The sequence below is a fragment of the Tachysurus fulvidraco genome, chromosome 13, assembly GCF_022655615.1.
Source record: "Tachysurus fulvidraco isolate hzauxx_2018 chromosome 13, HZAU_PFXX_2.0, whole genome shotgun sequence".
Lineage (NCBI taxonomy): Eukaryota > Metazoa > Chordata > Actinopteri > Siluriformes > Bagridae > Tachysurus > Tachysurus fulvidraco.
Window position 1 is genome coordinate 6,740,910 of NC_062530.1, and position 144,179 is coordinate 6,885,088.

At 38.8% G+C, this 144,179-nt stretch overlaps 5 protein-coding genes across 11 annotated transcripts; 1 reads left to right on the forward strand and 4 right to left on the reverse strand.

Moving 5' to 3' along the window:
- Positions 1 to 1,171: 1,171 nt before the first annotated feature.
- Positions 1,172 to 35,791, reverse strand: yap1 (Yes1 associated transcriptional regulator). Of its 2 annotated transcripts, XM_027139077.2 has the most exons (8): positions 35,041 to 35,787; positions 33,462 to 33,697; positions 16,396 to 16,514; positions 15,231 to 15,344; positions 9,328 to 9,500; positions 7,232 to 7,365; positions 4,873 to 4,985; positions 1,172 to 4,017 (listed from the first exon to the last, which is right to left on the reverse strand). In XM_027139077.2, exons 1-8 carry the CDS (start codon positions 35,239 to 35,241, stop codon positions 3,779 to 3,781), a joined length of 1,329 nt encoding a protein of 442 aa, XP_026994878.1. In that variant the 5' UTR covers positions 35,242 to 35,787; the 3' UTR covers positions 1,172 to 3,778. The 2 variants fall into 2 exon arrangements, with proteins under 2 accessions (XP_026994878.1, XP_026994964.1); XM_027139163.2 differs by lacking the exon at positions 15,231 to 15,344 and having other exon boundaries at positions 35,041 to 35,791.
- A 6,397-nt stretch (positions 35,792 to 42,188) lies between these two features.
- Positions 42,189 to 58,316, reverse strand: cep126 (centrosomal protein 126). 2 transcript variants are annotated; one of them, XM_027139249.2, is made up of 12 exons: positions 57,898 to 58,315; positions 56,097 to 56,216; positions 54,499 to 54,644; positions 52,009 to 52,120; positions 51,563 to 51,746; positions 47,083 to 48,868; positions 46,291 to 46,446; positions 45,379 to 45,473; positions 44,997 to 45,048; positions 44,727 to 44,885; positions 43,622 to 43,686; positions 42,189 to 42,644 (listed from the first exon to the last, which is right to left on the reverse strand). In XM_027139249.2, the coding sequence occupies exons 1-12, from the start codon at positions 57,927 to 57,929 to the stop codon at positions 42,546 to 42,548; spliced, it is 3,006 nt and encodes a 1,001-aa protein (XP_026995050.1). In that variant the 5' UTR covers positions 57,930 to 58,315; the 3' UTR covers positions 42,189 to 42,545. The 2 variants fall into 2 exon arrangements, with proteins under 2 accessions (XP_026995050.1, XP_047678778.1); XM_047822822.1 differs by lacking the exon at positions 46,291 to 46,446 and having other exon boundaries at positions 57,898 to 58,316.
- An 865-nt stretch (positions 58,317 to 59,181) lies between these two features.
- On the forward strand, positions 59,182 to 73,143 carry arfgap2 (ADP-ribosylation factor GTPase activating protein 2). 2 transcript variants are annotated; one of them, XM_027139553.2, is made up of 17 exons: positions 59,182 to 59,335; positions 60,374 to 60,492; positions 62,174 to 62,246; positions 62,355 to 62,486; positions 63,580 to 63,660; positions 63,769 to 63,883; positions 64,301 to 64,357; positions 66,758 to 66,802; positions 67,742 to 67,794; positions 68,226 to 68,362; positions 69,261 to 69,392; positions 69,611 to 69,739; positions 70,020 to 70,175; positions 70,323 to 70,449; positions 70,594 to 70,684; positions 70,759 to 70,880; positions 71,769 to 73,143. In XM_027139553.2, the coding sequence occupies exons 1-17, from the start codon at positions 59,264 to 59,266 to the stop codon at positions 71,787 to 71,789; spliced, it is 1,662 nt and encodes a 553-aa protein (XP_026995354.1). In that variant the 5' UTR covers positions 59,182 to 59,263; the 3' UTR covers positions 71,790 to 73,143. The 2 variants fall into 2 exon arrangements, with proteins under 2 accessions (XP_026995354.1, XP_026995527.1); XM_027139726.2 differs by lacking the exon at positions 66,758 to 66,802.
- Positions 73,055 to 85,294, reverse strand: si:ch211-71n6.4 (para-nitrobenzyl esterase). 3 transcript variants are annotated; one of them, XM_027139340.2, is made up of 9 exons: positions 85,139 to 85,293; positions 78,629 to 79,326; positions 78,339 to 78,434; positions 76,891 to 77,087; positions 75,339 to 75,538; positions 75,195 to 75,253; positions 74,921 to 75,088; positions 74,385 to 74,606; positions 73,055 to 74,270 (listed from the first exon to the last, which is right to left on the reverse strand). In XM_027139340.2, the coding sequence occupies exons 1-9, from the start codon at positions 85,159 to 85,161 to the stop codon at positions 74,128 to 74,130; spliced, it is 1,806 nt and encodes a 601-aa protein (XP_026995141.1). In that variant the 5' UTR covers positions 85,162 to 85,293; the 3' UTR covers positions 73,055 to 74,127. The 3 variants fall into 3 exon arrangements, with proteins under 3 accessions (XP_026995141.1, XP_026995218.1, XP_047678288.1); XM_027139417.2 differs by lacking the exon at positions 85,139 to 85,293 and adding an exon at positions 82,988 to 83,145; XM_047822332.1 differs by lacking the exon at positions 73,055 to 74,270 and having other exon boundaries at positions 74,471 to 74,606; positions 74,854 to 75,088; positions 85,139 to 85,294.
- A 2,003-nt stretch (positions 85,295 to 87,297) lies between these two features.
- Positions 87,298 to 100,953, reverse strand: pex16 (peroxisomal biogenesis factor 16). Of its 2 annotated transcripts, XM_027147733.2 has the most exons (11): positions 100,737 to 100,953; positions 99,070 to 99,105; positions 97,530 to 97,606; positions 95,848 to 95,981; positions 95,661 to 95,761; positions 94,035 to 94,109; positions 92,250 to 92,399; positions 91,382 to 91,454; positions 91,167 to 91,289; positions 88,386 to 88,450; positions 87,298 to 88,292 (listed from the first exon to the last, which is right to left on the reverse strand). In XM_027147733.2, exons 1-11 carry the CDS (start codon positions 100,861 to 100,863, stop codon positions 88,234 to 88,236), a joined length of 1,020 nt encoding a protein of 339 aa, XP_027003534.1. In that variant the 5' UTR covers positions 100,864 to 100,953; the 3' UTR covers positions 87,298 to 88,233. The 2 variants fall into 2 exon arrangements, with proteins under 2 accessions (XP_027003534.1, XP_027003540.1); XM_027147739.2 differs by lacking the exon at positions 94,035 to 94,109.
- Between the last annotated feature and the right edge of the window lie 43,226 nt (positions 100,954 to 144,179).

The window sequence follows — 144,179 nt, forward strand, 5'->3', positions numbered from 1 at the left end:
TCAAGACTGGCATCATTACATCATGCATAACATTTTGGTGTCCACCATATAATATAAAACTTCTTGTTTTAAAATCTCACTGAGGGCAAAACGTCATAAAGATGAAATCCTAGAACTGCCCCTGCTCTTATGCCTACCGAAAATCACTGAAATTTTACTTTTTACTTTTACTTCAAATACTTAAGTACATTAAATATCAGAAAATTACTTTTGATACTTAAGTACAGTAAAGATCAGATACTTTAAGACTTTTACTTGAGTAATATTCTAAAAGGTGACTTTCACTTCTATAAGTCTTTTTCTATTACTATACTTGTACTTTTACTCAAGTATTGCTTTCTAGTACTCTCTCTCTCTCTCCCTCGCTCTCTCTCTCTTTAAATTATAGAGAACAACACGATGCCATCATATAATATTGAGGGGACTGGAGTGTCTGATCAAAATGCTGATTTGTGATCGAAAATGTCCTTCACTTCTGTAATGCCACGTACGGATGCTGTTTGCTATTTAATGGTGTTTACAGAATATGCAGATACGTTTCTGAGTCTGACAGTATATTGGGCCTTTTTGAATAGAAATGTTTGACAATCATCAAAACAGAGAAGAGCAATCCATACAGATGCCTACAGAAATGTAAAGAATTGAAATTTTGAAAAAACAGATGATGCATGTCCTATAGTCATCTCTCCAGTTTGGAGGAGTCTGTGCCTGCTTTAGCCTGACTGGATGTATGTAAACTCTTATATGGTCTTCTGCTGTTTTTATTCCAGTTGCCTCAAGTTTCAGTGTGTTCTCAGTTCTGAGATGTTTTTCTGCTCAGTGCGATTGTAAAAAAATGCCTATTTGAGCTACTATAGTTTTCTGCCGGACTCTGGCGATGTTCTTCTTGGACACCACTCATCAAGGAGGCAAATGTTTTAGTTTTTTGTTTAACAAAATTACATGGAAATGAACTAACCCGATTCTGCAAGATTTTAGTGCATTGTGAAGATGTTTGGTTGATGAGATAATTGCATAAAATCTGCATGGGTACCTAATAAAGTGGCCAGTATGTGTACGTGTGGATATCAAGTTTTATAGTTTCTAGAAAACCAGGTTTTCACATTTTCGGATTTTTTTAAAGTTAAAAAATACTAAAATAATGATTTTTTTTTTTTTTACAAACAACCAGTACAACAAAGTATATATTTTTTATTACACCCATTATGCAAAGGGATAGAATGTAACAGAACATAAGGTTCTAAGATACATGCACATAAATCTATTTAAAAAAAAAGAAAAGAAAAGAAAGGAACAAAAAAAAATCATAATAAATGAATATAAATTCATTCTGTGTGCATTTAGAGATATCTAAATACCAATCCTTTAACTTGAGTGATTAGTACTAATGCTACAAAAAAAAAAAAAAAAAAAGTTATATACTCAGAGTCGGACACTAACTACGAATAAAATCATGTTTAAGTGACACACATATTAAGCAATGTTCTGTTAAACATGCATTACAAGCATTGTACCAACAATTTATAAAAATGATTTTGTTGCATTGCTATCTTAAACACTGCTTAATCCAACTAGTGTCCATCAACAATCACGCTTCTGTAAAAATAGATACTATTCTAAACATAACTACTTGGGGTTTTTTGTCCATTATTTGCTCGGATCACAGCGGCGTTGTTCGATCACAGGTTTGTTCACATAAGGCAGGTGCTGATATTCAATTTTCATATAATATTTTCTTCCAATTTATCATGATCTCGGAGATCTTTTTTTTAAATTAGAAATTCTGAATGAGAGAACAAACTGACGTCCCATTAAAAAATTAACATCCACTTTGGCAGCTGACTCGGAAACGGAAGTGAGGATCGTTTCTCCCTGTAGTGTTGACTTTTGAATCGATATATATATAGATCGCATGGGCCGTTATCAGCACGGGCCTTGTTCAAGTTTACTCGATATAAACTGTAGTTAATTAGCAAACATTTACTTTTAAAGAATAAAAAAAAAATCACATTTAAAATTTTAGGATCGACGTCTTCTGAGTAGTGTGTAGGAGGGGTAATAATCTTGTAAACATTTTAAGATACACATTGTGTCTCTATATAAAGCATCTATCGTCTGTAGTGTTCTATCGGTCTGCGACAATGTAAACGACTGACAACAGGTGAATAACTTGTTCATTGTGTAAGTATGGGAGATTTGTGACAGTCAGATATCACAGATCCACTGACTAATCATCAGTTGGACATTCTCTCATTAGCTTATGCTACATGTATACACACAAAGAATAGGATAAATTACTTACTTGTTTTTTTTAAAAAGAGATAAAAAATAAAATAAAATAAAATAAAAAAAGACTTGTTACACTCTTTGGAAGCTTCGTCAAAAGCAAATAAAAAATCCTGACAAATCCTAGCTGATTGTTTCCGTTAAAATCTATTATGCTTAATCGTGATTACCGAACCAAGTACCAGCTATCCGCCGCTTTAAACCGCAAACCCTCACGACATGCTTATTTATCCAGTTTAAAACATAGCAAATCCATCTCTTCGATCGTTTCGACGCCGAACAGGCGTCCATCCTCATTCGCTCGTTCCTCATCTTCCTCGTCGATAAAACTTCCTGGCATTCTTCTCCTTGCTTTTGAACGATACGGTCACTGAATATGCAAAAATACATTAATAATGAATGAAATCCTACGTCTCGACGTGCGAAAACAGCTCTCCGAATCTGATCGTTTCTGCTGAGCACTAGGTCAGGGAGATAATCGGTTCTATCTATTCTGTGATGATTACATACCACACCAGATAACACACCAGTTACCGTGAGACAAGAAAATGATCTATCTTACATGGTGGGGGAAGAAAAAAAAAAGTCAGTCTTAAATAAGACTGAGATTAAAGTAGTTCATAAAAATCCAACAAAATGCATTTTTTATATAAACTTTAAAAGACATTTTCGATTAATGAAAACTGTAAATAGAAAAAAAAAGAGAGAGCACGGTCAGAATTGTTCGAAAAATATATATAGTGTTAAAAAGTAGTGTTTGAACTGCTGCGCTAAGAGATCAAACCGAAGGCACTTGTACGGATTACAGTTCAATATGCTGGCACAGCCGAGCAGGGGGATCCGCCTTCCTAAAGCAACATGTTCAGCCCTCAAGATCTCAATCCCCAACTCAATGACATCTCATTATATTCCACACACATGCAAGCAGCCTTCGGGAGTGTTTCTTGTTTTTTTTTTTTTTTTTTTTGGTTTGCCAAGCTTGTAGTGAACGAAGGAAGGAGGGAAGCTGCAGTTCGGGCTGTGCGTGAGGCAGAGGATGAGGTCGTATACGAGAAGGATGAGGGTTCAACACTTTGTCGATGCCATATACGAGTGTATAAGTAGAGTAGATGAATAATTGTCTGTTCATGGGCCAGCCTTGAGGATGCAGACGTGAGAAGAAGGGAGAAAAAAAAGGTAATGGAAGGGGAAAAGAATAAAAGAAATTAAAACTGCTTTTAAAACCAGTTCGGCCATGTGTGGTATATATTATGAAAACCAGTCCAGCCGTGATTAACGTAAAGGTGAGTGGGCGAAAAAAAACATAATCGACGTCTGATAGTGTGAAATGTCTCAAAAAAAAAAAAGAAAAAGAAAAAGAAAGGGGAGGGGGGAGAGAAGATAAAACCACACCAAGACACCTCGAAGCATCTACACATCCTTCACAGATTGGCCTAGGCAGCAGTTCAGTGTGAAGAGAGTGGAGGTACGGAGAGTGTGTGTTAAAGATGATCTATAGCCAGGTCAGGAAGCTCTCTTTGTCGATCTTGGTTGCAGCCAGCACAGACTCCATGTCGTTCAGGATGTCAGAGCTCAACGCCTCCTGCAGACTCGGCATCAGCTCCTCGCCCTCCACCGCCATGCTCTCGCCCTCCAGGGTGCCCAAGTCCACATCAGTGCCTGGGATTTCATCCAGGTAGTTTGGGAAGCGGCTCGGCTGGGTTGCCAATGACGCAGGGCCGAGGGAGTCGCCTGAGGGTCGGAGAAGAAAAAGACAGGCTTGAGAAATGGTCACGTTTCAAGTCTCGCTCAGTCTACCACATTAACCAGACTGTAAGATCGTCTTCTAGCAGGTGTTCAGATCTGTGGTGCGTTCAAATAGAGCTTGTGTCAGGAAGGTGAACTGAAAACCGAGTGGTTAATGTCTGCTAAGTAAAGCTGCTGGAGGACATCTGTAGTAATTATAAATGATTTGTGTGAGATAAATGAATTCTTTATAAATTACAGAGATCTGTGTGTGTTAACAATCAACAAATGATTGTTGGATTAAAAGTTACACACAAGACATTTAATACACACTGATGATGTAATAATGATCAACAGTGTATGTCACAAGACCGAAATGTGTATTTAGGCTAGAAGGGGGAAAAAAAAAAAAAATCCTGAACCATTGTATCTTTGACAAGTCCTTTTAAATTGGCAATACTTTATGCAGACTAATGAATACAGCCATCACTTTCTGGAGAAAATGTGCAAACCCTCTATATGACAAGACGAATGCAATCTTTAGGTCAATTCTGACAGTATACATTACTTCGGAATATAAAATTCGCTATAATTTTTTCGAAGCATAAAACATTGTGTGTAAAATATTACACACAACATATTTAGAAAAAAAGTGTAATAAAAGACATAAATGAATATACACTAGAATTAAACTTAGTATTAACTGATTAATGTTCATGGGTTGGGAACTGTTTTAAAAAAACAAAAACAAAACAAAAAAAACAATGATGACGACTATATTTAAATAAATTAATTTTAAATGGTTATATTAAGCGTTTAGAATTTAGGGGTTGGGGTGTGAAGATATTTAAAGCACCATACTTGTCTCCATCTCATCTACACTGTTCAGGAAGTCATCTGGAGTGCGAGGGACACTGTAGCTGCTCATGCTCAGGCCGCTGTCCGTGCTCTCATCTCTGGAGTGATACGTCCCGCTGGGGGCAGGACAAGGGGGGGGGAGAGAGAGAAAGCAACCATTAGCCGATTAGCTCACCATGTCTCCCTGATTAAAAAATATTAATTACAATAATGTTATTATAACAAAGCTAATATATAACAATTAATGTAATAGCACTTCTGTTATAAGCAGGCTTCAGGCAAGTAATACTATATACAGTGGATATAAAAAGTCTACACTTTTTAACCTGTTAAAATGGCAAGTTTTTGTGAGGTCCAAAATTATAACATTTCCACATTTAATGTGAAATTACGAGCTATATATTAAAGTGGGAAATAATAAAAAAAAATCATTTTAGGGGGAAAACATGAACAACAAAAAATATACAATTCCCTATATCCTGGGTTACATAAGTGTGCAGACCCTTTTATAATGAGGGATGTGGCAGGGTTCAGAATCGACCAATCATATTCAAACTCATGTTAAAATCTAATTCAGTCCAGATCAATTCTGTGACTCACACATGAGATGCCCAACCAATTTGACAGAGTTAACATGCTTTTGGAGGGAAAATATTTCTAAAATAAAAAAAATATATATATATATTCAGCAAAATATTGCTATAATGAACTGACTTTAACCCCAAAGGCTGAATGCTTTGATAAAAGGTGTTTTTTTTAAGTGTGCAAACTTATGGAACGAATTTATTGTACATTTTTCTTTTTAAACAACCCCCCCCCCCACATTATTCTTACTGTTTTTTTTTCTTTTCAATTTAATATATCGCTTGCAATTTTACATTAATGAATGAATAATATTCTGACAGTATTTACCTTGGTTTAATTTTTTTCCAACAAAAAAACATGCCATTGCAACAGGGGTGCATAGACTATATCCACTGTACACACACACACACACACACACACACACGCTTGCACGAAAAAACATTTCATTAAAATTTTATCGAATCCTATAAATCTACTCAAAGACTAAAAAAGAACCCATTTCTGTATTATTACTGATGTGAACAAATATTAAGTTAGTGAGAATGTTTTTTCCTTGGAGACAATAATAATAATAATAATAATAATAATAATAATAATAATTAGTATTAGTATTGTTATTATTTCCATGACAACGTAAGCAGCAGCATAAATATGAAATCTAAAAGCAAGAGAAGAATCAGGAAAAAGCAGCAATGAGCTGAAAGAGTTCATGGAAAGTAAAGCTGTAAAAGTGGTGTTTGGAGCGAGAGTCGGAATTACACCTCCATAAACAGACCAGTGTGCAGGGGTACAGTGTGAGAGCAAATACAGCAGGCTTACACTAATGAAGAGAGAGAGAGGTGTGTGTGTAGTGGATGAGTGTGGAATGATGAATGGGGTCTTTGTGAATACCGATGTGTGTGTGAGGGGCTGTCTAAACTGAGGCCACATGTTCTCACGGGCAGCAGTGATGGTTCACAAGCTCCATCTCCCTCACTCACACACACACACACACACTATCTCTCTCTCTCCCTCTCTCTCTCTCTCACTCACACACTATCTCTCTTTCTCTATCTCACACACACACACACACACACAGACACATGCAGACAGACTGACACACAACCTCACACACACACACAGACACAGACTCACAAACAGACAAACTCACATACACTCACACACACACGTTTTACTGTAGCTAAGTAATGCCAAGAATCAAGTACAAAGTCTTCTCATAATTACTATATTCTCAAAATGATTTGGATTATTACATTATAGAAGGCTAAAAAGGGATGGTACATATGGATCTATGGATTTTATGGATTTTTTTTCTATGGATCGTTTGTCTTCCCCTTAACCATAATCACATTTCCAGCTTTTTTAAAAGCTGCATTTTTGTTTACACCACTTTCACTTAATCCTGAGCAGTGTGCTGCACATTATAACGATCATGTATTTATTGAGCTCGCCGTCACCATTAGCATCCTTATTTGATCATGTTTGATTCAACATTTGGAGAGTTTCTCTTGACAGCCACCGGGTGGCGCTCTCCTGTTATTTGTGATATACTGCCTCGTCAGACAGGAACTGACTCACTTTAGCTCTACAGCTCTGTGCTAAAGAAGTGCCAGAGAATAATCAATAACAGATACAGAGCCTTGAAATTCTCTGATTGTTCCTACCTGTTCGCAAGACTAAGAGTAATAGAGTATGTTATTCCGACGCTCAGCGGTTATTAATAGCGAGCAGCTATATGGAGACTGTCCCCACAGTCTGATTCTGCTTTCATCCTCACCTGTTGAGGAAGGGGTCTGAGCTGTTTGTGGTCATGCTGCGGCCGTCCTGTCCCATGCCAGGGGACGACACCGGGTTCTGAGTGCCACTGTCTTGCTCCATGCTAGTGGGCAGCTGGTTCCTCAAAGCCAGTTCCTGCACATACACATATACACACACACATATACACACACACATACACACCATGATTAAGCTGTTAAGACCAAACTCCTTGATAAAATTTAAACGTTAAAATAAGGCTTCATCCTTAACCAACCAAGCAGTGCTTCTTTACATTAATGAATTAATATGAATACAATATGAAATATCACGTGTATACTGTATCCAGGCTCAATTTAATGGATCGTTTCTGGGTTTTTTTTTAAAAGCTTGAGAAACTCAACTGTTGATGTAATTCAAACTTGTTACTAAAATCAAACCTACAAGTTCTACAAGGGGGGAAAAAATAGGCTTTTGTTTTGTTAGCAAACAAACTATACTGGTTTTACTGTAGCCTGTATGTAGAAGCAGAATGGTTTTAAAAAAAACCCAGCGCTTCACCCACAGGTTTTTCCTCCAGCCGTTTCCTCTATTACCCTGCTGAATGATATTAAAATGCCCATCCCAGGCGACGTGTCACAAGCTACAGATCTGGTTCTCATTTCTCAAGAGATTGTGAAAGTCACTTTCTGTAAGTGTCCTCTGTGATTTTATGGCCTTGGCCCAACTGGGTGGTTAACTGCACGCTGCTGAGGTAGGTGTGTTTATTGCGTGCCATTATGTGTGGTGCAGGGCACAGGGTCACTTTTTTTTTTTTTTACTGCACACTTCCGATGAATGATGAAACGTGAATGACAGACGTTGAATGATGAATCAGAGAAACAGGAAACGATGAGAGTTTCGTCAGTTTAACTCGTTTTACAAGAACATCTTGAATAAAGCATTTATACATAAAGTCACGTGTTTTACGTAAATCGACATCCCGTGCCCTTTTGTGACGGCATCAGACTCGGTCTGACTTCATTAGGGATCCGCTTTGGGCTGAAGAGATTGGCATGTTTAGTTTGTGTGTGTGTGTGTGTGAGGTTCGCAGAGCTAAGTCAACACACTGTTTACATTCCAAAGCTGCCCCCCTTCAACTCTCTCGGCTCCGAGCTCCTTGTCCCCGTCTGGCCCCCTTCACTACCAAGTCTCGTCTTATTCTTCCGATCCCTGACCCCTCTCAGTCACCCCAAAACACACACACACACTACACCACACAAGAGTGACTTGTATACAGCACACACACACGCATTTGTACACACACACACAAGCATCAAATCAGGACAAAGCTTATACATTTAACACATATCAATGTATGATCTTAAAAAAAAAAAAAAAAAAAAAAAATCATATTTGACAAGGAATCAGTCCAAAAAGGCCTCTTTCAAGGTTGAGGTCAATGTTTTCCTTACGGTCTACTCTTTTTCGACCTGTAAATATACTATAAATGTAAACATGTAGAGTAATGCAGAGGGCAGAAGATCACCAGCATGGTGAAATGTTCCAAAATAAAACATCCTGAGTATATGGATGCTGTGATATCAGAATTTTTATTTACATGTTGAGGTTTTTTTTTGCGTTCCTGTAATTTAAATGTGGGATGAAAAAATATAAAATATCTGTATACAGGTGGATGGGCCCTCATATTCTTATCATGCTTCCTTATGGTAAAACGTGTGTATGTAATGTTCAACATGGGATTCCCCGGCTTTGGATGCGAGCTGACAACCGTGATTATTCTCTCCTCCGTCTTGCTTAACTGCACTTTGACTTCAAAGGACAGAAGCCCCGCCAAGCCGTTTCCTATTGTCTGATGCGCGAAGCATCAGAGTAGGTTTTGTGAAAAGTTGAACTAATGATGAAGTTTAATTTGCTGTGTAATGCATTAGTGCGTGCTCTAATTCTTCTAAATCAGTGGTAGCCGGTGTGTTTTTGATGGAGACCGATCTGTTCGGGTGAACTCTTGAGTCATGTATAGCTTGGTGCTGAAGGTGTGTGTGTGTGTGTTTGTGTGTGTGTATGTGTGTGTGTGTGTGTGTGTGTGAGAGAGTGTGAGTGAGAGAGAGAGAGACAGACCTGTGGTCTCGGGCGGAGCAGCTCCTGGTGTTTAAGTCTCAGTCTCTCTTTCTCCAGCTGCTGCAGTCTCAACTGGCTGTTCCCTCCCATGACGGGTGGGTTCTGGGGGCTGGAGGGCAGCTGCGTGCCCTGTTTTACTGGAGCACTCTGAGTAATTCGCTGCTGGTTCAGAGCTACACAGAAAAACAAAAAGGAAAAAAAAAAAAAAAAACATTTTTGATTTGAACTTTTGAACTGTATTTCTTCGGTTCTAATGAAATACCAGACGTAAACCTTGTCTTATGATCCTCATATTAACATAATTATTACTGTTGCCACACCAAATCCAAAGCCTTAACCTCATGCAACCCAAAAGAAAACGTCTGGAAACGTTTAGTTTCAGTTTTTATTTGGAAAACAAAAAAGGACTTTTCCTCATAGCCACCAAACACCAAATGTCCTGACGTTCAAATGGTCTGTGATTTAAATGAAAAAAGGCACCTAGAGATTTTTCACTTAATACAGTATAATGGCTGCATGGTTCTCTACAGATTTAACAAAGATTGTGTAGTAAACATGCACAGTAAGGGTGCCTGCAGGACTGGGTGTGTGCAGGTGCTCTTAAACGACTGGTCTGGACGTAAACCCTGGGAACCGATTTAATACATGTGAATGGGGTCATGTGTATTGCAGGAGACCTCAAATAGCCGAAACAAATGGTGCTGATTGTGGGAGGTGTTACTGTAATCAAACCGGCGAGGATCCCTGTTTACTTATGCACCCAAGCCACCAATAAAAACAAAGAAGTGATGACACTGGCGTTGTCATGCAGGGTAGCCCCGCCCTCCCCCCCTCCCTGGCCGTCCTCGTCACCATTCAATCAGTGTGTGTTTACTTGCTCAGGCTTGAATGAGTCTCTGCTCTCTTCTCTCCATGGGAATCAGATCGGAGCATTGACACACACACGCACACACACCCCTCCCCCATCTTGCCAGAGGCTGTAATACTGTGTGGGAATGTTGTGAGTGGTACAGCCAGAGTGTGGGTGTGCTTGCAGGGGTGATAAATTGTGTGTGTGTCCTTTCATACCCTTATCTCACACAGATATGGGTCTATTGAAGCAGAACCGTGTGCACTACAGAGTGAGTTATTCCAAGAGCAGGAGGGAACACAGCTAATGAGCTGTTAATCTCAAACCTGTTGCTTCTTGCCCACCGGAACGGGTACATTGTGTAAAGTTTGTGAGTGACATTTTTAAAGACAAACTTGTAGACAAAATACACACAGATATACACAATGCTTAAGTATGGTTGGAGATTTGGGACAGCTTGAAAGCGTCTGCTTGAAAGCGTCGGAATACGTTTGCCATAAATGCGGTTAAGTCTGAGAGAACAATGTTCGAGCTACTTTTGTATGAGATTTTTAATTTATATTACTAACAATACTTTCACCAAAATAATGATTAATCTTTTCAAATTAAACTAAAGCACTAAAACACATTTATGATCATAATTAACGAGCAGGCGAGCTTAGGACATGGGTTCAGCGGCTAACGAACTCCAGGTACGGCATATATTAGATGGGATTTATAGCTTGAGCCTATTTCAGAAATGTACAGAACTCTGACAGAACACACCCTGAACTTTATTCAACAGAACCATTCAGTCTGTTTTTAACCAGAAAATATAAATTATGTGCCGTAGCAATAAATTTGACCCAAAAACCTTGCATAAAGGTCTGAAATAGCAGTCCAAAGAGAGTTCATCTACATGTCTTAATTTTGTATTCGGTACATTAAACTAAAAAACAAAGCACTCTGTTATCACCAGTCATCTGACATCCTAACATAATATAACTACATTTCTCATACAGCCAAACGTTTGGATTATTATGAGTGAGTAAGCAACTGAGAGCTATGGCATCAATATATAGGAAATATGGAGGCATATTTGTGGTTTGTGTAAGTGGTGGGCTGTGAGATTATTTCTACAAAAAAGGGGGATGGAAAACACTGATCTAGACAAAGACTCTATAAATCAGACAGATAAAGCGAGAGAGAGAGAGAGAGAGATAAGGGCTAATGCTATCTGTCGTTTTGTGTTTTTCACGCTCATGTGGAACACATTGCGGGAGCTCTTATCAGACCTCCATCCTTCACCAACACCAACAGGATCATCTACATGCAGGCGAGATCCTGAGCAAGCCAGGAAACTATCGGAAACGTTCAAAAAGAGCAGAACAGGGCACGTCCCCTTTGAAGCCTCTGCAAATATTTGCAGGCTGTCCAGTTAACACGTTTGTTCTTTCAAGCGTCCAGGCTGATAAAGTTTTAACGGTGGGAGAAATACAGAGAAAGAGAAGTTTCTCTGCTGTGCAACTTCACTCTCTCTCTCTCTCGCTCTCTCTCGGTGTATGGAAAACAAGATCAAGATGGCTGCTATATGGTCTATAAACATTATATTACTGCAGTGCTGAAAAAAGATGACTCAGATGTTTCAGATCTTTTCGCGTGCACATAGTGAATGCATCATGCTGAAGTCACAAATGTTAACCATTAGCACATGTGTATCTGAACTGTTGGCCTGTGTCAAGCGTGCAGCCTGTGTGTGTGAGTCAGGATTAGCTCATAGCAGAGTTCTGGAAAAGATGAGAGCCTCATAAGAGAGTGACATCACTCAGCACCAGGCGACAAGGTGCCAACTCCTACACTGAAGTGCAGGCGGAAAAAATAACAGCCGACAACCTGATAGCCTTCTAGCAGCACAGAAAAAACATAGCAGAACGACTATGCGTGTGTCTGCTTGTGGCTTCATCTGTGGCTTCTCTCTGTTTGTGCTCTTTGCAGACAGAGTGTGAAAAACATGAAGGCTCCATTTGGGAACACTAAGTCCAGGACAATTTGTGAGGCTCCGCCTCCACCACTCCTAGCCACTCTGGAGATTCCTGTAGACGCATGTCGGCCTTCTAACTTTTCTTCTGTTCCTTTCTCTCCCTGTTCCCTTCCCCCTTTCTGTGGGCCTGCCTCAGTCAGTCCCTCTTTGTACTCCTCCCTCCCTCGTTTTCTGTGTCTCTCAGTGAAAAGGCCTGGAAGAGATTAGGTGCAGTGCTGCAGTATAAAGAGATCTGGCTCCGACTCAAGTCCGTCTGCATGTGCAGCAGAAAAGCGTCCTGCCTGCTCTGGGCCTCATTTGAGGGGTTGGCAGGGGAGGGTGGGGTGGGGGTGGGGGGTAGATGGAGAGGGGGGGGGAGAGGTGGGGAGGAGGAGGAGAAATAGACAGAGTGAGAGAAGGGCAAGAGGCAGAAAGGAGGGAAAAAAGAAACAGAGCAACAAAAAAAAATAAATAAGCGAGAGATAGTGGGAGGAAACATTACAAAAAGAAAAGAATGACAATGGATCCTTCTGCCATGACTTCTCAAAAATATTTCTTTTTACGCCATATTTTATTATTTTGTTCTTTTCTGTTCCTACCCGCTAACTAGTTCTTCCCTGCATGCCAGCTATCAGTCAGGGAAGTTAACATCAATATAACACATTCTTCAGACTGAACCCAGACACAAAATATGCCTCCACCCACTCACTAGAAACACAATTTAAGAAATAACCACAAACAGAAATTTATTACATATTTGTACAGGTGGTATAAATTCAAAACACTTAAGATTTGCTGTAGATTTACCTCAGAATCCTAGCAAACTAGCTAGGTAGAGTCAGACAATCTTGTTATGAGTTCACTGAAGCTAGAGCCACAACAAATACGTTGTTAATTAAACAACCAAGCCCCCAAACAGTCTTTCATATTTTCTTAAAATCTAAGAGAAATTAGAAACTCAAAACTACAATGTAAAAGGTTGGACAGAAAACCAGACAGTAACTATCTGGCTAACAACAATAGCTCAATCAGTGCAGCTAGATACAAACAATAGCTAAACTCATTTTTAACAACTGATACAACATATACAGCAAATATGCCAAACTTTCTAAGTTAGAAGTTGAGTTTTGGATATTATTATTAACTATTAATATATTTTAAATAAAATGAATTGGCTCCAGCCTGGATTATTTAAAACACAGCTTATGTTTAAATACCTTTTCAAAAAAACGTTTTTTTTTTGGACCACTCAGGAAACCTTTCACAATTTTCCCCTAATAACTAGGGCCTCAGATTCTATCTATAAGTCTAAAAATAGCAAATCTTAAATGCACTTGTATGCATTTCCATATTTCGGTATTCCATCCTTCGCTAGTCCTAGAGACTTGCATGGTAAATTTAGCATGAAAACCAGCACCACGCTACACATGCTCCTTCATCTAAGAAAGTGGTATCCAGTAAAGAACTTGCGTATCCCCCTTCTCAGTGCTCTCATGCTTTCCCACTGTGGCTCGACTCTCTGCCCTTCACATTACAACTAATTCTGGGGCACACCAGACACATACATTCAAGACTTATAAATCTTCAAAGAGCTAAGAGTTTCAGAGCTGCGCTTTGGTCTCTTAGAGGACGTGGCAAGCGCACACACCATTTTCCACTTTTTCCATGAAACCACCTCTATGAAAACCATCTCTGTAACATCAACACAGACTTTTTACACAGAAAATGGTTGATGTTCCACAGGTTTAAGACAGAGAGAGAGAGAGAGAGAGAGAGAGAGAGAGAGAGAGAGAAAGTGGGGAAAAAAATAAGGGAATGTTTTTAGAATGAAGGGAGAGCACTTCCAAGCGTGAGTAACTCAAAGTGACATAAGCAAAAGCCTTCATCTCTTTGTGAGCCATACGGATGGAGAGGATTATAGAGAGTGGGAGCGAGAGAGGGAGTGTGAGGGCAGGGAGGGGGGAAAAGGACAGTTCTTTTTAAGACCACCAATGATGCCCAATGTACCAACAGTTTACGGACCTAAAACTTAAAAAAACATCTGGTGTGGTTTAATTAGCAGGTAGGGAAACTAATATTTAACTATTGTAACAGAGAGGAATAAAGTTTCTTTCTGCATAATTCAGAAGCATTAAACAGTATGTGTGCATGTAGTAATGAGAGTGTGAGCACGCACACACACATAGCTGAGTCCTGAGTTAGGAGCGGGTTTGGCTAACCTCAATATGAGTCACGGGAAGTGGGAATATTTTCAGAAAAGTGTCTCTTTTACACACACACACACACACACACACACACACACACACACACACACACACACACACACACACACACACACACACACACACACACACACACAAACACACACACACACACACACAATCTCAGAGAGTCTTCAATCTACTAAAGGTCATCCATTAACTTAAAAAAACATAACAGTCACTATGTTGTCATTCTAAACTGCGGGCTTGTGCATTGCTTTAAAAGATAACGTTTAACACCCCCCCCCCCCCCCCCAAAAAAAGTTGTGGCAATACACATGAATAAAATCAAATTAAAATACAAACAAAAGCCAGTGTTTTCAGTGTCTCTCCCAAAGCCATGGCCCTGAAACGCATGCATGGCAAATAAATTCTACTAGAAAGGAGATTTATAATTTATCTGGCATGTCGATTGAAATGCCATCTTGTTAAGATTGGTAAGAGGTCTAAAGACGTCTTCCTGTTTAGAGTGTCTGGACTGCCACAGAGATCTTGTTCATCTGAGCACATATTTCACTGAATGGACTATAAGGAATTTTGAAAAGAAAATTCACCGACAAAACTATAAAAGTAATAATGTAGAAAACGCTGCCCCTGACAGCACACTCCAGCAGTAAAGAGTAATAAAGCAAGTGATTAGCAGACATCCCACTCATGATTTCATGAAATAAAGGAAATATTGGACCATAATTATCATGATATTTTAAGTTGTGAGTGACAGTGGAGTGTGTGTTTGTTGTGTAGTATTTCTTTTTACGAATGTACATAGACATAAAGCGTTCATAGCGCTCACCAAAGCGCGGGTCAAGCCGTGGGTCCAGCCAAGACGTTGTTTTATTCTTGTGGTTGATGTAGTAGATCTCTCCCTCTGCTGTGATAGCCTGCTCCCAGCCTTCGGGAAGAGGACCTGAGAGAGAACAGCTAGGTTAGAGATCGACAACCAACCACTGTAGAGTCTGATCTTTTAGCTATCATGTAAGAATTAATTTAGCCATAAATTTTCTGTAGCATTTATCCTAGATGGGGTCACAGGGAGTATGGAGTCTATCCCAGGAGACTCCAAGTACAAGACGGGGGACTCCCTGGACAGGGTGGCAACCCGCTGATGGGCATAATCACACACACCAATTTAGAAATGCCAATCAGCCTACAACACATGTCTTTGGACTGGAGGAGGAATCTGGAGTAAGGTTAACCCCACTCTTATGAAGTATACTATAAACTTAAAAAAAAAAAAAGAACCATAACTGGGAAACAATTGCAAATGGATAAATTACGTGATGAAAGAAGAGACATCTGCTGCTAAAGATCCCTAAAAGGCACCATTGTGTAGCTGGATGGAAAATGAGTGTTGTTGCAAAAATGTAGAATTGTAACAAAATAAAAAATAAAACCTTTTAATGTCAATGTCAGCAAATATTGTGATGTGCATACTATATTTATCATTAGTCTAGTAGTATAAAAAATTGGGAAACTAAATCATGATAATTATATCACAATATCCGATTATCATGTTGCCAAGCCACGCACTCACCCGCACGTGCACACTCATTCACCCACACATGCACTCGCCAGTGTTCGCTCACAAGCACTCACCCGAGCGCGCGCGCGCGCACACATGCACACCAGAATTAAAGGGATGAGGCATCCAGAATGATTAAGTGACCTCTGAAAGTTTTTTTAAAAACACAGGGTGGAGACAACAAAGAACTTGTGAGCAGTAGGAGGCGGAGAAAGGAGCAGTGTGCTGACGTGGGGCAGGACTGGTCATGTTTTACGACTTCCAGATCTCCTCCAGGCTTTCTGATAAACATCAGCCCAGCATGTGCTACAGACACAAGCCTTACAACTCTGTACTTCAAGCTTCCGTTTACAAATACATGTGTGCAGACTGCTTTAGCTCAGGTGCATCATAGGCTTTGGGAAACGAAGTTTGTCTGTTTTCGTGTGGTGCACACCTGAGGCCGGGTTCAGGAGGTTTTGCTGCTGGACGGGGACAGGACTGGCTGAGTTTGTCTGGTTCATCTGGAGCATGGCCTTGCGAGGGTCCTGCCAGGTGGTTGACTGGTCAATGTGGCTAAAGGAAGAGAAGAAAATGCCATTTAATAGAAGACACGATCATTTACTACAACTTATGTACTGCTTTTGTGCAGGTTGACACCTGTAGTGCAAATTCAGCATGTGTTAAGATGTGCTATACCAATATGATGGTGAATTCTCAAATCTTATTGGTCAGCTGGTGATTACTTTTCTTCAACAGCAGCTCTGAGAGTTCTGTTGGCTGTAATTCAATTGATTAACATTAAAGTTCTCATTCTAATGATGTTATAGTTTCTATAGTAACAACTAATTCAAAGAGCTGTGTGCATCACATTGTGAGATGTTTACAGAAGGCTTCTCCAGCATCAGCAATTTACAGCGAGAATGAGCTTTCCTTTACATTTTGTGCTTTTTGTTTTATCAGTTAGATGACAAGCTGTGTTTTTTCCCCTCATGTCTGAAGACAAACATATCAAGAAAGAAAAAAAAAAAAACAGGAGATGCTATTTGATGAGCAAAATATGTCCTTGGAAAACAAGGTGTACTAAATGGGCTCTGCAATAATGTTATAAAAAGTGAAGTGAAAAACATTATAAAAAAATAAAAGTAAATGCAGCCTGCAATTTAGCATCATCCTTAGAGAAAGAAAGTTTGAACCTCATTAGGCTTTTGCTACTACTCATAAATTGAAAACTCAAATGCATGTTTATACTTTTCACACTCACTGGTAATGTTAACTTTAGCAAAGCTGATGAACTAGAAAGCAATTGCAAGTAAAATGTACCACACGTTATATTATGCTAAAAGCAAGCTCTCAAAACCTCTGACTAGAAGGTTGATTTGAAAAGCCAGGACTGCTAGAGAACCAGTGGGGGATGTAATGAAGAGGAATGAATCCAGATTTCTTTGGGATGGAAAAAAACAAAAAAAAAAAAAAACAAGCAGTCAGCGTCTGTTCCAGTCTCGCAATGACTATTTGTTTGGCTGGTGCCTTGCAGATGACATCATTCTATTTCACTTTAAAACAGTAGTTGGTGGAAAAACACTTGACATTTTCTTGGAAATTACGTCACAGTCTGGATGAAATCACAACTTTTGCTGTTGTGTGCATTCGGGGGTCATAATCGTTTCGTTTCATTAAAAAGAAACGGAAAGAAAAAGGAAACAACTCTCTAAACAGTTCTACATACTGCTGTACTATACTCAGAGCATGGTTAGGGTCTTGAGACCAGTTAAAACTGATGTATTTACAGCCTTCCCCCTGTGCACGCTGAAGCAACTCGGCTGACAGTGTGCTGGCGACTTGAGTCCATTTGTCCACCAACCGAGACTAAAAATAGTCATGTTTTGGGAGCTCATTTCACAGACCAGAGTTTTCATTCTGGTAGGGCAGCAGTGAGATGAAGAGAAGAGGAGGAGGAGTGAGCAGCAGAGCAGAGTCAACTTTGGCCCAGATTACATGTGATCTGCTTATGAGTAGCAGACTGCAAGATCGCTCGAGTGCAACACAAAGAACCGAGCACCTTTCAAGGAAAAACCATCCATGAAACACACTCCGGTGCTGACACACACATACGCACTTGTGTTTATTCAATGCCTAAACAAAGCCAGTATAGAGTGGGAGAGGGTTTGTGCCTTTTGGTCCTGCCTGGTTTGCATGGTGCCTTGCAGTTCTGTCACACTTAAAGGTTAAACAATGTGTTAAATAGTGGTGAAACGAGGACCTTTTCAACTTGATATTTATTCTGACCTTTTCAAAAATCAGGCTTTTTCAAAAATATTTAGGACAAAATAATGACGCACTGGTTTTCTTTTCTTGGCGTGAGATCATTTTCTCTACAGAGAACACTTTACTCTGCCTGTGTGGCAGGGAGGCATTTCTAATTATTGCTTTGTTGGGACTTGCTGCTCGATTAAGATGGAAGGCTAATCGAGGAAAAGGGCTCCCTGGCAGGCCGGGCCTGTCTCATTCAGGCAGGGTCATGCCCAGGGCTCTTCCCAGCCAGTTCTTTCTCCTGCTGCCTGCTTCGCAACACTGAAGTGTCAGCCCATTGAACGATCTGGCGCCACTTTTCCAAAGCTTTTACCTGACAGACAAAGGCTCAGACAGAGCTACGACCCCGAAAGGCCCAATGCTATTCACAACGATCCCCTGCTTTCACCTCCGCTTCCAGTGCTTGCCTCTCGGGCCCTGATTGTGGAGCACTGACATTGAAAAATAGTGACGTTATGGTGGGATTCTAACCTTTTCATGCACATCCATGATCGCATGCCTACTGATGCTGATCTCGCTGCTAATCTGTACATAACGTTTCTGTAATTTACCTTACATCCCTGCTATTAGTTGTGGTGTTTTACTAGCTCTAACAGCATTGCACTGCACTAGACAGTATGTGACTCTGCACGAGTAGTACAACATGATGAATAAATGAAGTTTTATAACAGCATTGTGCCCATTGTATTGTTAGCAAAAATAGCTTGTTATTGGTACAGTTCTGGTACAATATGTGCATTAGGACTACAAGCCTATCCCAAAGAGGGTTGAATACAAAATCATATAAAATGGATTCATATAAAAAATTCTGTATGCTAAAGGGCTCCAAACACAAAGGTCAGTAGCCTGGCAGCAGTCTTAGATTTTTAATAACAGAGATGTTACATTTCTAAAAACAACAATAATAATAATAATAATAATAATAATAATAATAATAATAAAAGCAAAGCAGCTAACACCAGAAGCTCACAGGAGAGTCAGGCAAATGTTAAGTAAACTAATTATTAATGAATTTATCAAACATTAGCTCTAAATGTTACAATTATGCTAGGTTGCTAATTTGGCAGTTGTCATTCATGTTCAAATTAAATTAAGCTGCCCAGAGAAAGCTGTAACACTAGTGCTAGTTTACTCTCATGAAGGGATAGCATCACATTGCTAGCCTGTAACTGGTCAACATGAAGTCTTTTAATTTAAAAAAAACAAACAAACAAAAAAAACCCACTAACGTTTCTAGAGTCTTAGCATACAGTTTCTGCAAACTGAACCTAAACCAAGCAAATCACATTTTGAGAATAGTATATTTGCTTGCTTTGTTCGTATTTAGATTAGATTCAACTTTGTCATTACACATGTACAAGTACAGGCAACGAAACGCAGTTTAGGTCTAACCAGAGTGCAATAGTAGTAAGTGCAGGATATCCAGTTTGTACAAGATTTAAATAAGTTAAGTGGTAATATGGAGTGATTTACAGTTGTGTGCATACTATGAAGAATATACAGATTTACAGAAGGATATGTGCTGTAATAAAATATATGCCTATTACTATAAATAGTAATCTACAGATATATATGTTCTTATGAACATAATATACAGATGTCTATTACTATGAACTAAAATTTACACAGGGTATGTGCTATAAACAAAATATATGAATACGATAAACCAAAATATACAGGAGGATATGTACTATGGTCATAATATAATATATTACATAATATAATATATTATTATGAACAGAAATTAGGTGTGTATACAGTATACAATGGTAAGGCAATGGTGAGCAGCAATGCAAAAAAAGGAGAGCAAGTGTGAGCAAAATTTATTCACGTTTATTGTGTTGTCTTGACCGGTCATTGCAGTCACTTGTACATAAAGGTAAACCTCTAGCTGCCTTGTATCCCATAAAGAGATAGAGAGACAAAGAGAGTGAATGTGTAAGAAACACAAAAATAAAGTATGTCAGAAAGAGTGTCTGACTCAGCACTTCACCCCCTCCCCCGCTACACCACCCATTTTCAAGACCTTCTTGTTTATGCTTTGCTGATCAAAGGCACTGCCAGAAACTCCCCCTAATCTAATCCCCCTACTGGCACACCAACCTACCCCCAACCACCACACACATCTACACAGAGCCAGGAAAACAGCCCAGCCCTCTGCAGATGAGGGCAACTGGGGCCTCTTGAGGAGGGTCATGGGGGAGGGATGACTGTCAGGAAAGAAAAAGAAAAGAAGAAAACAACAAGCGCGGAAGCAATCCCTCAGAACTCCTCTGGCTGAATGGATCGCTGTGGTCCTGTTACACTCTGTGTCACCCCGACCCTCCCCCTTCCCCGGCTGCCTGGAAACTATGACGGACAGGGGAAAAAGGGAGGAAGGGTGAGAGGGACAGAGGGAGGGAGGATGGGAGAAGAGAGTTTGTGTGTGTTAGTTTTAATTGGTGCACAGGATGTTGTGTGTTGAGATCTCCTCTCTAGGGTTTCAGGGTTAACCTAGAAGCAGGCAAACTTACACAGGTGGGCTTTATTAGTCCTAGGAGTATACACACACACTTACTTGCACATACAGAGACATAGCTCCATATTAGATGTGTAAACTGCTGTCTTTGAGGCGCTGAACAGCCCAGACTGTGGCCCTCACAGGGACTGCAAAGTATGAGACACTCAAGTCCCTGAACTCAGCCAAGCATCTAATTCTGGCCTCCCAAAATTACATAATGCTTAAATTTGCTCTTTTTCCCCCCTGAAACACAGAGCAGCATTTCAAGCCAAACCCTGAATCTAACTAATAACAGACTGAAAAACAAACAACGGCAAAAAAAGTCCTACACATGCACACACATTACACAACACAATGTGTTATTGTACTCGCTAATCCAGGAGTCCAGGCCAAAACCTTTATCGCTGTCTCACTATCCTGTCCTGCAAGTACATGCAGTTTCTCCAGCAGACTTTAAGCAATTCTGAACCTCAACACGACTCTTTCCCAGAGTGAGCAGAGTTTGGGAAAGTACCGGGAAATGGGAGTCGAACTGGATATCATCCAACAGAAACAATGGAGACACGTGGACGTATAGAAGTGCTTATCCTGCTTTCTAAGCTTCTGGAATTGGGGCACCCTGCTCTTTCCTAGACAACTATGGTTATTTTTAAACTCATCTTGTGCTGCATTGTTTGTGTGTTGCTTGCACTTGTGAATTTATGTGACCGTAATAAGATAGCCAAATGCTAATCTCTGTGAGGAGCAGCCGAGAATCGTTTGGACTGTTGGTCAATGAGCAACCAGTTCTACTCAATCTTTAGTGGGGTTATTGCAGACAGTCTGTCTGTTCACATACTGCAAACTAACACCTATGGCAACAGTATACAGTGATGTCTGGCATCGGGAAAAACAGAGTGCAATGTCACCTTTCTGTTCACTAACATGCTACATGCTGAAGGCTGTTATCGGATTGGCGCTCTGCATTTCTATGCGTGTTTTTCCAATAAACATTTAAATGCTGCAACAAGCTTTGTGCAGTGTTCATAAATAATAGTCTGCAAAATCATGTCCCTAAAACAGTTTTGGTTAAAGCAATTAGTGTAGCACAAACTAAGGCCACAACAACTAATCAACAATAAAAGTCAATAGTTGGCAATGAATTTCATTACAGATTAATTGGCCAATACTAAAAAGTATGCATTGTTACATACCGTCACTTAATAGAACAAGATAATAAGCAAAAAAAAGACTCCAGCATTTTATACATTATTTCCTACTATGAAGGTTTGCAGCAGATTTTTTTTTTTTTTACTTAACTTGCTTTCAGCATTAAATAATTCACTATTTTACGAACATGAGACGGAACCGTGATGTGTCCAATTACCTTTTTATACACAGTTGCCAAGCAGACAAGACGGCTAAGGTGGACTAGAAGAAAATATTTTTCTTCCGTCTTTTAACTACTCATACTGAGTAGTTAAATGAAAAAAAGCCTGCTTGTCATTTCCTCTGATTTTCTTTAATCAAAGCTTATATTTGATATGTATATTTGAACTGGTCTTAAGTAATATAACCCCAAAAAAACTCAGAAAATAAATCAAACTTCTCTAGTTGGTTGTCTGGTAGTCTGCCAGGTTAGGTTAATGGGTTTTTTAGCCTGGTTATTAACCAACAGCTCACTTGACATGAGAGGCTCAGTTACGCCACACATTCCTATTAAACCATCTCTGCATTTTCACAAGGGCATTGGTAATGACAGCCTAATCGATGAAGAACTGCAGAGGATGGTTGGCCAGTTTCTAGACTGAAAAATGTAAACGAGAGACGGATTAAAGTACGGAACTCAAATCTCCATATTTAGTGCATCCGAGTCTGTCCAAGTACACAATAGAGACACATTTAGAAAGATTTATGAGAGTGTACACTATAATCTTAGACAATACACGATGGAGTTGACTGTGTAGGCTAGAAGCATCTCAAAACGGAATAAAAATGACAAATTATCATGTGCTAAGTCATGCCACGGACATACCGTGACAGGAACAACTAGCAATTTTAAAGCCTAAAATGTCCACCCAAAATGTTTTAGTCCTAATTTACAACTGTGAGCAGCAGTCTCATTCAATGCACTGGTTATATTGAAAACTTCAAACTGCAAAGGACCTTTGACATTTCCCCATAAGAAATGGATCCTGCAAGCTGAACAGTTCTTTGGTTTGTCATTCTAGAAGAAAACTATTATAGGACTCATACAGACTTCCAAAAAGGACCAATGTCCATCTAAGGAATATCGAAATAACTTTTATTTGTTTTTGAGGCAACTTTTACTGCACACTACATCTGGTTGAATTTTGCAGTACAGAGGTTGACGGGTAGCTTCTTGATGGTTTCTTTAGCTACACGATGACAACACTATGTCAACATCTCAAAGATGTGTGGTCCGTTTCTCTTTTCACAGGCCTCGAAAAGAGCAAGTGGGACACAGAAAGAGAGCCTTGACCCCACGACTGTCTCAAACGGAGATTGAGTGAGAGATCAAACCCTAGAGCAGTTTTTTTTTTTTAGGGGCTTGGGCAGTGGAAAAGATGGAGGAAGGGGGGGTCTTTTTTAGGTCCTCTTTCCAGATGTCATCACCATGGCCTTTGCTAAGGAAATCAGTAAGCTGAGGGAGCTCTTGGGGATTGTGGGGGGTAGTGAGCTCACAGGATTGGGACTGGACCCACCCAGGCACTAAATACAGCTCTGATTGATGGCCCAATTATCAGGATCCTGTTTATTGTGCTGCTGTTATTTATAACAGAAAGGGGCAGAATGGGTGGGGTAATGGGGTGTTACTGAGGGGGAGGGAGGGGGCAGATTATGAGACTGCTAAAAATAACTTTCAAATTTACTTTTTTTTTGGTAAACACTAAATGGATATACTTTAAGTAGATTACGAGCCTTGCTGACTCTATCCATGTTCAGCCTGAGCAAATCACTCACTTTTTAATTAAGATCTATTCTCCTCTGATTCTGATTCATGATGATCTAAACCAGCCCTCAAATGTTCTGACCACTGTGTCCTGTTTTCGGCTGTGAATCAGAAGAAAATAACAGAGCATGAAATAGCCCTTGCGGACAGACGGAGCCTACAATTTCTCCCAACTTCTGAGAAGCCTCCCCGCTACCTACAAAAGCTCTTTGAGGAACAAGGCTTTCCTTTTCCTAACACCCCAGCAAGTGAAGGCCTGAGAATCCGAGGGTTTCCATCAGCAGGACATCATCAGCCAAGATTACCACATGACCCTGTGACCCTTTGCCCAAATTAGGTTTCTCTTTGAAGGCGTGCTCACATCATCCACTGAGCAAGTCTTAAAAGGTGGGAGAGAGTTTGAAATGGACTCTGCACTGATAAGAGAGCGAGTAGGCTCTAGAATAAAGCAGGATGACACAGGAGTAATGTCTGAGAAACCTGGCAAAGGGAGAAAGTATTTGTAATGAAAAACGCTGCCTTTCCAACATAATAACAGATGTGCCAGACCTATATTGATGTCTAGTTTAAAAGTGTCTTTTGCAGATGTTAACAATTCAGTATCAAATTAGAGTCTACAGTGAAGTTCAGTGAACCAAGCACTATTTACCTCCTAATTTGGCCAATTTGCCCATTTCCCACAACAGAGGTTGAAGGCACCAGCATGATCCAAGATGGCGGTGCAGCAGTAGCACGTAGCGGCCACTCCGGCTACAATATAGTGCTATTTTTTTAAATTTTTTTACCCCGAATATTCCTAGTACAAGAACAACAGAGACAGCGGTGTTTATGTACAAGACCGCCAAAATACAGTTCAGAAATCATGCAACAACCAACCTGCACAATGATGTGTTGGAAAGGCTTTGCTGCAGAGACCAGGCCTCCAGTCCTCGGCATCACCTGATACCGGTGACCGGGAGAGGGGATGCTGAAAGCGCTGCTCGAGGAAGCGGAAGCATGGTAAGTGGGCGGGTGTCCGTGCTAGGTTAAACACAAACCCTAGCCGGCTGGCTCTAATGTCCATTCTACCTTCAAATGTTTGCTCCCTGGACAATACACTGGACTACATCTGACTCGAATGCACTACACAGCGAGAGTTTAGAAACTGCTGCGTATTTGTTTTCACTGAGACGTGGCTCAGCGACAAATCTCCGGATGCTGCCACTCAGCTAGACAGGCTCACCTTGTTTCCTGCTGACAGAAATGCAGCTCTGTGCAGTAAAGCTCGCAGTGGTGGTGTGTGTTTTTACATCAACATGGAATGGTGCAAGAACTCTTAGCGATCTGCAGAATGTTCACTCCGACAGACTGTTTATCATCTCTTAACCGGTTCTGAATGGTTAATCGGTCCTCTGCTCTTCAGGTCTGCTTTGATTGCACTGACTGGAACATCTTTGGGGAGGCTGCAACTAACGGCAACTCTTCACTGACATCTTCAACATTTCTCTTTGCAGAGCTGTTGTTCCTACGTGCCTCAAGACAACCACCATCGTCCTACAGTGTCCTGCCTCAATGACTACCATTGTAATGAAGTGCTTTGAGAAGCTTGTCATGAGACACATCATGACCCAGTTACCACCATCATTAGACCCCCTGCAGTTTGTGTATCGTCCAAACTGCTCCACGGATGATGCCATTGCCTTCATTTAGTCCTCACCCATTTGGACAATAAAGACAAATAATGTACAAATGCTGTTCATAGACTTTAGTTCAGCATTCAACACAATCATCCCTCAGCACCGGATTGAAAAGCTGAGCCTGCTGGGACTGAACACCTCCCTCTGCAACTGGATCCTGTACTTCCTGACTGGCATACCTCAGTCAGTCTGGATCAGGAACAGCATCTTCAGCACCACCACACTGAGCACTGGAGCCCCTCAAGGCTGCATGCTCAGCCCACTACTGTTCACCTTGCTGACTCATGACTGTGTAGCAATGCACAGATCGAACCATCATGTTTAACGATGACATGACCATGGTGGGTCTCATCGAAAGAATGACAAGTCAGCATACAGAGAGGAGAAACAGCTAACTGCCTGGTGTAAAGCCAACAACCTGTCTCTGAATGTTAATAAAACTAAAGAGACGGTTGTTGACTTCAGGAGAGCACAGAGCGACCGCTCTCCACTGAACTTCGACGGATCTTCTGTAGAGATCATCAAGAGAACCAAATATCTTGGTGTTTATCTAGTGGAGAACTTCACCTGATCAATCGGGAGTCTCACTTCTGGACATTTACATTACACGCAAAGCATCACGCACACTCCTGCCACCCTCCTGCCGTCTGGAAAAAGGTACTGAGGCATTCGTGCCCACAGGGCCAGACTGTGTAATAGTTTCTTTCCACAAGCCATCAGACTCCTTAATAACTGAACTGAATCGAGCACAATACACCCAAACGGACATCAACTGTATGGACTGCGCTGACCTACACCAAATACATAGTCTTCCAATATACATCCATGTACACAGCAGCACCCATTTCAAAATGTTTGCATGCCTGTTCTGCACACTTTCACCTTTCAGTCGAATGCTGTTTTGCACAATACATTACAATACCTCATATAACTGCTGCTATAATAGTAATGTGTTAATTCAAGCATTTCTGCACATGCAATGTAGAACATACAGTATGTACACTGGTCGGTGATGCTTTTGTGTACGGTCTTTTGTGTAGTGTATTGTTTTCACTGTCTTTTGTCCTGCACTGTTTGCACCAGGTTGTACACATGCACTTACTTAAGTCCTTACTTAACTTACTAACTTAAGTCCTTAGCTCTGTCTTTGCTTTATGTAGCACCATTGTCTCATATCACTCTGTACTGCAACAGCTATATATGGTTGAAATAACAATAAAAGCTTCTTGACTTCACTTGAGTTGATGTACTTCCTCAAAGACATGAGAAACCGCCTGGTGTAATTTTTCAAATTGATGCTCATGCTACGAATCAGGGCATGTGAACACCTGAAGGAACGTGTGAATCGCCTTCTTCCACATGCATGAGCTCTCGAATCGGTTAGCATTACTCTGATTCAAAAGAAGGAAGATGAACGCCATCCCTTCGATACTAAAAGTTTGGCCATTTTTGTTCTCTTGTATTCCTGATCATGGATGGCTGTAACATCTTGTGAGCTCCAAGAGGTTGTGCCATTGTGTTTGTGCTGTGCCAGTTTAAATAACCTAAAGCAAATTATTAACATCAATCATAAAAAAAAAGGGTTGCATCAATTTGCCAGCATCTGATAGTTTATTAGCTTTATTAAACAGGGTTTTTCAGCCAGTGGTGTCTGAACGTACAGCCTTCGTACCATTCTGTAAATGCAACATGCTCAAAAAAATGACCTTGTGTAGCAGGATCCTATGCTACAGTATATCGAGACTCCGGAAAGAACTGTCCTTCTAGGGAACAGCCTTTTCAATCAGAGTCATGGAGTTCATATTGTTATAGGGTTTTGTGGTTGGGCTGAGTTTCTGCTTACTCTGGTCCCATTTGCATTAACAACCTCACACTTTCCCGTTTAAGTGGCCACACAAACAAGCTCCAAATGGAGCCGGGGACAGAGCTGCAGATGGTTTACTGCTCAGTGACCAACCACACAGCATTCAGCTTTTAGTAATTACACTACTTGAATATTCTGCATGTGCTATCAGCGATGCTTAAAATCTTTTTTAAATGGTTTATATACAAAATTAGCATTGGCAATATTTATGAACTATCAATAGAATCTAATAAAGCAAATCAACTTGCCACAATTGTAACGGCCACACACTTGCCGGCCACGCAACGATCCAATCGTGTGGTAGCAGAGCAAAGCATAAAATAATGTGGATAGATACCTGCAGGCGCTTTACAAAAATCTTTAAAAATGTGACACGTTTTTGTCAAAATTTACAAAAACTGTTTATTTTTGGTTAGAAAAAAAAAAAAAAAAAAGAGAGACAGATCCAGTGAACAGCAGATGAGAGACCTACTGTATAAGAGGCCTCGAAAGAGAACGATCAGAGACCTTCGAGATGAAAAGAATAGTATGAGAACTAAAATAATCACGCTTTACAACAGTGATGAGCAGAAAGCAATTCCAGAACATGAATCACAAGGAATCTTGAGACACAAGGCTTACAATAGCAGAAGACCGTGTCGGTTCCACTCCTGTCAAGCAACAATGGGAATCTGAAAGAATGTAAAACTGAAACTAAAGATTGGAAAAAGATTAAATGATGTTTCAGTGGACTTTGAGTGAATGGATATTCTGTTATTAGTGCTGAATTTGGGTGTGAGAGCAACTTTACTAAGAAACCTCAGTTTAAGTGCCTCTGGTAATATCGCAAACTTCACTTCACCTCTATATGCGTGTCTGTGTTTATAGCTTGAGGCAAACCATTTGCGATGAAGCTCTAAAAAGCACGGCCTGACGTCGAGTAACGAGTTTGCACACCGACCCGGTGGGGAATCCTTCGAGCGACACACTAACCTTTTCCCGGTTTGCAGGTTTTAGCAGCTTCTGCATTTCCTCGGTGAACAAAAGTCCAAATGTTAACGACTCTGGGAGGAAATAAGGGAGCCATTTTACTTTTATGGCTTTTGTGGCCACTGCGTTGGTGGCCTAATGGATAAGAGATCACCGAGTCGTGCTAATTAAAAAAACACTCCTCTCACAGTTTACCCTCTACAGCCACGTCATCCTCACCTACTTGACAGAAGACTCAATCTTTTAGTTCGCAGGCTCACATGTGAGACACCTTACAAGATGGCAGATCCTTCCAGCAAGGGATTTAGGGAAGGGAAGCTTCAGTTTGCTTGCTTGGATATTGACCCAGGAGCTTGTTAACAATTATTTGATGCTTTTATTCCTTTCATATGGTTACATGAAGGCTGGAAACTATTTCGCCATGTTTTGGCCTCATTTAGCCCATCACTTCAATCTACAAGCTTGTACAAGTCACACCTTTTTGTGGACTGATTAAGAACCGTTGGGTTTGGAGGTGGGGGTGTTAAGGGCAAGCGTGATTCTTATCAGAACAGCCCGCTCTGGTTTTAATACTACCACCGATGCCCTTATTAGCCTATCTATTTGGCCACGGTCTCTAAATTAGGGGCCTTCATTAGTTTATGACCCTGGCCCGAGCACTTTTGCCCTTTTTCCCCCTCCGTTTTTTTGAGGTGAGGAGAGTGGGGGTCCATCTCTCCCACCCAAAACGATCTCTAAACAGGCAGGCGAGAACTAAACAAGGCGACCCCCCACCCCCCTGCTCCCTGGGATAAATCAAAGCTTACAGCAAACTGCTTGGGGAAAAGGAGGGGAAAAAAAGGGACAGGTCAACATAGCGTGTTGACCTTTTCCCACCCTTCTCTTCAATGGGGCTTATAATGGAAGCTGGCAGACAAGTGGGGAGAGAGGGGAAAAAAAGAGAGAAAGAAGAAGAAGAAAGGAAGCTGATAATCCACTTCCCCTTATCTCTTTCAGGCAAACAGAAACCTGCGGCTGATTATTACGTTATACAGATGCTTTCATCTCGGCATCCAAAGGTCCTGGGTATCTGTTGGGTGTCTAATCTCAATCACAGAGAGAATTAACACCAGGACCAGCATTAAAACTGAGAAAGGTTTGAACTTTGACCTATGCTGAAATCAAAATACATTATCTTCTGTTTATTAACAATCCACTGCAAAGTTGCCAAAAAGTGTTAACAAGCGAATTCTAGGAGGACGAGAAGAAAACATTTTTTGCTTGTTTTTCATCTAAAGTAAATCTGTATAAACCCAGAATGGGATGCTGGGGGATCACAAGGTACACATGTGCATTCAGACCTAGAGGCAAACTCAGAGACACCAATCCACCTACTAATGGACTTTAAGAGACAGGAGGAAACTAGATAGATGAGAACATGCAAAACTCCACACCATAAGCTAGGCTCAGGGTCAAACGGTGTCCCCTGAAGCTGTTAAGCTTTCATTGCTATCCACTGCTGTAGCCGAAGTAGACACAGACGTCAGCTTATCTGCTGTTGGTGCCTGGAAGCGACTGATCTTCACAGTTACACTAAATAAGAATAAAAAGACCCAGGCCTTTTTCTGTTCACTATCGTTCTGTTTTTGCTCTCGGAATCACTTGTACTCCGTTAAGCCTGCGTCAAGGCTGCGTCACAATCCGCACTTCCATTCATGCTGAAACGGAAAGCTGGCAGTCCTGATTCAAGTCACTAAGGCTGCGTGACTCACACGCGGCCGAGCCACAAATAGAACTCATCCTGAATGGTGTTCAAGACATCAAAGAGCAGAGTGCAGTCACAAACACACACACACACACACACTACTGCCGTGTCCAACTTTTCAATTCAAGTCGCAAAATTAAAAAACAAACAATATTACTGCTTCAATAATACAGACTTCATTATTACTATAAGTAACAGATGTCTGAAAATGTTTCAGTAATGTAAAAATGTGTAATATAATTTGCAATATCTGTAATATAAATTTTTTAAAATTTGCAAAAAATGTACGATTTAAAATGTAACATTTAGCTGCTAACAACAAAGCAATGTTCCAAATTTTATGAATGTTTGATTTAAAAAAATTCTATATAAAGTTTGTTTCATTATTAATGCTTGTCCTCAACCTCGATCAGAAGGATATGGGATGACGCAATAATGGATTGTCCACGACATATATAGCTCAAATGCTCAGATTTATTCTAGCAAATCCACTTGAATCATGTTTAGTTTCCATTTGGGTTTGTGTGTTTGTCTGTCTCTGTGTGTGTGTGTGTGTGTGTGGTTTCTGAAATCAAACAAATAATAAATTCACTTAACAGGTATTTACAAGCGGTATAATAAAGTATACATTTAGACTAAGGCAACAATGGTATAACATCATATCACCTAATGGTTTTTTAACATTGTCATTATTTTTAGTGTTATTATTTGCCGTATTTCCCCCCCTTTTACCGAAATGACCAACTCGAGACGGTTGGACCAAACATGTGCTTAAAATGCCAAGCTTTTTATCAACAAACTGCTGCTCATGCTGCATCACAGGGCAGAGTAACACATTCAGAGGAAAGTGCTCTCAACCCTCTTCCACATACATGAGCTCGCAGAGCCCAGAAAACAAACAAACAAACAGTTAAAACACTTTCCATCTTTTCTCCCCTTTCCAGTTTCACAGAGGTCACATGGGTGCAGACACTGCGGAAAAACGACAAAGCTGTTGACAAACCGAATCGGTGCCCTGTGGGAAAGTAAAGCACAAACAGAGCCGAGGTCAACGGCAAACAGAGAGATGAAGCAAACGCAGCTCCCATCTCTCTCCGCTGCCAGACAAAAGGAGTGGAACGGAGAAAGAAGGGGAACGCACACGGGGGGCTGGCTCAGCTCTGTGACGCTCACTTGTGCATTCAGACACCCAAAGAGACAGTGTATAGAGATCAAACAATGCCCACACACAGACAGGGGACTCCCCGTGTGTGTGTGTGTGTGTGTGTGTGAGAAAGAGAGAGTGTGTGAGAGAGTGTACGCTCGTCAGAGACCCTTTTAAATATGGTTCCCGTGAACCTCACGTTTTTCCTCACACACCATTTTTCGAGCCGAGTGTGCAGACGTTAAACCCTCGTCAACGTCTGATGCGCTAAGATTTGGGAAAATTTCCAGCCGTTCGTTTTGTGTTTTTTACCCCCCTGCCTTTCCCCCCTGTTCCCCTTTTAAAGGAACTACTCCAAATGAGGCAGATGTCCTCCAGATGTTTCTCCTCCAAAACATCTGGGCTTCAAAAGCTCTCCTTTGTATCCCAGTAAATCTGAGTGTAATCACGTTCGGCCAGAACCGGCTGGTCAGATGGCTCGCCAAATTTTCAAACCGACGATTAACTTTACGTGCAAAAAAATATAAATAAGAGCGGACGTCCCGTGGAGATGTTCTGCACTCGTTGAAATCTTTTTTTTTTTTTTTTTTGGGCAGCTTATATGAAACTACACTGAGCAGTACGGGCAGTAACCATAACCAAGCCTTGCTGTTTAAAAAAAAAATACCAGTGTTCTTGAGAGAGAGAAAGAAAGAGAGAGAAAAATAATAACAAAACAAAAAAAACCATAAGATTTCCTGCTGCAACCCCATGCCCAGATGAGTTTAGCAGGCCTCTATCCTGCACTCACTCTGGTGGCTACACTAGTCCTTTGTTCCCATCTGAAACATGATCCTCACACACACACACACACACACAGGAAGCCTAAGTAGTGAGACTAGCAGAAAAGTTCTGACCTATCGCAATGCAGCTGTGTGTTTACAGACATCTAGAAATTCGAAGTAGTGTGTATGCCCGTTAACAATTTTCGTGGCAGTTCAGACGTAGTGATACACTCCATCACATGAGCACTGAATGAAACAAGCCACTACTGGATTATTCACTGTTATAGACAGTATTACTTCTAGTACTAACTTACTTAATATTGTTATTGTAAATAATATTAACATGTCGTGTGATTCGGTGTCTTAAAGTTAGAAAATTTTCACGATATGTTCCTACTGGTGCATCCTTGTTTATAGAACGAACCAAACGAAAACAATGAGTCTGAATCCCACCAATTTTCTTTCGCTCCTTCGTTTTTTTTTTTCATCTTTTACACAGCCAGCGCTTATCATGATGTAGTTAGAGAGGGCATGGCTACGAGGAACACAAGCATGCCGAGCCAAATAAAGAAATGCGTAAATAATTGAGCATGTGGTGAAATAGAAAGTAGTTTCATTTAGGTTTCTGGTCAGCAATACCATGCTGCTGTGCATTTGATAGTTACACATGTGGCAGCAGGGTTAGTAATATAATGTGTTTACAGCTGTAGTGTATCATACAAAGAGTTTTCGTGAATCTGGAACACCTCCAGCCACGGAAGCTTCACTCGCCGTGCCGTTCACGTGGCAGCCGTGTAAACTCTGTGTGGACGAAGACGCCATACGACAAGCCTGTGATTGGTCGTTACAAATGAGATGGTGTCAAGCTGACTTATTCCAAGATGGATGACATGCAGGCATTTCTCGGTCAGCAATTTTAGACTCTTAAGAAAAATTCCATTCACTAGGCAGCGTAACCTCCACCGGATTCCAGTGTTGCTTAATTTGTACAAAGATAACCGTGTAAGATGTGTACTTCTTGGAAAAAAGCAGTTTTTGATTCTCTCAAGGTTTGAAAAAAACAACAACTATTTTGCAGTTATTGTGATACGGCCTATGAGTGATCGTGGAAATAGAAATCAGAGAAGATGAATCATTGGAATTGTCAGCAAGAGGTCAGCTTGGGCTTTCAGTTTTACACTTAATCACTCACCCACCTATCTACCTACACACACACACACCCACACCCGACAGCTCATCCCACTCTGGATCTGGATGTGTGAAAGAAAAACAAAAACACATCTGAAAGCTCAACCTACTCAATTCTACTCGAAAGCAGAGGTGACCAACATGGCATGTAGTTTACTAAGAACTTTGATATATTATTGTAAACACAAGGAATAAACAATATATCTCAATGCATTTATTTTTGCTAAGATTTTTTAGATAAAGTAGATAAAAGGAGATAAAAGTACAAAAACAGGTTTTGAAAATGTGAATATGAAAAAAAGTTATTATATTCATCACAATAACCTTATCATATCAACATACTGGCCATCAGGAAGTGAGCACAAAGCCTGCAAAATCAGATAAAAAGCATCACTGTAAACCACTCACTTAAGGAAGTATCTCTGGCCAGATGGGGTCTTGGCCATCTCCCATCCTGGAGGCAGGGGCACATCATCAGGGATCTCGTATGAGGGTTGGCGCAGGTGCTGTGGGGAGGTGCCTGCCGGGGTCAGGGTGCTCATCGTGCCGGAAGTGACGGCACCCAGCTGCAGGGAAGCAGGCGAGGAGTGTGCTCTGACATGCTGTGGAGTAAGCGTGCCAGCCGTGCCTGCATCTGTGCTCGCCTTGAAGAAGAAAACACAAGTAGCACAACATGAAATCATTACCTACCACAGAGACGTGGGGGTTAATGACACAGGCAGGTAGAAGGGCTAAACATTTGCTAAAAGGAAAAAAAAAAAAAAAAAAAGGTCAGTGTGAGTGGAAGTGAAGTGACTCACAAGACACTGTGAGTCACACTGCTATTGAAAGAGATTAAGATGAGGAAGAACGGATGTGTACGAGATCAGCGGGTCAGTCACATGACTTATAATATGAATAGGCAGAATCTGGTGCAATTCAGACCATTCAGAACAGAATGAAATACAGGCCAAATGTGAACAAAACTAGAGGTTAACATAAAAGATTCCACACAATAGAAAGTGCCTTTTGACAAAGTGTATACATGAACTTATTTAACATTTGAGATAAGATCAAGGGTAAATATCCCCAACCCCTTTCATCACCCTCCCTTTAATTTGGCCTAGTCTGGCTGGAGTAAGACAGGAAACACCAGAGGCCTGGTTTGGGAAAGCTCAAAGAACTCTGTGGCCGAATCTCTGAAACGGCGTCCAATAGAGTACCTAGTGCACTAGATAGGGTGTAAAAAGCGTCGTTTCAGATCCCATGCCTGTACTTAAGCGAGTGCACTTTAGGTAGAAAATAAAAAGTTATTTGGGATTGAACCATAGGAGTGGAGAAGAGCTGCGACGCATGCGCACTGAGTGAAGGAACGATAAATTGTATAAAATACAGATTCCCAATAATGTGTTCAAAATTAGTGAACACAGCATAAAAGCAGAAAAGCTTTCCAGTCAAACCCTTTCCAAGTTAGTGACGTGGAATAAAATGTTCAATGTTGTTTAAAAACCTAAACAGACAGAAAATGTAGCAATAATGTGTTTAGAAATAGTAAGAAGTTGGAAAGACAATGTTATTTACAATGTTTTTTTTTTATAGCGCGTTTGTGTTTAAAAGTGCTATATTCCATATCCTGGGTGTGTATGTAGTGTGTGCAGTTTATGTAGGAAGTCGGGAACCACTTGGGATTGAATTGCAATGATTAAAGGAGCCGAGATCATCTGCGCATGCGCGTTTAGTGAAGGCGCGTGTGTGTGTGTGTGTAGTTCTGCAGGAGGAAAAAACTTCTGACACAAATATAACAATTTTACGATTCATTAACATACTAATTTATTTTGATGTTAATGCACGAAACGAAGACGTGTGAAGTTTTTACAACACACTTTCTTATAAAAGAAACTTCCTATAGAAGGAATTTAGTCTAAAAATAAACTGCTATCTACAAAGGCAAAATATTGTATTGTAATATATGCGCATTTGTGTAGAAGTGTGCCATCGTGTATGTTACCTGTCTGGAGTGAGATTTAGGCTCTGGTGGTTTAAAGAAGGAGTCTGGCAGCTTCCTCAACCTCATTGGCACGGATGGAGGCACAACGGCGCTTTTGGGGTTCATCACGGCGTTAAAGAGCGCCTCCAGATCCGTCTCCGAGTCTCCACGGACATGGACCACCTGGTGTCCTGCTGGAGGGTTATGCTGGCTCGGGTCCATGCTTTCTTTCAGTTCAATTCAACAGGCAAAGACTCAAAAAAAAAAAAGTCTATCATAAACAGTAATCACGTATCTGACCCAAGCGCTCAAGACGCGTCAAGTGCGCGTAAAAAGTCCCAAACGCACGAATCTGAACGCGTCTAAACTCATCCACACGTCACACTACGCATCCAAATACTGAAGGAAACTCGCTATCCAAGCCTGGAGAAGATAAATAAGAGGAGATGGGTTGTTTTTCCGCTTGGCCAGGACCCACTGACCAGTGTGGAAACGCGCATATCTTCCCAAACTTTCCCGAAGAAAACAAAAGCCTCCAGGAATCGAAGTTTCAAAAAGTTTTAAGCTGGAACCTGGACACCTTTTCCAATAAGTGTAGTATGGATTTCAGAGACATTTGCAAAGCGTTTTCTAAGCCCTGAAAATCACTGCGCATTCACTCACCAAACTTTTTTTTCCTCTGAAGTTCTTCGGTAACTTTTGGGGCAGGACATCGAACTTTTTCTGCGTCACGTGTTCAATGAGTCACAGAGGGAGGAGTCACGGCGTGTCCTTGTGTCGATTCCAACATTTTATTTACTCCACACCATCATTTTAGACATTCTAAATTCTCCGAGGCACGTGTCAAGAAAGTAGATCGTGTCAAATTAAATGTGAAATATTAATAAATCTCATCATTTTGTTATTTTGCTTTGTTGGATAGCAAAAGTGAACCGAATCAATTTTACTGCTTTAGAGTCGACTCTAAATTTACCATGGCTGCAATAAGAGAATCGACTCTTTTTATGATTGGTGAGAATTGGAGAAAATGCTGTAGGCATCATGGACAGGTCAGATCTCAGAATACTACTTGCAATTATCTGCAATTTGGTAAAGAAAGAATATATATATATATATATATATATATATATATATATATATATATATATATATATATATATATATATATATATATATATATAAAATATCCCATGACAATGTAATTAACATCACTATATGTGTCATAATAAACTCCCTATTTCTTTTTTAACATTTAACAGCTGTCTAGGGTGTCAACTCTAAAGAAAATAAAGTAAAAGAAAACAAAAACAAAAATAATCCTCTAAATCTACAAGCATAGAAAATACATCAGTGTATTTAACCTGCATGAGATGCCCCTGAAGGTCTAAGTTAAATTCTACACATAGGTGTTTTGATTAGATAAATAAAATGATCTTATATTCATAAATTTGATCTCAAAACAGAAATAAACTTTAAAATATAAAACTTTAATTTGCTGTAATAAAAGAAGAAGAAAAAGAAGAAGAAGAAACTAAGTTTTCCTTTTCTAAACAGTGCTTGTGCAGTTCCCATAATTCGTATTCATATGCAAATCATCCTTTTGCTTTTCACTGAGAAATCATTTAGTCCACATCGGGATGGATCATGAGCACGAAGTATCTAAATGAAAAATGATTTTGACTTTTTATCCCTTTGTTCAGTCACTCTAAAAAGTAATACACTCTCAAAAACACATGACTTCAATGCCTTTTTGGTGTATTTAATTGCATTGAATAATTATATAGTTATATAGTTTTTGTATAATTTTACATTTACAGACATCCTGTGCTAGTACAAATAAGTCAGGGTGTAAGAATACTATCAGGTTAAGTTTACAGACAAAATGTCAACCTTTTTGTAATATACTGTAGCTTTTATAACTATTCATTCATTCATTCATTCATTCATTCATTCATTCATTCATTCGTTCATTCATTCATTCATTCATTTTTCAATTGTACAACCAGGTAATTCATTCTAATGAAGTCTAATTTGTTGAAGTTGTCAACAGTTTACAGATAAAGACTTGAATGCAAAACTGTTCATGGCGGTCTTAAAGCTATCAAATTGTAGTCCTAAGCCATTGTACCTAGTCTGTTCATATCGATTGCAGACCAAAGCCATCTTCCTGGTTTCTCAGTGGTACCATCCACAGTAATCTCATGTACTGTATCTTCATACTGTGGATGTTGTGGAGCCATGATTAGCAGCAGCGAGTGGTTTCTCACACTTCCTCTTCTTAATCTGCTCTTTCTTTCTTTCTTTCTTTCTTTTTGACATGCAGACAATACAAATTTCCTACATGATTTGCTATGATTATACTAATGACCAAGGGTACATGCTTTTATGAGTGGATGCTAGGTTCCACATTTTAAAGCTCATTAAAGTCCTTTAATTGTGCTAGAGTGTCCATGTAGGCCTGTAGTCTCTCTGATCACTGCTGGACCACCCACCATGCTGTCCTAAGGGGAGGGGGAACACCATCAGTAGGTCAATACGGCATTGAATTGATCATCTCAGCCTTTCAGGGGAATCTACTTTCACCAAGTACACCCAGGATTAATGACACACTTAAAACCCACTAATTATAAGCTCAATTTTTATGCACAATATTACGACTCTCTGTATACATGTTGAGTACTGTTATGTTAAATATATGCTAAATATCCTGCATATTTGTTTAAAACCGTCAGTGATTTGGCGGTTAATATTGTTGTATTTGTTTTGTGGTTGTTTTAAGTCATAAAGAAGTATTAAAAGTTGTAATGCTGTTCAGATGAGCAGTTAAAACAAATTAAATGCATTGTCTGTATTTAATTTGGTATAATTGCTAATTTCCCAGCATTACAATTCCAGGAGAAGCAGTGGCATGTGTGCATGTGTGCCATCTACAGGTCAGTAGACATGTCTCTGGTCTCAGTTGATAAAGCATTCATTAAAAATGTAATAGTAATACTTTAACAAGCAACTGTGATATTTCAAAATGTATGTGCGATTTAAATTGATTTGAAAGTGTTTTTCTATAACAGCAGCTCAAAAAATAGTTCTGGCTAATATTGTTTGTATAGTACCAACTAATTCACTTGTAAAACAGGCATAATTTATGACTGATAATTATGAGATTAATTTGTTAAATTGTTTATTTGTAGCTTTTTGTTAGATGTTTATTAACACATATGTAAGGAGTCTTCAGTGTCTTAGGGAGTGTTTAATTGTGTGTTTTGGTCAGTGCAGAATGGCAGCTTGCTGAAAAAGGCCAGGTGTTAGCCTCAGGTATTTCGTCTCAGATATCTAATTCTTGTCTTCCTGAGCCAATCCCACCTGAGGGACTTTTTCAGTCTGGACACTGTGTATACTGGATCTGCCACTTTTTTTTTTTTAGCTTGTTTAGCTTGATTCCCATTAACTTATAAATCCCTTTTTCACAAACTTTGGCTCTGGCACAATGCATAATTTCAGTGCTACAGAAGAACCTGTAAAACATAAAAGAACATTAAACACGTTTCTGATTACATTTCCACCACACTAAATACCGTTTGCAATCAATGTAATTATTAATGACATACTATCGCTGAATACTGAATCTAGACAGTTGAAGATTAGACATGACAATCAGCTGTCCGGTTATGACCACTGTAGCCGTAGCTCCATCTCCATCCATGACAGGAGTGGCATCGATGTGATCTTCTCCTGCTGTAGTTCATTCACCTCAAGGTTCAAAATGTCCTGCTTTCTGAGATGCTTTTCTACTCACCATGGTTGTATGGAGTAATTTTAATAATCGTAAACTTTCCGTCAGCTCGATCCAGACAGGTAATTCTGATCTGACTTTTCTCATCAACAAAGTGTTTCCAGGTTATCACAGAACTGCTTAAGGGACTGTTTTCTTTCACCTTTCTGGGTAAACTCTAGAGACTGTGTGAAAATCCCAGGAGATGAGACTTTAGTTGTTCTGGCTGGCACTAACAACCTTGCCACAGTCCATAAACTCTAATGCAAATGTTAACAGCACTGTATCCAAATATACGCAAGCTGTTTCTCGACAGTCACCTAAACGAGACGACTCATTCATTAAGACATTAAGAGGAGGTTTAAGTAAGTGCTACATAAGCTGCCAGTCAAGCTATAGTTAGCAAAAATACAAGCAGAAATAAACACAATTAGACACAATAAAAAAAGATGAAGATTAAATGTAACAGGGGATTTACACCATTAATTTACAGAAACATTTACACATGGTCCTCATGTTTTTATTTTCACATTTTCATATGAAGTGTATGTTCTTTTTTCCCCACTTGATTCATTCACCTTCACATATTTTGTTTTTACATGTGACAATCATTTTCACATGATTTTTTTTAACCACTCATTAATTTCTCATTTATTCAAATTAGTTTTTTTACTTTATTTTTTTTATTTTTTATTTTATGGTTTGTTTTTTTAGTTCTTTTTTTCCACATGATTTTTTTATTCATTTATTTATACACATGATTTTATATTTAATATTTTCATGTGAAAGTCTGACATTGGAAGTTTATTTATTTCCGCACGGGACTTTTTTTAAAACGTGCAGATTGATTTATTTCTACATGTGAATTTTACATGATTTATTTTGCAAAATGAAAAGAAAGAATTCAAGATTTTTATTCGAATTTATTTTTAGAATGTGACTGATTTACTATCAGTTCATGCTTGTAATTTTATCGTTTTATTTTCCATGATTCATTTATTTCCACATTAATTTATACATGCAGGACACATGATTTCATTTATCTCATATTATTCAAATGGCGTTTATTTTTTACACAGTTTACACATGCAATTTTAGGACAAAAGTTTGAAATTTGCTTTCACTTTTTTTTTATTCACATGTAATCATATATTACTTACATAATAACATGTAAAGTGGATGTGATTTTTCCATAAGGACCCAAAAAGGATCTGCTTTTTTAAACTACTAGATTTAACTAATAAAAACAAACATGGAAAGATCCTGTTGAAACATGTGCACGCTCAAATCCCTGGGATTTTAAACATCACAAGAGGAAATCTTGTAAAATCTCTCCTTGCCCAAACAGACAGGATAATATGTGTGAGAAACAACCCCCAACATCTAGTAAGATTAAGGCACAAAGCACTGAAACCTGTTCAGCAGGTGTGTTCCTGCAGCGCACCAAAAGTTTCATCACCTTTTTAAGAAGGCAAGTTGCTGCCAGATTGTTCTGCACTGCGTGGCTTTCCTCGACCTGCTGCAACAAGTCAAGGCAAGCTGACCGGAGGCAAGGCTCAGACGCATGCAGGAAAGACGTGACAGATTAGCAGAACTGCGCATGCAGGCAAAACTTTAACTTTCCTTTACTTAAGGCAAGGTGTATTTGAGGTCTTCTTGCCTGGTTTTGTGTCCTTTTTGCATGGCTGGCCATGCACATACCAGCTGCTGTGTGAGTTAATCATTGAATTGCATGAATATCTCCTTATAATGATGTGTAAATAGGACGTGATGCAAACGGATAATTAGAAAAAAGAAACCAAAAAATGGACCTTAACCCGAAAGTGTATGAGGGTAAATATTTTAACAAATTACAATTTAATCAATACTGAAAATAAAACTGTTTCCCTGACAAAGGCATCATTAATTTGGTCATAAATATATGTTTTAGACAAAACCTCACTCCAAACCGCACTCCAAACTCTAAACTGTGATTCAATATGTACATCCAATTTACAGACCATCAAGCACTCGCTGCATAAACACAAAACACCCGTCCGTCCACCCACACACACAATATGCTTAAAATCCTGCTTTACTTTATTGATGGACACCAAATATAGCCATAATAACAAAGTAAACATGAACATTTGGATGGTGTGGGTACATTTGTTTGCATTTGAATGATAAAAAGATGATTTTTTTCCTTTGACAGTGGGATTAGGTTTAGTGGTTCATTGGAAGTTTATCATGAAGGCAGTTCATAGGAGTGTGTGTGTGTGTGTGTGTGTGTGTGTGTGTGTGTGTGTGTGTGTGTGTGGGATGGGACGATTCTGCAGTTCTGTAAACTGAAGAGGGAGGAAACGGATGGTGAATCAGGCTGGAACAGTGAGTTCACTGCTGGGTTTCACTCCCTGTCCCTGTAGAGCCAGTGGAGTCGGTTTGCTAAGAATAATTCCACCTTAACAGTCATTTACTCCCACAAAACCTGTCCTGATTAAATCAGCACTAACCATTATATTGTTACAGTTTTTTAATTATTAATTTTCTGGGCATTAATAAATGGGTATCATCTTATAGCGCTAAATTAATTATTAATTGAAGCAAAAAAACACACTTTAAATATATTCTACATACAGTGGCGTGACAAAGTGTTGGCCCCTTCCAGATTTTTTATATTTTTGCACATTTTCACACTTTAATGTTTCAGATCATCAAACAAACCCTAAGAAAGAGAGTTCCAAAACCACTGCTGAGCAAAAAGAACACAAAGGCTTGTCTCAGTTTTGCCAGAAAACATCTTGATGATCCCCAGGACTTTTGGGAAAATACTCCTAGGACTGATGAGTCAAAAGTTGTTTTTGGAAGGTGTGTGTCCCATTACATCTGGCATAAAAGTAACACTGCATTTTAGAAAAAACATCATACCAAGAGTAAAATATGGTGGTGGTAGTGTGATGGTCTGGGGCTGTTTTGCATTTTTAAGGACCTGGAAGACTTGTTGTGATAAATGGAACCATGAATTCTGCTGTTTACCAAAAAAATCCTGAAATACAATGTCGGTCCATCTGTTCCTGACCTCAAGCTGAAGCAAACTTGGGTTCTGCAGCAGGACAATGATCCAAAACACACCAGCAAGTCCACCTCTGAATGGCTAAAGAAAAACAAATTGAAGACTTCGGAGTGGCCTAGTCAAAGTCTTGACCTGATCCTATTAAGATGCTGTGGTGGTTCATGCTCGAAAACCCTCCAATGTGGGTGAATTGCCAAATATGAGTGGATCAAAATTCCTCCACAGTGCTGTAACAGACTCATTACAATTTATCGCAAACGCTTGATTACAGTTCTTGCTGCTCAGGGTGGCCCAACCAGTTAGGTTTAGGGGGCAAAAACTTTTTCACACAGGGCCATGTGGGTTTGGATTTTGTTTTTCTTTAATAATAATAACCTTCTTTAAAAAACTGCATGTAATGTTTACGTGTGTTATCTTTGACTAATATTTACATTTGTTTGATGATCTGAAACATTAAAGTGTGACAAACCTGCAAAAAAAAAAAAAGGAAGAGGGCACACACTTTTTCACACCACTCAACATCGCAAATTTGTCTGACCTTTTTTTAATTCAGAAAAAGAACAAAAATGTCTGTTCTAAAAAACATCTAAAAAGGTTGTCAGTGGTGTAATACTGACTACCTGCTGGTTTCAAGTGAGTGTAAGAGTGATAAAGTGCTTGTCAGTAAGGATTAAAGGGACACGCTGGGATAGAAGGGCGGTGAAGTCAGTAGCGTCTGTGAGGGCGGGTGCGGCTGTCAGCTGGGCCACTGTGGTACCTGTGCAGGGTGGCACGTGAACGCTCGCCAGGCTGGGGAGACTGGTTCTGCAGTTGTGAGTAAAAGAGAGAGAGAGAGAGAGAGAGAGAGAGAGAGAGAGAGAGAAAGAGAGAGAGAGTAGGTTCTGTCACACCACAATGAGAAGGAAACACAATTTTCTACATTTTTTATTAACCTTTTAAGATACTTTATTTAGTTAAAGTACATGATGACTCTCTGTACCTGTTTAGTGCCCCTCATACTTTTTGTGCCCTCAGCTGTATTTGAATCGAACTCTAGCTCTATGCCCCACCCCCCACCACCCACCCCGAAGCAGTGAAAAAAACCAGACGTAGTAAAACCAGCTGTGTCAGCATGATGTGTCACTAAATTCTGGTTCATCCAACTCTGCTACATCGTTCTAGTTCATAATTGGTCTCTACTGTTAAACCTGCTTGTGCAGTTCTATCATTCAAAAATATAAATGAACTACTAGCATAATTTAAAGCACCGTGAACCCTGACTATTCAGTAACAAAGGGTGTGGCAGGGCTGCTTCACTTGTTATAAAATGCGCATGTCCCTGATGTACATCTCTAGACTAAACACAGTCAAAAAACACCATTAAAAAATGAGTGTGCATTCTGTTCATATACTGTATGTATTTGTCTATATGTTTTAATTATTGCGTTTTCTGTTAATTTTAAATGATGTATTACATACGGTTATACCTCTATAGTTTACTAATTAACGCTATCTTTCTGTTAACACCTGTTGAAAATTAGACATAGATAATTACAGTGTTAATTATTTCTTATGGAGACCGTTGACTCATTGAGATTAATGAAGTACTGTAAATAAATTCATTTGTTGTTAAGTTGTTGTCATACCAAAATTCTTATTTCACTGCTTCTTGATTCTAGACCTGCATCATTTTGCTACTGGTACCAAACGTGGTACCAAAAGTTCGTTTGTGGTGGAAAAGTATGGAACAGGTTTGAGATGAGCTAGAAAAATTAGCAGTTGAAAAGGTTTGTAATACTCACATATGCCGGGTCCAAGGCAACGATGCCTTTCAGTCCTGGGTTCCTTGCAGCCACATCTTGCACATCTGCTCATTAAAAAACAGTCTTTAACTAAGAACTATAACAGTTAAATAACAAATAAACAAATCTATAGGTCCTTTGAAAATTATTCACTGTGGTGCACTGAAAACATTTTATAGGCGATGCTGTCAGTTTCCATACACGCAAATCGGAAAATACAAAAATATAATACTTATATTTGAAATACTCAAGTAAATCAATGTCAAACTGAGAGTAATTATGACATCCAACTTAGTGATTCAACATGGAGCTGTGTTTTCTGAGGCTCAGAGAACTATAGTTTCTATAGAAAGACAATGCTTTATTTATACCGTGACGTCAAACACCCTCAAGTCAGAGCTTACAGAAAATACTAAGCTTACGACCGGTTTGATGTGCAGCTGGAAGCTCATAAACATCTTACTTTTAAATTTGACATGAGCTATATGTTTATAGTAACAGGTATGTTTACACTGGAGTTCAGGTACCTTTCTAGGAATTAAAGAAATAAGGTAATAAACAAGACTTATGTGTTCCCAGCACAGCAACTGGAACTATAGACTGCAGGAAAAGTAAGCATTATGCAAAATAGCAAGTGACTCTGACATCATCCAAAATTATCATCCAAAATTATCATCCAAAATTATCATCCAAAATTTTAATGCACAGATAAATGTACTTATGTTTGACCAACCAGCATTGTTCAGAATTTCAGCAAACCTCCTAGTACCAACTCTGGAGCAGGAACTATAATGTTTAATTGAACTAAAAATTGACCAAAATTGTACAAAAAAATTCCTTTGGTGGAAAACCCCCCCCCCACCAGTGTTCGTAAAAGGTTCCTATGGTAAAAATGTGGTAATTATAGTAATGCCCCTGTGTAGTAACCTTTGTCTCGACTGTCAATATGATCATTATGGAGCTGTCAGTTGGGCTTTTCATGCTATCATCTGATAATTAGTTTGGCTATACCTACTATTCTGAATACAACTGAGTATGACATGTAAAGTGTAATTATAAGTGATGCCTGTTCTGACAAGCTCTGAACTTGAAAGATGAAGCTTACACTGCAGGCGTTGGTTGAGCCTATCAAGTGATTGCAGGAGTTTCTGTTCCTCCAGGGAGAGAGCACTGAGTCCTCGTTGTGACTGCAGGACCTCAGCAGCTCTTTGGAAATGAGCTGAGTGTAAAGCGACCTGCTCATCACCGTTTATCGCATCAGAAACTGACAGAGAAGACAGTGAGAAAGTTGAGGCTCTAATATTTACAATGTACAGTATTGTTGATTCTCTGGATTGTACTTATTGTTTGGCTGTAACAGAATCTTGTGCAATACCTTGATCATGCACCATCTGGTCAGTTTTGCTTGCAGTTATTGGCACGGTAGCCTACAACCAAAATATATATGTAAGATTCACAAACAGTGTGACTTGTAGACATAACCATTGTGCATTAGTCCAGACTAAACATAGACGGTTAAAATGAATTGTCACTTACAATCCAGTTCAACAGGGATTCCTTGTCCTGAGTGAACCCTGAACCAAACCCTATTTGGTCTATTCTAGTATGAGATGTCTATTATCACTGTTAAACAAGGTTCTTCAATTATAGGCTTACACATGGTAGAACACACCTGATATGTAACTAAAAAAGCACAGTTCTGGTCAATAGCATGAGGATGACGGCATGTGTTTATATACATAAACATATTGATGTACCTGATAAAGAACAGGGGGTTTCCTGTAACCTAATGCTGGAGTTCTGTTTTTCGCCATATTATTCTCCAGAACAGGTCGTCTCACTGGACTTCTTGCTGTTTGCCACAACAGAAAAAAATGGAAATACAAAGAAAAGTAGACTCTTTCCATCGCACACTAAAGACATGTCTAAGATTCTTTCACCTATAGGAAAAGCTCAGGGGCAGCAAGTTAAATTCAAAAATAAGGAACAGGGGGTTTCCTGTAACCTAATGCTGGAGCACTGTTTTTCACCATATTATTCTCCAGAGCAGGTCATCATGTTGGACTTCTTGCTGATTCCCGCAACACGAAAATGGAAATCCAGAGGAAAATGTACACTTTTCACCACACACTAAAGTGACGTGACATACGGCTAAGTACGGTGACCCATACTCAGAATTTGTTCTCTGCATTTAACCCATCCAAAGTGCACACACACAGCAGTGAACACACACACCGTGAACACACACCGTGAACACACACCCGGAGCAATGGGCAGCCATTTATGCTGCAGCACCCGGGGAGCAGTTGGGGGGTCGGTGCCTTGCTCCAATGGCACCTCAGTCGAGGCTGGCTCGAGACTCGAATCCACAACCTTAGGATTATGAGTCAGACTCTCTAACCATTAGGCCCCGACTTGCCCATTAGGCCACGACTTTAGACACGTCTAAGATTCTTTCACCTCTGAGAAAAGCTCAGGGGCAACAAGTTCCAAAATTAATATCAAAAATGAACAACTTATGATGTACTTCAGCTGGAGAATATACAGCTTGTCACTGAGTTTCTAAAAGCTGGACAATGCATAATGCACTATGAATCATAACAGACTTTTTGAAAGGATGGCTTTGGCAAATTAATTAACATCTTACGTTTGTGCCTTTAGCTGCTTACCATGGTTAGATGACAGGAAAAAGCCACCCATTCTTGCAACTGCCTTGACACCACTGAACAGGCTATCACCCTCGATAGTAACATGGGACAAATTGGCATGAGTTTGAGGCAAAGCAGACAATGGTCCATTGTGAGTCTGCAAGCTTCGAGAGTCACCTAAGTGGACAGTGTCAGGCAGGGAGAAGTAAAAGAAAGAAACTGGAAATATATAACTTATTACATTAAATATAACAAAATAAAAGAACCAGAATAAATAACAATTCTATCATCGTGTGGATTCATTTCAGCAAGACAGTAATCCCAAAAGTGGTGCAGTGTTTACAGAGAGCCAAAGCAAACAGACACTACTGATACAACTCTACAAAAAAGCCCTTTGCAAAAACTCTAGAAAAATACCCCCAAAGAATCTCGAGCAAAGCTGCTGAACTTGCCAACACACAAAGAGAGCTTAGTTCTTTCAACAGACTCCTGTTTGACTATATGACAAGGTGCAATGAAAACTCATGGACATGCAGCAGTCTGGTAGCCTGTGATTATTGTATTATGTTGCTCTAATGTGCAATATATATATATAAAATATAGGAAAAGATACCAATTTTTAATCAACTAAACAAAACAGTGTGCAACACTTGTCTTTCCTTCCTGAGTCAGTGCTCATAAAATTCAGCTATACGGTTTTAGATTTGCTAAACTTTTATGAATAAAAATAAATTATGTTTTGATGCCTGTGCAATAACTAAAAAAAAATCATATCTTATTGTAAATGAAATTTTAAGCTGATGCAGTTCTTACCATCTTTGCTGGCTAGAGCGGTACGCACTCCATTCCAGAGCAGGGAAATCTCATCATCAGTTGGTGTACGATCCAAGATACCTTTCTGAAAGCAGATAGTAGTGCTGCCTACCTGCCCATCTGATTGGCACAGGTTGTAGTTACCATAGTAATGTTGAACTGGGGCCAATATAGTGCCATCATCTGTTTTGAGAATCTTGCTCTGAGGTGCAGGCTGAACTTCTGTATAGTCCTTATATAGAATCTGCTCCACTGCCAGACAAGCTTTTTCTTGGGAACATTCATCGGTGTTGCCTGTTTTGATGGTTACCTCAGGTCTTGGAGGAGGCCGAGGCACCAGGACCTTCCCTTGGATTCTGCTCATATGAAGATTCTGACTGGAAGATTGCGGCCTGATGATGATACCCCTCCGGGCGTGGGAAGAAATAGTGCCTATGCCAGTTTTGGCTGAGTGTGCATGTTGGGGAACCAGTCCAGCAGCACAGGAAGCTGCTTTATCTTCTCTGGATACCCCTGTCGGTTCCTGCTTCTTTTCCTTCTGACACCCAACATCTGACCAAGCTTGTTTTGTTGAGTTGGGCTCACCTGGGCCAGAGGAAGTCATATTGTTCTTTGGTATATCTGCAGGTATGTTCATATATCTTGAAAGATACGATCCCTGCTGCTGATTCACTAAAGGCTGTTGAGCTTGTTGAGTTGATCTGCTTTTAGTTTCTGCCAGCTTATTTTCGCCTCCATCAATATGCACTTCATCTAACCAGCGAAGTTTCTTCTTAATGCACTTGTTGCTCTCTTTGTCAGAGCCTTTAGACCGAGTGAGCTCCAGACTGTCCCTAACAGCTATGGCCATTTGTTTGCTGAAAGCAAAATGGCCTGGGGTGTAACTCAAATTGGCATCTCCGTCCTCTATACAATTTTTAAGGATTCCTTTCAGAAATCGGACTTTGCGGCTCTTGAGGTCAATATGGTTGGTCAAAGAGTCCAAAAGTGATTCATCTGGCTCCTTTATCAGTTTGGAAGAACTAGGCGAAATGTCCTTTGCCAGTCTGCTGTCACTGTTTTCATCTGTTAAGTTTGGATCATCTGCTGTGTTATATTTTTCAATATTTCTCAAATTCTCCGCTTCTACCGGCTGTGAGACCGAGTTCTCCAAACTGGGAGAGACTTTGTTCAGATCAGAAGCACCGCTGTATAAACATCTGCCGGCTGTCTGGGGAGCTTGCTTAGTGCATTTCGAGAACTCACCAGCACCATTGTTGGACCGTTGATCCATGCTTAAGTATTCCAGAGGTATAGTATCCGAGGCTGTCTGCATTTTGCAGGGGGCTGCTACTGTGCTTTTGTCCCACAATATGCTTCCCTGAGTGGTTGTTCCATGCTGCTGAACTGTATGTCCAGAAGCACCTGCAAGAACCTGCATTTGGCAGGGAAGTGTAGTTTGGATTTTGGACATCTGGGACTGGCCTGTTATATTGCACTGTTCTACTTCTTTTAAGAAATGCTTGACACTCTGGTCCTCATGAGATGTTTCATCTTCCACAGGTGAAGGTGATGAAGAACTGGAAGAACAAGGCAGAACCTGCTGACTTATTGCCTTCTCCAGGAAGCTCTTTGGTGGATTTGTGTAGTTTTGCTGCCTTTGTATTGATAGTATTCTGGTGTCATGGACTTCTGGTGGATCCAGGCTGTCAGGATTACTGCCAGAGCCATGATGTAGAACCTCTTTCTCCAAACTGTCCAGGCTCGACAGGCTTTCTGCATGGCGAATTTGAGTGACAATGTGGTCCTAAAATCAATAAAGCAAGATATTAATCTACTTATGGATGTGTATATCACCCACATAACTGGGTAAGTATATATTTACCACTATAATGTGTATTCCCTGTAGTGTTTGGATGCTAACAGTAAAATTTGCTTAAAATTGACTTAGAAAATATTTGGTTTAAAGTTTGAAAATTAAATTTGTGTATATCCTCCAACAGTTATTAATTAAACAAAATCATGGTTTGAAAAGCACTAAAAGACAGATGTTAAACGTTTACCATGACCCTCTTGGTTTCCAGAACTTATATGGATGATGCAGTGATGGCATCTGGCAGAATTATAAGGGATATGTCAGGAAAAATAGGCAATAGTTGGCCAATGTGGAAGAGTTACAGTATAAGAAATGCTGAATGCAATATTACAAATAAGTGCCAAAAAGTGCTATGTGGGCTTTTACTTTTAAACTGACATAATTTTCATAGTTTTCATTCACTATTTGACCAGTTGTGATTTTGATGCCAAGCAAACACCCTTGAAGCATAACACACAAATTCTGTTAATTTAACAGAACCTTAAGTGTATGTAAAATCTAAGTGTATGTGTATTAAGTGTATGTGTATCTGTTAACTTAACATAAACTGTTAACTTAATAAACATTAATTTAGAACCTTCGATGCTGCTGAGAGACCAAATATAATATAATAAAGCATGGTAAAGGTGTTCTACCACAAAACATAAGATGCACTACTATAATTTTACAAGGCAGAAAGAAAAAACTGGAGACAGGAATGGAAGCTGATTATTTTTACATTCAATAACTCGATGCGTAATATTATGAAATCCAGAAATAAGCTAAGAGAGATAGACAAAGAGCGTTTGGCATAACTAGTAATTATATACAAAATGACAGGTAGGTCAGAGTTTGTGAAACTTTCTGGAAATCCCAGGAGTTGGTTTTCAATTGAATAATATTTACAGACAGTTAATAATAAAAGTCACATTCAGGGGTTAGGTCAGACTTTAATATATACAGCACCGATTTCTTCAGACCGGAAAGCAAAAACGCTCCTTTCATCCAAACACGATTAGTGGTTTTTGGTCCTGGTTTGAATTATGTGATTATGTGCTGGCTTCTACCCAGCACAGGTAACATTCCACCGTGTGTGTGTTTTGAAGGATTGTTTATGGGGCCCTTGTGCTTGTTCAGACGATGTTCCAGCTCGCTGTTGCAGGTGGAGCTCAAGGCTAGAATGGAAGTGTCATTTCTTTTTAACCAGTTGTTAAGAAAAATCCACACCCCTTAGCACACACCCACAGGTTTCTCCCTTCAAACACCCACACACTCTCCTCAACACTCACCGACATCAGTATTACACATAACTGATATTGTTCTATTTGTTCAGGGTTTACTGTGAGAGTGTGACTGGTGTTTCCTCTTGAACAGGTGTGTCCTGTCAGATTATTTGTTTGGAATCAAACAATTAATAGCTTTGAATATCTCCTCTTGGTTTGATTGCTTGGTTTGTTAACTATGAGGACTGCATTTGTTGTTTAAAAGGAAAAACCAACATGAAGACCAGAGAGTTGTCAATGGAAAAAAAAAAGAAGCCATTTGTCATAGATATTGCAGAGACACTGGTCATAGCCAAAACTACAATTTGGAATGTAATGAATAAATCACTGGTGTACTAACAACCAGACACCTAACGGGTTGTCCGAGAAGAAGAACAGCAATTCATGACAAAAACATTGTGAAAATTGTGATGAAAAACCCAAAACCAACAGTCAGTGAGATCACCAACATCTTCCAAAGGGCAGGACTGAAGGCATCACAAACCATTATTCAAAGATTTAGTAAGTATAGTATTGAGGTCACAGAACAAAATGCAATCATAAACAGTAGGAATTGCAAGAACAGACTGTACAGAGATAAGCCACAAAAGTTCTGAAACCAAGATTCATTTCTACTAATGTGATGGAAAGGTTATACTATGGAGAAAGAAATGATCTGCTTATTATCCAAACGTACAAGCTCGCCTGTGAAACATGGTGGTGGCAGTGTCATGGCTTGTACTTGCATGGCAGCTTCTAGAAAAGGATCACTAATCTTTATCTATGATGTTACTCATGATGGTTGCAACAGAATGAATTCAGAAGTGTACAAAATAAATGTTGTCCTTCAATTTACAGAGAAATGCATCCAGTCTAATTAGGAGGAACTTATTCATGTAGACAATGACCCAAAACACACTGCTAAGAGAACGAAGGACATCAACAGAGTAACAAATTCTAAGGTTTAAGACTGTCCATGCCAATCAACAGACCTTTACCCAAATGATAGCATTTGTGACACAAGCCTGAAAATGCATCACAAAAGAAGAATAAAAAGGATTGATGATGTTGGTGGGCCATGTAGTTATTCCAAGCAAAAGATATGAAACCAAATATTAAGAGTTATTTACTTTCAATGAATAAAAACAGTCTGTTCCTAGATACTTTTCCTCACCTAAAAATTGGGTAGTCTGCCACGAAGGTGCCAAGTTGTTTAATACATCTAGATGTAAATATCAGGAAATGATGCTGAAATGGTGATCTAACATCTCATAGAAATCTTTTGCACTCAAACCCACATATCTTCAGTGAATAGCAAAAACAATAGGTAGGCATTTATTCAATCACCCTCAAACTCCAACCTTAAAATCACTTACAGACATACCTGTGTTTGTTCTTGAGACTTTACTAGATTCCCCTGCAGCTGTTTCATAAAGAGAGGCTGGCTGGTTTTAAAGTCACTCAGGCTTCTCTCCTGTATGAGCTTGCCAAAGGACTGAGCTGCAGAAACTGTGCGGAGGCTCCGAGGACCGCTAGAGCCCCCTGGGGGTTTAGGGGAGGGATTGCAGCTAGTATACAAAAATAGACAGGTGCTGAGTACCTGGTTCTGTTGTACCAGTGTTATTAAAAAGAGATTTTCAAAGTTATGAACCAGACAACAATGGACTAACTAAAGGTTTGACAGGCTTTAAAGGAGAAGTTTTAATAGTAACAATAAAATTTGATTATTTTTGCTCTAGTAATATTTTTTTTACTGGCAACAACAAGGTATAAATGATATGCTCTTGAAGTGACCACATAAAAGAAAAGTATTTGTACCCTGCTACCTACCTGCTGAGGGTAGAAGTGCCAGAAAAGAACGAAGAGCCATGAGTGTAGGGGGTTTGGTCCCCCTGAATACAAATAAGTGCTTCATCCAAGTTAGGTGCTCTTGTAGTTGAGGCTAGATATAATAATAATAATAATAATAATAATAATAATAATAATAATAATAATAATAATAATAATAATAATAATAATGAAAGCACACTCATAACACTCAGGACAGCATTCAAAAACAAAGAAAGTACTGCGAAATTATAGAGAAACTGTAGGTGTCCTCAAATCAAACTGGAAATATCCAGCCAAAACTGGTTGTAAGTGAAAGCCACATTTTATTCACACCTTGTTCAAATATTAAAAATTTAATTGTAAATGATTTTTGCCTCAGTCATTCTATGCAAGTTTGGTGGTCAAACTTGCACAAGTTTGCACGAGTAACACAACGTAGTATATATACTACATCTCACAGAAGAGTACACCACTCACATTTATGTAAATAAAAAAATTTGACAACACTGAAGAAATGACACTATGCTACAGTGTAAGGTAGTAAGTGTACAGTACAGCTTGTATAACAGTGTAAATTTGCTGTCACCTGAAAATAACTCAACACACAGCCATTAATGTCTAAACCGCTGGCCACAAAAGTGAGTACACCCCTAAGTGAAAATGTCCAAATTGGGCCCAAAGTGTCAATATTTTGTGTGGCCACCATTATTCTCCAGCACAGCTTTAACCCTCTTGGGCATGGAGTTCACCAGAGTGTCACAGGTTTCCACTGGAGTCCTCTTCCACTCCTCCATAAAGACATCAGGGAGCTGGTGGATGTTAGAGACCTTGCACTCCTTCACCTTCTGTTTGAGGATGCTTCACAGATGCTCCATAGGGTTTAGGTCTGGAGACATGCTTGGCCAGTCCATCACCTTTACCCTCAGCTTCTTTAGCAAAGCAGTGGTCATCTTGGAGGTGTGTTTGGGGTTGTTATCATGTTGGAATACTGCCCTGTGGCCCAGTCTCCGAAGGGAGGGGATCATGCTTTGCTTCAGTATGTCACAGTACATGTTGGCATTCATGGTTCCCTCAATGAATTGTAGCTCCCCAGTGCCAGCAGCACTCATGCAGCCCCAGATCATGACACTCCACCACCATTTTTTTTGAGTGGAACCTGTCCTGTTAAAGCGCTGTTTAACACACAGTTAAAACAGCAGAAAAAATAATTGGTGCTCTCCTGCCCACGCCCCAGGACTTGTACCACAGAAGAACCAGAAACCAGGCAGTAAAAATCACTACTGACCCTTCGCACCCTGGACGCAACCTCTTTCAGCTCCTCCCTTCTCTCAGGCACTACAGAACTTTGCTGACTAAAACTGCCAGACACAGCACCAGTTTCTTTCCCCAGACAATCACCCTGATAAACAACTGATCATAATTATATTCCCTGCTTCATATCTATAAGTACTGCATTATCAGAACTGTCCGTCATCACATCATCCGTATATGTTAGACACACTACTGTTGATGTATATTGTATAAAAGTTCTAAAGTAAACTCTTTTTTGTACCTGATGCACAATACTATTATTTGCACTACCATGCAGTCTCACACTATATGTACATTACTGATCTGTCATATACTCTGTTGTCTGTCATATACATTGTATGTTTTGTCCTGTATAGTCTGTTTTGTCTTGTATAGTCTGTTTTGTCTTGTATAGTCTGTTTTGTCTTGTATAGTGTTATTTATGTCTGTACTTTCACCAACAGGAATTCATTGTGTCCCTTGGCCAATAAACCTGATTCTGATTCTGATGAGTCTTGGCCACTGTGCTGCAGCTCAGATTCTTGGCAATGTTTTTGCAGAACTTTTTCAGTACACACAAATTTACATTTTAGCAAATTGTCATTTCTTCAGTGTTGTCACATGAAAAGATATTATACAATATTTACGGGGGTACTCACTTCTGTGAGATACTTGTATACTTGATTATGTATAATATTGTACTCAGTTTTCACAGCCAGTGGATACCACAGTGTTTTGAAAGTGTTATTCTGGCAAACTGGTAAAGGAGCTTTAACATTAAAAGTTACAGTACTATAATACAAGGCATCAAACGGAAGATTTACTGTCAGAAAAATGTGTGATAAATGTGCATTTACATGCAAACTTATAAGCTAAACATTTAAACAGCATATGCTGAGGTTTTAAATCAGACAAAAGAGTGTTAGTTGAATTTATTTTACTCCAACTCCTCTCTCCAAACCCAGATGGTCCAGTTGGTTTGAGGTATGTTTGGTGCTGATAAGAGAAAAATGTACCTTGTGCTTTCCAAGATGCTAAAAATGAAATGTGCATAGGTATTGTTTTATTTCTACAGAACACTTGAAACTCAAATGGAATTTCCCTCAACTATTCCCTTAATGAACTGAAATGGGTCATAGATCAGACACAGATTTGGTTGTCTGAGGACAGAATGGACAGTGTCGGTTACAGAAGACTGACCTGGTCTTGTCCTCTGGGACAAAGGGAGGTGAGACCTCTGAAAACGCTCTGTGGCTTCCTGCAGTCTCTGCTTACGCTTCTGGAGGATTTTCTCCCTCAATCTCTGCTCCTGAATGTCCCGCTGCCTCCTCTTGTCCTCCAGTGCCCTGAGAGGAGGATGTGTAAGAGACAGACATTTAAACAAATCACTGTAATCTTTGGCAAAATGCTATGGTATAAGAAGAATTACACACTCTAGACCATACAATTATACAAAAATAAAACATTTTACGTCATGTTGCATCACTAGGTCTTCATGCGTGAATTATTTTAAGTGCACAGTCTGTTGATTGTTATTAGTTATATAACAGCAGATCTGCTCTCTCTCAATAGTGCCATCTGTGAAACACATCACAGGCTTATATTAATTAGTTTGCTCTAATATGTTATTTGGTCTGTAGTAACAACTCATTGACGGGACCTTGTATGGTAGATGCTCCAGCATTTAAACTGAATTTTCAGAGTATTTTGAAGTATTTTCATAACTGATGTTAATGTCAGCTGATCATAAAGGCACACATGGAGACTACGTGTATGTGTTTATGTAAAATTGAATAATATCAGCACCAGAATTTGAGCCTCCAATCTAAGCTACATCCAATCTAATATTCTTTTAAATAATAGAAATAATACGAAAAAAAAAATCATCTTCATTTGTAGTCATATATACTGTTTACAAACCCCTCAGATATAAAAAAAAATGACACAGGAATACTTAATTACCACTACTACTACTACTAAAAATAATTAATAGTATTAGTAGTCATAGTTATAAATTAATAATTCTTAACAAAGTTTAGAGGTACAAATAGAGGGAATAACAAGGATGAAAAAGGAATGACTTTTTAGCTGCCATAAGGTAAGTGATAACAGGATCCCTTTCACAGACATTCCACAACATTAAATATAACTAGAATGTAATTCTATATAAATTATTTATTAATTACTGAGAAATTGCTGCAGGTAAAGATGGTAACTGTAACTCCAGCTCACACTGTGCATATCACACCACCATCTTGTTGATTATTGACACACACACACACACACACACACACACACACACACACACACACACACACACACACACACACACACACACACACACACACACACACACAGAGTGTCACCCATAAATAATTGTTGTCTCAGTATCTTTTGTCTAAATTAGTGGGTAGTCCAATTACTGATGTCTAATCTAAGTGACTTTACTGTTACTGATTACAGGATCTATTTCAGGGAAGTAAATCCTAGTTAAAAAACCAAAGTGTTGAATAACAGTGTATGTGACATGTATGTGTGCTTCTCTTACATGGACAGACTGAGTGTTGGAAAAAAAAAAATATATATATATCATGTATATAAATCTATATATATATCATGAATATATGCATATATTCTACTTATTATAAGATTACTATTTTAAGTAATATTATAATATAATTATTTTTAGAATCTTATAATTCTACGGATCAGTGAAAGCGTTACTATTCCGTTTTAAAATGGGCTGTAGAAATGAGTATGATCTGCATTGAACAACTTTGAGTGAAACAAAATCTCACTTTCTACGCCGATTTGTTTCCACGGAGTACTGACGGGCTCGAGCTCGACAAGCCTTTTGTTCCCGGACCAGAAGCTGCCTGTCATCTTCAGCCTCTCCATCCAGACCTGCTCTAATATTTCTGATAAAGCGGTGAGTTAAAGAAGTGAGTTAAAGGAACGCATCATGGTCCACAGTTAAACACAAACCCTCTGGGCAGACCGAGTATATGTTTGAACGTTGATTAAAGTCTTGCATTAAAATAAATAACAGTAGAAAAAAAACTATTTACAAATTATGCAGTTAACAGACAGATTAAAGGATTGGAGTGCACTTATTAAGATATCTGATGTACGTAACACACCAAAGTTAACACACCTGGGGCCTGTCTCAGAAAGGAGGTTAAGTGAAAACTCTGAGTATGTTAACCCTGAAATGAGGGAAACTCTGGGTTTCCCGTTTCAGAAAGGGAAGTATGTTAAACTCGAGAAAGCAGGTTAAGCCCTTTTCTGAACGAGAGGTAACTTATACTCAGAGTCAGTTACCATAGTAACTTACATCTCCAACAAGTCTAATTAGATTAATTACTATATCTAGAAAGTATTGGTAAACTTACTAATTTGGTCTACTCACTCTCTCTCACACACTCATTTTCTACTGCTTATCCGACTAATTTGGTCTACTTACTTATTAATTACTTTCTAAATCCCAAATCAACCTCAACTACTTGAACAATAAGGAGAGACAAGAAACTGCACTTCTAATGCTTTCACATAAACAATATACAATTGCATGAACTATCCTTGAATTAAACAAAGTGTGTAACTAGAGGGAGAAATTTACATTCAAAATATACCTTTTAAAGGTTTTTTTGTTTTGTTTTTTTAAATACGTATTAAAATTCTCCATATGCTTGCAGACTTTTTTTGTCTGATGCTGTTGCCATGGTGACTTCGTTATATCTGCGCTCCATTGATAATGGCTTTTTATAGTCAATTTAGAGTTAATAAAACTAACTCTTTTCAGCTGTTCTGTAACCGAAAACTCAGTTTCCCATCTCAGGGTTTGTCAACTCAGAGTTCAAGTTTAAACTCAGAGTTGGTTGAACCTCCCTTCTGAAACAGGCCCCTGCTCCCTATTCACGCCTGAGACTTTCCGAGTAACACTAACGAGTCACATGACACCGTGGAAAAAAAATGGCTAATTGGGACCAATTTGGTCATTTTCACTTAGGGGTGTACTCACTTTTGTGGCCAGCAGTTTAGACATTAATGGCTGTGTGTTGAGTTATTTTGAGGGGACAGCAAATTTACACTGTTATACAAGCTGTACACTTACTACATTACATTGGAGCAGTGTCTACAATGTTTTTTTAAACTGGTTTTGCTCATGGATGGATGAATTGGCATCCTGTACAGGGTATAATTGCTCATGGATGGATGAACTGGCATCCTGTACAGGGTATACAGTACTACACCCCCCCAAAATAAACCAGCCAGTAAATGGACTGGTTTAATAAAAAATGATCATGGAGTATATACATACCCTGTACAGGATGCCAGTTAATCCATTCATGAGCATTTTTTTTAAACCAGCTGTTTTTTTTTTGGGATGTAGTATGAAACCAGGACACCCCAAAGAAACCCACACGCACATGGAGAGAACATGTGATAATGTAAAAACCTGTGCTCAGGATTTAACCTTCAGCAATCACCAGAGATAAAAATCCAACAAGGTTATAAAATGTTCCTGATTCCTCTGTCATTAACAAGAAGCTGTAAATAAATCTTACAATACATTTTGCACACGGGGGAAAAGGATACGAATAAAAAAGTGTGTCCTTTGGCATTTGCATCCTGATGAAGAGCTTTTTCAGACCTGCTTTGGATTTCTGGCGTGCCACTAAAAAGCGGCATGATGATGAAGATGATAACGATGATGAAGATGATGAAGGATCATTCTGTTAACCTTCTGTTAAAGTGCTACTGTTTACGATCATCCAGCTTGGAGTGCTAACGTCACCTAGCTTTCAAAATTCCACAGTCTCTTCTTTAAAGTATAATTTTACCACTTTTGCAAAGAATAATACATACTCACAATTCGGACATATTAATCTATTAGTATTATTATTATTTTTATCTAAAAGCCTTATATTATCGTTTAAAGTACATACAAACGCGCACAACTAATAGTTTTTGCATGGTTGACAACCACAGACGCGCTTCCTTGACAACGGAAACAAAGGTTAAATACCAATAAGAATCTTCGTGACTATAGAGTTCCCTAGGTAGGGTGCATGAGCTATTATGGGATACCGTATAAAGTGCGCATTTGGAATGTAACAAGCTGGACTTCACCTTGGCAGCGTGAGCGACGGAGTGGAGCTTTCATTTGATGTTATTTTACAAGGCGCCCATTTGTTTGGTAAATAAAACTTAATAATATAACAAAATATGCTTTGTAAAAATGACTACGACTACAACTAAGTCCTTTTTGTTAGTAGTACTAGTAGGTTAATAGTAACAAAAGGAAGTAAATAAACGTAAAATGTAAAATAAAATAAAAAAAAGTAGAGAATAAACTAATCAAATATTTTATTATTTAATAATATAATAAGAATTGTTGTTAATAATAATAATACTATTTATTATTATTTGTATTAGTGTACTATTACTATTAGTGTAGTAGTAGTAGTAGTAGCAGAAATATATTCAGAATATTGACAAAATAATAGATAAACAACTATTAAGTCTTCTTATTAGTGTGTTATTACTTATTATTTATTGTTTTATAGTAACAAAATGAAGTAAATAAACGTAAAATGTTGGAATAAAATTGTAAAAAAAAAGAGTAAAAAAGAGAATAAAACAATAAAATATTTGTATTTTTATTTAATAAAATAATAAGAATTGTTTTTTATAATAATAATAATAATAATAATAATAATAATAATAATAATAATAATAAGAAGAAGAAGAAGAAGAAAACCGACAATAACAATAGGTGTCTATGCCCCTTCGGGGCTTGACCCCTAATAATAATAATAATAATAATAATAATGATAATAATAATAATTATTATTATTTAGAGACACGATATGATGCTTTTATTTTGAGAGTCAAAATTCTTACGCAGTACAGTAGTGAGTGTCTCTCTCTGTATCTCGCTTCACACTGCTAAGCTGGCAAGATGGCGTCTGAACCGAACAAGACTGAAATTCTTACAGTTTTTAAAAGACTTCGCTCGATTTCCACCAACAAGGTAAACACAGAAGGCGGTAAACACGGTTTCACCGCTCGGCCACTGTGGTGTTTATTGCCGTTGTGTGAATGCTGTCCATTTTGACGTTGTGTGATTACGTGTCATTTTCCGCTCGTCTCTAAGCCGGTTTTTGATTCGGGCCTTTAACTCTGATACAGCTGAGTTAGCATTAGCATAGCATAGCAGTAAAGCTAGCATTAGCATAGCAGTTTAGTTAGCATTAACGGCGGTATTCAGCCAGCTTCTCTACCTGTTTTAGACAGTATAGTCTTTATAACTTTATGTGTGGGTTCATGGATATCAAAGTCACTTATTAAATCAGCTGAACTCGTAATATTTTGTGTTAACTCAATTGTTCAACCGCTACAGCTGTTTATCCTGTTTGCTATCAGCTAGTTATCCGTTTAGCCTGTTAGCCTGGAGCTTCAGTTAAGTTTTTCATTAGCCACGTATAACAGTTTCATCACACACAGAGCTAAAAGAGCTACTGAATTACCCGAGATGGCACAAGTAAAACGACTTAGTTATATGTTTAAAATAAAGAAAGCAAGCTTGACAAGATGGAGATTGTCATCGCTTATTCGGCAACGTTAACATTTTAGGGCTATTTTTTGTTTACAGCATTTAAAAATTCGTATATTGATGCTTTAAGACTTATTGTATATCAGATCTATATATCACATACAGGGAGGTTTCGGGTAAGTTATTGTTTATACCACAGGTCGTGAATCTTAGACATTTCTGCCTTTGTATGTATTACAGTATGTGGGTTGCTCAAATCTTCCAAAGTGTTGCCAAAAAAAAATGTAAACACTTGTGTTAACTATTTTATATATATATATAATAACATATAATTATGATCTAATCTTATTAATTTAATAGATTATACTATTATAGATTTTACATCAAAAATTTTAGTGTCACAGAGATATGAATGTTACACTGAATGCAAAGTTTGCCTATGGTGTGTGTGTGTGTGTGTGTGTTGTTTCCTGTGTGTCCTGTTCCTCTTTTAATCTTCTGTCTCTTTTCCAACAGGCCTGTTTTGACTGCGCTGCTAAGAACCCGAGCTGGGCAAGTATTTCTCACGGGGTTTTCCTTTGCATCGACTGTTCAGGGATCCATCGTTCTCTGGGCGTCCACCTGAGCTTCATTAGGTTTGTATCTGTCCGTTAGACTGGGTTTAGATGGTTTAGTTTAATCGAGTGTGAATCAACTTGTTTAACCTGTATGTATCCTGTGTGAATGAAGCCTTTTCAAATGATCTGAGAATAATTTGTCTCAGTGCATGTAGTTTAAAATAAAAAAAGGTTGTCTTTCTTTAAACACGTACTATATAATAAAATAATTATAAAAGTCTTTAAAAAAAAATTAGATGAATTCAGAGGCTCCACAAACAAACCAATTAAAAAAGTATGCCTTATTTCAAAATGTATAATGAATATAATAATTGGTATATTGTTGTGGTGTGTGATGAATAAAACACTTTGAGATGTGCTTTTATCGGAAACGACTCAATTCCAGCTGGTAATTGTTCCTTCGCTTCATGTCAGGTTCCTTGACATCACTTCCTCTTTTCTAATTTTTTAATAACAGCACATGGCTTAAATTTCTGTATAGATGATTTGGACGATTGTCTAAAATCTTTGCTTATGTGGAGCATCCACCTTACAGCGATCATTAGCTTCTGACCAGTCAGAGTTAGTAATTCTGTGAGAGAAGTGAAAAGCATAGAGTTGAGATTTCTTGCATCAGTTGTTATTGTGAGTTGCTTGTTTTTGTGAATTGTGATGTTCTACCTGAAGTACTTTAACACTTGTGCAAAGGGAACAGTAACAAAAAGGATTGTATGTTTATTATAGAATGTGATATCATATGTGAATATTTTAGAGACAGCTCGCTCTCTCTCTCACTCTCTCTCACTCACTCTCACTTTCTCTCTCACTCTCTTTCTCTCTCTTTCTCTCTTTGTCACTCTCTCTCTATCTGCTTAATCACATTTATTATTTATTATTTATTAAAGTTATTTTGTTTATTAGACCAAGCAAATTGCTGTGTATGTGTATATTTGAATCATTATTCTAGGACAGGCCATCATTCGTGACTATTTCTACTCGCTTTGTAACGCAGCACAGTAATTTTTAGTGGAATTTTAGATTTGTGACTATCAATTAGACAAGCTGTAGAAGGCTGAATAGTGTTTGCTGTACTACATTGTTTCTGTCATGTTATCGGTGTATTTCAGTAATTGGTTCAATCTATTTTGGGCATTATTCGTGCTGCATATTGTTTTCCATATTTGATAGCAAACAGAAATGTGATTTCCTAATGTTTTGTTCAGCAATGATTAATAGACGAGTGTGTGTTATTATGCTGCTGTTATGCATATATTTTACAAGTGGTAGTGAGTTACTGGACCCTACAGAACTACAGAAGGGCTGCACACTGATATATTTAATGTGCATATGTGCAATACAGTAAATGTATACAGTTTGACTCTGTATGCATAAAACAACAGGCTGTGTACTAACTCTAAAGCTGATCATTTCACACGGTTCCATACCAGTGTTGCCTCAAATCATACATATAAAGGGATGTATAGATCTCAAATATTTACAGGTACAAAGCAAACACTGCTGCATATTTTTAGAATATCACTTTTATAAGGTTTGTAAAAATTAGGTCTCTAATGGTACATAGAGTTGTACAGCATTTGAGTGATTTTTTTTAAATTTATTTATTTATTTCCTTTTTCACACACAAACTCCTGACCCCGATTGTAAATGCACAAAAGAACACCAGCATTTACTGACACCTGGGTCTTTGTATTATTTCCAGATCCACCGAGTTGGACTCCAACTGGAGCTGGTTTCAGCTGAGATGTATGCAGGTTGGAGGAAATGGCAATGCGGTAATGCCACATTCCTTTATTCATCTTACACTAATTCTCATACACCTTCATGCACATAAATTGAAACATGCTCTTTTTTTGGTCTTTCCTCGCAACGTCTGGACGAAGATGGCTTTTTTCCGTCAGCATGGCTGCACTACCAACGACACCAATGCAAAATACAACAGCCGTGCAGCGCAGATGTACCGGGAAAAGATCAGACAGCTAGCCAATGCAGCACTGTCTAAATATGGCACTGATGTAAGACATATGTAGAAAATGAAGTATAAGGCAATTTGTTTGTCTCTCTTATGTGTGCAACAGTTTGAAGTCCAAAAATGTCTTATTAAACATGTATAATGCTGTAATCATAAAGACTCCTAGGACTATATGCGCCTACCGAACCTCCTGAGAAAACATTTAGTAGCGACTGACTTTACTCTTCTACTCCTGTATGCTGTAATGATCTATAATCCCACTATCCAGTATCACCTTGAAGAGGATGGGATCCTTTTTCTAGTCTAGTTTCTTTCAAGGTTTCTTTCTTGTATTGACTCAGAGTATTTCGTCACTGCTCTTACCTCTGGCTTCCTCATTAGGGAATTGAATCTACATCCGAATTATTATAAAGCCGCTTTGCAACTGCGTCTACAGTTAAAAGCCTTTTATAAATATAGGCGTTCAGAGATTATATCAGACTGGATAGGTTTGGCAGCATTTGCTGTTATATGTCTATACTTATAACGTGGTATTCATCTCAGAGCAGCTCTTTCAGTAATGCCTGAATTATGTCTGGGCCCCGGAGCAAGGCCCTTAACCCTCAATTGCTCAGTTGTATTAAAAAAAAAAGAGAGAGAATGGAAGTCGCTCTGGATAAGGCCGTCTGCCAAACGCAGGAAATGTAAATTACTCTACAGCCAAACCTGTACATTCAGGGTGTTACAGAAGTTTTCCTTTCGGCTCAATTCTTCTTTTTTACTACACTGACTATTACTATAAACAAACAGTAGAGCTTAGGAAGGAAATAATGCTACTTATTTTATGTACATTATCTCACCTCTTTGTTGTCAGAATCATAGAGCTCTAAAGTGACATATATTGATTTATATTTTTATTATCGTAAACAGTCTCAACCTCCGCTCTGCTTTCCACGTTCACAACATCAGTGACACTTTGACCAAGAGTCCCAATCTCCCAGGTTCAAACTCCAGCTTACATCATCTTATGTTGTCAAGACTGACGGTTTGTTATGCTTTTATAGTGTTAGCTAATACGCTTTGTTAGGGTAGGACGTGGTGATGTTATGTGGATGTTTGCATTGTTGTTAATGAAAGTGTGATTTTTCACCCATCAGCTATGGATCGATAATTCAGGACATACTTCAACCCCAGCGCTAGAGAAGAAAGAAGCAGACTTCTTTGATGAGCACACGCAGGTAGGCCACAGTGTGTGTTTAGTTGGTAAAGATCCTGTTCTTATGTGTTTGAATATATATATATCTAACTAAATCATGTCTTAATTCCAAACTGCAAATGTTTGGCAGGCTGGCAGCAGTTGGGACATGGCCTCTCCTTCCCTCTCGGAGCAGAATGGAACAGTTATTGTTACTCCTCAGCTGGAGCAGGACAGCCCCAACGTGTCCGAGTCTGTCCCCACTCGTGAGTGTGCTTTTGTATATGTTCTCCATCTTGAGTGTCTAGGCATCTGCCAAAAATCAGTGATATGATGCACATATCTATATTTAACACACAGTGTTGCCATGGACACTTCAAAAAGCCATCACAACTCTGATTGTTTGGGTGGCAGCGTTATTTTACATAAATACAGTCTGTTTTGTGGATTTTACAAAGCTGTTAGAAGACAAGACGGCATGTTGGAGCTAGATACTGTCTTTTTTGTCATCTTATTTTTAGTTTTAAAGCAAAACAATTAAAACAGAACTGTACTTTTCCAACTTGATTCCATATGACAGGCTCCAGTTGCATGGTGTTTGGTGCTTGCATAAAATTGACACCAACAGGAAGTAATACAAGTAGCTTTAAACATTGCTGAATGTCCTTTTCTATATCTCACAGAACTGGATGAAGGACCCAGCATTGAGGGACTGAACACAGAAGCAAAAGCCACTATGGGTAAGAATTTATCTTCCCTCTCTCGGTTGGTCTGTCTGCGTCTGTGCGTGTCTGTCGGTCTGTCTGTGCGGTCTGTCTGCGCGGGTCTGCCAGTCTGTCTGCGCCGGTCTGTCTGCTCGGTCTGTCTGCTCGGTCTGTCTGCTCGGTCTGTCTGCGCGGTCGGTCTGCACGGTCGGTCTGCTCGGTCTGTCTGCTCGGTCTGTCTGCGTGGTCTGTCTGTCTGTCTGCCTACGTGTGTGTCTGTCTGTCTGCATGTGTTGGTCTGAGAGACAGTACTTCTGATTTAATTAAGAGAGAGACAGTACTTATGTCATAGTTGTATACTGTAAAAATGGGAATGTAGGTAAAGCTCAGTGTTCACTCATCTATCCAGCAAATAAATCCCATAAGCAGGTGAAGCTTTTCAATGATGTTAGATTTGCATATGACCTAGTTAATGCTCTTGGATTCAAACATGCCCATGCCCTCATAAGGACTTCACTACTATGCCAGTGTTTAAACCACGTAATTCATTAGTGTCAATGTTAGTTTTACAGAGCGTATTAGCATTCCTACATTACAGTTCATTTAAATTATACTAAATGATATGGGTGGTCATGGTACTTCAAGGCCTTCTAGGTTTTAATATTCTTTCATTTACGCATTCATTTTCCTTCTGCTGTTCCTGCTGCGGGTCACCGGTATAACAAGCTAAGAAGGGTATCTAGTGCCCCTTTTCCACCAAAAAGAACCGGGTGCTGGTTTAAACTTGGTTCCACTGGCAAACCTTCTTAGAACTGGTTTGACTTTCCTCCAGCTAGAGAGCCGAGTCGGACGTCACAGTATACGTGTCATATTTTCCAGCAACGTTAGCGCAGCAGCGGCAAACACAAACCTACATTGGCATCCAAACACGGCGAATCCAACGTGTACGTGCAGCTCCATGTAATTTGTATAAACAGAGTTTGTAATCGAGAAAGTACATAACGTTATTTTATCATTAACACAGGAAAAAAGTTAGCCTTAGCATGTAGCTACCTACTATCATGTGTGCTGATAATGTATCATATTGCGGTAAAGCAAAAGTGTATTAAACATTAGTATACTTAAGGTACATTATCAAATGCGCTAACAGTAGCCCCGCCCACAGCCCCTGACACAAGCGGTTCTTAAGTCTAGACCAGCAACGTTTTGGTGCTACTTAAGAACCACTTTTCCTGGTTCAGAGCCGGTGCTTTGGCTGTTCGAAAAGGAAAGAACTGGTTCAAAATTAGGCTCCGAACCAGCACTCAAACTGCCTCGGTGGAAAAGGGGCATAAGTACTCCAACAACTCTATGGGATCCTCAGACATTCCCAAGCCAACTGTGAGATATAATCCTGCTAGCATATACTGAGTCTGCTCTGGGGTTTCTGTCCAGTCTGATGTTACCTGAAACAGCACCAGCAGACCATTGGGCTTCTTGTAAGAGCCCCAAACTTCCTTTAGCTGGGTTCTTTTGATACAGTGGAGCAAAGGCATTACTCTGAGGCTCTCCCAGATTATCAAGCTTCTCACTCAGAGATCAAGCCCAACAAACTGCAGAGGAACCTAATTTCTAATGTACTAATGACCTTATTCATTCCTTATTATTTAGTCACTATCCACAACCTGTGCCCACTGCTAAAAAAAAAAAAGGCTATGAGGGACGAGGACAGAAAAAAAGATTAAACCTAAAGTACATGAAATGTACACAAAAGACTGTGTTCCCTGTCTGCATTAGAGATAATGCAGTTACTAGGTTTGCACAGGACCAACCGGGAGGGAATGAAGTAGTAAGTGTGAGTTAGTGTAAAAATGCTTTGCCATGAAATCAGCTTATTTAGTTCCGGTGTATGCAATTTTCCATTGGACTATCAACACTGATAATTCCATTGTAGCTAAGAGACAGTCAAAAGGGTGATCGCAACTATGCATATCCAATTCATACTTTTTTATATTCATAATTCATTTCCACCAATTATTTTCATTTCGGATTTACTTTACTTCGCTTCAGTCAGCCTGTATGTGGCTTGACCTTGTTCCAACCCATCTGCCGTTGTAATAATGACTACTTCTTTACTGGAGGTTAAATTTGTGCACGCAGTCTCTGCTGCGTATCTGGCAGCAATCTGTGCCCTTCGCATGACTCTCTCCTATTGTATATTTAAATCGTTAATCTTTGCTTTTTCCTTGTAACATAACTGTAATTTATTCACATACATCTCCTGAGAGGAGCACGCTGTAATGTATAGAGCATTGTGTAACATCACGAACGCTGTTTTTGTTGTAAAATACAGGAGTATCAATTAAAAGAGAAATATTTAAGAACGGGCGCAAATTATAATATAATACGATAACATGATTCTCTTGAGTAACAGTCATGTCTGCTCTGTTAACGTAGACAACTCGATGAGATTGGCATCCGACGAGCCACAGCCTCTTAAAGGTGATTTGAGTGGTTTGGAATTGGCCTCCTGACTGGCTGCATATCAGCAGCATGTTTTTCTGCATGATTCATGCTTAGTTGGATTTGTAACCCACCTGCTTGGTCTTCTCTGTCTTCAACTACACATCATTGCACGTGCAGCCTTATTAACGTCTTGCCAATGAAGTTGTAACAGGTTCGCTGCTAATAGCTTAACCCTATTGCAAGGCGATGAGCTCTGAAGTGGCTCTCAAAGTCTAAAACGCTGTTATGTTTCAATTTATAAGCAGCTTTTCTTTTTTTCTTTTTTTTTTCTTTTTTGCTTTTTATTCTTGGGGAGTTGAATTCAAGTCAAATATTAAAGGGAAATCTATTGCAAGTAAGCCAACTTTGTAACTATTTTATTTTATTTTATCTGAAAGCCTGTCCCATCAGTTACAGTAGCCAAACTCTAAAGTGCACACATCCAGTGCATTAGTCCTAGCAGTGATGTCATCAAAGTGCTTTAGCTACGAGGTGGTACCTCTCTGGACCGCAAGCTTGTTATCTTAAAAGTCTTTCTGAGTACAGCCGACGCACACCGAGGCCCACGGAGAATTAATCCACTGGAATAATGAGATTAGACATGCTTCCTTTCTCGCTCAGTATATGGAGTGCATATTTGCCTGCGTAGTTAATCAGGCACAACTTCTCCATTTGTTCTGTTTAGTGGGCCTCAGAAAGCTCAGGCTTCATTTAGCCCATTTGTGTAAAGTCGGCGCTGCCTTGATCCGAGGGTCATTAGCACCATCAATACTAATACGGTAGTGTATTATATCAAAAGAACCGCAGCCTTGGTCTGTTGCTCCTTTGGCTGGCTTCGGTTTACATAAAGCCCAAACTAATACCGCTATCATGTAACCGATAAACAGGAAGATGTGTTAACTTGTTAACAACACATGATTTTCTGTTTGTTTTTAGAAGTGAGACCTTCCATTATCGGAAAAAAGAAACCGGTTGCCGCAAAGAAAGGGGTAGGTATCATTAATTTAAATCGTTTTATTACGAGTCTTGTTTGCTGATGCAGCTCTCCTTCTACCAGCAGGTGTCAGACTAGCGTCACCTTTGCTGCTCAAACTATGCATCGACCGGAACTCTGAAGAAGCTTATTATTATTGCACCATTGTGTAACCCTGTTGGTGACTAATCATGTCATGACATTTGGTGGACGTTCTTGCGTGTCATTATTATTATTATTTTTTTTAAACAATAGCACATTTTCAGTCTATTGACACGCAATGACTTTGTCTGTTCCATTTCCACTAATTCAACTGGCCTTTCTAAATAAGTAAAGTTGGAGAAGTGTAAATCAACATCAGACTCACTCTTTATAATAGTTCGTGGAAACTGAGCAATTTAGTTGTGGAAAATCTTTGTTCTTACGTATATTTATTTTTGTCTTTAGCTCGGGGCTAAGAAGGGTCTCGGGGCCCAGAAAGTGAGCAGCAAAAGCTTCAACGAGGTCGAGAAGCAAGCACAAGTGGCCGAGAAGCTGAGAGAGGAGCAGGCTGCCGAGGCTAAGAAACAGGTTGAGGAGTCAATGTAAGTTCACAAATAGCACTGAGAAAACCGAGGAGTCGTTTCAGTGAAACGTTGGAAGTCAAACAAGTCACTTAAATTTCAGTGCAACTTGAAAATGGAAAGTTAACTGTCAATGTTTGGGCAAAGTCCTAGGGAACCCAGCTTTTATGGAGGAATAGCATGTAGGCAGGGTATAAATGACCTAAGGGAGTTTGTTGGTGGAATGGTAGGGGGACAAAATGATCACAGATGTGAAGCAGGATTTTAAACTGGTTTCTTAATGAGAAATAATTTGATTTATAGCTAATAATTATGAGCAGGTACTTCTTACTCTAATTATTAAGTCTGACAAGTCTGACATTATTAAAATAATGAGTCTAATAAGTTAGAATCAACCAAATTAATTAGTTAAGTTGACCAGCCGCTGATTTTAGAAATACAGTATGTAGTTTACAGAAATGCTTAGAACTGGAACCACTCATTAAATGAATACTGAATCCAAACAGTTAGACGTTTTCACTTTTCTGTAGCACTACATGTTTTAAACCTTCAAGATTTCCAGTTTTATCAACTAAGACACTGAAGCGCTCCTTACGGATCACCGAACATATCCTTCACTAATGTACGCGTGTTCTTACCGACTGCAAGTATTAGGCATGAAGAAGCATATAACACAAGACCAGATGGAATCAAGAAAGACAGACAGTACGCACAAGGATATGCGAGAGGATGTCAAATAGGAAAAAAATTGTCTTTAAATAATGCAGATCAATTTAATATTACTATATGATCAAAAGTGGGGGAAAAGTTTTGGTGGAGCTCATACTTTTGGATCTAACTAGATTCATACTTTTGCATTGAATGTGGACTCATGTAAATGTTCTTTATTCACACACCCTGTTGTGTTTTGTTGGTTCAGCGTGGCTTCGATGCGCCTCGCCTACAAAGAGCTGGAGATTGACAGGAAGCTGGAAGAGAAGAGGCTGCAGAACCTGGAGGGGAAGAAGAGGGAGCAGGCAGAGAGGCTCGGTATGGGCTTAGGAACCAGGAGGTAACTTTGTCCTCTGTTGCAATCACTCTACAATACTGCATTTATGATCATTACATGAAGCAGCTGATTTTTTTTTCCTTTATTACTAAAATGTAGATGTGCAAAAAATGTGTAGTGACATCATCTAGAATAAGGAACGACAACAGTGATCCTTTTATGCAAAGGATATTAAAATAAATACCCCCCCCCCTCTTTTTATTTATTTCTTCCCCCTCCAGTGTTGTGTCACACTCTGTGATGTCAGAAATGCAGGTGATCGAGCAGGAGACCCCTGTGAACTCAAAGTCCTCCTCTCGCTCTAGACTAGACATGTTCGATGAGCCTGGGTTTACCTCTGGACCACCAAAGTAAGTCACTTGGACTAAGCTGTCTATGAGCACACGTAAATGATAGTGTGTGTTGTGTGCATGTTCACACCTGCCTGTTATTTTTCCCAACACTGTCAGGTGCAGCAGCAGTAATTGCTGTTTTTTCACGGCGTGACACGTGTCTGTCGTGCACGTAGAAAAAAAAATACAGCAAATAAAAGAAGATTCACCAAATCTGAATTCTGGTCCTGTTCTTATGTTTGAACGTGCAGTAAATAAATTCCCTCAAAGTTTTACGTGTCTTTATGTGCCATGGCAGGTATAAAGACAACCCGTTCACTACAGGAGACAGCTTTGCCTCACGGTGGGATACCGATTCAAGCTCCGCCTCCTTCTCTTCTGCCTGGGCTCTCGAGAAGGAGGAGCCCAAAGAGACTGAAGTCACCATCTCCAGCATCCAGCCAATCGGAGAAAGGTTTGTTAGAGCACAAGTATACAAATTTACATCAATTTATACACAACCGGCCTGATATTTCTAGAAAAATATCAGCAGTGTAGAACTGTCATGGACATTAAATCTGAAAGGGTGGTTGAGAGGATAATGGTGTTGTCTGTCTATCAGGTTGCCCAGCAGAAGGAAGCCGGAAGCTTCCGTGGCCCTGGCAGAATCCAGCGAGGCACGGCAGAAGTTTGCAAACGCTAAAGCGATCTCATCTGACATGTTCTTCGGCCGTGAGGGCAATGCTGAGGTACCGACAGCAGAAAAGCAGCTTACACGTACCTGTTTAACTGTTCACGTCTGGGGAAATAAAAAGGATTTTCTGCTTGATAATGAATCTTTCAGGTCAGTCTTAAACTAAATGTCCCTAAGACCTCGTTAATGTGTGTTTCAGTATGAAGCCAAGGCTCGTTTGGAGACCATGTCCAGCAGCACGTCTATTAGCTCTGCTGATCTGTTCGGGGACGGAAGCAGCCGCTCAACAGGTGAGCAACAGGACATTGTGTAACTGAAAGATGGACCGCTTGTACTTACACTGATAGAGTTGTGTGTTTTGTAGCTGGATCAGGATTCGAGAGCGTGCTTCCCTCTGGGCCAGACATGGCGCAGTTTAAGCAAGGTGTGAAGACTGTTGCTGGAAAGATGGCCGTGCTGGCAAACGGGGTTATGAACACCATTCAGGTGAGAGGAGCGATCAGGGTGACTGAATTGTGACAAACAGTGCTGTCAAAAATATACTGCACAATTTTGGTGTATTCCTGACAGCATAACACCTGATGCAAGAGACACACCAACTGGAGATCAAGACGTTTAAGTGCAGGAGCCGTGACGTTATGCAGTGTAGCTAAAATGAAGGCGTAGAGACTCTTTAATATCTGTGCAGCCATCCTGGTATTTGCGATATGATTACACTGATTCAGGTTAGGAGGAGATTAAGACTAAATCACACAACAGCTACCAAACAGGGAGGGTGAAGGCTAACACATTTTCTCAGCAACACCATAAAGCTCACACTCATTTAGAGGACAGAACTAATGCATACATGACCTCAGATGCTCATGGTCCGAGTTGCTGTTTGTTAGGGTACAGAGTAATGCCATCACTCCCACTGAGGAGGCCAATTACACCGTCTTGGCTTCCAGCTTTGGCTGACCATGGCATCATCAGGATTTAAATAAGATACCATTCAGATGTAACCTTGCAACAGGACGTCACTCGTGTGAATGCAACCTAAAAACAAAGCAATGCTATATTAATGAGCTTCCCAAAGTCTGTGTCGCTGACCCAGAAAGAACTGAGTCATAACCCTAAATAAAGCTGATCTCTGGACAGTTGTAAAGGAAAATTTAAAAGTTGCTTTTACAGTCTAATTGCAGCAGTTATTTCTTATGGCCCATTTTATTATTATAGGATTTAAATAATACAGTTACTCTTATGAATTATTAACTATATATTAGAAGCTAGTCCAAACTGTAGTTATAGCACCATCAGAGACGAGTCGAAAGTTTCTATTGTTCCACTCCCAGTCATGTTCGATATCCTCCTTACTTCCTCTCATTCTCTTTTCAGGACCGTTATGGCTCTTACTGACAGAACTGCATGAATCGAACAGGAAAGGAAATGACATCAAACAGGACATACCACACTGCTGACCGGATCTGGTTTTGTTTTTTTCCCTCTAACGCATTGTACCTGAAGCACAGATGGAGAAAATACAGAAACAACAAGAAAAAGAGGAGACGGCACAAAGCAGAACCTCCTTATCCCTTCTCCCAGTCTGCCTACAGGCCTTTGTAGATTCTCTCTCTCTCTCTCTCTCTCTCTCTCTCACACACACACGCACTGACAGTATTTCAGTTTCTTTCCTTCTTTTTTGTTTATTATTATTATTATTATTTTTTTAATTCCAGTAACAAGTCCACAAAGATGTAGAGTGTGTGTTTTTCAGAAGCGCAGTGCTTTTTGTTTAAACTAACCATGTGCTGGCTTTTTGATGCCATATTACCGGTCTGAGATTTCATAGAATTGATTTAAGTATTCTCTATGGAATATGTATAACCAAACTTATCCTTAGCTCTTCAATGTTTTCATAGCTTTTTTTTTTTTTTGTATTTAAGTGGTATTATATTCTTCATGATTGTGTGCATTCATGATTAGTACATTCAGCTCCCTTAGAAAGGGAATTGAGATGGTTATGTTTTAAGTTCATTTGGAAATGCGTGCGGTCCAGCGAGTGGAAATGGATATTGCCTTTTTCCGAATGAGTGAGGTAGCTTTAGATGTTCACGATCTTCCAATTTGAAATGTTCCGGAATGTTTAATTCGACAAAGAACGAGCTGATGTGCAATACGTAACCCTCGTTCGTGAAGTCGGACACGTCAGATTTTCTTGTCTGAAAACCATTTTGAAAAGCGCTGTTGTGGTTTTGTGAATCCTCCAAGCATGCTCATTAAGGCCTGTGATCGTAAAACCTCACAACAAAGCTCGTTATACTTTTAAGCTGCAGACGGAGCAGAGTAAATCTGACAGATTATATCAACGCAGGAATAAGATTCACAGACAAGATGAAGCGTCTGCGGCTGCTTACATATGCATCAGTTCTTAAACTGGTGTGAATTTTAAGTTGTTAAATAGGATTAAAGGTGAACTGAATGATTCTGACAAATCCTCGTGTGATTTTCCTGTTAGATGCGAACTGTTTTTTTTCCCCCGTCCTGTTCGGATTGAAACCTGATCGTAATAAACCAGGAGCTTTCTGTTTGCTCTTGAGGAAAAACCCTCAACGTCCATTATTGAAATTGTTTGCCTGTCCCTTTTGTGTGAAATAAAAAAAAATATAAATAAAGGACGTTAATTCGACTTCACCTGAAAACAGGTGTTTATTGTAGATCAGTGGAAAAAATAAAAGTTTTATGTAAATAAAAGCTGACCTCCAAAATGCAATCATTTGACTTCATTGTGTATAAAACCTATATATATATATAACAGTGAAAGCACAGCAGTTAGTAAGTCACAGTGGAAATAATAATAAAAAAAATAATAAAAAATTGGTGTCGCTTCTGACCCCATGAAGCTGCTGCTGCACAAAATGCAAGAATCAGGGCTTTGATGTAGGTCTACACACGTCCACGCTTTCATGAGGCCTCTTTCGACGACAACCTTTCATCTAGTCATTTCGCACATATCGAAGTCAACCTGTCCAATCATTGTGACAGAATGAGGAGTAACAGGTAAGCACACAGCCCAAGCCTACAGAATGCTTCTCTAATCACAGCCTCCATTCAGGAAGGGTCAGGAACCTGATCTCTCTTCTCACAGAAAACAAAAGCAAGCCACCCTTCAAGACGAAGGGAAGAGAAATGTGTATTTATAACACCTAAATGCAATCAACAGATCTAATTCATCATTTGTACCGATCGATGAAAAGAAAAAAATGATTGAAATGTTCTGAAATGACAAGATTTTCCTGAATACTGTATTTCTTATACAGTACTAAATTTCTTATGTAACTGCTTCTATGAACGATTCAGGAATAAGTCGGTTCGTTTCCAGCTTTCTAAATGAGGTGCGCTGTGTCCTTTTGATTTAAAGACTTATACGTTTAAAGGATTGTTGACGTTATTGTGCAGCCCCTAAGAAAGCATACATTAATGAGTTTTGCAAAGTCAAGCAAGTTTTCTACTTATTCAACACTATGTATGTTCTCTTACTGCTTTTTTAAATGATTATTAATAATTACAAAACAAAACAAACAAAAATATGCTTGACTTTCAGTGCAAATAAAATTCTTCCTCCCTGCATGTTTTTGGCCAATTAAGTAGAGTTAGAAATGCGACACAAAAATACAAGACGACGACTTGTAGCTGCTTAGGGTTGGTGCGTGTTTGTTTACTGAAGCTTGGGATCTTTAGTGTCCAACAAACCACATTAGTTTATCCAGGCATATGAATAAAAGCTGTTCTTTTCCCACAAAGCACATCGCTCTGCTAAAGGATTCGGTGCCAGAGAAAGAGTCTCGTTCAGCATCGCAGTCTGGGACGGGAACTCTGGCCAGTCTTCTGGCATTTTACCTGTGATATGAAAAGAAAAAAAAAAACACTAGGTTTATTTGTGGAGCAGTTGAAAAGCAAGGAAATTAAATAACTGCATTTGAGGAGTTTCCCGAGTCGAGGAATGATGCTCGCCTTCTTTCGCGAACTGGATGAAATATTTGGTGAGTGTTTGCTGAAAAGCTTTGTCTTTAGATGTCGTTGTGCCGAGTGCCATGTCGAGGCCACCGAAGAATGCCAAGCTGTCGATCATGTGGAAGGAGAAGCGGCTTGGATAAGGGAGCCATGTGGATGAATTGGCTTCTTTGGATGGTGTATAGGTCACCAGGTAGCGGTACAGAGGGCTCTTCAAAGCATCTAGAAATAACCAAAACATTTGAGAGATAAAATATGACATCAGTCAGTTTTAATACCCCTGACTATACTTTTGTCTCAGCCTATATTTGAAAATGTGTCTGGCAACCCAAGCTGGAGCAGCTTTTCAGCCACGGCACTTATTAAAAATAAGGTTCAACCGAAGAGTTTTTGAGACGTAAAGCCTATAACACAATATGGTTATTTTTATTAAATGATAAAATATAGATGTATTAAATATGTATCACACAATAAGAGAATAACATGTCAGAAAAGAAGAGATTTTGAGGTCGTAGGGCAGATGGGCTTTTGTGGACCTGCAGCTTGGGTGGCGAGGTGGTTGCTGGGGCAGCTGGCTCGCATATCTGACACTAAAGTAGTGTAAAGTCTTTCAGGACAGCGGTCATTGGTCGGACATGGGGCAGAACTGTTGTAAAGCCTCAGTGCCTGAGATAGCACATCGTTTCCAAATGGTGTCAGATTCTCTACAAACAGGAAGAGAGAGAGAGAGTGAAAAAGAGAGGATGAGAAAAAGCTTTTTTGAGATTCTACTTTAGATGTTAAAGTAATCGCACTAACTAAGGTTGATACCTGATACAAACCACTGGTAGTCGCCCCATGTCCAGGTAGAGATGTTCTTCATCGGGGGACTGTTGAGAAACAGAGAACCATTTGTGCATTTAATGCCTTGATTTGGTGTTGTCCTGATGGCTAAGAAAGCTAACAAATGTTTACCTGAAGTCAGTTTCTTGCTCTGTTGTCCCAACCACGAATGGAACGTCATTGTAAAATCCACCCTTCTTCCAAGCTTTAAATGAATGTGTGGAGAGAACATGACCATCCACAACTGCAACTGGACCATATGTATTCCCTTTAATAGGGATGTCTTCTTGTCCCTGTTTTGCCCAAGATGGGTATTCCTCCCATGGAATGGCCTAGGCAGACAAAATGAGAGGGTATTCTCACAGCTCTTTACATTACATTTACAGCATTATGCACACACCCTTTATCCAGAGCGACTTACGATTTTATCTCAATTTTTATACAACTGAGCAATTAAGAGTGCCCAGCCGAGGCAGCTTGGTGGACCTGGGACCTTCATGACCACCAAACTCACAACCTTCTGATTGGTAGTCCAACACCTTAACCCAGTGGTCCCCAACCCCCGGGCCGTGGACCAGTACCGGTCTGTGGACCAAATGGTACAGGGCCGCCCAAGGAACATTAAATTATTTCCATTTTATTTACTGTGGTGTATTTCTCTCGGGTTTGTGCGACTTTCCATGGACGAGAGGTTAACCGGGAGCTGAGAGACGTCACATAAAGCCGCACCAATACCGCGCATGCGCAAAATATTGTGATATCGGGGCAGTTTTAGTTGACGTCTGGAGCTGCGCAGCTGCAAGCGGTAGTGGCGTAGTAGCTTTGGTGGAGAGAAGGTGTGTATCGCTCTTCTATCTGTTCACCGGTACTTTGTCATGTTTAACAGTGCTTGGTGTACGTGTATATTGTGTTTGCTCATATTTAACCCACGAATTAGCAGAATGAGCACGAAACAGACGTCGTTAGAAAGTTAGAAACTCTGCCGGTGTTCTGGATTAAAGTCATGGCAGCACTTAAATCCCTATTGCCATTTCCGACATGCTATCTGTGTGAAGCGGGGTTTTCTGCAGTGATGGCAACCAAAACAAAACAACGGAATAAACTGGACATAAGCAACACACTTCGGGTGTCATTGTCTCTTATTACCCCAGATGGAACCGTCTCGTTGCAAAGAAACAAGCTCAGGGTTCTCATTGAGTTAGCGTTGTAGTGAGTTTAAAAGGCATGCTTAATTATAATTAAATTAAAATTATTAATTTTAATTTAATTGTATAGCCCCCACCCCCCACCCCCAGCGGGCCACGGTAAAATGATCAAACATTGACCGGTCCGCGGTGAAAAAACCGCTAGGCTCCCACATTCTTTCACCATTACGTACAAAGCCATTACACACAACACAAACATTAACCACACATAAGCTCTGTTCCTGCTTGAATCAAGCCCATACTAGGTAATTAATAGCTGCACAAGCTTGATTAATGATCTGAGGTGTTTCAGAAGCTAAAACCAATGACAAATATGGACTGGATGAGGACTTCCAGCTAACTATTCAGTGTGTACACTTGAACCATGGTGATAGTGTGATAACCCTGCAAGTTTTTGCTGTTTTGGAAGCTGAAACAGAAGATGAACGATGGGAAAGGGTCTCAAAGGAGGATCTAGGGTTTGGCTGTGTGTATCTCACCTGGAGGATCTGAGTTATGTTGAGCTTTCGAAGGCACGTGGCATCTTGGCAGCCTGTTCTCTTCAAGAACACGAGGTTGTCTCTTTCGGCTGAGTCCAACGAGGTGTTAGACACGAACGAGGAACTCATTCCGATTGCACGATGAAACAGACCCTTAGCTTGAGGTGAGTTCATCAAAGCCCATACTGAAGTTTCTCCTTATAAAAGAACAGAAGATGGGAGCATATTAGTCAGCTAAAACTACCACAAGAATGCACGCAACACAAAGATGCCATACATGTTGAACGTGATCTGTTACAACACATTCCTGCAGGAAATGTTCTTTAGATAAACATCTCCTTTGTGAAGATTGTGAAATAAAATGCAGGGTTGCCCAACATCTTTGTCTGGAGGGCTTTTCTGTGGCTCTGGATGCTTGTGATTGGTCAGAAGGTGCATGTTATTTTTACAGAACATCACGGCTGGCAAAGCAGATTCCAGCTGTAACACTGAATGAGGTTAATAATAATAATATGTTTTTTTATGTATAACTGTACAGCAGACTCGCCACAGAATCATAGACTAAATCATATTTTTTCAAAAATGTATTGCTGAAGAATGGACAATGTATCATAATTCATATAGGAACATATATTTATGGAAGTTTCCCAGCTCAGTCAAGCTTATGGACAGAGGTGTTTATGCTTTCTGGTTTCTCTGTAAGATGTGTGTGTGAGAGGGGGAGAGAGAGAGAGGGAGAGAGAGAGGGAGAGAGGGAGAGAGAGGGGGAGAGAGAGAGAGGGAGAGAGAGGGATAGAGAATGGGAGAGAGAGAGGGAGAGAGAGAGAGGGAGAGAGAGAGGGATAGAGAATGGGAGAGAGAGAGGGAGGGAGAGAGAGAGGGAGAGAGAGGAAGAAAGAGGGAGAGAGAGAGAAAGAGAGAGAGAGTGGGAGAGGGAGAGAGAGGGAGGGAGAAAGAGAGAGGGAGGGAGAGAGAGAGAGAGGGAGGGAGAGAGAGAGAGAGGGAGAGAGAGAGAGAGAGGGAGAAAGAGAGGGAGAGAGAGAGGGAGAGAGAGAGGGAGAGATGGTTTGGAGAGGAAACGCCTGCTTATTACTATGTTTATAGTGTAGCATTTACAGCAACATTTCTTAACAACACTGAATGTAACTACAAATGAATAAACAGTGTCATTAGTTTTATTCGTCTGTGCTAATAGAGAAGGAAAATACTCAGCATCACGCTGGTTATGTATCACAACGTAACGTCTTCTACACAATTCACTCGGACATATGAACTAATACCGACCAACAAATGAGAGAAATAATTCCACACCTCATAGTTATTGTTTCTTTAAAATCCAACACATTTACAAAGTTACTTACCCACTGCACTATATGTACAGTTTATACATTTTAATGTTGTATGTTTAAAAAAATGTAGATGAGCTTGTATTATAAAAAACTTCTGACCAAATATGGTGACTTTCTTTGGATCTCCACCGAACACATCGATGTTTTTCTGAACCCAACGAAGAGCCTGAATCTGGTCCATGAAGCCGTAGTTCCCTACATTGAAAAATGATCCACGTTAATAATTCTGTACCACATCCCCCTGGTTATATAACAAGGAAAACACACTTTGAGTCTAACATCTTTCTATAACAACTGTAACAATTCCTTTAAGAAAGAAGTTGATTTGAACAGTTTGGATAAATATTGATCAAATCCGACAGCTGCGTTGAGAAGATGAGAGGACTCACCTGAGGTGTTGGTAGGAGAACTTTTTCTCAGTAGCTCCAGAGCCATGAAGCCGAATGCATTAAGCCTGTAGTTCAGACTGACAAACACAGTTTGTGTTCTTCTCGCCAGTTCCTCGGTGGGTGAGTAGCCTTTTTCCTGCCCGCTCAGCATGTGCAAGTTTCCACCATGGAGCCACACCATGACGGGCAAGGCAGCAGCAGGCAGCAGGCTAGGTGTCCAGATGTTCAAGTGCAGGCAGTCCTCTTGTCCCATCACGTGCCCATGTTTCCCGAGAGGTCGCACCTGGGCACAAATACCACGAAAATGTGTGGCATCGTAAATGCCATCCCAGCACTTTCCATTTGCTTTCAGGTCTGCTGGAGGATTCCAGCGGTGTTCGCCGACAGGTGGCACAGCATACGGGATACCTTTGAAGGAATAGGCACCGTCTGCCCATCGTCCATGCAGCAAACCACAGTCGGTATGCACCTGAGCATAAGCACGGGGTGGAGTCTGAGCCACGTAAGCCAGGTATGCGGCGAGAGTGAGAAGGGCAAGAATGCCACAGCCAATCAAAAACATACATCTGCGGGATACTTGCAGGAACGGGCTAACGTAGTAGCGGCGGGCATATTGGACCTCCTCTTCAGCCTCATCCTGAACGAGGTAGCGGTACTCGTTCCTTGCAGGGACCTCGAACGCGTCCTCATTCATGTCTCTAATCCACACAGGATGTACAGTACATATCAATATCATGTCATGTGGCATACAAACATTTCACATGACCTTATGCTTAACGATAAATAATAAAGTGAACCTGTCACGTTCAGTATGCCGTGTTGTTATTGTGTATCAATATTACAAATGTTAAATTAAAGTTGCATGATTATGACTTATAAGATTTTATTATTCATACTTGAACTGTTTAATGACTACATAATGACACCTAACAAACACTGTTTGTTTTATGTATGACTTTCCCTGTTCACTTTTAACTAATTAGATGTTAATAAAAGAGTCATTTGAATGAATAAATGCAAACGAGTTAGAGTCAGTAGTCAGTAGTAAAGAGTCACAATACATGACACCACTAACATTCTCAACGCACCTAGCATTTCAGGAACCAGATAAGTTAGTGTTTTGACCAAGTATCATCCCACTTCCCACATTAAGTACAAGAAATCAAGTTTGGAGAAAAAAAAAAAAAAAAGGTTTATGAACAGCAAGGACATGTCAAAACATGTTTGGGACAGAAAAATTCGATCAGGTACGGTTGTAAAGAAATTAAACGCATAATTTATGAAATGAAGAGAGTATCCAGGACTCACCCCCTCCACACTCTCTCACACACACACACACACACACACACACACACACACACACACACACACACACACACACACACACACACACACACACACACACACTACAGGAAATAAAGTTAGACAGAGAATAAGGTTAAGAGAATAGGTTATGAAAAAGCAGAAGTGATCCACGGCTAAGATACGGGTTCACAGGACTTCCAAATCCTGGACACTCCACAAAGCTGGGTTTTATGAACAAGTGGTGAGACAAAAGCCATAATTGGAGAAAACAAGAATAAAAAAAGAAATACGTTCACATGTGTAGTTTGTCAAAGGGTATGTGAGAGACTCAGCAAAGATGTGGGAAACAGCCAGGCAGTAAAATGCAGTAAATTGTAAAATAAATAAATAAATAAACAAACCCAACATAACGCTTGTCTAACGTCACTCGTAAACAACACAGCTGACATTTTTACTGTGGTGCTGTTGCTCAAAGTGTCTGAACATGTCTACACTGACTGGTGCCCAAGAGCAAAAAATAACAAACGGCATTTTGTGAAGTGTTTTTGTGGGGTTTTTTCCATTCGGAAACTACAGTAAAATTACCCAGTTTTTTCTTTTATTATTCATTTTCATCTAAACATGTTTTGGTGAAATCCTTAATAAATGTTAGACTTTAAATAAATAGTTCTGTTTACTACAGTATATACTCATTTTAACTAAAAAAAAAGCAGTAAAAGCAAGTTGAGATTAGACAACCGTACATCAGAGAGCTCTAAACCTTTACTTCATTGTCATCCATTCATTCATTCATTTTCTACCGCTTATCTGAACTTCTTGGGTCACGGGGAGCCTGTGCCTATCTCAGGCGTCATCGGGCATTGAGGCAGGATACACCCTGGACGGAGTGCCAACCCATCGCATGGCACACACTCTCATTCACTCACACACTACAGACGATTTTCCAGAGATGCCAATCAACCTACCATGCATGTCTTTGGACAGGGGGAGGAAACCGGAGTACCCGGAGGAAACCCCAAGGCACGGGGAGAACATGTAAACTCCACACACATAAGGCGGAGGCGGGAATCGAACCCCCAACCCTGGAGGTGTGAGGCGGACATGCTAACCACTAACCACCGTGCTCCCCAATAATGATATCATGCAAAGCTAATAACAACATAAAATTACACTGACTTCTTTCTTCTCTGAATTATGGTAAATAATATTTTTTTATTAAACATATGTTACCAAGTAGGTCTCAGATCTAAATCTCCAACTCAGTTGAGAACCAGTTAATACACGTGTCAATTACAAAGCCCGGGGGCCAAACACGGCCCCTCCACGACTTTTAATTAGGCCCGTGCTCTGAAACCCCCGAGGCACGGGGAGAACATGCAAACTCCATACGCACAAGGAGGAGGCGGGAATCGAACCCCCGACCCTGGAGGTGTGAGGCGAACGTGCTAACCACAAAGCCACCATGCTTCCCTACTTCATTGTCAGTCATTTCAAATTTGAATGACAATTAGCTTTTCTGCTATTTCTATTAGACACTTTTGTGAGTGATATCTTTATGTATCATTCCAACACAAAATGCATAAACATGGTCAGGTCTTTTAATGTAATTGAAAACTTTTTCTGGTAAACAAACACAATTGTGACACAAAAAAGTTGAAAATGGTGAAATTTTTTGCAAGTGTTTGGAATCTACCTTTTGTTCTTCATTTATTTTAAATGAAATGGAATTTGAGTAATAAAATTTGTAAAGAGGATAATGTCAGGCTGAGTTCGGTTTACACACATGTATATATTTGTGCACCTTGTAATAGTCATATTCCAATATTACTTAAGATATAGGAACTTTTGTCCCACAAAAAAAGGGAAGTGCGCAGACAAATACCAAGAGCAGGAAAAGAAACACAAACACACTCTCTCTCTCTCTCTCTCTCTCTCTCTCTCTCTCACACACACACACACACACACACACTCTCTCTCTCTCGCACACACTCACCCCCCCCCACACACTCTCACACACATACTTTCTCACTCACACACACACACACACACACACACTCACTCACTCACACACTCACACACTCACTCACACAATTACTCACACAATTACTCACACACTCACTCACATAATTACTCACTCACTCACTCACTCACTCACTCACTCTCACACACACTCACTCACTCACACTCTCTCTCTCTCTCGCACACACTCACTCCCGCACACACTCACTCCCGCACACACTCACTCCCGCACACACTCACACACACTCTCTCTCTCTCGCACACACTCACTCCCGCACACACTCACTCCCGCACACACTCACTCCCGCACACACTCACTCCCGCACACACTCACTCCCGCACACACTCACTCCCGCACACACTCTCTCTCTCGCACACACTCACTCTCACACACACTCACTCTCACACACACTCACTCACACACACAAACACACACACACACACACACACACACACTCACACACACACACACACACACACACACACACACACACAAACACACTCTCTCTCTCTCTCTCTTTCTCTCTCTCTCGCACACACACTCACCCCCCCCCCCCACTCTCACACACTCACTCTCTCTCACACACACATACGCACGCACACACACACCAAAGGGTGGGTGGGGGGGGTCTTCTGTCACACCACGATGAGAAGGAAATACAATAATACACATCTTTCATTAACTTTTCTTTTTTTGAGCTTCAGAGGAAATTATAATTATCAGTATAAAGATAATAATCGGATATATAATCTTCGTGGTTATTTCGTTTGTGAATCCCTGTGACTTTATATAAGCACTAATGATATATATATATAAATATAATGATATATAACAGCACAAAGTCTAAACACAAAGCTGACAATATAAAAGCAAACCCACATAACAAACGGCACGAGACTGAGAAAAGTTCCTTTGCCCTTTTATGGACATAGCAGTTTAATATCCTAAATCTATATAATACACCCTATAATATATATATAACAAAATAAAAAATACAATTCAGCCTTGTTTTGATTTATAAACAAAACACTTACCCTTGCAATGTTTACGCATTGAGCGAACAGTTTTCCTTACCAATGCCTGGGTCGTAAAATAAAAGAGTTTTATTGAACATGTAGTAAACTACATAGTCTACAGAACACCGTTATTCCACATCCCTCTGTAGTGCACCTACATAGACAGTAGTGAGGGGTTTAGGACTCATCCCAGCTGAGTTACTTAAACAGTGTCTCCACCCCTTGCCATAAGATAAAGATGGCTGAAGTGTGTTTTGAGCGTAAAAACGACAGTTTCTAAACAGTTAATGGATTAAATCATTAAATTAAAATGTTCAAGATAAGTGTAGAATAGTTTTTTTAAGTAGTATTCTGTATAGTTTGGGGAATGTCATTGTTATTGGGGCTGTTGTCGTTTAGTGGTTAAGATGTTGGACTACTGACCAGAAGGTCATGCGTTCGAATCCCAGGTCCACCAATATACCACTGCTGGGTCCCTGAGCAAGGCCCCTAACCCTCAGTGTATAAATGCTCAGGTGTATAAATTGTAAGTCACTCTGGATGAGGTTGTCTGCTAAATGACACATCATGCTGTTTTTCACACTTTTTTTGCTCTTTGAACCTGTTTTCTCACATTTCAGTCGATTGTTGTCTTGCACAATACTGTACAATATATCAGGTAACTGCTACTATAATAGGAACTCTGTGTTCATTCAGTATTTCTGCACACACAGTAATGTTGAACATACAGTATTTACACACTGGACTGTGCTGTTTTTGTTTATTGTCTTTTATTTATTGTCTTGTATTTTTTTGTCTGCACTGTCTTTTGTCCTGCACTGTCTGCACCAGGTTGTACAGATGCACTAACTTACTTAAGTCCTTAGCTCTGTGTTTGTTTTATGTAGCACATGGTCCCGAAGAAACGTCTCATTTCACTGTGTACTGCAACAGTTATAGATTGTTAAAATGACAATAAAAGCTTCTTGACTTGAAATGTAATACTTGTATCAGTTACCTCTCAGTTAAACTGACATGTAGGCGCAATTAACTCAGAAATACGATTCGTACAGTTTTTATACACCATTTTTTGTCACCGTCACCGTGACAGAAATATCTAAGTGTTATTATTGTGCTTGATGCTACAAATGATGCAGCGTAGCTGTGGAGAAAGATTTTTAGACCGTCAGAAATTCACCTGTTTACTTAAGAACAGCTGAACTACAGGTACAGTGTTTTCTGTCCTAGATCAAATAAGCCGTTAAAAATAAAAAGAATATAAATATTAAATACAGGGACGTCCGTTAATATACCTGGTGTATTTACTGCTTTCTCACTTTTCCTTCCCGAACAACATTTGTGAAGATGAACATTTCCTACATGGCCTATGAAAAGATCCCTTCCATGTTGTCAGGCTGTATCACACCATACTGTTGTTCATTATTTTCCCCCGAACCTTTCAAGTGTTCGTGTTACCCTTTAAATTGATTGTGTTTGTGTTTAATGATGTGGAACATGCACACAACAAATTAGTCCCTTATCTCACTAGCCATGTTACAGCAAAGGTCTTCTGTCCCAAAGACTTAAGACAGAAAGTTAGTCTTTGTAACTCTGACCGATACAAAACACTAATGCTGGATACTCAATTTCAAAGTCTTTTGACACAAAAATCTCGAAAAACAAACAAACAAACCAAAAAACTTTGGTTATGGTTCTGAAATCTTGTCAAATTATATGGGCAGTTAATATATTAACTCAGGGGTGTCAAATCCAAACTCTGTAAGGGCCATGCTGAGGGTTGTGAATGAAATCAGGGGCCGGAATATAGAGGATTTTTTATTTATTAAAAAAAATAGTGTATTAGTGCCTGTATTAAAAAAACTCAACGTTCATTAAACCTTATTGATTAAAAAAAGGGTTTTAAATCTAATTTAGATTTCGAACACATTTAGACAACATCTAAAGCAGTACTTACTTAAAAACAGTAGTCATTTAGAAACAATTTCAATTTCAGAAAACTGTTTGATCAACAAATGACAGATAAAACTACCACATTTTAACCCTTACTAGACACCCTGCATCTTTTCTCAGAAACAATCTCATCTATTTTAGGACTCCTAATATTATACTCTTTAAAAACCGTGAGTGCCTCTTGACATATGAGACACATTGGCTTTTCTTTGTACTCACAGAATAAATACTCTGTTTCCCATCTTGCTTGGAATTGCCGATATTCACTGTCCACTTTTCTTTTTTTTTAGACATTGTGCTTGTCACCTGGCCCACATTAGATAGCATTTACGTTGTTTAGTTTATCGCTTAATCTGTGAGTTGACTGAAGCGCAGCAGCGCCACCTGCGTCTCAATGTTGTAATTGTCACAGATGTATATTTAAACAGAGCCACATTACAATTTGTTGGCGGGCCTAATTAAAAGTCGTGGAGGGGCCGTGTTTGGCCCCCGGGCTTTGTAATTGACACATGTGTATTAACTGGTTCTCAACTGAGTTGGAGATTTAGATCTGAGACCTACTTGGTAACATATGTTTAATAAAAAAAATATTATTTACCATAATTCAGAGAAGAAAGAAGTCAGTGTACAGTAATTTAATGTTGTTATTAGCTGTGCATAATATCATTATTGGGGGGCACCTCCAGGGTTGGGGGTTCGATTCCCGCCTCCGCCTTGTGTGTGTGGAGTTTGCATGTTCTCCCCGTGCCTCGGGGTTTCCTCCGGGTACTCCGGTTTCCTCCCCCGGTCCAAAGACAAGCATGGTAGGTTGATTGGCATCTCTGTAAAATTGTCTGTAGTGTGTGATTGAATGAGAGTGTGTGTGTGCCCTGCGATGGTTTGGCACTCCGTCCAGGGTGTATCCTGCCTTGATGCCCAAAGACGCCTGAGATAACAGTTCGGATAAGCGGTAGAAAATGAGTGAGAGAGAGTGATTTCATTATTCTGGTATAAGCATCAATATCATAAAAGATAGCTAACTTGAAAGCCAACTTATAAGAGAGTCTACTTTGGCACCCAGCTGCTGTACATATCTTTTATTTGACATTTAATTCAGAATGCAAATGTTTAAAAATCTGTACTGCTGTGAGTAAACTTAATAGGCAGAAAATGATCCTGAGTCTCCAGTTGTCTTGAAAAAAAAAATTAAAAAATGGTGGTTTGTATCTTCCCATATCCTGTTGTCCATTTTTTTGTCCCAATAACATACTCATTTAACAGCAGTGATTTTTTCTGTATAAATTATTAATGATAATTATTTGTTTATTACGGTTCAGTGTACAAATTGTTCAGACAATTTATTATGTTTAGTGCAAAGACATTTTAAATTATGCGTCAGTGGGATGTTATAATACTCTGTTATGAAGAAATAATGGAAGATTTTAGAAATTTGGTTGTTAAATAAAAAAATAAATTCAATGTGGAAAATGACTTTTAAGTCAGTCTTAATTTTGCAACTAGAATGTATAGGAAATTTTCTTTTCTGTATCAAGTAAGCCACTTTGATCAGCTAAGACAGGAATATATAAATGTGGATTTTGGTGCACTATTCCATTCCATTTTCATTCTATTGTGTCCCTTCTTCTTACACTTGGAACGAGCCAGAGAATAATCTAGCTCCTATTATCCTATTATGTCAAAACAGTTAGAACTGTAAGCTCTCGTTCCTTCACCCGTTATTTTACTGAGAAAGGTTTTCTGTCTTGAAAACACAAAGTTACAGCATTTTTTCTGTCCGTTACAAACTAAAACCAGAAACTCCTTCCAAAAATGTTACAATAACATCTCGCAGAAAATGTCACCTTATCGACGATTACGCATATTACAAAACGATTTTTAGATGCCCTTTTTTCTAAAAGACTGAGGAGGAAGCAAGGTGATGTTTAACTGTGGAATGCTAAACTGCTGAACAAACCCATGAACATGTTCACATTTATATTTTTCCTGTATGCAAATATACAAAATGATTTAGTCCATCTATAAGATACGACTGTCGTGACTGTCGTCGATTTTACTGAATGAAGATTCTTTTTGTCAGAGAGAGTAAGAGAGTTTATGTTTATTAGAGTGAAAAAGACGTCTTATTTTATGTATTGCAGAGGCAGTCGTTTTAAATCAGACTGAATTATGGACTGTTTTTAAGCATGCACTTGTGGGATCCTTCCTCGTTCTGGTTTAATATGCCATTATGATGAAATGAACCTTCTGATCTCCATCTGTTTTGAAAGGAAAAAGCAGAAGGAGTAAATTGCTTTTCCCATCACTGACTGATTTATTAAATGCATAAAGGTGTGTAGAAAATCCATCATCCATTTCTTACATTGGATTTCGGGTCTTTCTTTTTTTTTTTTCAGATGCCTTTATTAAAATCATGAATATTCATAATCACAGAACATTTTCAGCCATTACACAAGCCAGTTTTACTCAAAATGAGCTTTTAGTTAGTTCACAGTGAAAAATAGAGGACATTCATCAGTTCATTGATGCTTATAATGCTGGTTTGAAGTAAAAGGGGGTCCAGAAAGACAGGACGTCCTCTGAAGAAGGCCATATAGCTTTTAGCAGTTCAACCCACTGGTCAGATAGAAAAATCTCTCAACAGCAATAATGAAATGAGCTCAGAAGTCTGGGTAAATCACGGTCCTGCTGTGTGAAACAGTTACTTTAAAAAAAATAATAATATTAAAATAAAAATAAAAACCCCAAAACACCATAAAAGATATGTGTTCTCCTAACAAAACATTACAGAACAAAGAATTGGTGTAAAATGTGGCACTGAGTGATTTAATTAACTGTACTATACAAAGTAATAAGAAAGAAAGAAAGAAAGAAAGAAAGAATGAAAGAAAGAGAGAAAGAGAGAAAGAAAGAATAACAAACAAAAAAGGAAACAGGATAAAAACACCAATGATTTTCTGAACTATAAAGAAAGAAAGAAAGAAAGAAAGAAGGAAAGAAAGAAAGAAAAAGAAAGAAAGAAAGAAAGAAAAAAAGGAAACAGGATAAAAACACCAATGTTTTTCTGAACTGGATTAACTTTTCATTTTATGAGACTCAATCATGCTAGACAAACAAACTGAAATAACGCACTGAGTCACAGAACATCTACTTCATCTACAACTCAGATTGTCACAGGATGTTCTCATAAGTGTGTGTGTGTGTGTGTGTGTGTGTGTGTGTGTGTGTGTTTTTCCATCCCCAGGTGGTCTTGTATCGGTTGTAAGCCCTTTCCTTTCTCTGGACAGGTCTGCATGACCTTTTCAGTAGGTTCAGCGTCAGCCCCAGTTGTAAAAGTAGATCTTCTGCCAAGTAGGTAAGTATTCCATCAATGGACCTGAGCAGACAGGAAGCAGATATAATTAAGATGTTGCAGAGTAGGGAGTACATTATATTCTTGACCAAGCAGAATATAAAATCTCTCACTTACGTGCAACTAAGCCAACTCCGGGAATGTAATCGGCCAGGAACCGTAGAAGGAAAAGGATCTTCGCTCTGTGGTTGGGGAGAAATAAGATTAAACCGTGGCTTAATTCAGAATCTAGACTGAAGACATGTAGTTCACTGGTTTGATGAGACCAGACTTAAACATTAAAGCACTAGATTGGTTAGAAACCCAACAATCCTGAGTGTAAAGCACTAGATTGGTTAGAAACCCAACAATCCTGGGTGTAAAGCACTAGATTTGTTAGAAACACAACAATCCTGAGTGTAAAGCACTCGATTTGTTAGAAACACAACAATACTGGGTGTAAAGCACTAGATTTGTTAGAAACACAACAATACTGGGTGTAAAGCACTCGATTTGTTAGAAACACAACAATACTGGGTGTAAAGCACTAGATTGGTTAGAAACCCAACAATCCTGAGTGTAAAGCACTAGATTGGTTAGAAACTCAACAATCCTGGGTGTAAAGCACTAGATTGGTTAGAAACTCAACAATCCTGGGTGTAAAGCACTAGATTTGTTAGAAACACAACAATCCTGGGTGTAAAGCACTCGATTTGTTAGAAACACAACAATACTGGGTGTAAAGCACTAGATTTGTTAGAAACACAACAATACTGGGTGTAAAGCACTCGATTTGTTAGAAACACAACAATACTGGGTGTAAAGCACTAGATTTGTTAGAAACACAACAATCCTGGGTGTAAAGCACTAGATTTGTTAGAAACACAACAATCCTGGGTGTAAAGCACTAGATTTGTTAGAAACACAACAATCCTGGGTGTAAAGCACTCGATTTGTTAGAAACACAACAATACTGGGTGTAAAGCACTCGATTTGTTAGAAACACAACAATCCTGGGTGTAAAGCACTAGATTTGTTAGAAACACAACAATACTGGGTGTAAAGCACTAGATTGGTTAGAAACACAACAATCCTGAGTGTAAAGCACTAGATTTGTTAGAAACACAACAGTCCTGAGTGTAAAGCACTAGATTGGTTAGAAACCCAACAATCCTGAGTGTAAAGCACTAGATTGGTTAGAAATCCAACAGTCCTGAGTATAAAGCACTAGATTTGTTAGAAACACAACAGTCCTGAGTGTAAAGCACTAGATTTGGTGGAACCCCAACAAAACTCCACCCGACAGTGAAGCATGGTTATGGAAGCATCATGCTGAGAGTTACTCTTAGCTAATTTAGTAGCAAATTAAAAAAATGTAAATGCAATTTTAAAAGAAAAGAATAAAAAGTGAATCCTTATACAACCACAACTTGTATGTTAGTTTGTCAAAAATGCGCAAATTCTATTACAGTAGATTCATTTATAACAAAAAAGAGCTCAAACACAATCATTTACTACATAACGCATGCATTGTAAATATCCCAAGCACTTAACAGAAATCACGATCAAGCTTTCTAGTAAGAGACGGATTTAGATGAACATAACGCTGAAAATAAGCATACATCTGATCGTTAGAGTGAAAGAATATACTGATGTACTTTATGGCATTGCAAACATTTAGCCTACTGTTAAATTAGCAGTAAATAAACGTTAGTTAATCTAGCAGCTCTTATTATAAATTCTTCTCAGCGGTGTTTATTTCCCTCATGTTAAGGGACCGAGTTTTCCCTTTTTGCTGCTATCTGCTATACTTTTCTTATCAACAGATGGATTGTCAATGTCATGGAGCTTAATCCTTAACTTTAATTTGATTGAAGTCCTGCCACGCTGAAATGCAATCATCGTCCAAGCGCAGCTCTAAGCTGCACTCAGGGGTGTGACAATCAGAAAAATGCCTAAAAGTGTTTTTTTCCCCCCAGGAGTTGTTACCATCCATATAAAGGAGCATGGTTTATTTTTAAGATTTCTAACTGGCTCCTTTAAATAAATAAATAAATAAATAAATAAATAAATAAATAAATAAATTTTACAGAATTGCTACTAAAACATGACAAGAAGGCCATGTCCACACTAATACGTTTTCATTTGAAAACGTATATTTTTCTCTCCGTTTTGGCCTTTCGTCCACATTGAGACGGCGTTGTAATTCAACAAAAGCGTAGCTGTTGGAAGACGCTCTACCAAAGCGGATAAATTTGAAAACGCCGTCTTCACGTGTGGACTGTGAAGACAGAGGCTTTTGAATATTATGACGCATTTATTGTCATGTGATGCAGTCGAAAGTAATAAATAACCGCCTAGCGGAATGACGCAGGTCGAAGCCTTACTCAAGCGCAGTAGGGAGATGTAAGCATTTTCATACATTTCAGTGTGGATGAGCAACTTTTGGAAAACGTTGGAAAATGATAATGTGGAGCGTTTTTAGACGTAAACTCCATTTTCAGGTATATCCGGATTAGTGTGGACATGGCCTAAGTGTTCATATGATGCAAATACACACAGACGGAAAACAGACAGAAGGCAGTTTTTACGTGTCTCTCGTTTTACTATGCACGGCGATCGTATCGCCACCTACTGGATAATTCACATAATTAGACTTATGTGTTTTAGGAGCACGTTACTACGCATTACACACACTTGTTTAAGTTCATTAAACAGATCTAGTGATGCAAATTTAATGTAATAATGCTTTTGCTTTCAGTGTATCCAGATATTATTGATCATAATTTGTGTATTATGATGATACCATTTGTGTATTTAATGTTTTTTTTTTTGCACCTGTATTTTGTTCTTTAAAGCGCCAGTGATTTCCAGTTTAAAATGCAGAGATTTGTCAAAGACAATTACTTAAGCACTTACTCAGAGTATCGGTCATAGAAAGGTGAGCGGAGCAGGTAGTAAAGCAGGAGGAAGGCTCGTCTCCTCATCTCGGCCCTCTCTCTGCGGTTCAGAGTCTTCGTTGTGTCAGACAGCAAACTGAAACTGTCCACAAACAGAACGTTGGATTTAGGCACCGACTTATGTGCATTAACAGACAGACAGACAGAAAGAAGGAGAAGGAATGCTTTCTTTACCTTGTTATCTCCAGGATGCCGGAGATGAGCCACGGTTTCCAGGAGCGCCTGCCGCAAATTCCTAGAGCGGTCACTTAGAATGTACAGCATTAAGGAAAACACACTTTTATGTGCATATATGTAAAAGGACAGATCAGGCGATCATGGAGTATCACTTAGATACGGATAACACCAGAATTGGAAAGAATATGAGTTTTGACCGTGGCGAGATCGCTGGTGCTAGATAGACTGGTTTGAGTATTTCTAGATCTAGATCTCCTGGGATTTTCTTATACAACAGTTGCTGCTGTCTACACAGAATGGTGCAATAAATAAATCTGAAGACGAAAACAATTTGCTGGTGAGACAGATCATGGTCAAACTGGGTCGAGCTGCTGCAGTAACTCAGATAACAACTCTGTAACTGTGGTGAACAGAAAGGCATCTCAGGAGATACAACATGTAAAGAAGATAATGTACCATAATGCAAAACTCACAAGATCATATTCTGACAGTTATAAAAATATAGAAATTTAGTATCTGCACTGCTTCTACACCCTAAGAAAGGTCTACACTTAGGGTGTCCAGTTTGAGGTAAACAACCAATACCTGGGGGTAAGTTACCGAAACTGCCTCAAAGCTGAATCTTTCCCTATGACAGGAAAGAGTCCAAGTCCAGAAATGGTTTATTCCTCTTATTTTGTAGCAATTTGCCGACAGTAACAACTTCTCACTTATTAAAGGATGATACATCATACTTTTTATCAGTTCCTTTTCTCACCCTGAAGACTTTCCTGTATCAGAAAACTCAAAGCAACAGCCAAACAAGTCCCTGTGTAAGTAAACATTGTTTTCATTGTTGCTCATATTGTGGCTTGCGTTAGGATACAGTGCACTATAGGTCGCGCGATATACAGTGATTCTGCAATAGTCTCCTGCAGGCCCAGAGGGGATGGGCTTGCCTGTAGGTCCTCCTCCTGCTCCCTCCTCTTCCTCTCTCGGTGAGGATCGCACCACAGCCGACTCTGCAGTGATGATACTGAAGGACAAAACAATAGAGGTTCTCTTGTCAGTTCAAAGCCCCAAAATACACAGATAAGCATGCACGGGGAACAGAAGTGCTCGTTGTCCTAACCAAATACGTGCCATCAACACTTGTGGCACATCTTTTTTATTAATTTTTTTAAATGCTGCCTGATCTGTACCGTACATGACAACATGCTGCATTTTAACTTATAGAAACAGGGAAAGATAATATTTTAGCATTACATTTGACATAATAAAGTCAGAAATGAATTTCTTTAATATAGGTTAGATCACAGCTTTATCGATACCAGTGTGCAACATGAATTACAGATTACAGCATGGGGAGACTCAGAAACATACACACCGGACTGATTAATGCTGATTTCTCATATAATCTGCTGATCAATACGATGCTACATGTTCTCATTCCTGTCTTGCTCTACATTTCTAAAAAAAAAAAATCAAATATAAATGAAGACTTTATGTTTATGAAATGGTTTGATGGCATGTAAGTGGATTTTAAACAATGTAATATTTACAATGTTTACATTTCCATAAAGGTTGGAAATGTATCAAGTATATATTTAAAGCTTACAGGCACCCCCATGCAGCATCTGATCTGTATGGGGTCAGAATTGATTCGTTATTCTGAATAAATACACTATGATCCACAAATAAATATAAAAAGTTTCACAAATATTTTTACAAATTTCACAAAAAGAAATGAAATTCACAAATAAATAAAATGGGATTTGCAAATAAAAAAATATTTATAAATTGTATTTATTTGCGAATTGCTTCCTGCTCATTTGTGAATCGCGTTCTGTGCATTTGTGGATTTGAAACATTTCTAACGTCAAGACGTGCACAAGAATCCACAAATAGGTGGACTCCGCCCACCGTCTACTCCAGCCAATCGGACAACGGTCTCGTGGCGCTGACCAATCGTGGCACGATCTACCTCAAACCAATCACGTTCTGATTTACTCGCACTATCAGTGTAATATGTACTGCAAAATACGATAAAAAAATAAAAATAAAAAACATTTGTCGCAGATTCGAGCCCAATCTGGTAACCCTGTATGGATTGTAGCCAGCACTAAGGGTTAGTTCAATTCTGCTTTCTTTGGAAACGATTTCAGCATAATCAATGGGTCCAGGGGTAGTGTGAAGAGCGAGTAAATCAGAACGTGATTGGCTGGAGTAGACGATGGGCGGAGTCCACCTATTTGTGGATTCTTGTGCACGTCTTGACGTTAGAAATGTTTCAAATCCACAAATGCACAGAACGCAATCCACAAATGTGTGCAGTGATTCACAAATGCACAGAACGCGATTCACAAATGAGCAGGAAGCAATTCGCAAATAAATACAATTTATAAATATTTTTTTATTTGCAAATCCCATTTTATTTATTTGTGAATTTCATTTATTTTTGTGAAATTTGTAAAAATATTTGTGAAACTCTTTATATTTATTTGTGGATCATAGTGTATTTATTCAGAATAACGAAACAATTCTGACCCCATAGATCTGTGTCCCCTGCATGACTTGGTGCCATGATGCCTTCTGTACAAGCTTTAACTTCCAGTTCAATTTAAAATACATTCCGCTAAAGTGCTCTGAAAGTAATATTACTATGTCTTACCACTTCTCAAAGGTCTCACTACTCTCCCTGAGCGCTGTCCGACGAACGTGACCTCTTCCTCGGCGCTGCCCTGATCTAAAAGGTTAAAGTTGTATGTAAGACACCACAACCTTTTATAGGGAAGATAAAAATTCATTCATTTATCTTTTCTACTGATAATCTGAAGGCTTTCCTGAGAGCACTGGGCATGAGTACAGCCTCCAGAGTACACAAATCTATCGTGGTGCTCCATGTGTATACACCTAGGAGAAATTCAGAATGACCAATTCATCCACTGGCAAGGTTGTCAGGGGAGAGATGAAAACAGAGAACCTGGAGGAAACCCACTGGGCCAACATGCCACCAGGCATGCATTTAAAGGTGAGGTGTACGATCTCTGAAAGCTAATGTTGACATTTGAAATCACCTAAACAAACACGCGCCTAACCAAAATGGTTGTCAGCCCTGTTTTGATAGCTCCACCCCACACATACATATACATTCGCAACCCAGGCAACTATTATGGCAGAACCTGCTGGGGCAGCTGGCCGAGGGGATATTTTTATCAATAAATGAACTCAATGAGTAATACTATGGATATACAAATGTGATTTTGTAGTACTGTGTGTTGTACCGTGAAAGGCTTAGCTCCGTTTCACGCGGAAGACGACGTTAAACACCTAGAGCCCGAGGCAGAGGTAACGGCAGAGGCTAATGTCAGACATACGCACTGAACACTCTCTCCGCCGCATATTGACAGGACACACCCCTTTCTGCTCATTGGCTACACGTTTGTTTTGTTAGTCGGCCCGACTCAGTTTTCTGAAGCATTTCTCAAACATCGTGCACCTCACCTTTAAAGACTACACATGCACTAATGTAAAGCAGGTCTAAAATATACGCCTGCTATAACATACTGTAAGTGTATACATGTTTGAATCAACACTGTTTGTTTACAACCATCTATTTTTACACAATGCACAATATAACATACAAAATACACAGTGGTCGGTATCTGATGTATTTGTCCTGTAGTGTTTGCACTCGATGCACTTTATTGGGCTAGAACAACTTATATTAAGTCCTTAACTGTGTATCGTTTTATGTAGCTCTGCGTTGTCTTACGTAGCACCGTGGTCTTGGAGAAACGCAGTTTCATTTCACTATGTACCGTGTCACCTATATATTGTTGAAATGACAATAAACGCTTCTTGTCTTGACTGATGAGAGATGATGATTAAAGTTGAAATAAAACCTACAAGTGTGGCTCTTTCTATCGCTGATGAATGAGAGTACAGCATGAGACTCTTGAAAACGAGTTCTTCCCTTTTTTGCTGTTTACCGAAGGGATTGAAAGCTGTAAAAAGCAATAGCAAATAAAGCCACGATCAAAGACTAGTGTGTTCCCTCAGCTCCTGAGCTTTGTCAACTAACAAAGCAGAAAGTGAAGCTTGTGTTCCTTAATGAAGTGTTACTCAAAAAGGCTCCAGACAATCACTTGATAATGTATTATTCCATTTAATGTTCTAAATAAGAAACATGTATAAAACACAACCAAAGGTATTTAAAAAAAAAAATCACAGACACAGAACAACAGCCGAGTTCCAGTGGAATAAGGGCACTCCATGCTCTTGCAAAATCTCTTACCTCTGTTATACAGCTGTGCGTCTCTGTCCAGAGGGATTATGGGAGGTGATGTTTGGATGCCTGATTTGTACCAGAAGAGCAGCAGGATGCGCAGGATGGCTCTACGGATATGAAGGAAGAGGATGATTGCCATTTCCGCGGTGGTGTTATCAATCATACACAAGAGTGCTGCACTTAAGACTCTTACTTTGCTATCTGGATGAGAACGATGACCAGCCAGCGTCCGGGTTCTCTCCACAGCTTAGCAGCTGCCATCTCAGTGAAGACTTCCACATACTCCAGGACAGAAAGCCAAGTTAGCAACCTCTGCTGGGAGATAGACTGTTGCAACACACACACACACATACACACTTACTTCACTATGAGCTTCTTTTGTGCAGGTCAAAACTGCTGATACAGAGAATTTCCAAATGCCACCATAAACTCAATATAAGTTCAAGCTTTCTCTACAGAGCTCCATTAAGGCCAGTGTGAAAGAAGCCGAAGGTCATGAATTCCATCTCGTTTCCCCTGCGCCCCAGGCTGAGTGTTGCATTTATTGCACCACTGAAAGTGCCTCAGTCTGTAAATGTGTTTATTTCTAAACACCGAGGTTGGAAAACTCAATGATAAATATGTCGCTCTAGCACAAATTAAGAAATAAAGAGGTCTCGGGATACTGGGCTCCAACACACATTTTTCACTATTAGACTATCGGTGTACAGAGAAACAGAAGTACAGGGACTGGAAGTTAAGCCACAGATGGATAAATACAGGCGGCAATACAATATAATGCATTTTACAGCTTTATCGATGTAATGCCATATATTGTGATGTGTGATAATGTTATGAACAATATGGAAAAAATAACAGTATGATTGAGTTGCTTTTAATTTTTGTATTTTCTGATAAATATAGTATTTAGAAATTAATACAACACATATGAGTGTCAGAAAATATAAAGTGTCTATGCATAAGGAGGCTACAATATAATATTATATTATATATTATAGTCATGTTTTATTTGATTCTCAATTTTTATAATGCGGTTTTGTTAGCAGAAGGAGGATAAAGAACAACAGGCACAAAGGCCACATGTCCTTCACTTTAAGTTCGACTGAGACTGAGAGGTACACAGGCCACGCCTCCTTCACTGAGACTGAAAGGTACACAGGCCACGCCTCCTTCACTGAGACTGAAAGGTACACAGGCCACGCCTCCTTCACTGAGACTGAAAGGCACACAGGCCACGCCTCCTTCACTGAGACTGAAAGGTACACAGGCCACGTCTCCTTCACTGAGACTGAAAGGTACATAGGCCACACCTCCTTCACTGAGACTGAAAGGCACACAGGCCACACCTCCTTCACTGAGACTGAAAGGTACACAGGACACGTCTCCTTCACTGAGACTGAAAGGTACACAGGACATGTCTCCTACAATAAGACTGAAAGTGTGCAAAGGCCACGCCTATTTTACTGCCTATTCCTGCTTCATTTACTGAGACTGACAGGCACTTAGGCCACACCTCCTTCACAGGTCCCTATCTATGGCATGATTATATTTTTGGGGATTTATATAGAGTCTATACTACACAGTGCAACTGTGGTCAGTGACTTGCTTGCTTGCGTGATTTTCCCACTGTTTCCTGCTTCATGAGCCAAGGACACACCGTTCCCTTTCAACTCTCACAGTACAACTCATCTCCAAACAACTTTATGTGCGTTACTATGCCAACAACACACACACAGGCTCACTGCTTTCTATCGGTGACTTACATAAGTGGAATGACTGCCAGGGAGAAAAAAAAAAAGCTTGGAGAGAAAGAAATGAAGAAAGTCAGACAGAAAGTGGGATGAGACTGAGCAAGGAGCATCTACAGGAAATTACCACAGGCAGAGTCTTGGACAGCGCCTTCCTGAGAATGTCATCATTCAGCAACACCAGCAGATTTGATGCTGAATACACTGCAAAACCAAAACAGGCAGGATTAAATGAGGCACTGACAACTCTCCTTAATTTGTTTGTTTCCCCGATTTTACATGCCTTATTCAATGGTTTTCTAATAGCATATGATGTTGTATCTACTCTTAAGTCATGTTAAGTCAAGTTTATAGAATACAGCATTAGCTTTATTAGCTCTTCCTCCATACCGTGTGTCATGACTACACATGAAATCAGCTCATTCTGTTAATTATTAATTATTCTGTCTAGACACTATAATTAAATAGAAAAGCTGCGGGATATGGACAATATATTGCACTGTAATTATTTTTCTACCTTAGATATGATAATAAGTAATTAGAGATACAAAAATCACAGCATCTATAAGAGGTATATAACTTGATCTTTTTTTTTTTTTTTTTTTACATATGCCTCCATTTCAGTGAGGTTTTGCTGAAGTTATCAACAAAAGAGAGAGCGAGATAACCTGATTAATAGCAGCAGTCGAAACTAACTAGCTAGCTAGCTAGCTAACTAACTAACTACATTGGTGCACTGATGTAAATAACACCCAGGCCTACAACAATTAGTGAACAGAATTGTTTAGGTCAATTCTAAAACAAATATTAATGTGTTAGCAGTGTTTGTTATCAACAAAGCAAACACACTGATAATGCACAAAATTTAATGAAAAATATATAACATTAAATTAAAAAACCCTGAAAGTTTCTGCTTTATAAGTGCCAGGCATTAAATCCTTCTACTTTTTTTCACTCAAACAGCTTGATATTTTTTCAACATAGTACTAAATCATCCACAGCAACTTCATATTTTAGTGAGAATGGCAGAATGAAATAATTCACTCGAGATTAGACAGATATACAGAGAAAGATTCGGTTTAGGAGAAACAGTCATTTTGTGTTTTTGTGTGTAATTTATGCTGGTTCTTGTGATCAGGAAACAAAGGGAACAATAATTAAAGAAAACAGAATGTTGGCTTCTACAAAGCCAAGATAATTAGCCATAAAGTAAAAATGTCTTTAGGGTAACACCATTTAAAATGGTTCGCTGTTCCTCATCATTTTGTTTTGAATTATATTATTGAAAAGGAAAAAACAATTAACAAACCCAAATGCCAAATAGCCATTTTCATTTAATTTAATCTGATTGAAAGGTATTTCTCAAAAGGACCCACGGGGATAACATTATTATTAAAAATATATATTCATTAAAAAACCCTCGAAAACTCTTTTCTGGAGGATACTTTTGCACAAGAGCATATTTTGCACGGGATTTTTATTCATAGAAGAATCTGACTAAGACCAAAAATTAATATTTATATTTTTATCTTTTTAAAAATGTATGTATTGATAAAAAATGTAATGAATATTGTATGAATATTGCACAATTCATAAAAAACAAAGTAGCAGAACACACAGGGAAAGACAGTGGAAATCAATAATATGTTTATAGAAGTGACTCTTACCCAACTCTGAAAGTTCGTGGGAATCTGAAAAGCGGCCTGTAACAGAAAAACTGTATGAATTTTTGTTCATTCATAAAAGATTATTATTATTATGATTACTATTATTATCACGATTATTGTTATTATTATTATTATGATGCTTATTATGATGTCATCATGCTTAGAAACAAAATATTCCAAATGCTTCCCAGATAGCACATTACTGTCTGTAATCTGCAGTCATATATACTGATGAAGTTCTGATAAAGTACTGATAGAGTACTGGTAGAGTACTGATGAAGTGCAGTGACGTGACATATGGCTAAGTACGGTGACCCATACTCAGAATTTGTTCTCTGCATTTAACCCATCAAAAGTGCGTGTGCGCACACACACACACACACACACACACACACACACACACACAGTGAACACACACCCAGAGCAGTGGGCAACCATTTATGCTGCGGCGCCCGGGGAGCAGTTGGGGGTTCAGTGCCTTGCTCGGGCCGGCCCTCGGTCCCACAACCTTAGGCTTAGGAGTCAGACTCTCTAACCATTAGGCCACGACTACCCCTGAGGTGCTGATAGAGTACTGATAGAGTGCTGATGGAGTGCTGACGGAGTGCTGATAAAGAACTGATGGAGTACTGATAGAGTGCTGATGAAGTGCTGACGGAGTGCTGATAAAGAACTGATGAAGTGCTGATAAAAGAACTGATGGAGTACTGATAAAAGAACTGATGGAGTACTGATAGAGAGCTGATGGAGTGCTGACGGAGTGCTGATAAAGAACTGATGGAGTACTGATAGAGTGCTGATGGAGTGCTGACGGAGTGCTGATAAAGAACTGATGAAGTGCTGATAAAAAAAACTGATGGAGTACTGATAGAGTGCTGATAGAGTGCTGATAGAGAGCTGATAGAGAGCTGACGGAGTGCTGATAAAGAACTGATGGAGTACTGATAGAGTGCTGACGGAGTGCTGATAAAGAACTGATGGAGTACTGATAGAGTACTGATAGAGAGCTGATAGAGAGCTGATAGAGAACTGATAGAGAGCTGATGGAGTGCTGATGGAGTGCTGATGGAGTGCTGATGGAGTGCTGATAAAGAACTGATGAAGTGCTGATAAAAGAACTGATGGAGTACTGATAGAGAGCTGATGGAGTGCTGACGGAGTGCTGATAAAGAACTGATGGAGTACTGATAGAGTGCTGACGGAGTGCTGATAAAGAACTGATGAAGTGCTGATAAAAAAACTGATGGAGTGCTGATAGAGAGCTGATAGAGAGCTGATAGAGAGCTGATAGAGTGCTGATAGAGAGCTGATAGAGTGCTGATAGAGAGCTGATAGAGAGCTGATAGAGAGCTGATGGAGTGCCGATAAAGTAGTAAGAGTACTGATACTGATGGGATGTGGTAGCCTGGTGGTTAAGGTGTTAAACTACTGATCAGAAGGTCATGAGTTTGAATCCCAGGTCCACCAATAAATGAAAACAAACTGTAAGTCACTCTGGATGATAAGTGAATCTGCTAAACGACAGAAATGTAAATGTACTCAGACATCATTATTGCATAGGGACTGTAATAGTAATAAACTAGTGTAACAGTAATAACTTCCTGTATCATAACAAGAGGCTTTACAGACTTCACTACACCTTATAACACCTTTTTACTTCCTCTGACCTGCTATAAGATACGATAAAGTCCTCACTGCGCCCTCCAGCTGCGCAGTAACACCCGGGTTCCGGCTCACATAATCCCGGTAGCGTCCAAAAACATGTGCGATTTGTTCTAAATAATGTCGAGACATTTGTGCAGGCTAAGCTAATTAGCTCAACATTACAAGAAACCTCATTACTCAAACGGGATATCAATGACGCTTCCTGGAAAGAAAAAAAAAAGCCACACCACTTCCGGTTGAAGGTGGAGAGGAATTTAAAGGGACCGCGCACCAGTGTGTTTTTAAACAACTTTCTCAAGTTGAAAGTAGACTAGCTACTGTATCATCATCATCATCATCATCATCATCATCATTTAGAGAGGATACATACTTCATTACAATAAAAACAAAACAATAAAATGTCCACTCACTATTCAAGTGATTGTGGGATATAATCAAGAGATTCATGTTATCATCATAAATGTCTTCTTTACATTAGAGCTTACTAGAGCTTACTATATAAAATGTGCAGTTAGCATTCATGGTGTAAAGAGTGTAATAATTCACACACAATTCTGGATGTAAAACTAAAAAGGTTTAGAAAAACATTACGGCAATGTGATGTCATCGTAATCCCCACTTTAATGAGGACGACTTGTTAAAACTAAGCTGGCTGCGTAATTGAATGGTACTTTATAAAGACCACTTTACCCCCAAACAGCAGGCTAATTCTTTTAAACTCTGTTTGTCAATGGAACAACCGAGACTGGGATTAGGCAAACTGTGGATGTTTGTCCCAGAATTGATTTCTCTGGGTTTAAAAACAAGTTGCTGTGGCTGTGGGTTTTTATATCTTAAAGGACGCAGCAGTTGTGCCTTTCCTGTAGGTCCTGCTTGACCGATTCATGGATTTGTTGAGCTTTAGACGTAAATCAGTTTCTGCTTCCTCCTGATAAAACCACTTTAATATGTAATGTAAAAGCTAATGAGCACCAGAGCTTAGTAACCTAAGCTTGAAGACATGTCCTGGTCACGTGATAAATATTCACGCTGAAGACATATTTTAGGAAATCTGCATTTCAATACGAGTCCATATGTGGGTTTGTCAAGAAAATGCAACCATTGCTCTTAATATCCCAATGTTCTCTGTTGGGTTTAAGATTACAGTGAACTCAAGTGAAAAATAAATTCAGTTTTGTAATTTCTGTTGATTCAGTTCAGAGAGATTTCAACCTTAAGCCTGTGGATTCTATGCCTAAAGGATTTAAGTCATCACTTTCTGTAGTTCACATTATAATAAAGGGTTGAAACACAATGTCACTATTTTTTTAGTGATTCTATTTAGTTTAAGTTTGTTTAATGTATTTGTATTTGTATTATGCAATATAATGTATTAATGTATTATGCAATTATATTTGGATTGAAATATGAAGCGGGTATGACCTAAACTGAATGCGTATTTCATTTTATTTTGTTTATTTTTTTTCATCAGCTAAGTCTTGTTTATCATACAAGATAACCCTATTGTATATGCCATCTCTCTCACTTAGACAGCATGGACAATTTTGCTCGCTTGGCTCCTGGCCATGGATGGCTGTGGCATCATCAAGATGAGAGAGCAGGACTGTTTTTGTTGCCTGCAACATTTTCAAATTATAAAACATTTGATATAAAATGTAGGACCAAGAAATAACCACCTGCCTCACTTTAACCACTGTGATCATACAAACCAGACACTACGGTAATAAGGATGAATGAATTACTGAACGAATGGTGTAAATGAATCATTAGAATCTCCTGCTAGTGAGACTTTATTGTTGCACTCCTTGGTTTCCCAGTCTTGATTTTTTATTTTTTTTAATAAATGGTCTGACATACACAGATAAAACACTCTGAGTACTTTTATAAAGGGTAAAGGCTGAGCCTATGACTTTGTCCTGAACCCACAGTAACCTGGGCAAGTGGATTTTTTTAGTCTGGCTCTTCTGGGTGTGTGTCCGCTTACTGACCTATAAATCTGCCAGCACTCACCCAAAATGATGAACAATGCTTCATTACAACATTAATTTGAAATGGTCTAAAGACAAGAAATGGGCTTAAATACTATCAATATAGGCATGTCATACTGCTGGGAACGATTACACAAAAAAGTACTTAGTATAATAAAAAATGGATTATAGAACTCATCTCATCTAACATAACAGTCAACTTGCAAAATGGCCTCCATTTTAACCAGAGCGCTTCCTGAGAATATTAATACCATTTGAGGATGGAGTGTAAGTACAGACTAGGAATCATCCCAATAGAGAAAATAAAAGCGGTCAGAAATTTCATTTTGTCAGTTTAAATCTTTTGGAACTGTAAGACCAGGCCTTCCTCTGATGAAGCTGCAGCCTGCCCCAAGATTTTAAGTGTGGGATGACACACTTATGATCTATTAGAGTAGTTTGATGACAACTCTGTCTCGAGAGCATTGCATTTCCTGTCATCCATCAGCTGCAAGTGATCATTAAGTTGGGAAGGAATTATAGTTTATGCACTACTGAATGCATCCTCTTTCTCTTCTGTTCTCTTCTCTTCTGTTCTCTTCTCTTCTGTTCTCTTCTGTTCTCTTCTCTTCTCTTCTCTTCTCTTCTCTTCTCTTCTCGACACTTCTTTCAGACAATCATCTTCTGTCACACTGGAAGAAACGTGGCTGTAGTACAATGACTGCCTGAGGGCCAAATGCATGTAATGTATGTTTGCTGACTAACATCTGCGTCTTTAATTTTGTACTGGAGCTACAGTAAGACAAACGCACGTCTATCTCACACTTATTACCATAACACAAGCCCAAATCTTTATATAACGATTTATATAACATCGTAAGTGCCATAATCTCATTTTAAAAGCTACAGTGCATCAGATTTTTTTTAGTTAAAAATGAATAAAAACATGATTATTGAGCCAGGGAACAAAAAACATACTGTATAATGTGATTATCTGAGTTGCTGTGAGTCACCATGACAGTCCTATAATAGTAATTCAGAATCAGCACTATGTCAGAGGTGGAGTGTGAATTGACTCAAAATCTTCATTCGTACATAATACACCAGAGCTGATGCACAAAAAAAATCAGCATACTCCAGAAAATTTAATCGGTGGTAGTTTCCTTTTAATCAGGAGTCAATTGATTATTATGTATTGTATGGAGGCTGAGAGAAACAGAATGGCTCATGCTGTTAAAGCTAAATATATCAACTCACAAGCAAAAAAATAGTGGATGATCATTTTCCTTCAACAGAAACTCTCAAACTAACAATTTATTTCAGGATGGCCATGTCATACATTTTTATCATTTTAGTAATAAATATTATAATAGCTTTAAATATTCTTTTTTTTCTAATATCAATGAGTAACCTTATTAATTAACCACCGAAAGAATGTATTACAAATTGAAACCTTTGATTTGTCATACAGCCAGAACTATAGTTCCTGTGAAGCTTTTTTTTTTTTTTTTTTTTTTAAACTGTGACTGTCGTTGTCTGAAAATGTCTACCAGTTTGCTCCAGGACATTTTTGAAGCCCAAAGTTCTCTCTGTCTGTATATGAACATGAGATGTCACACTTTACTAAAAATGTCCAGTAATACACTGACAGATGAAACTCTCCTTTATACAACACTCAAAGCACCGGGGAGGCTGCTGATTGGAAGGAATCCTGACGTTTACTCCTCCACTGTAAATAATTAACCACTGTCCACAGTTAATAATTAACTACATGTCATTTTGATCATTTGTAATTATGATATGTGTCTCTAGATAGAGAGTTTGAAAGAAAAAAAAAAGAGGTGCGTCATAGTTCATCGAACTTTTCACTTCCATCATAGGCAAAAAAAATAGGCTATTTCTATACTAAAAAATCAGACCAAATTTTTTTTTTCCAACAAATTTTGAAATAGAAACAAAACGGTATTCTGTTCTCAGATATTTTTGGGGATGTGGTAGCTTAGTGTATAAGGTGTTAGACTACTGATTGGTAGGTTGTGAGTTTGATTCCAAGGTCCACCAAGCTGCCACTGTTGAGCCTTTGAGCAAGGCCCTTAACCATCAATGGCTTAGTTAAAAAAAAGGAGTCGCTTTGGTTAAGGGCGTCAGCCAAATGCTATAAATGTAATCATTTTGCTTAATAAACAGCAATAAACAAGGACTTTATCATGTTAATAATAATAATATACAGTAAGTAGTATAATACTTAATACTATTATGTTTATAATATTACATCAGTTTGATAATATGAAATGGAATTTTCCACTTGATACATTCCAATCTTCCTGTTCCTTCAATATTATTAAAAAAAAAAACAACATTTCAGATCTCCACCTTCACCTTACATTTGCATTTATTCATTTTGGGGAATGCTTTTATCCAAGATTCAAGATTCAAGATTCAAGATTTTTATTTGTCACATACACAATTATATAGAGCATATATAACCAGCAGTGAAATGTGAGTCAGGTCCGCTCCATGGACCTGACTCACAACAAAAAAACACAACAATGCAAGAATGAGATAAACAATGTAAACATTGTAAACAACAAAGTAAACAATGAAAATATAAGAATAAAATATAAAAAAAGATAGGCATACTGTAGAATAAAATATATAAAAAAATATGTATATTGTAGAATGAAAAATAATGTGCATGAAAGTAAACTGTAGTTATAAATATAAGATACACAGGGATGTACAAGGCAATGTGCATATGTGCATTATACTGTAGTCTTAAATATTAAGATACCCAGAAATGTGCAAGATGCAAATGTGCAAACAGGTTGACACTTTCAGTATTTCAATGTGAGGTAGTGAATGATGAGGAATATCTTACTGATAAAGTGAATATAAGTGGAGAAGTATTAAATGAACAGGTTCAAGAAGAATGAAGTTTGGAGAATATTCCCCTTTCCTCACAAGAAGCTCTGCTGAAAATAAAATCCAGCATTTTCTATGCATTTACTAGCTGCCAAAACACAGGAAGCTAAAACCAAATATAAATTATTTGAACAATAACACAATCATAATAACAACTAACAAATTTAATTGTAATTCTATTAACTAATTAATGCACAATTCCACCTTCTGACACACCTGTATGAGTCTAACCATATTGAAGCCTCGACATGACTGATACTACTGCTTTAGTTGTCAAGATTTCTGCTTCTTCTTTAATTAATATTCAATATGGTTGCTAGTGCAGCTTTGTATGCCAGGATTTCTGTCACGACTGCTTTAGTTTTTCAATTACTTCTATTACTGGTTTAATATTCAATATGGCTGCTACTAGTTTACAGCTCCTGCTTTAGTTTTAAGATGTCTGGTTTAGAATTTGTATAGATTTTTTTGTATATAATCACATTGAACAAACCCCCAACCCTCACCAAAAATTCCATAGAGTAGTGAATTTACAGGTCTTTATAAAAACAATAAATAAATAAATAAATAAATAAATAAATAAATACAACAACAACAACAACAATAATAATAATAATAATAATGACAAATATATTTTTCAATTTTTTTATTTTGAATAATTTTATAGAAAGCAGTGTCTCATAAGTCTCCCACAGGAGGTCAAAAACTAACATACACATTTGTTTGAAATAATAAACAACATAATCTTGTTTAAGATGAGTGTGTGATTATTTACACATTCAGTTTGCACATGAATTTATGCTATTCCTTCCTAAGACTTTCTTATCCCTGAGTTTCAGTCATGAGATATTTTTGCAGACTGCATGTTTGTCATTATGGTGAACATTATTTCTAATATTCGCAAGACTTGCTTCTGAGTTAAAGTTCCAACTTGTTTCATAATCATTCAGGATCTGCTGCACTGCTGTTTGATGGAAATGCATCACATATAGGCAGGTTTATTAGACCAGTCTGGTATTTAAACACAACCCCTCTTATTTTATCTGGGTTTTGGGGCTGACAGTTATCCACTCAGCAGCTGTGTTGGTTTCCTGCCAGAGGATCGAACCCAGGCCATGGTAGTGAGAGCACAAGATCTTACCACTGGACCACCAGGGAAATTGATTATTTTTTGGTGTAAAGGGAAAAAGTGTAGCTTTGATTTATCTGACTCTCACTCTCAGAGATTGATGCAGGACCGAGAGATGAGTGCTATTTATTAGGAAAGCATCAGAGAAAATAATAATAATAATAATAATAATAATAATAATAATAATAATAATAATAATAATACATGTAACAATGAGACAGTCAGTGATAACCTAAACAGCACCTTGACAGGAAAACATCTGGATGTAGAAAGAAAGCTGAAGATTTTTCATTATGGTGCTTTTGGAAGAGCCGAGGGAAAAGCAGAAATTCAGGCTCTGTGGTAATTTAATCTAAATGATATGCCAATCAGTTAGCATCTGTCCTTGTTATTTAATTAACTCATGAAATAAATACTCCAGAGACTAAAGCCTTTTCTACAGGCTTCCCTAAATACTTGCATTTTGCATAAAAAAGAGAGCGCTAAATCAAGATTGTATTTCACACTTCTTCATTTTGACCTAGTGAAATTTCTCAGCCCTCCGTCTCATCTACTCTGCACTCGCAGACCGATGCCTTATGCAGATCTCTTTCTCGGTGGAAATGGAGATGGAAAAGCACGTCAGATGGATAGGACGGCGCCAGCTGCACATTCCCTGTTCCTGTTCCACGTGTGGCTGAGAAAGCAATCTCATGGTAATGAAATCTCCTGTGGAAACGTACACCTGGCCAATCTCGGCATAATGAAAGTTAGCCAACACAATCACCTGGGCTGAGGTGCAGTGAGATGGGCTGGAGGCCGTAAGGCTCTGACTTCAGGCCGTGTTCATGTTCAGATGGAGACAGAAGGGTCCATGTGGGACCTGTCGGATTAGCTGAGTAGTCATTACGCTGCTGTGGCAGGTAGGACAGATTGAGCTAGCAAGAGAGAGAGCGAGAAGAACATTCTGGTAATTGAGAGGTTTGTTATAAATATATAAAGGCAATTGAAGTCAACAGGTGAGGAGTATTTCTAATTTAACTTTTTACACTTTTCAGAGCTAGAGTAATGAATAGCATATTAATTCATATAAACATAAAGCTCTTATCCCTCACCATAATAAAATATATATATATATATATATATATATATATAAATAATTTTCTAATTAGATTAGATAAGATAGAGTAACCCTGCATGTTAGAGTTGTGGTTATTTGTTCTCTTGAAAAATAATGCTGTCAAAATGAATTTAAATTAAAATATACTCCACCCAAACATAATCAAAACTAATACCTGAATCTCTGAGTTATGATTTAATGACTTGGTTTGTCTTAAGTTTTTTCTCTGTCAATGTGGATTTAAAAAAAAAACTTTTTTATTATATTTTATTGTCTCTAACAAGAAAGTGGGCTAAATAAAGTTTTTTTTTTTTTTGCCTGCATAACCTTCTTGTGTCATGGAATAATTAGTAACCTTAGTAATCAAGAAATAATTTTTTTGGTTATATAAAGAATCCAAAAGCTGCAGGACTGTTTCATTGTTATATATTTAGACTGTCAATATCAGTAAAAATGGATTACTGACGATGGAGCTGATAGCATCAGGACAGACATGCTGAAACACAACTGTGCTCAGCTGAAATACACACAAGATTAATATCCATAATCTCCACCGCAGTGACACATTAGATTCAAGAAACTAAAGAGGTCTGAGCAGTAAACTGGGAGAGGTACTGCAGTATTATCCAGTCCAAGCTTAACTAACAAATGACCTCAGTACTAATTATGGCTGTAACTGAGAGCATAAAACTCTAATACATATAACTCTATTATATTATTTGTTTCATTCAAGTATTTGGCACATAAGACTCATTCGTTTTCATACAGAGCAACACACATTCATCTCTTTTTAGAGCTTGGATTACATCCTGTATAGGATGGCAATCCATCACTTAGTACTTTGCACACACACATTCATATCTAAAGGCAATTAAAAGCCAATACACCTGCAAGCATATTTTGGGAAAATCACACAATCCAGACATAGCCCATGTCAAGAAAATACTAAAAACAACTCCATACAACTGCTTTAAACATGGACGTTCAAATTGTGAGGTGCCAGTGTTACACACTTAATATTTAATTACGTCTTAATATTTAAGACTATTATGTCAATTTAGAAGGTTGGGAAGCTGGTAATTTATATGACCTTAGGACATGTAATTAAATACTAAATTGAATAAATACACTCACTTAGTGCTTCATAAGGAACCTGATCATTCATGCAATTATTAAATTAGCATTGATTGGATAATTGCAAAACATTACAATAGGGGAAAAAGTAATCTCAGTGACCATGGCATGGTTGTTGGTGCCAGATGGACTAGTTTGAGTAAACTGCTGATATCCTTGAATTTTCATGCACAATATTCTATAACATTTTCACACATTGGTGTGAAAAACAAAACACCATCTAGTGATGAACAGTTCTTCAGGTGGAAACGTGCCAGAGTGGTTTGAAGTGACAGGAAGGCTACAAACCATCAAACTATGAAGGAGGATGAGCTACTGTGCAACAGCAGTAAACCATATTGGCTTCCACTCCTGTCAGGCAAGAACAAGAATCTGAGGGTACAGTGAAGACACCTGAAGATTGGAAAAGTGATGATGAAATCCATCATCATGAGTTTTCTTTAATGTTAGGGCTTTTGCATAAACCAAAGTGCGTTGTGTGTTTATGGCCAGTTACTTAAATTAAATTTGGTGTGTCTCATTTTAGAATCATGAACAATGATTTGATTCAGTAGGAATTTTGCAAAGAAATTGATTGATTTTTTTTTTTAAAGAAACAGCGAAGACTGATTTATAGCTTCTACAGGAGCATTGTGGAAGTTTAAATACTTATTTATTAGGCATATATAAAGATCGAGCAAGACCCAAGTCCTTGCTCGCAATTTCACCCTCAGACTGTTGTGCCGTGTGTAATAATTTTCTATGCTCTCTACTACAAAGAGCAAAAAACATGTGTCTGGAGTGCAGTTATGATCCCGGGTTCTTGCCTCCAGCTGTCCGAGGTTCGTTTTGCAAAATCCGATTGAATCCTCTTTATTGCTCTTGGGTGTCACTTCTGGTGCAATAACCCTACCATGCATGCACATATAATTAGACCAGATGATAAGACATTTGATGGGCAGGCTAATAATTTAATGTTTTCTTTGTTTATTATCATTAAGACAACATTATCATTAAGACCATTCAAATGTGATCCAACTAAAAATGTCTGAGCATGGACCTGATGATTGCTAATTACCACGTATGATTTCTTTTTTGGCTTTGTATTCACTGTTCTGCTCTACAAACTGGCAGAACTGGTCCCTGACACTAAACAAAACTAAAGAATAAAAAAAAGAGCCAAATCTGAGGAAGTCAGAAACATCTGTGATTATTTAAAGCAGGAAAATAAAACATTTCAATGCAAATAAAAAAATTCTCAAAAACTTAGGGGAAAACACATTGTGCTGTATGATATTTGAGAGGTGTTCAGAGGTGAACACCTCTCGCGGGGCGGCGGATTTCCCGCCAAAAAGACGGCAGCCAATCAGGAGCGCCACTGTGGCATTCACCCTCCGGCGAGAGCACTCAAAAGAGAGCTAGGCTCAGCAGCGGAACAGAGATAAAACGGAGACTATTCAGCTGGGATTAATGTACTGCCTCTCTGTGCTGTTTTTTCAGATTCTAGATTTTTCGGATTTTTTTAGGCACAGTCCCTGCCTTCAGTCTGACCAGCTTTCAGCTAAGGATGTTGCTGGAGACTGGCCGCGACACCCTGGAGATTGGCTGCAACACCCGGTGGGAGATAGGCCGGAGGTCCCCAGCCCCAAATTCAACAGGCATTTGAACTAGTAGGGGAGAGAAGGAAACCAGAGAGCCTGCTAGCCTTCTGCAGGGCCAGCTCCCAGTGCCAGCGAACCACCCCCCAGAAGCTAATGCCACCCCCTCTCATCCCCCTCCCGATCTTCAGTGTCCCACTTGAGAGTTTTGGCATGGATCTTTTATCGAAATCATCCCAGGATCAAGAATACATCCTGGTTATCATGGATTATGCCACCCGATACCCTGATGCGGTCCCACATCGAAAAGCCACCTCCCCGAACATTGCCAGGGAGCTTCTTACGCTCTTCAGCTGAGTCAGAATCTCAAAGGGCATCCTCATGGACCAAGGTACACCTTTTAATGATGGATCTGTGTCGGATGTTGCAGGTCAAACACCTGATGACATCCGTCTACCACCTTCAGACTGGTGGGCTTTTGGAGCAAGTTAAACAGATGCTGGTGATAGACAAGGCAGGATGGAACTGGGACCTCTCCATTCCCTACATCCTCTTCACTGTCTGTGAAGCTCCCCAGGCTTCCACCAGCTCCACCTAATTCAAACTACTGTTTGGGAGGCGACATCGGGGACTGTTAAGCATGGGAGGAGCAGCCCTCACCATTCCGGTCCATCATCGATTTCGTCCAGGATATGCAGGCATACATCGATCGAGTGGGCCCCATCATAAAGGAGCACCTAAAGGTGGCCCAACGGGTTGAGCAACGAAATACAACCGGCTGGCCCAACCCAGAGAGTTTCGGCCCGACGACCCGGTGATGTTGCTGGTCCCCAATGCTGCATGCAAATTCCTGGTGAAATGGCAGGGCCCATACACAGTCGTTCAAGAGTTTGGGACCTGTGAACTACAAGCTGCAGCAGCCAGGTAAGCGGGCAGACACACAAATCTATTATATTAACATCTTGAAAAAGTTGTCTTTGTGTTTGCTTCTCCCAAAACAGATCCCCAAGTGTGTGCCCTGGTGGAGGCAGGAAATGATCTCACCCCAGCCCAGCGACAGGATCTCATGGAACTCGTGGACCAGTTCGAGGACATCTATTCACCTATACCCAAATGGTGCCACAACAGATAAAAACCCCGGTTCATCTACACCCTAGACTTCACCAAGGGCTATTGGCAGGTTATCATCGCCCCGAGAGTCCGGCCAAAACTGCGTTCAGCACCACCAATGGCCACTGGCTGTACTGGGTTCTTCCATTTGGCCTGCATAGGGTGCCCGCCACCTTCCAAGCACCTCATCGACATTGTGTCCCACCCCCTTCGAACCTTTGCAATGTCGTCATTTACTCCTCCACATGTTAAAACCAACTGTTCTATATATAACGGAAAACCCCTGCAAATGCCACCTGGGGCTGTCTGAGGCACAGTACCTAGGATATTGCATCAGGTGGGGGCTGCTGAAACTCCAGGAGAAAAAGATAGAGGCATCAGGGGTACCCCCGCCCCATGACCAAGAAGCATGTACGTGCCTTTTTGGACCTAACGCGTTACTATGAACACTTTGTTCCTAACTTCTCCTCTATAGCCTCCCCCCTTACAAATCTGACATGCAAGGGACAGCAAGGGACCGGGTGCAGTGGACGGATAACACCGAGCAGACAATCCTCCACCTCCAGACACACACACATCCAGACACAGGAGCAATCCAGGCATGATTTTTGGAGTTTGGAGGTGATTTGAACATGGAATAAACTGTCACATTGACAACATGCAGAGCATATGGGTGTGCCCTGGCTGACCACAAATTAAAGGGTAACAGTATGTGGTTACTATAAAAAAGTATGAACTGCAGAAAGAGATTCATTTCATTATTATTGTGAACAACTCTTAGTCAGTGTGGTGCCAAGAAAATGGCCAGATTTCTCTTCAGCTCAAAGATTATAAAAAGAAACTATTTCTTTTTTTTTAGCCAAGGCACCACATGAATGCAAATACTTGATGGCTTTTGATGCTAAATTTCACAATATACAAATATATAGGTGTGTGTGTTTCTGTCTGTGTGTGTTTGTAAACAGCTTATTGAGTTGTTGAGTTGTTTGCTTATTTACCTTAATATTGTTAAGGTTAATGTTTGAAACTGCTTTGGCACTATTTGAGAGTAAACTGGTCAAAAATGACCTTTACCAATTTTCTCCTTGCCTCTAATATAACGTATAAGCCAGGACAGATGTAAACTTTGGGCCATATTTCTGGTATGATTGGCTGACAATTACACACCTACGTTAATCCATAGTGACACAAAATATTTTCTGAGTAAGGAGGTGTTTCAAGATGACAACTATGATTATTTGTCCATTTTGTCCATTTTTACACATTACCAGCCAATGCACTGGTGATTTAGACATAAAGTTTACACAACGCAAAGCTACAAGCTAATTTGTTACTGCAGAGAATTTAGCTGCACTGTGATACACTCAGCAATATCATCTCCTGAAACTTCAAAATAACTGCAGTGTTGGGAAGATAAACAGTCTCTAAACAAAAAACCCAACAATTTGATGAATTTATGTGCCTGGCAGGGCAGGGTCTGTGAAAGCTACTTTGTGAAAGGTATTGTGTAGAGCTTTTAAGAGAGAGAGAGAGAGAGAGAGAGAGAGAGAGAGAGAGAGAGAGAGAGAGAGAGAGAGAGAGACAGACAGACAGACAGACTGACAGAAAGTTAGGGTTTATAAATCACCTTGATGAGTAGTTCTCACACATGCTTGATAACATTACTCTTTGGATAATTAAATGCTGTAGATGAGAGCTGGCATGGTTGCTGTAACCAAAAAGAGAAATGTGCATGCCTACTGTTTTACTGTAACCACTTTTACCTACATTTACATTTAGATTTACAGTGTTTGGCAGATGCCCTTATCCCTTTATCCCGAGCAACGTATAAAAGTGCAAAATCAGTGAATTCATCAACACTGGTTCACTGTGTCACAGACTTAGGATACCATCAGCCACAAAACTCTGTTCTGAATTATAGCACAATATTTTTTAATACATAAACAGGGCTAGTTTAAGTGTTTCAGGAAGTTGTAGGTCTTCACACATCAAATGAATACAGCCAGTGACTTAGCTGTTCCATCACCTAGGGGAGGTTCATACCACCACCTTGGTGAGAAAATGGTTTTGATATGTACAGTATCTACTTCTTAACCAGAGAGATGGTGGGAACAATGAAGCAGTGCTGGTACTGTATATCAGAGGGATCATGGTGCAGTGCTCCATTTTTGGCATTCTCGGCAAGCATCTGTGTTTTGAATCTAAATCTTGTAGTAACCGGAAGACAGTGGAGAAAGCGAAGTGGTGGGATGGTGTGTGAGGACCACAACATGTTGCACAACTGCATTTTGGATCATTTGCAGTTGTGCAACATGTTGTGGTCCTCACACACCATCCCGGCCCACCGTCAGTGGACCGACATAGCATGTTACTTTAGCAACATTGGAAGAGAAGGAAAGTTGATTATTCATGGTTACCTTAAGGTTGCAAGCAGTGGCCAAAGAGGAGATCAGAGGGTTGTGCTGGGATATTGCAATATTCTGGCCTGGGGATGAATCACTTCGAATTACCAGCAGTTTAGTTTTGCTGGGATTGGGTTTCAGCTGATGAGCCATCAACCATGATGATATGTCCACAGGACATACTGCAATCCATGCAGAAGCCATGATATCTCTGAGGGAGGTGTCATCAGCATAGCAGTGGTAATACAACCAATGTAAGTCTATAACTATAAGAGAGTGGGAAGTACAAGTACTGAGCCTTATGAGACACCAGTGGAGAGTCTACATGGAGCAGATGTTGATCCCAACTGTCGGCTAAACAGTGGTGCAAAGGATAATATTGCCACCTCCCAGCTCCAGGATCCCACTTTTAATCCTGAGCTCATGATACTGTCTGTGTGGAGATTTGCATGTTATCCCAGTGTCCATGTGGGCTTCCTTCATGGTATCTGGTTTCCTTCAGCTACAAAAACATGCTAAATTGCCCCTATTGGTGAAAGTATGTGTTTAAAAACACCGATGCATCCTGCCATCATGTTCATGGTGTCCCTCCACGCCATGTTTAGCGTTACCATGGTCTCATATCATATACAGCTGGATTAATTATTCTTAATTAAATGCTGTATCAAGGTCAGAGAATTGTGGTAATTGCTAATGTTCCATTTGGCTTAGCTGCAGGGATAGCAACTTGAAACTGACCATATTGCTGTAACTTGTCAACATACAGAGTTTTACTTGAGATTTAAAAGTCTGAGTACCAAGCCATCTGAGCCCGTCTCTCTTTGATTGAAGGAAATCCTGAATCTTCTTTTCTCTCCTACACTCAGTGACCCCTCTCTAGTCCACATGCTGTCTAAATGGTAAATGGATTAATGTCCATTTAAATGTTCTGGTGTTCTAGACAAACCACTCTCACTTTCCCATGTTCTGTGCACTGAGGGAGCTTAAGGTATAAGCACAGCCAATTTTCTCAGAGCCTTTCTCCAGGAGAAGTAATCAGAAGAGGAACAGTATGCAAAGGAACAGCAGATGAAGGTGTGTGTTTTATGCACACACTTAGTGACATGTTGAAAAAAGGATTGATGGGGATACCCATTGCCGACGTGTGAAGAATTTTTATTTAGCTACTATATCAGGATCCCATTCTTGGGGGATTGGAATCTGTCTTCTGGTTTATCGTCATGCCAGCATCACTGTCAATTATTTTGGACTGTGTGGTGGAAGAAAAGGTGACAGTATTCTTTTGATCAAAAATAAACTCCAGTTCCATCACACTGGCACAAGCAAATAAACAGTACGCCCTCCTGAAGACTGCACTTTTGCAAAAGACATCAGGTGCTTACTTTCTCTTTTTCCAGATCGGATCCTGCTGTCTCAGTCTTCTTTGCTTCCTTATGTGACAGGAAGTCATCCCATTGCTGTTCCATCAAACATAGTGTTGCTTTCCTCTTCGATTTTTAAGGCCAAGAGAATCATCAGAAAATTGGTCAGATGCTGTCTTATCTCTCTGGTAAACAAAAGTGCCATTACAGGCTATTGTGTTCATATCAAAGTTCGAAGCACTGCTTTGATTTCTGTAATGGCAGGAGAAATGACTCAAATGAGCCCACTATGGAAGCAGCTGATGGTCAACGCAACACATACCTTTTCTTCTATCTTTTACAGTGTACGTGAAACAAAATACTCATGTATCTGTCTACCTACATACAAACCTTTTATCTGTTTACCTCAGTTCCAAACTAAGCTGCACAATTAATTTATACTTATAAGACCCCTTCACATCCAAAATGTAAAGAAAACATTACAAAATTGGTGGTACAATGGGCTTTTTGCTATGGTAGGTTTGTGTCATTAATAGAAATGGCTTTAATACAGAAATAAAAGCACAAGCTTTAAGGAAAGTTTCCAGCTAAGAAAATCCATTTTTGAAACAATTGGGTGCAGTGGGATACAAGTGCATAACCTCTACAGCTCTATAATAATGATTTATCCATAAATCATAATAAAGGGCCTTGGCAGGGACCATATCATAAGTAGACATTGTCAATCTGTGGAGCTTAAAAACAATCTTTGAAAGCTATGTTCCTCAACTCCAGGCCTAGGGTAATGGAGTTTAGCAGACATTTGTTTTGATGCTGTTAAACGTGTTTTTTTTTTTTTTTGCTTTATCATTATAGCTTATTGCATGTCGGTTGATGACCAAAAAAAGCAATTTGATTCATTTGAAATTAAATCTATAATACAATAAAATGTGCAATATTTGATGGGGTCTGAATACTTCCCAAATGCACTGTAAATAGCTATCATAATAGTGCCATAAAATTAAGTGTTTATTAAAGCAAGTTGTCTAGTGTTACACAAGTGTACAATAAAATTCTGCAATTTTTGGAAGCTGTAGAGCTTTTTTATACCTGAATTTTCTGCTGACACGTTTCCGAGATATTGAGGTTTGGATTAATTCCATTCAATTCAAGTGACATATAGTCAAATAGTCTAAAAGATATAAGAACTTAACTTAACACTGGCAAGAAATGTCTAATAAAAAGAAACAGTTTTTCACAATACTCTAGTCTGTATCCTCAAACCATGAAGCTGTAAAGCATTAAAACCTTCTTCTGCACCACTGTGTCAATTTGGTGTATTTTAAGTCTTACAAATCACCTTGAATGTCACATTCTGTACATTAGCTATTGGAAGATCTATAACAAGAGGAGCTGTAGGAGGAACCCACTATCAAGGTCAACTCTCAGTACCAACACATAAAAGAAGCAAAAATAATTGCACCTGATGCTAAACACCTGCCCCTCAGAATTTCCTGTGTTTCTTGCTGTCATTACCTTTATATAAACTATTAATATTCTATTTTGTTTACTTGTCCTCCATTTTGACTTTTAGGTTGAATTTTGCCCTTGCAATGTGTTAACTTTTTTAAGCAAATTATTATTATTATTTTTCCATTTTTTCCACAGACCTGTCACATCAAGGCAAGACAATCTTTATAATTATGTTTTCTGCCCTACATCACCCTGGCACTGGAGGTAGGTCTATTAAGGACAGAAATAATACATCAAGAATATAAAAACATTAGGTTAGACATTTACAATCAAATCCGACTAGGCGTATGATTAAATATTTAAAACGGCTTAGAGTAATTGCCTGATTTTGAGCTTCACTATAGGGTGTAGGCAGCACTGTATATGAAGACTGTCTTTATGCTTACCGTTGTCCCGAAAGATCTTTGGGTTTAGAGCAATCCTGACTGGTGTCACAATGCTTTGTCACATATAATACCAAAGCTGCTCTCTTTTTCTAATTCACCCAGAAGAGAGCAGAGATCGATGAGAAAGCTGCTGCTGTAATTGAGTAATACGCCTCTTATGGTCTGTATGTTCATGAATCAGTATGAGTGTATTACAGAAGCTATAAAGCTTAGTTCAGGGTTATAAATACCCGGGAACTGTGAAGTGTCCTGGTGGCATCCTGATTAAATGCATAACTGGGATTCTGCTTTTGGACAAGTTACTGAAATGCCTTTATTTGCTGTTTCTTGGGTTTGACCATGGCTTTGCAAGAGATAAGAAAAAGAGCTGCAGGCAGAGTCAAGCTGTACAGTATGTCTCAGTGACGATGTCTGAAAATCTAATACTCAGAATTCTTCAGCGGCATCTGGAAGGAACCCAGAGGACTCGAGCCCAATACTCTGATCTACCTCGAGTCTGCGCTGTCAAATTTAGCGCCTCCCATCTGTCAGCTGCCTCTAGGCTAGCACAGGGAATTCCCCTCAGCACTTGGCCCTCAACAAAGAACCCGCTTAGGGAATAGAGGGCAAATCGATGAAGTGCAAAATATTTTGGCTCCTGACAGTGAAACAAGGAGAGGGTGTGGCAGGCAAAAATGAGCAGAATCTCTGCATAAAGGAAAGAAATTAAAGAGAGAGTAGAAAGACACTTGAGGCACCCATAATCCCAGAGATGGATTAATCTAGATTTTATTATAAGACTGTGGAATATGATCAAAATATATTACAGTATATTTCATACAGTACATGATGTCATAAAAAAGCCGTAGGTTTTGACCCAAGCCATCTATTTTAACCTTAATCTTTATTTTTCATTACTGAAGTAATATGAATCGAATCTTAGGGAATCTAAAAAGTGTGTCATCATAAGAAATGAAAACAAAGACAAATCTTAGGCTTCACTGAAATGAACAGAATTTTCACAGTTTTTCATTCGTCTGTCTAGCCATCCTGCAGCATCCCAATTAGTGCCTGAATACGTTATTAGCAGAAAAGATCCCTCCGGTTCCTCTAGATGTTAGAGTGCAGATTAAGTCATGGGAAAATGGTAAGAGTCATGAAATGCTAACCCTAAATGCACTGCTAGTTTTAAACAAGCCACATTATTTACCGCTTCAAGTCGATGCTCGGCTATTTCGAGCTTTCTATACTAGATTCCAAGCAGTGAGTTTGAAAAGCAAGGAATCTTGGAAATAGAAGTAAATCTTAGACACAGACGTCTCGTTAGTGCTGATGCTGAGCCACTCGACTGAGGAACAGACAGATTGTGTGCTGTGAGAATTTGCACAGATGCAGCCGAACATCATCACATCATCATCCACTGAAGGGGAAATCCTCAAAAGATTATTATGGTGATGGACAGACAAATCAAGGGTAATTTTTTGTTTAACCCTCCTTCTGTTTGTTTGTCTGTCTATTTGTTTGTTGTTCATTTTACTTCATAGTTCTGCTGGAATCATCTGCTGGTGTTTTAGAAAACCTAATTTATTTACACAGGTAGTTAAGAAAGTAGTTCCTAATGCTGTGCTTCCACATACAGCGTCTCACAGCTACATAATGAACAGAGATCATTCATTTTAATGAGATCTGACGATTTCTGCCAACATGAGTGATAGCAAGCATTAGCAACTAGATGCGGATGTGTCCAGTGATGTGACAATGTTGAGAAAAGCAAATTTGGTACGACTCGGTGCAGTGACTACCATTGGATTATAGTGTGATCCTATAAAAAAAAAAAAAAAGTGTTTTAAACGTGCAAATATTAATGCAAACCGGGTAATTCTTTTGGTTGGATGAGTCAATAATTGTATCACGGGTTGTTTTTTAGACATATATTTCGTTACATATTTAATTCACTCATTTTTGTGCTGCCAGAACAGCTACCCAAATTCCCATAGTATCAAGAGGTAGACTATTATAGTTAGTGCTACTAGTCAGTAATATTGGAATCCATTAAACCATCCCGAAACGTCTTACTTTGCAATGTTGAAATATTCATACTGAAATCACTGACAAGTCAATTTTTTATATGCCTTCTGATTCTTATTAATTTTTTGCACTTGTACCCCGAGGCTGCACCCTGATTCCTTAAAAAAATAAGAAATAAAAATAAGAAATGATTGACACCGCAATGATGAAAAGCTGAAAACCATGAGCTGTGATTTTTAAAAAACATCTGCCATTTACAAACATCTCCATTCTGCCCTCCATCTCATGTGTGTAAAATGTGTGCTGACAGTTGTGGGAAAAAATGCGCAGTAAAAAACTAATATGGCGACAGGGAATCTTCGGAGAGGAAAATGGCAAGGGCAAGTGGACTGAAGATGCGTTTAAAACAGATTTGGCAACCATACTATGGCAACCATACCTCTTCTCCTCTAATGGTCTGTGTTAATTCAGTCAATTTTTTTATATTTTCCTTCTAATCTAAGCGAATAAGCAAGAATTTTTTCACTACCCATAGTATATGGACTCTGACATGTTAGAAACAGACTTTTCTCTAATTTACGTATCAATCGTGCTCTTCTTGCAAACCGTGCTGTAATTTTTCAGTATAGAAAGAAAAAACCTGTTTATTTCAGTCTAACAGGGCTGACAATCTACAAATTGTTTTGACCTCTTCTTCATCCTCGTCTGCCTTATATCAACCACCCCCATATTAACCTCCATCTGCTCTGTTCAACGTGTCTGCATGTGTCAGACCAAATCTCCTCCTTTTCTCTCTCATCTCATTTGGTGAAATTACCTGAAATTGGCTCCTTTCCTTTCTGTTTTGATGTTTGGTGCCACTGCATCCCTTTTCTTCTTCACCTGACTCGTCTTACACCAGTTTCTGAAGGGTATTAATGAGAAGAGGAATTGATTTGTTCTTCCTCTCCCGCTAGTGCCCTAATATTGGCTTCTTATGTGGATTGACTGGGATTAGTCTTGCTGATGGGAGTTTCCTTGACCTTAACAAATGGATCAGACTAAATTGCAATACTTTTGGTCCCGTTTGATTGCCCCGGTGTGTTGTCTTTCTTGACAGGGGGTCAACAACACTGCTGTTTCTCTGAGATTGTGTAATCTTCTTGCTTAACCTTTGCCCTCTGTATCTTCCCCTCATCTATTCTCAGTGACAGTTTATCAGATATGAAATCTTATAGTAAGTATGATCTAATAGTAAAATCTAGCATTTGTCAGTAGCTAAACAATGACTCTATTAGCGTCATTGATATCATCAGTGCAATGAAAGTTAAGCATTAAATAGGATAGGGAGTGGCATTTGTGTTTCCACATTTTGTGGTTTCTAGTGTCCAAAAAAAAACCGAATGCCATTATGGCCTAAAACCCTCAGGATACAAAACATCCATGCATTCATTTTTGTATGATATAACCTGGGTCACAGGGAACCTGGAGACTAACCCAGGGGACTTGGGGCATGAGGCAGGGGACACTCTGGATGTAGTGCTAACTTACACACATTCAGTCAGACACTATGGATCATTTAGAGATAACAATTAGCTTACAGCACATATCTTTGGATTGAAGGAATAAAACTGAGTACCCAGAGGACACTCCTAAAGCATGAGCAGCACATGTAAACTCTAGAGACACAGGGCAGATGTGGGAATCAATCCCTCAACCCCAGAGCTGCAAGGCTAATGTGCTAACCTTTATTATAATGTGCCCCTTCCTCTGATACTAAACATGTCACCAAGTAAAAAAATAAAATAAAAACAAAAAACACTGTCTGTGTAGTTTTTTTCTTGCTCAGAATATCTAAATGTAGTTTCTTGTCCTCAAATGCATTTTGGGGAAAATTAGGATTTCACATTCTTCTCTTTTAACGAAACCGAAGACATCACTGAAAAATATAAGGTCGCTGAAAAATATAAGGTTATAAACCTCGGAGCGTTTCACTCTGTAATCGGTGGTGATGTTCTCCTAAAGACGTTTGTTAACAGTAAGTAATCTTATTCGTATGCCAACAATTCATTAAACCTTACTTTGATATAATTTTAACTTTAACAGTCGTACTAATACGTTTAATACCATTCACATTTTTAGTCTGCAAAACAATATTAACATGCAGAATTAGTTTCTTCTAGAAACTCCAACCTATCTGTATTCTTTCAAATGGTAAATCTTTCAAACTCAAACACTTCAAAACAAAAGGCTACTGATATGATTCTAAATTTTATCACCATAATTCACACCACCATGATTGTATAGATTACTGTTTCCATGTATGGAAGTGGATCTGAACCAGCGCTCGTCAGGGCTGGGATTACTGGAATTGTGAAGTGGTTGAAGATCAATTTGAAGAGGTTTATTCATCAATGCAAAGCAGATAAATTAAAACCCAAGCCAGGAAATGTTTAAAAGCAGTAACCAGAGCTCATGAAAACACAGTCCAGGTGGAATCCAAAGTCACAATACAATACGAACGGTTCAGAATTGGTGGCAGAATAAATCTAACAAGAAGGCATTAGACTTCCAGTAGAGGAGCACAGACTGCTGTTTAATGAATCTAAAAAAAAAAAAAAAAAATCAAACAGTATTGAAAGTCAAGGTTCTGGAAAATCACTGCATGCTGAATACACCAAGGCTTCAGATCCTGCGAATCTGTTAACATTAGGTCATTTAGATAAATGAGATTGTTTAAGTTGTTTGTGCTTTTAAGATGCCAATAATACTAATACCTAGCTGTCATGACACAAATTGGTTCGATGTACAGAAAATAGAGATAACCAAAGACACATAAACATTAGATCACTCAGAATATCCTAGTACTTGTTTCAGTGGTGAGTGTGTGTATCCAAAAACAGCCAATTACACATAAAAAAACTACTACATCAAGCAATCATTCCATCACCTGTTGTTCCTAATTCTCAGTACATTAACAAATTAATCAATCAATCTTGCAAAACATAATGAATTAAAAAATGATTAGAAATATTAAAGCATATTTATAATCATAAGCAACAATTATATGTTTCCACACAAAGATTAAGACTATAAATAATAATGAATATAAATAACAGCTATTACTATCAGAACCAGGAGCCTCCGTGGAAACAAAATCCAAACCCAAATACAGGAAAAGAAGACAGACAAGGGTTTTTATTAATAAAACAACAAAATCAACAAACACAGGACACCACTAAGGAAAAACTAAACAACTAAAATACTAAACAAGATACAGGAAAATCCACAACAATATAGCACAACACAACAAAATAAACTCAGCAACAGCAGTATAAATAGGGAGGATAATTAGCAAGACATGGGGAACAGGCATGCAGAGGCAGGAACGGGAGACGGATTGGGCAGGGCATACACACGTGACAACACAAAAACATAAAGAAAATCACATGGCACAAGACAAACAAACACCAAGGGCGTTCAAGCCATCATGACATTTACAGTTGTTAGGGCTTCAAAGAGCAGCAGCTGTGTATAGATGAGCCTGCACTATTGTATATACAGTACTTACTATTATTGATTTGAGTATTAAATTAGGAAATTATGTAAAATGACATAAACGTTTATTGCTCTTTGAGTTAGGTTGTGTAACTGTTGTTGGCCACATTTAGAGAATATTCTTGGTATTGTAAATAAGTGTGTTCATGACAGTATTTCATCAATAAAAAACAAAGCTCATTTTTAATGACAAAATGAAACAAATTAGTCAAAGTGCACAGTCTTTGAGCAGACTGTCAGGATCTTGCCTGGATTTTTAACGTGTTTTTTGTTTACGTTTTGCGTTCACGTGTCTGCCCACTTGTCTAATTCCTTCCCGCCTGTCCCTTATGTGTCTAATTGTCTTCCTTATCTATCCGTCCCGGAATACTTGTCTTTTCTTGGTTTTGTTTGTGTTTTGTTATGTTTAATACATCGTGTTTTTAGCTATTCTTGCATTTGGGTCTGAATTTTATCACAAAGACACCCCGGTTTTATTCCTTATCGTTAGCATCCATTTACTTTTTAAATCCTATGTATTTTTCAGCACTTAAGATGCCCTTGTCCTGGTTCAATTAAAGCATCAACCAGCCCTTGACAGTGCCAGTGTCTATCAGCATCTATACTACACTTTGGAGTGATTGTTTCACCCAGTAGTCAATCCAAAGGACCCCAGAGTCATCAGTAAACACCCAGGACTAACCCGCTTTAATCAGCTGTCAACATTGTGAAGAATGATGGAGAAAGTTTAAAGAACAAATAAAGTTTCTTCAGGGATTTTTTTTATGTCTTCCTGTTTGTACTGAAGCATCTTTATTTTCCTGTAAGGACTCGAAGTGTTGAACAGACAATGGAATAAATGAGCACAGGGAAAAAAAATATAGTGAATCAAATAAGCATTCTTCAGTGAAAAGAGGTCTTTAAGTATGCTGTGTGGTGTGTTAGGTTTAAGCAGACTCGACTAACTTGTCGTGTTGTCAGGTCATTAGTACTTTGGGCCTTTATAATGGAGCATCTCAGCATCATTAACACTCGGCTAAGGCTTATTTCAAGGCAGGAGGGAACATTTGGAATAAGCACTCAGGTTTATGTGGCACTAATCTGTGCAAATGGCCTTGAGTAAGAGCCTCTAGTCTGTTGACTGATTTGGAAATAACATATTTTTATTTAAATTAACACTCATGTTTTTTCGGTACTTAGGTGTCCCACTGACTGAAGCAAGCTCTTTAAATTTTAATTAGGAAAATGGTCTTGCTGTTGGAGCATAACACAAATATCCAGGGTTGCCAGGTCTACACATAAATGTGGCTATTCATAAACTAGCAAATGGTCAATAAAAACGTAAAATTCAACTCAAAACCTCATATTAAACTCCAAAAATCAAGCAAAAAAACAAACAAACTCATTCCTATGAATTTAAATAAACGTGCTTCTTGGGTATTCTAATTGATTGATTATTTTTATAATTCTAGAGATAACTGCGCTGCACTGCTGCCCATTTGGGATTATCATAACGTGTGTAGGGATCGGTGTAACATCATTCAGCATTCAGTGACTCTGATCACTTCAGCAGAGGATGCTGGGTAAGCTGTAGGGGTTATGTCACAATCCTTTTCTCTCTAATATGATGTGCGGTCATGAACCAAGAAACACACACAGTAGGATCAGACCATCTGGAGGATTTGATCTAAACCATGCAGCCTCATGTTGTCTTTGTGTTCAGCAAGCAGTGGCTTGGAGGTGAAAGGTCATCTGAGATAAAATAAATAAAATTCATATGATAGAAAAAAACAATGTTTGCATTTGTCAATGGTTAAAAAAGCCGGTCAAAGCCATGATCAAGTCACAGCCAGCAGCCTTCAACAAACATATATAGTGAAGATGAATGTCCTGAAGCTTATTCTGTCCACACCTTAACACTGCAATTTTCACTAGATATGTTATATCTTTATCATAATTTGCAATATAAAAAGATTTATAACTATGTAGCTCCTCATGCACAAAACAAACAAATTTGACATATTTCTTAAGTACATCTGACATTACTTCCTGCTCACCATACAACAAATGTTTGGTGTCAGCCATTTTGTAGTGTTGCCGAATCGGCTCTAATGTTTGATGGATAGTTGTAATTCTTGAAAAATAAATCTAGTGCGCAACTGAATTTCTCAGAAAATGTTCCTCCCAATGGTACTGCAATGCAAAGTGATTTTACACCAGAGGCAAATTTATACACAAACATACCGAACCTGACACACATTTACGAATATTTCATAGAAAATCAAATCGAACGCATCACTAAACGATCTGTATCATGACGTCTTATAATGGTATTGCTGGCCGGTTTCATATCATATATATGAGATTTTATGTTGAGTAAAAAAGAATCAGAACACAAACTGTTTTACTGAGATGAAAACTTCAGGTTAAGAATGAAAATTTAAAACTGAACAAAAGTACAGACTCGAATTAAGTAACACAATTTATTACAAAAACACTTTCCAGTAATGAATAAAATGACACAGCATGTAAAAAAAAGTAGTTCATTATTATCCTATAACAGCATGTCGTGAAATATTTTACTTCTCTCTTTGGCAATGATTAAATCAATATCAGAAGACTCATCATATTCCCTCATAAGCTTTTCTTTTATTCTCTTTCTTAAAACCCAAAAGTTTACAGTGTCAGATAATGTCTTTATTGTTTAACTGTTACAAAGCACTGACACTGGAGACTCCCTCCAAAAACGCTAAATAAACTTGAGGACAAATTCCCGATATCAACAGTCTGTATCTGGTTATGTGGACTATCCACAGTACAAGAGTGTGTAAGATGTTAGTACAGATAGTGATAACTTGATAGCATGTGAGAATAAGCACATTAATATAAACCTTGCAGCTGAGGAGTGTTATATAATCAGCACCTTCTGATCAAACTTGTGAGAATTCAACAGTACAATGTAAAATTGTATAAAATTAACTCACTGGATGTGAACAAAGTTTGTGCATGTGTGTGTGTGTGTGTGTGTGTGTGTGTGTGTGTTGAGATGGATTCAGGTGAATCATTGTGTTGGATTTTGTGTGTGTGTCTGTGTGTGTGTGTGTGTGCGTGTGTAAGTTTGGTTTCAGGAGAATCATTGTGTGTGCGTGTGTGTGCGTTCAGATGGAGCCACATATAATGGAATTCATTAGAGGTTGTGTGTCAATGCAGATTATAGAATTGATGGGCCATTTTGTTTCTAGTGCTGGAGTGTGAGTAGTGTGAGTAGTGTGTGTGTGTGTGTGTGTGTGTGTGTGTGTGTGTGTGTGTGTGTGTGTGTGTGTGTGTGTGTGTGAGACAGAGAGAGAGAGAGAGAGAGAGAGAGAGAGAGAGAGAGAGAGAGAGAGCTTGTACTGAAAGGAATATGTAATACAGTATATTTGTGTATGCTTTAGCATGTGCTTGTATTTGTTCAGTGTCAGTGTGTATATTTATGTTCTGTACATGTGTGCTTTTGTTCAAAGCACATGTTGCAGCTATTTCTGTCTGTGAAGAGAGTTATGTCCTAGAAGTAATTAACACTGAACCATATGAGTCAGTTCCTTTACTTCCTTCACTCATGCTCTCTATTTACATTCTCCAGAGAGCTCTGTGTGCTACAAAGTGATTAGCATAGCATTGAAGCACTCTTCATCTATACAAACACAGCTGCACACGCATACACACATGTTCACACATCCATGCCACCTCCAGTCGCATGCTCATTATCACTCTTTGACGCGACACAATTCTGTGAACAATTAGACATGTGTAATAAGGATTTTCGTACTTTTGCTGTGTGTGTCTGTGTGTGATTCAGTAGTAGTCAGTCTAAAATATACAGAAACAGATGGATATATTTGGATTTTTTAACAGAACGATGACTTTTGAGCATTTTTTTAGTTTATAAACTGTAACTGTATTATTCACAATAGACTCTGGATATTACCTCTGTTACCTCCAGAAAACTAGCGGGATCTCAGGCATCAACTTCCTGTTCCAGTTCATTCTTCCTGACAGTTGACATCTACTCATTACGAAGTCTTGCCAATCTCCGTGTTGTGTTATTGTTTTTCCTCACAGGGTTGAATGTGTTCAGACATTATACCTGACTACTGTTTTTGACATGTAATGACACATTATGTTTTGACAATTGCCTGCTCATTTTTGGAGTGTGTTTTGAGTGGATTTTAACCTACTGCCTGAGTCTGGGTTGTTATTTAAGCATTGTTTTCAAGGCTTAAAAGTGTAGTAATAAAGGAACAGAGTGTCGCTGTTAGAACCCTTTGCTGGCTGTGAGGAGAACTGCATTCACATTGAAAAAAATTCCAAGCCTTTTCTTTAACTTAACTAGTTTGTATGTTTTGTACTGTTTAGTAATGTGGTAGCCTAGTGGTTAAGCTGTTGGATCGGGAGGTCATGAGTTTGAATCCCAGGTCCACCAAGGTGTCACTGCTGGGCCCCTGAGCAAGGCCCTCATTAGTATAAATAAAAAAGGGATAAGGTTGTCTGCTAAATGTATAACATGGAACTGAGCCATGTTTTGACTCGGGGTGGGGATTATTTCCAAAAAGGAAACAAAGCTAAATTCTAAAAACTAGCCTGATTCACTGTACTATAGTGTAAAAAAGTACATAAATATTTTGTACTCAATCTTGCACACATAACACTGACATTTAGAGGTTCCATTCAGCCTATAATGCTTGCATGTCTATGGACTGTATGTCATGTCAGTCACAGGACAGAGGTGCGAAACAAATTCCCAGCCCTGAGGTGTGAGACAAACATGCTAACCACTAAGTTAACATACCCCCAAATTATTATTAGTATTATTCGGTAAGCAGTTTATCTCAGGCAGGGTTTTTTGCATACCCTAGAAATGCGGTGTGCGAGGTAAGAATACACCCTGAGTCTAATCAATCTAATCACACATACACACATTCTCATTCACACAACTAGGGGCAACTTACCATAGCCAGTCAGTATGTTCTTTGGAGGTGGAAAAAAACCTCCATGAGTGTAGTGAAAACAAACAATAGTCAGGATCAAACCAGGGACCATGAAGCTGTGAGGTGCCAATGTGTGTGTATATATGTGTGTGAGATTGTCAACATGAATTTGCGAGTGCTTGTGGGTGAGGACACAATCTGTGACCCCCCCCCCCCCCACACACACACACCATGCCCTCTTCTACACCGACCTGCTGTTTACCCGAACAAAACGAAACACACACAGACAGCATTTACTTTACGAAAAAAAAAGCACTGACAGCTGCCTCAACGTTGCAGGTCAAAAACCTGCAGAATTATCCATGATTTCCTCTCTGCAGTGTGTCACATGTAGTAAACTGGTTCTGTCACATGTCCAGCGTTTGTGTTGTGTTGGTGCTGGAGAGTTTTTGGAGCAGCTGTCACTGAATATTACCTCTTGTATATTTCTTATTTCAGGTACTGCAGGCTTTTTGTATTTATCTTTTTGTTGTGTTTATATGGCAACCTTATGGGAATGAAAATCGTTATAGTGCCAATAATCATTTTTTTCCTTGAGGGAAAAGCATTGAAATGGGTGGGAGAGGCTGTAATTAGGAGCTTCACACTCATTTTAGGTTTCAGCTCATGAGGAATGAATCATTGTGTTGGAGTGTGTGTGTGTGTGTGTGTGTGTGTGTGTGTGTGTGTGTGTGTGTGTGTGTGTGTGTGTGTGTGTGTTTGTAAGATAGTGGTTGTAAATAAGAGTTCTGGTTCTCAGAGTGTGGTCCAGAGGTTTGTATTTTGATTATTATTTTTAAATGGACTTTTATAATAAGAATATATTTAGACTTTAACTTTAATTACAATTTGCATTAAAAGTGATATAATTAACCAATTTAAAAGTGAATGCTGATAATATCCACAATATTAAATAAATATATTAGTGCTCTGATCATAAGGAGGTCTGTAAACTCTTATATGTATAAAGATTTTTTTTTTACAGGGACTCCCTTACTTATAGTAAAAGCCAACTGAAGAAAAATAGTCAATTTAATACAAGTAATAAAATTATACATGGACATTTTTCTTTCCCGTTTCTTACTTTATCTTCTCACATAGACTTTCGGAGAGAATATGACCAACTTTTAATTGAGTTGCTTTTCACAGACTTTAAATGAAATTTCCTGCTATTATTCCTTTCATATCAAGGTTGTCAGATATTGATATTGATACTCAGTGTTATTGCGTCATATTGTTTCATTTATAACAGATGAAAGTACTGTACGGATATGACACGCACACGGCACCCTGGCATTTATTGTTCCGTTGCCTCTGTTAGTCCTTGATCATAAATGTAGCCTGACTATTAATCTACAGTCAGGTCCCAAAGTCTCCTACCAAGAGCTGTTTATAAGTCATCAGTTCATAATATTAAGAAAAATATTACTCATTTTGTACAACATTTGTTTTTTTTATTTAGTTGATATTTTGATCGATAGAATTTGCAACTAAGGTAAAATTTATTAGAGAAGGGATTGTCTCCTGAGGACAGCTTTGTTGGGGAGTTTGAATTTTATGAAAGTCACAGCCACAGAATTTGTCCTGTCTCTTTGTAGGGAAGGATGACATTACTACTGTCTCTCACTCTCTCTCTCTCTCTCTCTCTCTCTCTCTCTCTCTCTCTCTCTCTCTCTCTCTCTCTCTTGTTCTCTCTCTCTCTCTCTCTCTCTCTCTCTCTCTCTCGTTCTTGTTCTCTCTCTCTCTCGTTATCGTTCTCTCTCTTTCTCTCTCTCTATCTCTCTCTCTCGTTCTTGTTCTCTCTCTCTCTCTCTCTCTCTCTCTCTCTCTCTCTCTCTCTCTCTCTCTCTCTCTCTCTCTCTCTCTCACATCCCTGAGTACAACATTATCCAATAAAGTTACTCATCACCATAATTAATACTTATAAATTGTAAATTGTCTGTGAGTAAATTGACAGGGTTATAGGTTCAATCCTGGGTTTTGCACTTGCAATATTCTGATCAGAAGCAAATGAGCGAATGCTGTGTGTTTCCCTCTGTGAACAAAAAGAGAACTCTTGTTAGCTTATAAAATATTGCTTGAGCTCCGAGTAGAAGGGATGCACTGAGGCTGAGAAAAAAACAACAACAGATTACTTCCAGGAAACCCACAGCTGATGAATCCACACAGTTGCTCCCCACCCTTCTCTATCTCAGGGCTGTAGAGAGCGTTTGAGGAGTATGATTACTCAGTGATAAAGCCCTTATTCTGTTACATGGGGACTGGAGAGGTAGTGTATGTGTGTGTGTGTGTGTGTGTGTGTGTGTGTGTGTGTGTGTGTGTGTGTGGGTGGGGGGTAAAGGAGGATAAAAATGGAAGGTTTATGTGTACATTGTGTGATCAGATGTACATTTTGTAGCTGTATACTATATTGTTTTTTGTCGGCGGTGCAATAATAATAATAAAACAATACTACTACTACTACTACTACTACTACTACTACTACTACTACTACACCTACTACTACTACTACTACTACTACTACTACTACTAATAATAATAATAATAACAACAACAACAATTATGATGATGACGATTATTATTATTATTATTATTATTATTATTATTATTATTATTATTATTATTATTATTATTCACTCATTCATTCATTTGTGTTTATTTATTTCTTTAATAATTGACACTTTTTTCTCCGAAAATGCCTTTAGAGGAGAAACTAAATCTAGATAAACTAAACTCACATAGTTCAAGGATTCAAATAAAACAAAAGAATAAACAACACAACAGTAATTATACCACAATTCTGATTTCAGAATAAACACTGCATGAACCCAGTACCGCATAACATACATGAATTTATTAAAAGTATTCTAAACTATGACTGCATCTCTCTCTCTCTCTCTCTCTCTCTCTCTCTCTCTCTCTCTCTCTCTCTCTCTCTCTCTCTCCCCCCCTCTCTTTTTCTCTCTTTCTCTCTCTCTCTTTTTTCTATATCTTTCTTTTTATTCTTATTACTCTATTAACCTTGTCATACAATACATTGCTCAACCCTAATAGTTCCACTGTAGAGTTATTCATAGAAATCAGACTTTAGCCTTCATGTTGTGTAGGAAAGACTAAAATAAATCCTAATTAAAACATGAAAAGATAAAAAGATAAAAATGAAGGGGAGAGAAACCTGAGGCAAATAAACTTTATATATGAGGATGGAGAAACCCAGTAAGTTTTCCACTGAGGAAATTTGGACATGCGCTGGCTAAAACTTTGTTTGCTGGTTAAAATACTGTTGGATTTTTTTTACTTGGTCATTTTGGCAATTTTGTCCTATCATCCACTTATAATTAATACTCCAATACTACAGTTTGACCTTGAAATTCTCAGGAGTCCATGTGCTAGTCTGCTTTCATAGGAAGTGTAGTCCTCGAAATGAAATTGAATTGCTGCTGTGAAATAAAGCCTGTGTGTGTTTTAAACTGTTTATAAGCCTAATACCTGGAGCGGCACGAGATCCTGAGGGAAGGACAGTGTGGTGGTACGAGACAGAAGAGTGTGCTGACATGTTAAATTTAATCTCACTCACCCCTCCCTTGCTGCCTCTATATACTTCCTTACTCTTACCTCATCTGTCTCTGTCTCTTTCTTTGCTTTCTTGAAACAGAATGATGGGCATGAGTGTATAGATTCCAGCAAATACTAATCGATTCATAAATAGCATTATAGAAGCGTTAATGTCCACCACAGGGAGTTAGGGACTGGAGACTAACTTTCCATCAGTGCTCTAGCACTCACATGCTGCCCTAATGCATTACACACACACACACACACACACACACACACACACACACACACACACACACACACACACACACACACACACACACACACACACACACACACACACACACACACACACACACACAGCAACTTCCTGACTTTCTAAACTTATAAACAGGCAAAAGGGACTCAAGGAATGTTACTACCACTGCAGTTCAGACCGGAATCGAAAGAATTTTACGGAAAAGAACAAGATCCTCTCCAGAAATTACATCGCTCTATACACCTTATAGCAAAAGTAGCCAATCAGCTAAAACTTATATTTCAACTCTCTGTTTTTGGTCAAGGAAAAGTAGCTTGCTTCATTGGTCAAGCCCTTCATTCATGTGCTTACATGATTCTTTTATTTTCCCATAACAGACTGAGTACTAAGTGGAGTGAAGGGATTTAGACCATGTCTATAAACAATAATCTACATGCTTTGTCTCATATTTGTACTAAAACATTTACTTACTGCACCTATACATATGCACTCCAGCTAAAACCCTAATCTGGCCCTAATCTTAACCTTAAACTCAGTCCAAACTCTTCTGCAATGTTTGAAATAAAATCACATTTTACAAATTTTCGCTTCAAAAGAATAGAGTTGCTCTCCATTAAAATGCTATTACTTGATGCATTTTGTATATGTATCCCTATATACATAGAATGATTCATTTTATCCCATTCTTTCATTACTATTAACCTTTTTTAATGACTTTTCATATAAATTCATGAAAATCTACAGATTACGTGCTAATAATCATCCATCATTTTCCTTCCAGCCACCAATTTCCTTCCTAATACTGGAAGGAATATATCCTTCCAGTATTATCAAGACTTCTGACATTCAGTCTACTGAAGTCTAGTAATACTGCAGTACATGTACAAATGATTTTAGTAATGATTTGTTTATTCTTTTAAAATCTGCAGTACTTTAGATATTCCATGGAAGGACACTAATTAGGCAAGTTAGGCAAAAACACACTGATAAACACCAACTGCTTTGATGGGTGTAAAATTGATCTGAGGGCTGTGACTGATCTAATGGATCAGCACAAGAGACAAACATGCTTAATGAACTGACTCAAACAGACTACCCCAAAACAAACAAGACACCGCAGCTAGTCACCCACCACAAAAATCCCACACGAACAATTACACTTGCGGTATAAGGGACGAGAAATGGTAATAAGGCTGTGCAGAGCAGATGGGAGACATACCCGGTTTTATTCCCTCTAACTTAATGTTTTATCGAAGAACAGATTTTGGACTATGTTGGATTTTGCCCAGAACAAACTGTTGTGGTTGTGATTGTGACAGTAGCTGTGAAAGATCAATGTGGAGCCGTCTCAGGGGCTGAACTCATAATAATGGGAAAATCAGTTTTTCTCTCCAATGTATTTACTGAGGCAGTCAGACTTGCCTTATGTTGAGCTCTGGTCATGCCTGAGATGAATACGAGAGGTGTTTGTTTCCTATAAAGAGGAATATCTGAAGTGGGCATTCCACCAGGATCTGAAGTCAATATTCAACCTTTGTGAGACAAAAAATACTTTAATGTACTCACATTTTTTGTTTAACTCATTATTACTCTTTTTCATTTGACCAATTTCTAAACACTACCGAAGTCACCCTTATCACACAACTGGGTAGGGCGGGGCAAACACGTGCATCCTCAGAGCGCTGAGAAACCAGTATCTATATCTTTCCAAACTGCTGTTAATGCTGCACAGTTACACAGCGCTGTCAGCCCTCTTCCACATACATGAGATGAGATGAGATGCAGATCAGAGATGCCCATGATTGGTTATTGTCAGTTTGATTGACAGGGGAGACAGAGTATACCATCTCTACCAGTCAGAGAACATGGAGAGTTTTGCTTATCACTTTTTTATTGCAAAACAGCAATCCAGCCACTTTCTCACAATGAACTAGCAGAGCAAAGCAGAAACATCTGTCTAATAATGTCCGCTCTCTCTCTCTCTCATTTTCTACCGCTTTATCCGAACTACCTCGGGTCACGGGGAGCCTGTGCCTATCTCAGGCGTAATCGGGCATCAAGGCAGGATACACCCTGGACGGAGTGCCAACCCATCGCAGGGCACACACACACTCTCATTCACTCACACACTACGGACAATTTTCCAGAGATGCCAATCAACCTACCATGCATGTCTTTGGACCAGGGGAGGAAACCGGAGTACCCGGAGGAAACCCCCGAGGCACGGGGAGAACATGCAAACTCCACACACACAAGGCGGAGGCGGGAATCGAACCCCAACCCTGGAGGTGTGAGGCAAACGTGCTAACCACTAAGCCACCGTGCCCCCATAATGTCCGCTATATAGATATATTAAACATGTGTCTAACACAGGAATAATCACAATTAATGTTAATCTTCTCACGTGATATTTAATACATACAGACCTTTAAGAAAAAACACACGATTACATGAAATGTGTCTTGCAGGTTCAATGATTTTATCTCCAGTTTGTTTCGGATCAGGAAATCTATTTGCATTCAAAACAAAGTGAAGATGAGTTGCCATGGCTCTGCTATTTAACACTGTTATGCAACAATAATCTGTAATGCTTTGCTTAGTTACCTGGACATGACCGTTTCATAAATGTACTCTGGACGACATCGTGAACACATTAACAAGTGCAAATAGGACATTTTCAAGCGAGGTCCAATATTGCTTGGTCTTGTCTTGCATACATATTGTTTTTTTTTGGTTTTTTTTTTTGCATTAGAGGTCTTGAATAGTCAAAAAAAAAAAACCCCAAAAAAAAACAAAACAAAAAAAAAACATTATGCTTGCCAGACTGTGCTCAGGATGTGAGTGCTGATGCATGGTGTATATATTTATTTCCTGCTGCTCTCAGGTTGTCTGTCTAATACAGGACTCCAGTTCCAATTAAGGGCCATTACCGAAGAGCCTGACAACATTTCAGTCTGCCTCGGCCTTTGCCGCTTACTGCATTAATGTCCTAATGCTGTTCTCTCTTGCTTGCTCTTTTTTCTACTGTGCAGACTAGTGTTGTTTCTTTTTTTTTTTTTTCCAATCGCCGGTTAATTGGAGGCCTTTAAGCCATTCTCGAATCGGAATTTCTGATGTGTTTATCAGTCAGTGTCAAGATTTGCATGCACTACATCCTATGACTCCAGATAATGCTTCACCCGAGACAGTGCTGGTAGGAAATGCAGAGACAAGCATTTTCTCTCTCCCTAATGAGACAGGATCGAAGCTTTTAATACAGACAATGGTGTGGCAAGTTAAAGCACAATATACAGTACCATGTCCCTTGAATTATTAGTATGACACAAAATACATTTACTTGCATGCATTCATTCATATGATACCTGAATTCATTACTGCTAACACGGTCGAATTAAAACAAAAGCTTGTATTATTAAAAGGTTGAAGCATATATAGATTCTGTTGTGTAGATTGAGTATGATGTGGTGATGATTACAGTTTCAGTATGCTGGAGTTCGTACATTTACTGCCAATTAAGTTGCCATTTGGTGGGCAGGCATACAATCCAACAGCAAATGTGCACTAATTACATCAGAAGTCATTGGTTTGTAAGTTCATTAAACACTATTAGGCTGATCTGTTTTGGACTGCAGATAACAGAAAGAGGCATTGCCAGGGGGCTTTGTGAACAGCACAATTTTAACAAGCTGCTCTGTTTTAAAGCCTACTGAAAATGTATGTAGGAGGAAAATGTGCATAAGTTCATAACTGCTTAGTCAGATATCACTGACTTCGCTCTGCCTGGCACAGCAGCTCAGGCGAATGTTGTTAAATGATTAACTGTGCCCTGCACTTCCAACAGCATGATACCAAATATTTCCACTGTATGTATGTATGTATGTATGTATGTATGTATGTATGTATGTATGTATGTATGTATGTGTTGGGTGCTGCCCTTTTAAGGACGCTAGTATGGTGCTCATGGGATTGCTTAGAGGAAAAAAGTTAGTTAGAGAGAAAAAAAGGACACTGAGAGAAAAGATATGTTGTTATGTTAAACCTGTTAGAACAAGTATAAAATTTCTAGTTTAAAAAAAAGAAAAATAATAATAACAAAACTATATATTCCCCAGCGAGGTGAGTGATTTATGTTAAGTGAATTGATATTTTTGAGTTGTTATTTAGTTCGCTATTTGCAATGATCGCCGAAGCGCCTAAACAGCTAATGCTAATGCATATGTTTGATGTTGTTTAGACGTTTGTTGGTTTGTATTGTTTGTCGGGATGTTCATGCAATATATTTTGCATTTAGTTCTAAATTGCATTTAGTTCTAAATTGTATTTGGTTATGTGGGCAATACTGCTTTAGTAATTTTGAGTTGTTTGTGCTTTGCAGTTTGACCACACACACGCATGTACACATGTGTATACACACACATAAATGTGCAAAAAAAACCCAAAAACAACAAATCCTGAGAATTAAACTACAGCAACAACGAATGTGTACATTGTGAGTTCTGCACTAGAGGAATAAATAAATAAAAGAAAAACACAACAAACAATATCCAGCTTAATGTTATCATTTATGTATGTATGTATGTATGTTTGTATGTATATTTGTATGTTTGTATGTATATTTGTATGTATGTATGTATGTATGCATGTATGTATGTATGTTTGTATGTATGTATGTACGTTTGTATGTATGTATGCCAAACAACTTAAAATGGTAGAAGTGTTACAAACTGAATAAATAGAAGAAAATTTTATACAAAAGTATACTTGACTTAACAATTAGTGAGGGTTTTCTAACCATCCCCTTGCTTCAATTATCCTTGATTACAGTGTCGGGTTCTGTATTCTCAGTAAGTGACCTTTAACAACGGTGCTGAACACTTTAGTTTTTATGTCTTCCATCATGCAGGCAAAAACTAAAGGAGGAAACAGTAATCATTAAAAAGCAGAAGATCAAGAATGAAGCTGAACTGATCAGTTAACTGTATTTGAGTGAACATGAGTCCTCTAACTTTGTGGAAAAGAAAAACACAATGTTACGAATAATACAAATTAGATTACTGTTAAACAACAATAACAACTAATAATAATAATAATAATAATAATAATAATAATAATAATAATAATAATAATAATAATAATAATAATAATAAAAATGTTCTTTTTCTTTTCTTTTCATTTTTTTACAATTTTCTTTCCTTTCCTTACACATTCAGTTATTCATCAAGACACACAATAACACAAAGACATTAGTTAAATCTATAAATGATATGGAAACAAAACATATTACACATACGTGAGAGAAAAATGGTCAGATGATGAACAGCAGCAGCGAGAGTAGGAAAGGACTGAACAATGTCCCTATTTTATCTGGAATTTTTTTTAACACTCATGTGGGCGAGAGTGCTGATTAACGCTGATTAATTCTGATTAACATAGGAGTCTGGTGCTCATGTGGTGCTTCGCGAGGTGCTTAGAGGAGAGCTCAATTGTGGCACAATGCACATTTCTTTAAATGCACACATGCAACTGTGATTTCATTACATGCATATACCAGCGCATCTCTTCTTGTTGTGTTTACCCCCACCACCACCACCAACGTTATTTTAAAAATAAAGGACCATTCTTCTGCCATAAAGGTAAAAAAACTAAGAAAATCTGTACATTTGTGTACATTTATATGTACATTAACTGTAGAGATACTAACTTTCCATCGTTATCAGCATCTCTAGAAGCTCCTTCTATTTGCAAGAAGGTACAACGCATGGGTAAAGCTTGCGTTACAATTGTATCACCCTTTATACAGAGTCCTGTTTCAAACTTGTCTCAGACAGTTAAGAATAGAGAAAGGTGACATTACTGAATGAGATGAGACACACAGATGCAATAATAGAATTATAGTTAAACCATATTAACCATATGTGATATTATACTACTTACAATTACAAAGATTAAAAAAGTAAACAAGCATGAATAAAAAAGCATAAAAATCTCTGCATCATCGGTGATTTATAATCCATATGGGAGATTTTCTGTGTGTGCTTCTCCACATGCATGGAGTAGAAGCCTTTGTGGAATAGAATCCTTTATTATCGCCACAGATACATTAGAGCTCAATTTATTTTCTTCACATATCCCAGCATTACATCACCAAGTTGGGGTCAGAGCGCAGGGGCAGCTCTGATTCAGAACCCCTGGAGCAGGGAGGGGTTAAGGGCCTTGCTTAATTGCCCAACAGTGGAAGCTTGAACCTTGACTTTCCAATAAACAACCCAAAGCCTCAACCGCTTGAGCCACCACTGCCCCATTTTTACAAATTTTAAGTATAATTAAGTATTTTAAAACACTTAATAGTAAATGTGTATTGTAGATTTTATTTATGCACATGTATGTTTACAGTGTACCTTGAGTTTTGTTACAGTTGTCCACTATGATGAAATTATAGAATTGTGCAAATTTACTTACTTGTGTCATGGCATTCTTCTGATTTTAATAAAAATCTGCTCGTGGCACTCAGGAAAGCATGACATGAGAACATTCACACTTGATAAAAGAAGTAAACGGCATGAAGGACGGATAATGAATTTTAAATAATTGTTGAGAAATTCAAAATAAAATATATTACTGATATACTGCCTCTCCTTTACTATATTCACTCATTAATCTCTAGCTATATTTGGCTACATTAAGGATCTATTCTGACAAAAAATGTATCTAGCTAATTTCAACCACAGTAACACATCATGTTTTTCAGTATAATACTGCTGTCCATGTCTGCCAGATGTTTGTTTGTTTATTTATTTATTTATTATTGTTGTGTTTGTCTTTGTGTATTGTACAGACATGCATTTACAGAAGTCTTTTTGTTCATAGTCTATTTTGTCTATTATGATATAGACAATGTGTCTATAATTTTACCATTTATTTTTAGCAGTTTCTTATTATTTCTGTTACAATATTCGCCATAATATTTGATGCAAATTGCTGGTGAATGAATAGAAATATTCAGTTTAGATAAAAATATTCCCGCAATAGAGCTGCTGTACATCGTGATAAATAATTGTGATAAAGCTTGTAAAGCGGGCCACAAATAGATCCCTGGAGTACACCGTGATTAAGAGAACTGGAGGAGGATATGTGTTTCTGCAACAAGATGAAAGATTCTCTGCCTGTAAGATAGGAATTAAACCAAGAGGGAGCCAAATTGGTTGTGCCAATAGCATAGAGAATGGTGAGGTGTATATCAGGACAACCTGTGTCAAGGGTCAAGCTGTCAAGTCAGGGGAAATAAGAACAATATGAGTACCAGAATGAGTGAAAACCAGATTGAAAGGATCACAGAGATGATTGGAGATAAGGTGGACATGCAGCTTGAAAGCAATAACGCTTTCCATGACCCATGACAGACGGGAGTGTAGAGATGGGTCTGTAGTTGTTGAACAAAGTGGGATCTTGGTCTCGCTTTTACGAATAGAAGTAGCAACTGCTTTCTTTCTGCCCAACAGAACAGTGGCAAAGGCAATTGAGCATTTAATGAGGTGGGAAATAGAAGCAGTTGTTTTTTAAGAGTGAGGTGGGTGCAGAATGCATCTGACAAAATGATGAGTTGGAGCTTATGATTATTTATGAGCTAACAGACGACGGGTTGGTAACATTAGCGCAAACAGGACGAAACGCTTGGGTGACTGGTAACAAAAAGGTGGTAACTAATCAGATGCAGAAGCTCCATTCGCAGGAGGTTGGGTATGTTTATTTATGGTTCCAAAGAGTGTTTTCGGTGTGCAGAAATCTGTAATAGCAGAAGAGAAGTAGGAGTAGTGAGCAGCATTAAGGGCAACCTGGTATTCCAGCAGATGGTGTTTATATATTGTAGAGTGTAGACAGTAAGACTAGATTTCCTGTAGAGACACTCAAGGAATATTCACCTGTAACATTCATGGCCTGGGGAAGGAAATTATGGTATTAGTCTAGTTTTAAAAGGAGCCTGCTTATTTATGGCTTTACTGATAACATATGAATAGCTTTAGAGTTGTCATAAGGTTTAGTTGACTGAACTTCATACATCAACGCTTAGAATAATAGAAATTATTTATAAACATCTAGTCATGTTAACGTTCACCCTCATTCATAGAGTATGTTCTTTATACTGTATAATAATGAGACTTTATGACCGTTTTTTTTTTCATTCAAACTTTTATTCACATAGTGTGCATCTTTTATTCATCCATTCATCCATCATTGTCTGTACTGCTTATTCTACACAGGGTTGTGGGGAACCTGGCGACAATCCCAGTGTACATGAGGCCCGAGGTGGGAAACACCATGGACAGGAGTGCCAACCCATCGCAGGGCACAATCACACACTCAGTCAAACAATGTAGACAATTTAGAAATGCCAATGTCTTTGGATTGAGAGAGGACACACACACACACACACACACACACACACACTAATTGTCCTTTTTATTAGGAACACCTGTACACCTGCACATGCATGCAGTTATCCGATTAGTCAATCAGATGGCAACAGTGCAATGTATAAAGTCAATCAGATAAAGGTCAAGCAATTTTTACTTTTTTTACCCCTCTCTTTCAGACCGAAAAATACCTCTTTTAGGCTAAAGTGGATGTTTTCAGTATTTTCAGCCATAACGTTTAAATTCCACTTTACAGATATATAATTAACATCAGTCATCTGTATTTATTTAAATTCCACTTTTACTAAATACAGATGCCTGATGTTAATTATATATATCTGTATAATGTTATCCAAGTCAAACATACATTAATACATTTAATTTCATGCTAACGAACTCAGAAGAGCGTTCGTATACCTTGTGGGAAAAAGTGACTCTGCTCTGCATTATCTTTCAAGAGGAGTTAATATCATACAGTAGATTTCATAACACCTGCAAAGTTGACAATCGTTTCAGATAAAAATAGTTCTTAGCTTAGTAGATATGCTTACATTTAGGTATCAGCTTAAGCATATTAAAATACATCAAGTCTGATGGGATGTGGTAGCCTAGTGGTTAAGGTGTTGGGCTACCAATCGGAAGGTTGTGAGTTCGATTTCTATGTCCACCAAGCTGCCACTGCTGGGCCCATGAGCAAGGCCCTTCACCCTCAATTACTCAGTTGTATAAAAATTAGATAAAATGTAAGTCACTCTGGATAAATGCGGTAAAGTCACCAACTAACTATTTTTATTAATTATGCAACACTTCATACTTTTTATCCATTTATAGTCGAGTTTCTGCCAAACAATTCTCTATGATTTAGCTATTACTGTTAAATGGTTTACAGTACAGATTGAAAAAACATGGTGTTTAACAAAGTTAGATATTTAGATGGATAATCATTGACGTGCTGACATTTCTTGTTATAATACATAACACAATGTGAATTTCCTTCAGGATCAATAAAGGCTCGTTGAATTTGGAAGACACCCTTATCCAGAGCAATTTACATTCACCTAGCTGAGCAATTCAGGGTTAAGAGCCGTGCTCAAGTAGCAGCTTGTATCTTTTTAGCAGATATAATGTGGGCAGGATGGCTAAGATAATAAAGTAGAAATTCATGAGAATCATGTAGTTGTCGAATATGGACACCATGTTGTAAAATATTTGCTAAAACACAAGCCATGAAATGAGAGAGATCTTTGTCTCGGGATAACAGTCCGAGAGCAGGTGAATCTACAGGGGCAGAAAACTTCTCTACATCACAGATAATTTTAGTAAAAAAGAAAGACAAACAAACAAACAAATAAACAAACAAACAAAAAAAGGACATGACTTGATTCATACAGATCTCTGACTCATTAGCACCTTGCTCAGATATTCATTCAGTGTCCTTGTTAGCTTTACTTCCCCACACCAACAAGGTGGATATGTTGAATAAATTGGCCATTTAATGTACAGATGCTTTGCTTTGTTTAGTTTGTGACCCGACAAAATATCCAGTGAAGGTACAGTAGGTGAAATATAGGTGTATCTTATATATACACACACCCACACTGCAGAGGTGAAAAGGGAGACCATCATTCTCAGAAAAACTCAATTCAGCTCTTTTGTCTAGTTTTATTTTTGCCCCATATGGGAAATGACTGGAATTCCCTTCTGGGCAGTGAGGAGGAGGTGATATTTCTCAATCAGCACACTAATTAAAGTGTTATGTGCTGTCAGCTAAAAGCAGGAGACTGTAGGCTGGACTTTAGGAAAGAAGGAAAGAGAGAGGGAACGAGGGAGAGTGAGAGAGAGAAGCATCGAGGGTGGGTCGTTTACAATGCTGCACGTTGCATGTCTCTGATGACGAAGGACGTAGCTCAGCACCAATCTGGGCCCCTAATCATGCCGATTTGTTAACTAAATGAATCGTATCCAGGCCAGCCTCTCAGGGGGGACATTTTTATAAGGAGAAACAGAAAAGCTGGCAGGAGGGGGAACGAGAAGCACCCAGCAGTTGCTTATTGATGGCCGCGTACTGCAGACTTCAGCAGACGGCTAACTGCGCTTCCTGTTCTTGAATCTGTAAACATCACAGCAGGAACAGGTGGAAAGGCCGTGTTGGCTAAGGAGCACCCGTTATGAGAAAATCTGCCACTTCCAGAGAAGACGTAGACATTACACACAGCCGTATATGCACTTTAATGCTACTGGCATGACTTGGTTCATCATTTCTAACATGCCTGATTCATTTTAAACAAGCAACATGAATACAATATTGATATTGTTTTCTTTCTTTCTGACACAAAACCTTTCTCTATGTGCTTTTCAGTTTATCTAATGGACATGGGTTATTACAAATATAATGACATTAATGAGACCAATCTATGGCTCGTTTGAACCTAAAACTAGGACCCATGTCTTTGCATATAACTGCATGGTCTGGAAGTGTGATATATCCAGTGTACAGTGCTGGGAACGTTTACAAAGCAGCAGAACTGTTACAAACTGTTCCAAAGCACTTTTGACACCTGAGGAGAAATTTCTTCTAGCAAAAACTTTACCATATCAAAGTTCTTTTTTTTTTCTTTGTTAAACAACACATTTTAAAAATAGCTAATTATCATTAGACTGAGATTAGGTTAGGATTGTCTGACACACAAGTTTCTCTCTAAGAACTGTTACTGAGTTCAGTAAATGTTGTTTTGAAATGTTAATGCATTAAAACTAGCATATTAATATTGATTATAAAAGCCAGATGCACTGTCCAAACTGTGCTGTTATAGAAAAAAAAAGCATATTCTGATTAATCAGATTCAATTCAACGCCCACTGGACAGTACGTATAACCAAGCACAAGATAACTGTCCAGAAGTCCAGCAGGAGGCTGGTGGATTTTGTTCAACCCTGCTGGTCTTCTGCAGTTCTCCTAGTTTACCAGCCAAACATAACCGTGTGCTTTAAGTGTGTTTTTGCCAATAAAATACCAAGTAAATTGTTTTGCAGCACCTCCTGGTCATTCACTCCAGAATATTGTGGTGTTGAAATATATCTCGAATCATTTGACATGTCTGCACCATCCATCAGATATTTGGCAAAAGTTGTGTCTGTCATACTCAGTGAAGGAGGTGTGGCCTCTGTTTCTGTCATTCTCAGTAAAGGAGGTGTGGCTGGTGAGTATGACAGACACAGAGGCCACACAGCCTTTAATGAGAATGACAGACACAGAAGGGGGTGTGGCCTCTGTCATTCTTAGTGTATGAGGTGTGGGTTCTGTGTCTGTTACTGTTAGTGTAGGAGGTGTGGCCTCTGTGTCTGTCATTCTCATTGAAGGAGGTGTGGCCGGTGAGTATGACAGACATAGAGGCCACAGAGCCTTTAATGAGAGTGACAGACACAGAAGGGGGTGTGGCCTCTGTCATTCTTAGTGTAGGAGGTGTGGCTTCTGTGTCTGTTACTGTTAGTGTAGGAGGTGTGGCCTCTGTGTCTGTCATTCTCATTGAAGGAGGTGTGGTCTCTGTATCTGTCATATTCGAGAGAGAGAGAGCGAGAGCAATTCACATTTTAATATTCTTTACTCTGTAACACAGGCTTTGACAATAATAATAATAATAATAATAATAATAATAATAATAATAATAATAATAATAACCACCTTTATTTTCTATATCGCCTTTAAAAGAACATCTCAAAGCGCTTTGCAAAAGCAAACTAAAAACAAGAAAAATACAGTACAGACAAAATATAAAGATTAAAATAAAACAACAAAATAGACTATAAAATAAGCACTATGTAAAATTACAAATTAGTCAAATTAAAAGCTACCCTAAAAAAATTTGTTTTAAGTTGAGATTTAAAAGTACCAAGAGATGTTGCTTGCCTTATCTCAGTTGGTAAAGAATTCCACAGTTTTGGAGATGGTGAAGAGAAGGCCCTATCTCCCATCGATTTTAAACGAGTTAAATGTACAGTTAAAAGACCAGTTTCAGAAGAACGAAGGTCGCGAGATGGGATATATGGAATTAAAAGCTCAGTCAGATATTGAGAAGCCAACCCATGTAAGGCC

Excerpts from the sequence above, each read along its gene's own strand:
- si:ch211-71n6.4 (XM_027139340.2), bottom strand. The coding sequence starts at position 85,161 with ATGGGAAACAGAGTATTTATTCT. Across the intron at positions 79,327-85,138 it reads GGAAACAGAGTATTTATTCT|AGACATGAATGAGGACGCGT; the intron begins GTGAGTACAAAG and ends TGTGTGGATTAG. Across the intron at positions 78,435-78,628 it reads TTCTCCTACCAACACCTCAG|GGAACTACGGCTTCATGGAC; the intron begins GTGAGTCCTCTC and ends TTTTCAATGTAG.
- pex16 (XM_027147733.2), bottom strand. The coding sequence starts at position 100,863 with ATGTCTCGACATTATTTAGAACAAATCGCACATGTTTTTGGACGCTAC. Across the intron at positions 91,290-91,381 it reads GGCATCCTGGAGATAACAAG|TTTCAGTTTGCTGTCTGACA; the intron begins GTAAAGAAAGCA and ends GTTTGTGGACAG. Across the intron at positions 88,293-88,385 it reads CGGAGTTGGCTTAGTTGCAC|GTCCATTGATGGAATACTTA; the intron begins GTAAGTGAGAGA and ends CTGTCTGCTCAG.
- yap1 (XM_027139077.2), bottom strand. The coding sequence starts at position 35,241 with ATGGACCCGAGCCAGCATAACCCTCCAGCAGGACACCAGGTGGTCCAT. Across the intron at positions 33,698-35,040 it reads CTAAATCTCACTCCAGACAG|GCGAGCACAGATGCAGGCAC; the intron begins GTAACATACACG and ends TTCTTCTTCAAG. Across the intron at positions 16,515-33,461 it reads GGCCAGAGATACTTCCTTAA|CCACATTGACCAGTCAACCA; the intron begins GTGAGTGGTTTA and ends CTCTTCCTTTAG.
- cep126 (XM_027139249.2), bottom strand. The coding sequence starts at position 57,929 with ATGCAAATGCCAAAGGACACACTTTTTTATTC. Across the intron at positions 56,217-57,897 it reads AAGGACACACTTTTTTATTC|AAATATTAGAGCAGGTCTGG; the intron begins GTATCCTTTTCC and ends CCGCTTTATCAG. Across the intron at positions 45,049-45,378 it reads AACCCCCTGTTCTTTATCAG|GCTACCGTGCCAATAACTGC; the intron begins GTACATCAATAT and ends TTTTGGTTGTAG.
- arfgap2 (XM_027139553.2), top strand. The coding sequence starts at position 59,264 with ATGGCGTCTGAACCGAACAAGACTGAAATTCTTACAGTTTTTAAAAGA. Across the intron at positions 66,803-67,741 it reads CGAGCCACAGCCTCTTAAAG|AAGTGAGACCTTCCATTATC; the intron begins GTGATTTGAGTG and ends GTTTGTTTTTAG. Across the intron at positions 70,176-70,322 it reads ATCCAGCCAATCGGAGAAAG|GTTGCCCAGCAGAAGGAAGC; the intron begins GTTTGTTAGAGC and ends TCTGTCTATCAG.